The 144,179-nt window shown below is 40.3% G+C and overlaps 1 protein-coding gene and 1 pseudogene across 2 annotated transcripts; both read right to left on the bottom strand.

The window, feature by feature from the left end:
* Positions 1-52,008: 52,008 nt before the first annotated feature.
* On the bottom strand, positions 52,009-80,519 carry LOC307095336 (protein S100-A10-like; annotated as a pseudogene). The gene is made up of 3 exons: positions 80,446-80,519; positions 78,876-78,959; positions 52,009-52,402 (listed from the first exon to the last, which is right to left on the bottom strand). The product of its transcript is annotated as a protein S100-A10-like (transcript).
* An 8,540-nt stretch (positions 80,520-89,059) lies between these two features.
* Positions 89,060-140,757, bottom strand: FAM199X (family with sequence similarity 199, X-linked). Its single transcript, XM_079765087.1, has 6 exons — positions 140,294-140,757; positions 128,986-129,205; positions 98,866-99,015; positions 98,456-98,617; positions 96,524-96,784; positions 89,060-95,112 (listed from the first exon to the last, which is right to left on the bottom strand). The coding sequence occupies exons 1-6, from the start codon at positions 140,488-140,490 to the stop codon at positions 94,942-94,944; spliced, it is 1,161 nt and encodes a 386-aa protein (XP_079621213.1). The 5' UTR covers positions 140,491-140,757; the 3' UTR covers positions 89,060-94,941.
* Between the last annotated feature and the right edge of the window lie 3,422 nt (positions 140,758-144,179).

The following is a 144,179-nucleotide window of genomic DNA, read 5'->3' as shown; positions in this document are numbered from 1 at the left end:
ATATTGCATGCCTCCATTTCACTTAGCTGCTTTTCTGGGGACAGGGGGGCCAGCCCACAGTCTCCACAGCTGAGTGCAGGCTGGGAGAAGAGAGGGAGAGCCCACCCACAGCCTCCATGGCTGATTGCAGGCCCTGAGAGGAGAGGGTTGGCCCACCTGTCCCCAGAAAAGCAGCTAAGTGAAATTGGGGCATTAGAGGCCCACAGGATGATCATTTCCTTTTCAATGAAACACATAACTCTGACACACTATTTACAATTAAATAAGTTCCATACATTTTGACATTTTACAGCCATGGAAAGTTACATATAATTATCAGCAAAGTGAGAAGATGAAAAGAATTTTTAGGCTTTTAAAGACGTAATTTCTGTCTTAAAGACAAACCAATACAAAAACTGATGGTTTTATTGTCCTATAAGACATTAGACAGATTGTATCTAATATAACAGTTTAACTTCAGGCTTTCATCTTTGGAAATCTCCTTTGAACAGCATTGTCATCCTGCTAGTCCCTTCATTGAGTTAAAGAGAATTTTGCATCTTCTATTATGTATTTGAGTAAGAATTATGTATTTAACATGTGCAAATTTTTTTGACACAATGAAACAAAAGATAATTTTATTCTTCCCTGGAACACAGAAAATCATAAACTTGAATCAATGGTGTGGCTTAGGCTAATTTTCCAAATATTGTTAATAAAATTCATGAGGGATCTTCACAGAGCCAAGAATTCTCTCTTTCAGGCCTACATATTCAGCATCTCCAAGGAGGAGGTCTGTTATTCTGTATTTTGCTTTGTTTTTTAATACTCACCAGAGGATTTTTTCACTGCTTTTTAGAGAGAGTGGACCAGAAGGAGAGGGAGAGGGAGAGGAGAGGGAGAGGGCCTGCTCCCAGACGAGGGCAGGCCCTCGCCAGCAGTCCCGCCTCTGAATGTGAGCTGCAGAGGAATCACCATTTCTTACAGCTCATTGGCTAAGCTTCCCGTACGCTACTTGCAGTGTTCTTGATAATTTGCCTAATAAGAATCCAAGAAGGTGGCATGGAAGATGGCTGCCAATGGGACTGCAGGCTTCTAGATAGTGTGAGAGTGAGAGAATGAAAGGAGAGTGCATGGACGTGTGGGGAGTATCAGTATTACTTTTTTTATTTCTTTATTGATTAAGGTATCACATATTTGTCCTCATCCCCCCATTCCCATCCTAAACCCCTCCCCATGCATGCTGCCACCCCCCTGTTGTCTGTGACCACTGGTTAGGCTCATATGCATGCACACAAGTCCTTTGGTTGATCTCTCCCCCTTATCCCCACTCTCTCCTACCTTCCCTCTGAGGTCTGACAGTCTGATCTATGCTTCCTTGACTCTGGGTCTGTTCTTGTTCATCAGTCTATGTTGTTCATCATTTCCCCTAGATGAGTGAGCTCATGTGCTACTAGAAATACACTTATAAAAACTGAAAATGAGACAAGCAATAATGGTTATGCTGAGAGGCAAATGAATCAGTCTGTAGTGAGTTTCTTTCTGGGCCAACAGTTCTTTTGAGTCCCAATTTCAATGTCAAACAGTTCCTTATGTGTACATGTCAGCAATGATATTTCAGTTCTGGATGGTGGTATTGCAGGTCCGACCTTCTCTGGTTTGGTCCTGGGCAACCTGCAGTGATGCACAGCTGCTGACTGCTAGTATCGCAAGGCATTGTCAGCGTCTTCCATCTAAGTGAGGGACAGCTATACTCCAAGGGACTGTTGCGGACTGGCGGACAAACCCCCTGTGATTGGGCAGCCTCTATTGCAGGTGAAATCTCCCCTGGAGTGGCCGACTCTGCCGCAGAGGCCACACCATCTTGAAGGGGAGACGACTGTGAATGAAGACTGACTGTGATCAGAACCCCAGCCTTATCTGCAACCGGGGAGATCTCAGCTGCCTCCTAGGACATTACAACCACAACACCCAATTACCTCCACTGTGAATCCACCAACACCGGAACTCCAATCTCCCTGACCACAGGTGCCTGGGAGGTCTTCTCAGGGGGAGACAAACACACGAATTCGCAGACGGGCCCTGCGCCTTCTCACAGAGAAGAAGGAACAGCTGATTCAAAGAGCACCAATGCAGAACTGGAGAATTAAACACAGCTGGCATTGCCTAAAGAAAGTCAAGGCAGGGGAGAGAGAGCTACATAACCAGAAATTCTCAGAGGAGCGATCATGGGGAGACAAAGAAACAGCCCACATTCAAAAGAAAAGGAGGATTCACCAGAAAAGGAAGTAAAATATATGGAGGCAAGCAATATGACAGAGAAAGAATTCAGAGCAATGGTCATAAGGTCACTGAAAAGGATGGAAGACAAATTCAACAATATGTGTAAGAACTAAGAGGAAATGAAGAACCAAGAAGATATGAAAAATGACATCACTGCAATAAAGAACTCAATAAAAAGCATCAAGAGTAGACTAGAAGAAGCAGAGGTCCGCATCAGTGAGCTAGAAGACAAGGTAGGAAAAAATACCCAAGCAGAGCAGCATTTAGGAAAAATAAATAAAAAACAGGAGGAGAGCCTAAGGGAACTTTGGGACAACACGAAATGAAAAAACATCCGCATAATAGGGATACCAGAAGGAGAGGAAACTGAGCAAGGAATAGAAAACCTGTTTGAAGAAATAATGACAGAAAACTTCCCTAATATTAGGAAGAAAAAACTCACACAAGTCCAAGAAGCTCACAGAGTCCTAAACAAAATGAACCCCGAAATATCGACACCAAGACACATTATAATTAAATTGGCAAACATCAATGACAAAGTAAGAATCTTAAAGGCTGCCAGAGAGAGACAAAAAGTTACCTACAAAGGATCTCCCATCAGACAGTCGACTGATTGCTCAACAGAAACACATCAGGCCAGAAGGGAATGGAATGAAATATACAAAGTCATGCAAAGCAAGCAACTGAATCCAAGAATACTGTACCCAGAAAGGCTATCAATCAAAGTTGAGGGTGAAATCAGGAGCTTCACAGACAAAAAAGGACTAAGGGAGTTTATTACTACCAAACCAGCAATGCAAGAAATGCTAAAAGGTCTGCTATAAAAATAGGAAATAGGAAGGGAAAAAGGAACACAGGCATAAAGAATAAAAATGGTGACACACAAGTACCTATGAATAATAACTTTAAATGTAAATGGATTAATCAAAAGACATAGGGTAGCTGAGTGCATAAGAAAACATGACCCATATATCTGCTGTCTACAGGAAACCCACCTTAGAACAAAGGACTCACACAAACTGATGGTGAAGGGATGAAAAAAAAGCTGGGGTAGCAATACTTATATCCGACAAATTAGACCTCAAAGTGAAGGCCATAACAAGAGATAAGGAAGGCCACTTCAAAATACTAAAGGGAGCAATTCAACAAGAAGATATAACTCCACCCAACACAGGAGCACCCAAATACATTAAAAAAAAAAACTTCTGGAGTATATCAAGGGATAGATTGACAACAATATAGTCATAGTAGGGGACTTTAATACCACACTAACACCACTGGACAAATCCTCTAAACAAAAAATCAACAAAGAAACAGCAATCCTAACCATTTTCGAGTGATGCCTGAGCCCATCAATCTAGCGGGAGAGATGGGATAACCTGTCCAACAGTATATCGCCGATAGGACTCCCACCGGAAAAAAAATCACTAAAAAAACTGCCAAAAATTACTTCAAGCCAAGGGCAGTTCGCGGAGCTTGGCCAGGGTTATCGCAGTCGATCTTCAACAATAAGATGTACAGATCCAGAGGAGGACCAAGATGGTAGCATAGGGCGGACGCCTGATTGTTGCCTACCACAACAATTTTGAAACTATAACTGGAAAACAGAGCAGACACCATCCAGAACCACCAGAGGGCTGGCTGAGCGGATGCTCTACAACTAGAATAAAAGAGATGGGGACGCGGGATGATGCTGATGCCGGTGAGCCAAAGATCACACTTTAAGAACTACGGCTCTGGCGACACAATGGCGGCCTGGAACATGCTCGGTGCAGTTCCCCCAGCGGTCTCCGGCTGAGGGGATGGCTCTGCTCGCTGCCGAGCACGGACAGACGAGCCCCTGGGGGACATGGGGTGGGAGACTCCGCACTTGCTGACCTCTGAGTCCTTTGAGAATCTCTGCGCTCTGGAAGCGGCCAGGTGCACACACCCAGTGACCGTCCACCGCTGCAGACCCGAGCGCTGTCGCAGCCACCTCGGACCAGCCTGCCGTCGTGCACCGGGCGCACCGGAGCCTTGCCGAGCCCGCTGCCCAGCGAGTTCCGTGGTAGCTGCCCCGGAGCTTTGAGAAAATGGCCGAAGGAATTGCTGAGAGGGAATTGACCAACAGGAATTGGGATCAAGAAGACGAAGCCCCACTGGGTCCCAGGTCCGGGCAAGGCTGGGACCCGAGTCAGGGTGAGGCTGAGTCCCGGGTCTGGGTGAGGCCGGGCGCCCCTGGGTCCGGGCGAGGCCACGCGCCCCTGGATCCAGGTGAGGCTGCACGCCCCTGGGTCTGGGTGAGGCTGGGTCCTGGGTCCGGGCGAGGCCGTGCGCCCCTGGGTCCGAGTGAGGCCACATGCCCCTGGGTCTGGGTGAGGCTGGGTCCCGGGTCCGGGTGAGGCCGCACACCCCTGAGTCCGGGTGAGGCCGCATTCCTGGGTCCAGGCGAGACCAAACCAGAGGGAGTCGGACCTGCATTACCACCATTTGTCCACCATCCAGAACTGACAAGTCAGTGCTGACATGTACACATAAGGAAATAGTGGACATTGAAATTGGGTCTCAAAAGAACTGTTGGCCCAGAAAGAAACTCACTACAGACTGATTCATTTGCATGTCAGCATAACTATTATCGCTTGTCTCACATTCGGTTCTTATAAATATATTTCTAGTAACACATGATCTCACTCATATAGGGGAAATGATGAACAACATAGACTGATGAACAAGAACAGACCCAGAAACAAGGAGGCATCGATTGGACTGTCGGGCCTCAGAGGGAGGGTAGGCGAGGGTCTGGGTAGGGGGGAGAGATCAACCAAAGGACTTGTGTGCATGCATACGAGCCTAACCAATGGTTAAGGACAACAGGGGTTTGGGGGCATCCGTGGGGAGGGGTGTGGGATGGGAATGCGGGTATGAGGACAAATATGTGACAACTTAATCAATAAAGAAATTTAAAAAAAAAAAACAATAAAAAAAAGAAAAGAAATAGCAATCCTAAATGACTCACTAGATCAGATGGAATTAATTGACATTTTCAGAACATTCCACCCCAAAGCCAAGGAATATACATTCTTCTCAAGTGCACATGGGTCATATTCAAAGATATACCACATGTTGGGGCACAGGCAAAGTCTCTTCCAATTCAAGAAGATAGAAATCAAATCAAGAATCTTCTCAGATCACAGTGGCACAAAACTAGAAATCAACTACAATAAAAAAAAGTCAAACACCTGGAGGCAAAATAGCATGCTTTTAAACAATGTTTGGATTACCAAAGAGATCAAAGAAGAAATAAAAACCATGATGGCAACAAATGACAATGAAAACGCAACAATCCAAAATCTATGGGACATAGAGAAAGCAGTCCTGAGAGGGAAGTTCAGATCTCTGCAGGCCTATCTCAAAAAAAGGAAAAAGAAAATATGGTAATGATTTATCTAACCCTACAACTCAAAAAATAGAAAGAGAGCAACAAGAAAAGCCTAGCGTAAACAGAAGGAAGGAAATAATAAAGATCAGAGTGGAGATAAATGAAATAGAGACAAAAAAAAATACAAAAGATCAACAAAACCAAGGGCTGGTTCTTTGAAAGGATAAACAAGATTGATGAAACTCTAGCCAGACTCATCAAAAAGCAAAGAGGGAGGACCCAAATAAACAAAATCAGAAATGAAAAAGGTAAAGTAATAACCTATCCCACAGAAATACAAACGAATATGAAAAAATACTATGAACAACTCTATTCCAACAAAATGGACAACCTAGATGAAATGGTTATATTCTTAGAAAAATACAAGCTTCCAAAACTCAATCAAGAATAATCAAAAAACCTGAATGGGCCAATAACTACCAAAGAAATTTAAGCAATGATCAAATATCTTCCAGCAAACAAAAGCCCTGGTAAGGATGGCTTTAAAGAGGAGTTCTACCAAGCATTCAAAGAATAACTAAACCCTATTCTCCTCAGACTATTCCAAAAATTTCAAGAGGAAGGCACACTTCCAAGCTCTTTCTATGAAGCCAGCATCACCTTAATTCCAAAACCGAGTAAGGACAAACAAAAAAAGAGAACTACAGGTCAATATTCCTGATGAACATAGATGCTAAAATCTTCAACAAAATTCTAGCAAATCAAATTCATCATTACATTAGAAAGATCATGCACTATGACCAAGTGGGATTTATTCTGGGGATGCAAGGATGGTACAATATCAGCAAATCAATAAATGTGATACATCACATAAACAAACTGAAAGACAAAAATCACATGATCATATCAATTGATGCAGAAAAAGCATTTGACAAAAATCCAACACCCTTTCTTGATAAAAACACTCAGCAAAGTGGGAATCAACGGGTCATACCTGAACATAATAAAAGCCATATATGACAAATCCACAAGCCAACATCACACACAATGGGCAAAAACTAAAACCATTTCCCCTAAAAACGGGAACAAGGCAGGGATTCCCACTCTCTTCACTCCTGTTCGACATAGTACTGGAAGTACAAGCGATAGTGATCAAACAAGAAGAAGAAATAAAAGGCATCCAATTTGGTAAAGAATAAGGAAAACTGTCCTTATTCACAGATGACATGATACTATACATAGAAAATCCCAAAGACTCCATCAAAAAAACACTGGACCTAATAAGTGAATTTGGCAATGTAGCAGGATACAAAATTAACACCCAGAAATCTATGGCCATTTTGTACACTAATAATGAACTCACAGAAAGAGAAATGAAAAAAAAAAATCCCATTTACCATTGCACCAAAAAAATTCAGATATCTAGGAATAAATTTAACTAAGGACATAAAAGACCTGTACTCAGAAAAATACAGGACATTGAAAAAAAAGATAGAGGAAAGCATGAACAAGTGTAAGAATATACCATGTTCATGGATTGGTAGAATCAACATCATTAAAATGTCCATACTACCCAAAGAAATCTATAAATTCAACACAATCCCTATTAAAATACCAACAGCATACTTCAAAGACCTAGAAAAAACTCCAAAAATTCACCTGGAATAAAAAAAAGACCCCGAATAGCTGCAGCAATCTTGAGAAAGAAGAACAATATAGAAAGGATCACAATACCAGATATGAAGTTGTACTACAAAGCCACTGTACTCAAAACTGCCTGGTACTGGCACAACAATAAACATACAGACCAGTGGAACAGAACAGAGAACCCAGAAATTGACACAAGCCAGTATGCTCAATTAATATTTAACAAAGGAGGCAAGAGCATACAATGGAGACAAGACAGTCTCTTCAATAAATGGTGTTGGGAAAACTGGACAGATACTTGCAAAAAAATGAAACTAGACCACCAACTTACACCATACACAAAAATAAACTCAAAATGGATAAAGGACTTAAATGTAAGATGGGTAACCATAAAAATCTTAGAAGAAACCATAGGCAGCAAAATAGCAGACATTTGTCATAGCAATATCTTTACCGACACAGCTCCTAGGGCAATGGAAACTAAAGAGAAAATAAACAAATGGGACTACATCAAAATAAAAAGCTTCTGCACAGCAAAAGAAACCATCAACAAAACAACAAGAAAGCCCACTGCATGAGAGAACATATCTGCCAATGTTATCTCTGATAAGGGTTTAATCTCCAACATTTACAGGGAACTCATACAATTTAACAAAAGGAAGATAAACATCCAATAAAAAAAATGAGCAGAGAACCTACATAGACACTTTTCAAAAGAGGACATTCAGAAATCCAATAGATATATGAAAACATGCTCAAAGTCACTAATGATCTGAGAGATGCAAATTAAAACAACAATGAGGTACCATCTCACACCTGTCAGAATGGCTATCATCAACAAATCAATAAATGACAAGTACTGGCAATGATGTGGAGAAAAAGGAATCCTCGTGCACTGCTGGTTGGAATGCAGGCTGGTACAGCCACTGTGGAAGACAGTATGGAATTTCCTCAAAAAGTTAAAAATGTAACTCCCATTTGACCCAGTAATCTCACTTCTAGGACTATATCCCAAGAAACCAGAAACACCAATCAGAAAGGATATATGGCACAGAGGCTGGGTCCCTTCCTGGAGCTGTGGGGTCAGAGGGGGAAACCTCGCCATCTTGCAAGGGACGGAGAATTTTATTGGAGGCCTGATTTTCCACAACGGTGTACACTGAACAGCTGTGAGCACCAGAACACTGGTCCCCAATTGGCGCAAACACGCGGATTCAAAGGAACTCTTCACTGCACCAAGGAAAGGAGAGAGAGAACTACATAACCAGACATCTGGAGAAGAGAGACCATGGGGAGACAAAGAAGCAGCCGCCATAGGAAAGAAAAGCAGGCATCACCAGAAAAGGAAGGAAATGAATTAGAAGCAAGCAACCTATCAGAGAAAGAATTCAGAGAAATGGATATAAGGTGGCTGAAAAGAATGGAAGACAAATTCGACAATATAAGTAAGAACCAAGAGGAAATGAAGAAGAACTAAGAAGAAATGAAAAATGACATAGCTGCTGTAAAGAACTCAATAGAAAGCATGAAGAGTAGACTAGAAGAAGCAGAGGACCGCATAAGTGAGCTAGAAGACAAGATGGAAAAAAATACCCAAGTAGAGCAGCTTCTAGAAAAAAAAATTAGAAAGCAGGAGGAGAGCCTAAGGGAACTTTGGGACAACACAAAACAAAACAACATCCGAATAACAGGGGCTCCAGAAAGGAAGGAAACTGAGCAAGGAATAGAAAACCTGTTTGAAGAAATAATGACAGAAAACTTCCCCGATATAGGGAAGAAAAAACCCACACAAATCCAAGAAGCTCACAGAGTCCCAAGCAAAATGAACCCCAAAAGACCGACGCCAAGGCACATTATAATTAAATTGGCAAACACCAACGACAAAGTAAGAATCTTAAAAGCAGCCAGAGAGAGACAGAAAGTTACATACAAAGGAACATCCATCAGACTAACAACTGATTTCTAAACAGAAACTCATCAGGCCAGAAGGGAATGGAATGAAATATACAAAGTCATGCAAAGGAAGGGTATGAATCCAAGAATACTGTACCCAGCAAGGATATCAATCAAAATTGAAGGTGAAATCAGGAGCTTCACAGACAAAAAAGGACTTAGGGAATTTATCACCACCAAACCAGCAATGCAAAAAATGCTAAAGGGTCTGCTGTAAAAAAAAAAAAAAAAAAAAGAAAAAAGAAATAGGAAGCAAAGAAGGAACACAGGGGTATAAAATAAAAATGGCGACAAATAAGTACCTATCAATAATAACTTTAAATGTAAATGGATTGAATGCCCGAATCAAAAGACATAGGGTAACGGATTGGATAAGAAAACAAAACCCATATATCTGCTGTCTACAGGAAACCCACCTGAGAAAAAAAGACGCATATAGACTGAGAGTGAAGGGATGGAAAAAGGTTTTCCAGGCCAATGGAAATGAAAAAAAAGCTGGGGTAGCAATACTTATACCTGACAAATTAGATCTCAAAGTTAAGGACATAACAATACATAACGAAGGCCACTTCATAATACTAAAGAGAGCAATCCAACAAGAAGAAATAACTCTGGTAAAGATATACACACCCAATACAGGAGCACCCAAATACATAAAAACAACTCCTGGAATATATCAAAGGAGAGATGCACAGCAATACAATCATAGTAGGAGACTTTAATACCCCACTATCACCATTGGACAAATCCTCTAAACAAAAAGTCAGCAAAGAAACATCAATCCTAAATGACTCACTAGACCAGATGGAATTAATCAACATCTTCAGAACATTTCATCCCAAACCACAGAATATACATTCTTCTCAAGTGCACATGGGTCATTTTCAAAGACAGACCATATGTTAGGACATAGGTAAAGTCTCTCCACATTCAAGAAGATAGAAATCATATCAAGCATCTTCTCAGATCACAGTGGCATAAAACTGGAAATCATCTACAATAAAAACAATCCAAAGAAATCAAACACATGGACACTAAACAGCATGCTATTAAATAATGACAGGGTTACAAGAGACATCAAGGAAGAAATAAAAAACAGCATGGCAACAAATGACAATGAAAACACAACAATCCAAAATCTATGGGACACAGCGAAAGCAGTCCTGAGAGGGAATTACATAGCTCTACAAAAAAAAAAAAAAAAAAAAAAAAAAAAAAAAAAACAAGAAACTACTGCAAAAAACAACAAACAATGGTAATAAATTACCTAACCCCACAACTCAAAGAGTTAGAAAGAGTGCAACAAGAAAAGCCCAGTGTAAGCAGAAGGAAGGAAATAATAAAGATCAGAGCAGACATAAATGACATAGAAACCAAAGAAACAATACAAAAGATCAACAAAACCAAGAGCTGGTTCTTTGAAAGGATAAACAAGATTGATGAAACTCTAGCCAGGCTCACCAAGAAGCAAAGAGAGAGGACCCAAATAAACAAAATCAGAAATGAAAGAGGTGAAATAACAACAGACCCCACAGAAATACAAAGGATTGTTACAAAATATTACGAACAACTCTATTCCAACAAACTGGAAAACCTGGAGGAAATGGACATATTCCTAGAAAAATACAACCTTCCAAAACTCAATCAGGAAGAATCTAAACAGCTCAGCAGGCCAGTAACTATGGAAGAAATTGAAGCAGTCATCAAAAAGATTCCGGCAAACAAAAGCCTGGGTCCAGACGGCTTAACAGGAGAGTTTTACCAAACTTTCAAGGAAGAACTAAAACCTATCCTCCTCAGACTGTTCCAAAAAATTAAAGAGGAAGGAACACTTCCAGCCTCCTTCTATTAAGCCAGCATCACCCTAATACCAAAACCAGATAAAGACAACACAATGAAAGAGAATTACAGGCCAATATCCCACATGAACATAGATGCCAAAATCCTCAACAAAATTCTAGCAAATAGGATCCAGCACTACATCAGAAAGATCATACACCATGACCAAGTAGGATTTATCACAGGGATGCAAGGATGGTACAATATCCGCAAATAAATAAACGTGATTCATCACATAAACAAATTGAGAGATAAAAATCATATCAATTGATGCAGAAAAAGCATTTGACAAAATCCAGCACCCTTTCTTGATAAAAACTCTCAACAAGGTGGGAATAGAAGGATCATACCTCAACATAATAAAAGCTATATATGATAAAACCCCAGCAAACATCATACTCAATGGGCAAAAACTAAAACCATTTCCCCTAAGAACAGGAACAAGATAGGGATTCCCACTCTCACCACTCCTGTTTGACATAGTACTGGAAGTATTAGCCATTGCAATTAGACAAGAAGAAGAAATAAGAGGCATCCAAATTGGAAAAGAAGAAGTGAAGCTGTCCTTATTTGCAGATGACATGATATTGTACATAAAAAAAAACGAAAGACTCCATCAAAAGACTAATAGACTTAATAAATGAATTAGGCAATGTAGCAGGATACAAAATTAACGCCAAGAAATCTATGGCATTTCTACACACCAATAGTGAACTTACAGAAAGAGAGACTAAAAAAGCAATCCCATTTACCATCACACTAAAAAAATTAAGATACCTAGGAATAAACTTAACTAAGGAGGTAAAAGACCTATACACAGAAAACTACAGGACACTGAAAAAAGAGATAGAGGAAGATGTAGACAGATGGAAGAACATACCATGTTCATGGACTGGTAGAATCAACATCATTAAAATGTCCATACTACCCAAAGCAACCTACAGATTCAATGCACTCCCCATTAAAAAACAGCATATTTCACAGACCTAGAAAGAACTCTCCAAAAATTCATCTGGAATTAAAAAAGACCCCAAATAGCCACAGCAATCCTGAAAAAGAAGAATAAAGTAGGAGGGATCTCAATACCAGACTTCAAGCTGTATTACAAAGCCACTGTTCTCAAAACAGCATGGTACTGGCACAAGAACAGACATATAGATCAATGGAACAGAATAGAGAATCCAGATATCGACCCAAACTACTATGCTCAATTAATATTTGACAAAAGAGGCATGAACATACAATGGAGTCAAGACAGTCTCGTCAATAAATGGTGTTGGGAAAATTGGACAGATACATGCAAAAAAATGAAACTAGATCACCAACTTACACCATACACAAAAAATATACTCCAAATGGACACAGGACTTAAACATAAAACTGGAAACTATAAAAATACTAGAGAAATCCACAGGCAACAATATCTCAGACATATGCCAAAAGAACTTCTTCACTGACACTGCCCCTAGGCCAATGGAAGCTAAAGAGAAAATTAACAAATGGGACTACATCAAAATAAAAAGCTTTTTTACAGCAAAAGAAACCATCAACAAAACAACAAGAAAGCCCACTGCATGGGAGAACATATTTGCAAATGCTATCACTGATAACGGTTTAATCTCCAACATCTACAGGCAGCTTATGCAACTTAATAAAAGGAAGATAAATGATCCAATAAAAAAATGGGCAACTGACCTAAATAGAATCTTTTCTAAAGAAGACAGAAGGAAGGCCAAGAGACATATGAAAACATGCTCAAAGTCACTAATTATCTGAGAGTTGCAAATCAAAACGACAATCAATGCGGTACCATCTCACACCTGTCAGAATGGCTATCATCAACAAATCAACAAACGACAAGTGTTGGCGAGGATGCAGAGAAAAAGGAACCCTCGTGCACTGCTGGTGGGAATGCAGACTGGTGCAGCCACTCTGGAGAACATTATGGAGTTTCCTCAAAAAACTGAAAATGGAACTCCCATTTGACCCAGTAATCCCACTTCTGGAAATATATCCGAAGAAACTAGAAACACCAATCAGAAAGAATATATGCACTCCTATGTTCATAGCAGCACAATTTACAATAGCTAAGATTTGGAAACAGCCTAGGTGCCCATCAGCAGATGACTGGATCAGAAAACTGTGGCACATCTACACAATGGAATACTATGCTGTCATAAAAAAGAAGGAATTCTCATCATTTTCAGCAACCTGGATGGAATTGGATAACATTATGCTAAGTGAAATAAGCCAGTCAATGTAAGAAAAATACCACATGATCTCACTCATTTATGGATAATAAAGAACATTATAAACTGATGAACAAAAAGATAGATACAGAGACAGTAAAGCATCAAACAGACTGTCAAATTACAGGGGGAAGGTTAGGGAGAGGTGGGGGAGATAAGAGATCAACCGAAGGACTTGTATGCATGCATATAAGCATAACCAATGGACACAAAACTCTGGGGGGTGAGGGCCAGTATGGGAGTGGGGTGTGGGGGACAATGGTAAGATATGTACACATATAATACCTTAATAAAAAAATTAAAAAAAAACAGAAAGGATATATGCACCCCTATGTTCATAGCAGCACAATTTATCATAGCTAAGATTTGGCAACAGCCTAAATGCCCATCAGCAGATGAATGGTTTAGAAGACAGTGATACACCTACACAATGGAATACTTGCTGCTGTAAAAAAAGAAGGAATTCTTACCATTTTCAACAGCATGGATGAAACTGGAGAGTATTATGCTAAGTGAAATAAGCCAGTCAGTGAAAAAACACATGATCTCACTCATTTATGGATAATAAAGAACATTATAAACTGATGAACAAAAATAGAAACAGAGGCAGAGCAGCATCGAACAGACTGTGAAAATACAGCAGGAAGGCTGGGGAGGGTTCGGGGGGAGGTAAGAGATCAACCAAAGGACTTGTATGCATGCATATAAGCGTAACCAATGGATACAAGATACTGGTGGGTAGAGGAGACCAGGGGAAGGTCAATGGGGAAAAAAATGAGACATATGTACTACTCTTTGTAATACTTTAAGCAATAAAAAAAAAGAATCCAAGAAGGTGATCTAGGGTTTTTCCACCTCACTCCTGGAGGAAAAAATGAAGGTCCGCTGCTGGAGAGGCTAAGAAATGTCATATCCTGCCCTAGCTGTTTTGGCTCAGTGGATAGAGCCTCAGTCTGCCAACCACAGGGTCTGGGTTCTATTCTGATCAAGGGCATGTACCTAGGTTGCAGGCTCCTCCCTTGCCAGGGCCCAGGTCAGGGCTCATGCAGGAGGCAACCAATCGCAGTGTCCCTCTCACAATGATGTTTCTCTCTGTCTTTCCCTCTCTCTTCCATGCTCTCTAAAAATCAATGGAAAAATATCTTCAGGTGATGAATAAAAAAAAGAAAGAAAGAAATATCGAGGGGAGGAACCAAGATGGCAGCATAGGTAAACAACTGAACTTGCTGCCTCGCACAGCCACATCAAAACTACAACTAAAAGACAAAACAGATATCATCCAGAACCACGGGAAGGCTGGCTGAGTGGAAATTATACAACTAGAAAGAAAGAGAAAAGCGCACTGAGACTTGAAGGAGGTATGGAGGTGTGGAAGTGAAGTGTGGAAGTACGGAGGCGCACGCGGAAATGTGCTGGCAACTGGGTACATTGTTGTCTTTTTCGATCGAGAGGGAGATACAAGCTCCTGACTGCTCTGAACTCCAGTTCCGGGCAAGACTCTGGGGACCCAGACTCATACAGGGAGAAACTGGTCTGTCTGGCATCGGGCAAGAACATGAGGGTGGCTTCCTCTCAGAGGTGCTTGCACCGATCATTGTTCCTGCATGGTGCCGTGGGACACAGAGACACAGGGACCTCTTTGGGTCAGCCATTGCTGTTTGCTCCACCCTGGTGATTCCCTGAGACCCCACCCCACCCAATTTACAACCCCACTCAAGCTGTGTGCGGAGGCTTATTCATATGAATGGCCAGGCCTTTTGCAATCTAAAACCTAACTGCAGCTGGGTCAGAGTGCCCCAGAGCCTCCAAAAGAAGGCCCAAGGCTGGACATCAGCTTGCATTGCTTCACAGCTGGGCCTCATCTGGGCACCTCCAAACCCTAAACAAAGAGCAGGAATCTGCAGATCTCTCTGTAGCTCCTGCTGGGTGGCCTCAGACAGTGGCTGACTTTGCACCTCCTTGGATATCCAAGAGCCAGTGTACCCAGGGGTCAGAGTGAGACCATCCAGATTACAACTCTTCACATCCATAAGAGACACACTCAGGGGGCAGACTCAGTGAGCGCCAAAGCCCCACTGAAGCAAGTCTTGCTCCATAAGGGTGTTTCCAGCACAGAAGTTCTCCCATTGTAGACACAACTGATCCTCACAGCCAATTGACCTGGAGATCAATTCCTCCCAGTGATACCAACAGCAATCAAGGCTTAACTACAACAAGACTGTACACACAACCCACAAAGGGGTGCACCAAGAGTGTCCACCTCAGGTAATTAGGGAGGCTGAGCCACTGGGCCCTATAGGACACCTAGCACACAAAGCCACTCTATCAACACATGGGAGCAGCCAAAATGCTGAGACAAAGAAACAGGTCACAAATGACAGAAATGGAGAAAGCAAACTACTGGATATAGAGTTCAAAACCACGGTTATAAGCTTACTCAAGAATCTTCTAGAAACCTCCGAGAAATTTAGTGAGACCCTCGAGGATATAAAAAGGACCAACTAGAAATTAAGCATACACTAATGGAAATAAAGAATAATATACTGAGATCCAACAGCAGACCAGAGGATCTCAAGAATCAAGTCAAAAATTTGAAATACGCCAAAACCAGTTTGGCTCAGTGGATAGAGCATCAGCCTGTGGACTGAATGGTCCCAGGTTCAATTCTAGTCAAGGGCACGTACCTCGGTTGCGGGCACATTCCCAGTGAGGGGTGTGCAGGAGGCAGCTGATCGATGTTTCTCTCTCATCAATGTTTCTAGCTCTCTATCCCTCTCCCTTCCTCTCTGTAAAAAAAATCAATAAAATATATTTTTTTAAAAAATTGAAATACGAAGAAGCAAAAAACACCCAACTGGAAAAGCAAAAAGAAAAAAGAATCCAAAAATATGAGGATAGTGTAAGGAGCCTCTGGGACAACTTCAAGCATACCAACAACCAAATTATGGGGGTGCCAGAAGAAGAGAGAGAGCTTAGGGGCGTGGCTACAGTGTTTTGGACAGGTTCAAGCCTCGGATTAATGAGAGGGTACAGTCATCTCGTGGCCAAGTGCAGATCCCAGCTTGGAGGGCAGGGCCCTCCCAGCAAAATTATAGCCAACAGCTGTAGTTGTAAGCTTGAACCTATGGTCCGAACACATGGCCCCATGTGCCTGAGTGATGTGGGCTTGATAGAGTCAGGTGCATGTAGTTGAGTAGGATTGAAACCCTTTGAGAATGTTGTAAACATCTTGATCACGCCCTTACTTTGCCTCGTGGCATATGCTATAAAATAAAGACATGGCTTTTGGGGTGCAGTGCTGTCTCTCAGGAAGCAGCATCCTACCAAGACCCAGCTTTCACTCTCTTGTCTGTCTTTTCTAAGCCTTTCAGCCACCCCCACTCAGGTTCACCCTTGGCCGTGCCGGTGTGGCACAGAGAGCAAGATATTGAAAACCTATTTGAAGAAATAATGACAGAAAACTTCCTCTACCTGGTGAAAGAAATAGACTTACAAGTCCAGGAAGTGCAGAGAACCCCCAAACAAAAGGAATCCAAAGAGGATCACACCAAGACACATCATAATTAAAATGCCAAAGGCAAAAGACAAAGAGAGAATATTAAAAGCAGCAAGAGAAAAACAGTTAGTTACCTACAAGGGAGTACCCATACGACTGTCAGCTGATTTCTCAACAGAAACTATGCAAGCCAGAAAGGAGTGGCAAGAAATATTCAAAGTGATGAATAGCAAGAACCTACAACCAAGATTACTCTATCCAGCAAAGCTATCATTTAGAATTGAAGGTCAGATAAAGATCTTCACAGATAAGAAAAAGCTAAAGGACTTCATCACTGCCAAACCAGTATTATATGAAATGCTTAATGGTATTCTTGAAGAAGAGAAAGAAGAAGAAAAAGGTAAAGATAAAAATTATGAACAACAAAGTGACAACATACGTATCTATCAACAAGTGAATCTAAAAATCAAGTGAATAAAAAATCTGACAAACAGAATAAACTGGTGAATATAATAGAATCAGGGGCATAGAAAGGGAGTGGACTGACAATTCTCGGGGGAAAGGGGTGTGGGGGGTGCAGGAAGAGACTGCACAAAAATCGTACACCTATGGATGAGGACGGGGGGCGGTAAGGGCAGAGGGTGGGGTGGGAACCGGGTGGAGGGTAGCTATGGGGGTAAAAAGGAGGAACAATTGTAATATCTGAACAATAAAGATTTATTTTAAAAAAGGAAAGAAAGAAATGGCGTATCCTATGAAAGAGACATCTTGAAAATGCCTAAAGAAAGTTGCCATTTTTTTTTTTTTTGTGTGTGGTGAAGGGACTGTAGTCCGTGTTGATGAAAACACCTTGGCGGCTGCGGTGGGGAGCAATGGGGGATAACCACACATTTGTAATACCTTAATCAATAAAATAAATGAATAAATTAAATAAATACCAGACAAATTCAAATTCAGGGACATTCTATAAAATAATTGGACTATATGCTTTGAAATGTCAAGACCATGAAAGGCAAACAAAGACTGAATAACTATTTCAGATTAAAGAAGACTAATGAGACACAATAACTAAATGCAGTGCAATGAGTGATACTGGATTGGACCCCGCATTTATGTTTTCTATAAAAGACGTTAGTGGGACAATTAGCAATTTGAATCAAGTCTGAATGTCAGAGAATAGTATTGTTTTGATAATTGTGTTGTGGTTATGTAAGGGAATGTTCTTGTTTTTAGAAAATACACACTGAAGTATTTAAGGATAAAGGAGCATCACGTGTGTAACTTATTCTCAAACAGTTTAGAAAAATATATTCATATTTATAATGAGAGAGAGAAAATAATAAAGTATAATGAGATAACATGCTAAGTTTGGCAGAATCTGGATGATGAGTATATGAAAATTGTAATATCTTTGCAATTTTTCTGTAAACCTGAAATTATTCCAAAATAAAAAGTTTAAAATATCTGTAGTTATCCATCTTTGTTGCTCTAGTCTGTTTTAGATGGAAAATCCACACACAAATCATCTTCTTTTCCTGGCAGAGGTATCTTCAATTAATTCATGGAGCATATTTAAATCTAAGAAATAATTTAAATCCACTTTAATTTCAAAAGTAGACCTGTGATGACTAGGTGATGCAGAGACTCCAAAATAAATCTGACAAGATTATTCCAGGAATACTACACCATTCAACTTGAGAATTGGTACCCTAAAGGGAAGGTTGCCATCTCTGCCGGGTGCCTACCAACTTGCCAAGCACCAGTGCCTATTCAGAGATGTTTGTCCACAGAGTCAACTTCCATTAAAAGCCATTGCCGCAGTATTCCGTTTGACCACCTGAGGGCGTGCTAAAATTACTTTTGCTAACTCGGGAATTTCCAGGCACTGGGAAGGGAAGTGTGTGGGAGGTGTGAGTCCCAGATGTCTTCAGGTGCCTGTGCAGACTCCTGGTGAGCGGAAAAGGGAGGGAGTTGTAATTTCAACTTAGGAAAACTGTGTTATCTTCAGAGTTCGACTTCATTGTCTTCTGCCTGCATTCCTGTTTCTCTTCTCTAGATATCCAGAGCCCTCTTGGTCTCTTTAATCCTCCAACAGTTTTGCCCCAAACTCATCTACACTCAGGTGTAAGACTAATAATGACAATCATCATAGCAGAGGTCTCAACTGATAATGATAATCATGTTAGCAGAATGTGGCCCTTCTCGAGAGAGATTTAGAAGTTGACAAGAATCCATGCGTTAAACTATAGGATTAGGCTCAGATTGGAAATTCACACCTCAAAGCTAGTGAAGGAGAATGTGGGAGCCCATAGGAGCCTTTATTACTCTCCTAAAATCATACTTTGATGCTTAAAGGGAACCTGGTTGTGATCCAGCTAGGCAAGGAAACAGGATGTTTAGGATTTGTGAGGGGTTGGAGGGGGACGTTTGCTTTTCATGGCTGAAAACTGGACTGTAGAGGGGTGCTGACTGGAAGGAAGAAAGGTAGATAAAGTGAAGAACTGTCACCACTAGGGAACCTGGCAAATGCCCAATTGTCACAACCTTTTTTAAAAAACGTTGAGTAATACAACTGTAAAGCAAAGATTGCAGATCCTTTTGTAGTTGCCCCTTTTCTACCCCCAAAAAGCAGAACTCTCCTTTATTTTGAAGCAGAGAAGAAAGTTGGGTGTGATACAGCAATGTACATGGTTAAGGCTTCTGGGGGAATTGATGGTGTCATGAGACTAAATCTATTAAAGGGACCATTTCCTAGAACAATGTTGCCCACCATATATCTTAAGAGAAATTTATCAATACAAATCTGTAATCACCAATTAAAAACTTATAAACATTCATTTATTCATTCAGTAATTATAGACCTGGATTTTAGATGCCTTTTAAGAAGTTTGATTTTAATCCAGTCTGTTTTACTCCAATTGTCTCTCAATAAACTTCTGGAAATATCCATCAAATTTTGAACCCCAGGCTGATCTGCCTCTGCCCCAACTTCCCTGCCCAGACTGAGTTGCCACCCTACCTCAATCTGTTAAGACTGGCCTCCAGTAAAGCAAACAAATGTCTATGTTCACCCAAAATTGTGAACCTATATGGTGAGATGTTCTGGACCACCAATTCCTGAAAAACAGTAGGTGTGCCTCTTTCATTAAAGAGCCTGTACCTTGTTATCATTGGTCTCCCTGTGCTCCACATGTCTGACACTGTGTATTTTGAATAAGTAAATATTTAATACATTTTTGTGAGTTTGTGGTATTTTTAAAGGATTTATGAAGTAACACACCACCCAAAGCTGGCAAATGTCTATCAGATACTCAACTCTGTAATTTCAAATTATTCTTTAAGTTCCAGTTAAAATCACTTTCCAAAAATACAGGGAGGCAAATAGCTAAAATACTGCCAAAGTCAACCTTTGGGAATGTACTTGCTTCTGTACTACAATTTTCTGTATTATATAACTGACACCTTCAAATCTATATATCTAAAAGGCTAATGTGCAAAGTGTCCACTCAGGAGTTTGACCCAGAGACCGGGAGTTCGATCGCTTGCTATGACGTGCGCTGACCAGAGGCCAGTGCATAATGAAGAAAGGCCCCAGCTGGCAGCTGGCAGCCGGGGAAAGAAGGCCCTGGTCAGCAGCCAGAAGGCCCTGATCAGCCGTGATTGCTGGCCAGGCCTAGGAACCCTACCCATGCACAAATTTCATGCACTGGGCCACTAGTTAATTTATAATTAATAACATCAAGTATGCCCTTAAAGTATATAGTATGAATATTCTTTTATGTCTAAAAGCAGCGTGATGTTAAAAAGGAAAACACAACTTGCCTCAGGAGACCTGGATGTAAATTATCACAGTGTTTATGGTGATGCCAAGTGATGAGATCCCTGTGCTTTTTCTCGCCCTCTCTCTCCAATCTGCCAGGAGGACACCGCTTACTTTGTAAAGCTTTTCCTTTTTACAGACCTTTCCCTGACACTAATATGTTTTTCCAGTACTTTCCTATGCCCTTCTCCATGCTGTACCACTACAGACTTCAGACAAGACCTTAGGACATCACCTTCCCCCCCCCCACCCCCACCCCCAACACACATACCCATCACATTTGTCTGTTCACACATGTCTCCTCTGCCAAAGATCAGACAGTACTGGGTTTTGTAGCTGCTCTTCCTAGCTCAGCACCTGGTACCCCATAAGCCTTTGGTATAGGTCCATATATTTGTATGTCTTCATAATTGTGCATTTTATTCTGCCACTTGTCTGCTCCTTTCATTCCAGCCTTGTGATTGATTGATTCGGCAGTTGTAGCTAAAGCAGGCCAATTTTAGGACAGAAGCTGGATTGTCCAGCAGAGGGAGCCCTAAAGCCCTGGTCTGTGCTTGGGTGGCATGGAATTCAACTCTCAAACTGCAGCCTGGGCCTCACCTTTCCCAATGCCAGCTTCCCTCTACTCAGGAAAACACATCTACTGTCAAGCACTGCACAACTCAATGTCTAGACATAAATGGACAAGGGCAAGCCACAGGGGTCCTTCCAGAAAGAGATATGTTCTGTTTGTAATATGAGATAACTGAAACAGCAAGTGGGTAGCAGCACCAGAAATGAGCACTAAACAAAGCACCAAAACCCTAAGAAGAATAAAAGTTCTTGTTTTTGTTGTTGTTCTAGATAACATGATATGAGCACTGACTAGGTGCCAGGCTCTATGCTAAATGCTTGACCTATGATTTAATCATCAAAACAACTCTCTGAAGTAGAGGCCATTATTATCCCCATTTTGCTAATAAGAAACCGGAAGCTCTAAGAGTTTAATGGAACTTGCATGTTCATTTCGATATTAAGTAATGAAGCAAGGATTCAAAATCTGTTTTGTATAATGTGAGCCCCAACATGTATATAATGTGTCATAATTCAAGGAAGAAATTGAGATGAGGAAATGTGGTTAAATGGGAAACAAGAACATGAGTTGGTAACTGGACAGTTGATTTTTAGAAAGTTATACAATAAACCTCTCAAAATCATCTCTCATACCACTCTTTGGGAAACACTGGGTTTAAAAAAAAAAGGCATTGTCTCCAGAAGGCCACTGGTTCAACTGAAAATATATAAACTTAACATCCTTCACAATGTAGTGCTGTATGTTTACTGTACTAATGGGTTTTCATGAATAGAGTTTTGAGAGGACAGTAGACAGGACAGGTATCAAAGACCAAGGGGAGCCTTTAATATGCCATAGGGGGAAAGTGCCTTGAGTGAAATGGAAGGATTTGTAACAAAATCATTGCTCAGTGGCTAAATCCAGGCTCCTATCTCCTGATACCTGATTCTGTTCACAGGTCCCAAGCTCAGCTGGTCCACAGGGAAAGGTGTCACTCTTGGGTGTAACTCTTAGGACACGAATGCTGGTATTTCACTATTGCTTTATGATACTGTTTCATCTTTAAGGGTAGCCATATTGCTGTATGTCTCACTCTGAGAAGGTCTGATTCCCATTCACAATCAACTTCTTGTAGAGGAAAAAGCAAACAAGGAGGACCCCATATGTGCCCAAGAATAGTTCTCATGGAGAGGATGTGCAAGACTTGCACACCCACTCCTGAAGACATGGCAACCAAGCAAAGTGGAAACTTGCCAGTCAAAACCTTTGCCAGCCCAACTGAAGTCACAAATGTTTATGCGGATGGTATAACTTTCTGTCTCAAAGTGACTTTGATATGTGTCATAGGGGCATAAATTTCTCCCAAATGTAGTCTTCCTGAGAGAACCTGAAAAAAAAGCTTCACAGCAAACTGTGCCTAGGAATGCATATTATTGGGGGCCCTGTGCCTGTCATAGGGAAAAAGAAGGTAACTTCACCCTTAGACTCTCAGGCCAACCTCACTGCTGCTGCTTGGAAAGCCAGCCTTGGTGTAAGTATAATTAGTACATCAAACTCATGATCACATGGATATTGGTGAGTACACAGCTACATTTAAAAGGTGATACCGCCGAAACCGGTTTGGCTCAGTGGATAGAGCATCGGCCTGCGGACTCAAGGGTCCCAGGTTCGATTCCAGTCAAGGGCATGTACCTTGGTTGCGAGCACATCCCCAGTAGGGGGTGTGCAAGAGGCAGCTGATCGATCTTTCTCTCTCATGGATGTTTCTAACTCTCTATCCCTCTCTCTTCCTCTCTGTAAAAAATCAATAAAATATATATATATAAAAGGTGATACCATTTGTATGCACCAATAATGAACTCTCAGAAAGAGAAATTAAGAAAACAATCCCATTTACAATTGCATCAAAAAAATAAAATACCTATGAATAAATTTAACCGAGGAGTTAAAAGATCCCAACTCAGAAAATTATAAGATATTGAATAAAAAAATTGAAGAAGATACAAATGTTTTAAAAAGCATATTCCATACAACCTTCCAAAGCTCAACCAGGAGGAATCAAAATATCTGAATAGGCCGATAACTATGGAGGAAATTGAAGCAGTAATCAAAAAACTTCCAACAAACAAAAGCTCTGGACCAGATGGCTTCACAAGGGAGTTTTATCAAACATTCAAAGAAGAAATAAAACCTATCTTCCTCTGACTATTCCAAAAAATTCAAGTGGAAGGAACACTTCCAGGCTCTTTCTACAAAGCCAGCATTAACCTAATCCCAAAACCAGATAAAGACAATACAAAGAAAGAGAATTACAGGCCAATATCCCTCATGAACATAGACACCAAAATCCTCAACAAAATTCTAGCAAATCAAATCCAGCATTACATTAGAAAGATCATACACCATGACCAAGTAGGATTTATTCTGAGGATGCAAGGATGGTACAATATCCGCAAATCAATAAAAGTGATACACCACATAAACAAACTGAGAGATAAAAACCATATAATCATATCCATTGATGCAGAAACAACATTTGACAAAATTCAACACCCTTTCTTGATAGAAACTCTAAGCAAAGTGGGAATAGAAGGATCATACCTCAACATAATAAAAGCCATATATGACAAATCCATAAGCAACATCACATTCAATGGTCAAAAACTAAAATCATTTCCCCTAAGAACAGGAACAAGACAGGGATGCCTACTCTCACCACTCCTCTTCGACATAGTACTGGAAGTGCTAGCCATTGCGATAAGACAAGAAGAAATAAAAGGCATTCAAATTGGAAAAGAAGAAGTAAAACTGTCCTTATTTGCAGATGACATTATACTGTACATAGAAAACCCCTAAGACTCCATAAAAAAAAAAAAACTACTAGACCTAATAAATGAATTAGGCAATGTAGCAGGATACAAAATTAACACCCAGTAGTATATGGATTTTCTATACATCAATAATGAACTCACAGAAAGAGAAATTAAAAAACCAATCCCATTTACCATTGCAACAACAACAAAAATAAGATACCTAGGAATAAACTTAACCAAGGAGACAAAGGACCTGTACTCAAAAAATTTCAGGACACTAAAAAAAGAGAGAGAGATAGAGGAAGATATGAACAAATGGAAGAATATATCATGTTCATGGATTGGTAGAATAAACATCATTAAAATGTCCATACTACCCAAATAAATCTATAAATTCAATGCAATCCCCATTAAAATACCAACTGCATACTTCAAAGACCTAGAACAAATTATCCAAAAATTCATCTGGAATAAAAAAAAGACCCCAAATAGCTGCAGCAATCTTGAGAAAGAAGAACAATGTTGGAGGGATCACAATACTAGATAGCAAGCTATACTACAAAGCCACTGTTCTCAAAACTGCCTGGTACTAGCACAAGAATAGACATACAGACCAGTGGAACAGAACAGAGAACCCAGAAATCGACACAAGCCAGTATGCTCAATTAATATTTAACAAAGGAGGCAAGAGCATACAATGGAGACAAGACAGTCTCTTCAATAAATGGTGTTGGGAAAACTGGACAGATACTTACAAAAAAATGAAACTAGACCAACAACTTACACCATACACAAAAATAAACTCAAAATGGATAAAGGACTTAAATGTAAGACCAGAAACCATAAGAATACTAGAGGAATCCACAGACAACAAAATCTCAGACATATGCCAAAGCAATATCTTCACCGACACAGCTCCTAGGGCAATGGAAACTAAAGAGAAAATAAACAAATGGGACTACATCAAAATAAAAAGCTTCTGCACAGCAAAAGAAACCATCAACAAAACAACAAGAAAGCCCACTGCATGAGAGAACATATTTGCCAATGTTATCTCTGATAAGGGTTTAATCTCCAACATTTACAGGGAATTCATACAATTTAACAAAAGGAAGATAAACAATCCAATTTAAAAAAATGGGCAGAGGACCTAAATAGACACTTTTCTAAAGAGGACATTCAGAAAGCCAAGAGACATATGAAAACATGCTCAAAGTCACTAATCATCCAAAAGATGCAAATCAAAACGCCAATAAGGTACCATCTCACACCTGTCAGAATGGCTATCATCAATAAATCAACAAATCAACAAATGACAAGTGCTGGAGAGGATGCCGGAAAAAAAATAACTCTCCTTCACTGCTGGTGGGAATGCAGACTGGTGGGAATGCATACTGAGAAAACAGTATGGCGTTTCCTCAAAAAATTAAAAATGCAACTGTCATTTGACTCAGTAATACCACTTCTAGGAATATTTCCCAAGAAAACAGCAACACCAATCAGAAAGGATATATGCACCCTTATGTTCATAGCAGCACAATTTACTATAGATAAGATTTGGAAACAGCCTAAGTGCCCATCAGCAGATGAGTGGATTAGAAAATTGTGGTACATCTACACAATGGAATACTATGCTGCTGTAAAAAGGAAGGAACTCCTACCATTTGCAACAGCATGGATGGAGCTGGAGAGCATTATGCTATGCGAAATAAGCCAGTCAGAGAAAGATAAATATCACATATCTCACTCATTTGTGGATTATAATGAACAACATAAACTGATGAACAAAAACAGATCCAGAGACAGAGAAGCATCAATCAGATGCTCAAACCTCAGAGGGAAGGTAGGGGACAGTGGGGGTAAGGGGGAGAGATCAACCAAAAGACTTGTATGCATGCATATAAGCATAACCAATGGACAGAGAAACCAGGGGGGTGAGGGTATGTACGGGAGTGGGGTGGGGGGCAAGGGGGGGATAAGGACGCATATGTAATACCTTAATAAATAAAAAAAGAAAGAAAAAGAAAGAAGGAATTCTTATCATTTGCAACATCATGGATGGAACTGGAGAGAATTATGCTAAGTGAAATAAACCAGTCAGTGAATGATAAATACCACATGATCTCACTCATTTGTGGAATATAAAGAACATTATAAACTGTTGAACAAAAATAGATAGAGGCAAAGAAGCATCGAACAGACTGTCAAAGTACAGCGGGAAGGCAGGGGAGGGCTGTGGGGCATAAGAGATCGACCAAAGGACTTGTATGCATGTATATAAGCACAACCAATAGACACAAGACACTGGGGGGGAGTGGGGGGAGGGTAATGGCGAGGGGTAGGGGAGGCCGGGAGGAGGTCAATTGGGGGGGGGAAGGAGACATATGTACTACTATTTGTAATACCTTAAACAATAAAATAAATTTTTAAAAAAGCATATTCCATGTTCATGAATAGGAAGAAGTAGCATCATTAAAATGTTCATACTATCCAAATCAATCTATAAAGTCAATGCAATCCCTATCAAATTACCAATAGTGTTTTTCACAGAACTAGAACAAATAATCCAAAAATATTTAAGGAACCACAAAGGCCCCAAATAGGCACAACAATCTTGAGATAAAGGAACAAAGTTGGATGTATCATGCCACCTGATATCAAATTATACTATAAGGCTATAGTAACCAAATCAGCATAGTACTGGCACAAAACCAGACACATAGATCAATGCAAAAGAATAGAGAGCCCAGAAATAAACCTACACCTGTATGATCAGTCAATCTACAACAAACAAGGTAAGAACATATAATGGGGTAACGACAGTCTATTCAATAAATGGTGTTTGAAAAATTGGACAGATACAGGCAAAAATGAAATTAGACTACATTCTTATTCCATATATAAGAATAAACTCAAAATGGATTAAAGACTTAAGAGTAAGACTCAAGAACATAAAACTCAAAGAGGAAAACATAGGCAGTAACATTTCTGACGCTTCTCTTAGCAATATTTTTTCTTATTTTTATCCTGGTGCAGAAAACAAAAGAAAAAATAAACAAATGGGACTACAACAAACTAAAAAAGTTTTCGCACAGCAAAAAAAAAAAAAAAAAACATCAGCAAAATGAAAAGACAACCTACCGAATGGAAGAAGATGTTCACCAATAAGGAGTTAATATCCAAAATTTATAAAGAACTCATACAACACAACACACACAAAAAAAATTCAATTTAAAAATGGGCAGAGGACCTAAATAGACACTTCTCCAAAGAGGACATACAGATGGTCAATAGATATATGAAAAGATGCTCAGCCTCACTAAACATCAGAGAAATGCAAATTAAAACCACAAATGAGATATCATCTCATACCTGTTAGAATGGCTGTCATCAATAAATTAACAAGCATTAAGTGTTGGTGAGGATATGGAGAAAAGGGAACCCTTGTGCAATGTTGGTGGGAATGCAAATTTGTACAGCCACTATAGAAAACAATATGGAGGTTCCTCAAAAAATTAAAAATGGAACTACCTTATGACCCAGCAATTCCACTCCTGGGTAGAAATCCAAAGAAATCCAAAACACTAATTCAAAAGAATATATGTATCTGTATGTTCATTGCAACCTTATTTATAACTAGAGGCCCGTTGCATGAATTCGTGCACTGGTGGGATCCCTCGGCCTGGCCTGCTCCCTCTTGCAATCTGGGACCCCTTGGGGGATGTCAGAGGCCTGGTGTACGGATACGGCCTGATTCCCGCAAGCCAGGCCGAGGGACCCCACTGGTGCATGAATCCAACACTGGTATGCATATAAGATATTTGGTTAGTATGCATATAAGATATTTGGTTAATCTCTCCCCGCCCTGCCCCCTCCCTCCTTCATCAGTCTGTTCCACGTTCCCATGCCTGTGCATTGAGTGTCTGCCCCCTGGTGGTCAGTGTGCATCATAGCTACTGGTCAAAGGGTCTAATGGTCGCTTAGGCTTTTACATATATAGATAGCCAAGATATGTAAGCAGCCCAAGTGTCCATTAGTAGATGAGTGAATGAAAAAGCAGTGGTACATAGTGTATACAATGGAGCATTACTCAGCCATAAAAAGTAATGAAATCTTATCATTTGTGACAGCATTCATGGACCTAGAGGCTATTATGGTCAGTGAAATAAGTCAGACAAAGACAAATACTATGTGATTTCATTTATATGTGGAATCTAAAGAACAAAATAAACAAACAAACAAAATAGAAACAGACTCATAGATATAGAGCACAAACTAAGGATTGCCAGATGAGAGGGGGTTGAGGACTGGGGGAAAATGGTGAAGGGATTAAGATTTATAAGTTGAGAGTTACAAAACAAACATGTAGATGTAAAGTATAGCATAGGGAATATACTTAATAATACTGTAAGCTATGCACTGTGCTAGATGGGTACTAGGATTACTGGGGGATCACTTCATAAATTATATAATTGTCTAACCACTATGTTGTACACCTGAAACTAACATAATATTGAATACCAACTGTAATTGAAAAATAATAAAAAGATGTCCAGCTGGTGTGGCTAAGTGGTTGAGCGTCAACCTATGAACCAGGTCACAGTTCAATTCCAGGTCAAGGCACATGCCCGGATTGTGGGCTTAATCCTCAGTAGGGGTGTGCTGGAGGCAGCCTATCAATAATTCTCGCTCATCATTGATGTTTCTATCTCTCCCCCTCCTTTCCTCTCTGAAATCAATAAAAATATATTTTAAAAAATAAACAAATAAAGCAGAAATAAAAGCAACAATAACAAAAAATCAATAAAATAAAATAATCCCACCTCAGTAATCCAAAATAAAAAGATATGCAGAAACATTTTTAAAAGATTATTCAATTTGAAATCAGTTTAAAGGAAAACATTTAGTAAGTGATGGTATTGATGTTATTTAAAATGGCAAAAAACTGGCCCTCATGTGACCAATATTTGAGGACCCCACACTTCCAGAGGAGTACCACAACACTGGAAATCCCAGTCACCATGGCAGGCCTACTGGGGAGGGGGGAGTCTCTGGAGCAGACCATTGTTCCCTCACCCTTGACTTCCTAGGAGTTGGTCTAGCCTGCCTGTAATGAACAAAGGTGCACACACATTCTGAAGCAAGGAAGAGGGAAAGGTGGCTCACGCTTATTTGGGGACTAGTCCACATTCTCCCTGCTCTGTAGAAACCTGAGCAGGGCTTCGGGGTTGAGTCTCCCATCAGCCCAGAGATAGAGTGATGGGCTTCAATAAAGCATTGAAGCAAGCCTTAATCTTTTTTTTTCTTTTCCACTTTCCCCTTTTTTACCCATCCAGTAAAAACCCCCAACCTTGTTAAGAGAACCAGATAATTTATTTGAATTAGCACTAGGGGATTCCTGGTTCGCAGAGCACAAATACTTAAAATGAATGAATTGCCTAGTTAGCTTAGGAAACATTTTCTGTAATGGAATGGGTAAAACTGATGAATGTGAAGAACAGATGCTTCTTTCTAACTGCCCAATAAGACAGACTCAGCGTGGTAATAAGTAGGCAGTGGTGATAAGAGGAATTACAGCACGGAGATGGAGGCTGACCCTGCCCATTGGTGTCAACAGGTATAATGAACGTGTTCCAAGGAACACTGCCAGAACACATGAAGCTTTCGTCTTATCATAGTATGCCTGAAAGGTCCCCTCCCACCACTAGAGAAGTCCTCTAGAGTTGGAAGCATTCTAAAATAGTGCCAGCTGAACAAATGTACACTCAAAATATACCAGAAAACATATTTTAAAAGTCCCAACCCTGTAATTCACTGTGCCTGCGACAAATCATCCATAGACTTCAGCTCCTGGCTCTGGCTCCTCTTTAGCAGAACCCTGTACCCAACTCATTGAAATCGAAGTATAATTCCCAAATCTTTCCCTTTGGGGTGAAAAAGAGCACTACTAAAATAATTTACAGTTCCCATTTCCACCCTCCTTCCCCCAAAATGCCACCGTGGCCAAAAGTATAAATGGAACTCTGGTTCAGGCATTTCTAATTCTTCTCCCAAGAATTAAAGCACATAAAAAGTAAATTCTTGCCCTAGCCGGTTTTGCTCAGTGGATAGAGTGTTAGCCTGCAGACTGAAGGGTCCCAGGTTCAATTCTGGCCAAGGGCACATGCCTGGGTTGCGGGCTCGATCCCCAGTAGGGGGCGTGTAGGAGGTAGCCAATCAATGATTCTCTCTCATCATTGTTTCTATCTCTCTCTCCCTCTCCCTTCTTCCTCTCTGAAATCAATAAAGAAATATATATATATTAAAAAGTAAATACTTCAACACTAGATTTTAAAAGGGGTCCACATACATTTTGAGTTCATTATCTATACACCTTCTTCATTTGTATCAGCAATCATATAATTACTGCCCAACTCTCAAGAAACCAGGTTGCATATCCCTTGTCCTTTACACCTCCACCTATGAGCTAAGCGATGGGGCCAGTGACCCTTTGCAAATTATTGGAGCCCTGAAAGTTGTTCCCACCCTTGAGTGCCAAGGTTATCCAGTTTTCATTTACATGATAAAAATGGTAAGTCTGAGTACAGATAATAATATCCAGAGCACTAATTTTACCCTTAGCTTTTGACTCTATATTCAACATCTGGAAGGCCCACCAGCACCCAAATTCACAACATCCACAAATGAATTCATTCTTTTTCCCCAGAACTCAGTCCTTCCATATTTTATTTCTCTTTGTAAGTGGTGTCATCTTCTGGCTCAAGTCGGAAACTCAGAAATTATTCTTGACACTTCCTTCCTCCCTAATCTCTACATTCACTCCATCAGTAAATTCAATTACTTCTACCTAAAAGATAGACCTCAAAATGAGTTTTTTCTCTCCACCTCCATTATCATCATTAGGAGGCAGTAGCCTCCTAACTTATCTCCCTGCCTCTACAGGTTCCACCTTCAAGAATTCTTTCTTCATACATTAACCAGTAGAATTTTCATATAACATGCATCAAATCATGTTACTATCCTACTTCAAACCCTCCAATGAGAGACATAGTGTTGATGAATTCGAAGATTCAATATGGTAAAGATGTCGATTTTCCCCAAATTGATATAGAGCTTTAATGCAATCCTTATCAAAATCTCTGGAAATGTTTTTTGTAAATATAGACAAGATTATTCTAAAATGTACATGGAAATGCAAAGGAGCTAGACTAGGACAAACAATTTTGCGTAATAAAATAGGAACAATCATTCCACATGATTTCAAGACATAACTACAGCAATCAAGACCATGTGGTTTTAGCAGAGGGACAAACACATAGATAAGAGAAACAGAACAGAGAATCTAGATATAGACCCACACAAATATGCTCAACAGAGTTTTGAAAAAGGCACAAAAATTCAAATGGTGCTGCAGCAATTGGACATTCGCAGGCAAAAGGATGAACTTCAACTCAAAACTCACAGCTTATATAAAAATCAACTCAAAATAATCACAGTCTTAAATGTATGTCAAAAAACTATAAAGATTTTAGAAAAAACTAAGAGAAAGTATTCAGGATCTGGGACTAAGCAGAGTTCTTAAATGTAAGATGACCCATAGGGGAAAAATTGATGAATTGGGCCTCATCAAAATTAAAAACTTTTCATTGGTTAAGAGTATAAAACTTACAAAGTTCCGATTATAAAGGTACAAACTACCAATTATAAGATAAACTAGAGGCCTGGCACACGAAATTCGTGCACGGGTACGGTCCCTAGGCCTGGCCTGTCATCAGGGCCACCTTCCCCAGCTGCCCGCAGCCAGCCCCACCTCTCGCCACCACCCACCCCCAGGTCCCCGTTCACCAGTTCACCATCAGGTGATTGGTGCCTGACAGCTGGAGAAAGGGACCAAGAGGTTGAGAGGTCAGCTGCTCCCACCTGCTAGCCAGCCCCGCCCCAGCTGCAGCTGGCCATCAGGCGATTGGAGCCTGCTGGCTGGGGAAAGGGACCAAAAGGTGGTGAGTGCACCTCATAGTGACTGGTCCAGCAGTTGTTCGGGTCATTCTGCCATTATGGTCAATTTGCCTATTACCCTTTTATTATATAGGATAAGTATTGATATGCATTGTACAACATAATGACTACAGTTAACACTGCTGTATAGTATGTTTGAAAATTGCTAAGAAAATATATCATAAAATTTCTCATCACAAAGGAAAAATTTTTGTAATTATATAAGGAGATGGATGTTAAACATTTTGTGATCATTTCACAATATATGTAGGTAATTATGCTGTACACCTTAAACTTATACAGGACTGTATATAAATTATATCTTAATAAAACTATAAAAAATAAACAATTGTTTAAACTTCTGCTCTTTCAAACACTTTATTAAGAGGAAGAAAAGATAAGCTACAGACAAGAAACAAGAAGAAAATATTTACAAACCACATAACTGACAAAGAATCTAGAATATATTTTTTAATTCCACATATAATAAAAAACATAAAGTATTTGTCCTACTCTATATGACTTATTTCACTTAGCATAATGCCCTCTAGGTCAATCCATGTTGTCACAAATGGCAAGATTTCATTTTTTATTGCTGAATAATATTCCACTGTATACTTAATTTTTTTAAAAAAGGAATCTATAAAATATAAAGAACTATCAAAAAAACTCAACAGGAAAAACAAAAACTCCATTTAGAATATGGACAAAAAGCATTCACAGACATGCATCAAAGATGATACATATACAAAAAATGTATATACACTTTACAGCTGATAGCTCAAGTGATGTTTCTTTCTTTTCAGATTTAACCCGTTGGAATTAATAATTATTCAAACTGTGTATACATTTTTGAGACACCCTGTAGATAGCAAATAAACACATGAAAAGATGTTCAACATCATCATCCAATGCAAATTTTCTTAATGAGATATCACTGTATACCTATCAGAAAAAAAAGTGACGACATCAAATGTTGGTGCAGATGCAAAGAAACTCTAATAATGCTATTGGTAAGAAAGTAAAATTGTACAGCCACCCCAAAAAATTGTTTGGCAGTTTATTTTAAAACTAAACATAGCCTTGGTCAGGTGGCTCAGTTGGTTGGAGTATCCTCTTGTAGACCAAAAGGAGGTTGCAGGTTCAATTCTCATACCTAGGTTGCGGGTTTGATCCCCAGACAGGGCATGTGCAGGAGGCAACTGATTGATGTCTCTCTCTCTCTCTCTCTCTCTCTCTCTCTCTCTCTCTCTCTCAATCTCAAATCAATAAAAGCATATCCTCTGGCAAAGATTAAAAAAACAAAAACACTAAACACACAACAACATAAGATCCAGAAATCACATACTTGGTTTATAGCAAAGAAATAAAACTAATGTTCACACAAAAACCTGTACATGAGTGTTCACAGCAGCTTTTTATTCATAATAATAAAAAACTAGAAGCAACCCAAAAATCTGTAACAGGTGAGTGGTTAGCAACACTACTAAGGAATAAAAAGGAATAAACTATTGATATACACAACAACCTGAAACAGATCTCAAGGGAATTATATTGAATGAAGAAAAGATGCCTGTGCCAAATGTTATATATGTATGATTCCATTCACATAACTTTCTTAAGTGACAAAATTATAGTGAGAGAAACATGGATGTGAGAGAGAAACAACTATCTGCTGCTTCCCACATGCACCCTGAGCCCACAACCTGGACAGTGAACACAGACAATGGAGTGGTGAGGGCGGGGCGGGGGGGAGGTGGAGAAAGGCTGGAAGAGGTTAATGAGAGAAAAAGGAGGACCTATGTAATACTTCTAACAATAAAGATTAAAAAAACAAAACAAACGAAAGCATCACATTTAAAAATACTAAATAAATAAGAATGAAACTTCCATAATATTACAGCTCTCTTGACTCCAAAGATCCTTAAAAACCATCTGAAGATTGCCTCAGTTTATAAATTATTAGCTCCTTCACAAAAGGATCATTGCCTTGCAGGACTCCTCAGGTCTAAGCCTACATCAGCCAGTTGGCCTTCAGCAAGGAGAAGAAACGTAAGTGTGCCATCTTGGTGCGGCAGTGCCAAAGCCACAACTAGGGTACTCTGAGCTTCTGTGTGAAACATCAGCTCCAGATTATCCTGGCACTTAGCTCCTGGAGGCTGGTACCTAATGCCTCCAAGTAAGTGGAATTAAGTACTGATTTATGCCACAACGTGGATGAACTTATACAACATTATGCAAAGTGAAAGAAGCCAGACACACACAAAAAAACACATATTGTATAATTCCATTTATATGACATGTCCAGAATAGACAAATCTATAGAGAGAAAAAGTAGATTTAATGAGAAGTGAGTACTTAATGGGTAAAAGTTACCTTTTGAAATTATGAAAATGTTCTGGAACTAGATAGTGGTGATGATTGCATAGCTTTGTACTAAATGCCACTGAATTATACACATTAAATGGTTATTATGGTAAATTTTACATTATGTGTATTTTGCCACAATAAAAAAGAAAAAAATGCATTAATCCTTTAGTTCCATTTCTAGAAAGCCTTTGTTTCTTATTGATATTTAGTTATCTATCCCTTGTGTTTTGTATATCCTCTTATTTATTTAAACATGTTAAACACGTTTTTAAATAGTTTGCATCTGATAATAAGTCTGTAGAGATATACAGATTTATTTTTTGTTTGTGCTAATGTGGCTTTTAAATTGATAGGACTTTAACTGTGAGACCCCTCCAGAAAGGAAAGGATGAGATTTGCTTTTGCCGCAAGTCTGAGTTTGCTACCAGGACTGAATTGGACTATGCTGATAGTGTTAATTTGAACTCCAAAGCCACATGAGGGCAGGCTTGTGATTGTAAACAAGGGACACTATTAAGAAAGTGAAAAGAGGGGAGGCAGGGAAGGGTGGGTGGGAAGAGATCAACCAATGAACTTGTATGCATTTATGCATAACCCCTGGACACAGACAATGGGGTGGTGAGGACCTGTGGTGGGTTGGGGGGAATGGGAGCGGGCTGGAAGAGATTAATGGGGGGGAAAGGAGGACCTATGTAACACTTTCAATAATAAAGATTAAAAGAAAAAAAGTGAAAAGAAAACTTACAGAATGGAAGGGACTATTTGTAAATCATAAAGAGCCTAGTATCCAGAATATAAAAAGAACTCTTACAACTTTATAACAAAAAAGCAAACACCCAATTAATAACTGGGCAAAATATTTGAACAGACATTTCTCAAAAAAATATATACAAATGGTCAACAAACAAATCAAAAGATATTCAATATCAATGGTCATTAGAAAAATGCAAATCAATACCACAATGATACCACTTGACACATACCAAGATGGCTATAATTTTTTAAAAATATAGAAAATAAGTGTTGGCAAGAATGTAGATAAATTGGAATCCTCATACATTGCTGGTAGGAATGTAAAATGGTATATATATCTGCTGTGGAAAACAGTTTGGCGGTTCCACAAAAAGTTAAACATAGAATTAGCAAATGATCTAGTAACTCCATTCCTAATATATACTCAAAAGAATTAAAAACATATTCAAACAAAATTTTTGAATGTTCATAGCAATCAAAACAGGACTATACACCATCACCAAACAGTGTAAATGACTAAAATGTCCATCAGCTGATGAATGGATAAACAAAAACATGGTATACCTGTACAATGGAATATTATTCAACCATAAAAAGGAATGAGATACTGGTAGAACATGGATGAACCTCAAAACCACAATGCTAAGTGAAAGAAATCAGACACAAGTGGCCACATGTTGCATGATCCCATTTGTATGAAATATCCAGAATATGTAATTCCACAGAGATAGACAGTACTTTAGTGTTTACCAGGGGCTGCAAGGAGTGAGGGGGACTAGGAAAGGACTGCTAATGGGTACAGACATTCTATATAGGATGATGAAAATGTCCTGGAATTACATAACAGCGATGGCTGCACAACATTGTGAATATACTAGAACTGACAGGATAGTATATTTAATTTTTAAAAATCATAATAGCTACCATTATTGAGCACGTTCTCTCAACAAAGCATCATTCTAGAAAGATTCAAATCCTAGGCCCAACACTTACTAGCTGGGTACCTTTAGTCAAGTTACTTAACCTCTCTGTGACTCAATAAGATCATCCATAAAATGAGGATAATAGCAGTATCTACCTCCATAGGGCTGTTATCAGAATTAAATGTGTCAATATATAGAAAGTACTATGAACAATATTTGACACATAGTAAGAATTAGCTAAGTGCTAGCTATAGTAATAATTGCAATTAATCCTCACAACAACCCCATGAAGTAGTTAGTAATAGTTATTCCCATTTTACAGATGAGAAAACTAAGGCTCGGGGAAAATAAACAACTCACCAGATTAGCCAGCTAGCAAGAATTCAGCCACCGGCAGCATGGCTTCAGAGTCCCTGCTCTCAACTATTGCCATGCTCGACCTCACATAAATCTGGTATATCATTTATCAAACCCTTGGATTCATAGCTATTTTTGTCTAGGATGAGGTTCAGTTAGGTATTTAAGGTTTTCAAAAAGTGAATCAATTCAAGTAAATATGTTAAGTAAACACTACCATGGCTGGTACCCAGGTTTGGCAAACCTTGCGAAGGAGACAGGACTGACTGAGGCTTACAAAACAGTACAGTAAATAAACCATGGAAATGTAAGATGTGACAGAACACACCTGAGCTGTTACCAACGTACTAGCTGGCCACTGCACACCATGCTTAAAACCTGTATGATTCTCTTATGTAATATCTCAGCCCAGGCCAAAATTGTTCACCAGGTATCTAGCCAAAAAGAGAGGGAAGCCTGTAGAACTCAGCAAGAGCCATCCTGCCGAAATATCTTGATTAAAATCAGAGGGGTGCTGTGGGGTTGACATCTTTTTGAAAGTGAATTGGTTGCAATGGTAAATGGGATTGTTTTTTTTCTTTCTGAGAGTTCATTATTGGTGTATAAACATGCCACGGGCCTGGGGGTAGGGGTGGGGGGTGGAGGGGGTCAATATGGGAGAAAGGGGGAACATCTGTAATATTTTCAACAATAAAGATAAATTTAAAATAAAGTGATTTGGCCATCCAACCATCTATTAGCTAGTTTCCTACCCACCGCCCTCTGGGCTTCTCCATTAGGCACAGTAATCACAGTAACTTCGACTTTTAGGAACCCATGACAATTTGTTAATTTCTTTTGAAATCAAAATAAAAAGTTAATATAATGAAGCCCAGATTATATTTATCTTTATACCAACACAGTTGTAAAATATAATTTTAAAAAATTATGACCATGGGCAAGTTGCCAGACTTTCCTAGGGCTCAGGTTTTTTGTTTTTTGTGTTTTTGTTTTTGTTTTTTTGTTGTTGTTTTTTGTGTGTGTGTGTGTGTGTGTGTAAAAGGGGGGGGCGAGAATGAGAATAATGGTGGTTTAATAGACAAAGATAAGAGAAATTATTTACAGTGCCAAGCAGAGGGCCCATTATTAGAAGTTATTCTTATAATATGAAGGGCATTAACACGTCCTGGGGCACCGCTAAACATTTCTTTGAGGAAGAACCTTAGGAACTTTCAGTGGTAGCCTGGCTCTTATTTTATTTGATGCATTAGTGGGGGAAAACAGCTCAGGAAAACAATTCTACAAAAAGGGAGGGGGAGGGGAGGGGAAGAGGTGGTAGTGGGGAAGGCGAAAACTCTTCTCAGGTCTACTTTACTGGCTCCGGAATAAGGCTACCTTTAGGTGCCTGCAGAGCACCATTGCAGTAAGGAGCGCAGCAATCTAGCTCAGCAAATGTTACATGCGCCAGGGTAAAAGAAGGGGCCCCGTGCAGCATGCATTCTTGGATGCACTAAGCATTTGGCAGGTTTCTACACTTGCATTCTGTCATGGGTTCATTACTAAAAACCTGAAGTCCTTGGAGCTCCCTCGGGAGGGAGGCACGTGGGGTTTCCTGCTGCATGCATCTGCTCCTCCAAACCCACCCCCAAACTCTGGTTCCCAAAATGCACGGGAACTGATTTTAAAAACCCTGTGCCATCAGCCTCCAAGCTAATCATTTCGTCTTAACCACTAGCTCAATATGCGGGTTGGGCGCGGTTTTCCAGCCGAGACAGTCCTATGCATTGCTCACCAGCTTCTAGGAGGGGAGAGTCGCGCTTAGAGCCCAGTGCAAAATTCACTAATAACTTCGCTTCAGCGTACTTGGCTGAGGGCTCCATGCTTTCTCAATCTTACCTCTCTTTTCCTCTAGGAAAGCGAGGGAGTACTGCGCCGTTCGCAGGCTGCACCACTTGGAGGGCTGGGCGGAGGAATATTCACTAAACACTTCTCCAAGAGCTCCAAAAACTAATGCGAATTCTTGCCCTCCTGCCGCCCCACAACACGGCTTTCACAGTCCAGCAAGCCCATTCCTCCGATCAAACACTTGGTCTGAGTTGGGAGTAGTCAGTTAAGCTGCAAATTGGAGTCACCATTCCTCACTCAAGTCCACCAGCACCACTCTTGTACACTCTCGCCGCCCTATTTTACTTAAACACCCTGTCTGCGAGGGCTACCCTCTCTGTTTCCACAATCACCGAGAGAGGTAGGGCGCACTCTAATAGAGGGTGTCTAGACGGCGAGAGCGCGTAAACTTTGAACTTTCGGAAGGCAACAACGTACCCTTTTAAAAGGCGCGCCAGCTCTCGACTAGACGCTAGCTTTATTCTGGACCCGGGATCACCAGGAGCACCAACGCAGACTCTGCAGAAGCTCAAGATTTCATCGACAGCACTCTAGACATGAAATCTTATTTAGGGAGCAGCTACTATGACACCGGCTACCGCAACCTAGGAGCTGACGAGGAACTGCGTGGTGAGTGCCTAGACGGAAAAACCGTTCTATAAACTCGAGGAGACGGATTTCCCTGGGCGGGACGTGGGCAGGGTGCTGCGAGGTAGTCGCCACTACGCCTCCACAGCGGCCCCTTGCCGCCTCTAGCCCACCACCGTGGGTGCCAACACCCTGGTCACTCCCTTTTGCTTACACCCTTCCTCAGATGCGCCGCCTCCCGTAACAGGGGGAGACCAGGAGGGTGCACGGTCCGAACCTGAGCTTGGAGCCGCAGCACAGAACTACCTTGGCGGGGGAGAGGCTGGGTTCTTGAACGACGAAGTCCGTCGGGGCAGCGGTGAGGGCGTCGGCGGCGGAGGCAGGGGCGTCGCCGTCGGCGGCCAGGAATTCCAGCAGCAGCAGCAAATGGAGCCTGCCCCCCGGGTGGAGGCTGGTCCACAAGTCGCGGGGAGGAATCCGCGCCGCTACCGAACCGTGTTCACCGCGTTGCAGCTGCGGGAGCTGGAGAACTTATTCCGTCACTGTCAGTACCCGGACAAGTTCGCACGGTAAGTGGCTTGTGCGGGAGGCACTGTTCTCCAAAGGGGAGCTTGGGCTCAAACTGGGGCGCCTTAGGCTCTTCCTCGGGACCCTCTTCCACCTCTTCTGAACCAAAAGCCACTTAAGGGGCTCACGGGAACGGGGGTCTGCCCTTGCTTTCTGGAGCTGGTGCATTGTCTACAGCGCTTTCGGGGTTGTGGAAACCGGAGCAGTACTTGAGCGAAAGGAGTAAAGCAGAATCTAATTAATCCTGCTTTTATTTAAAATTTTGGTATTTTGCTTATCATTGTTTTTTGCATAATTTTTATAATTTGAATATTGCATGAAAGTATTTATCGTGATAACTTTTGTTTTTTGCATCCTTAAATTTTGTTACGTGAGAGCGCGCCACTGCCTCACCCCAGCCAGTAATGGCCCCGCCACGTGGAGCGCTGTTTCCAGGTGGCAGAGTTTTAAGGGAAAAAAGATGATAGATGATAGATAGATAGATAGATAGATAGATAGATAGATAGATAGATAATAGATGAATGAAAAGTTAAAAATAAAATAAAAAGCTAACGACTCCTTCGCTCCGCTTCGCCTTCCTTTGAGCCCTTGTGGTCCAGACCAGGTAGTGTACGAAGGGGCAGTCCTGTTCCAGCCCTGCAGGAATGTGGGACCTGGACTAGATGGTGTGAAGTTTAGGGACGCCCTTTCTGGTTCTGCTGTATTCAGCCTTCGCCCGCCAAAGAGCAAAATAGAATTTCTCTTGATGCTCCCAGGAAGTGGTTTGGCGTTTCTCCTTGAGAGTTTAGGCTCCCTTTTACAATAAACAAATAATCTGGTTAAAAACGCCACTTTGAAGGTGTTTTGGCATTTTTATTTTTACCGAGGGACCTCCCAAGAGAAGATGTCCAGGGTTGTTTTCTGCTGTTCCACAAACAGAAAAATTGATTGAGTCATATTTAACTAACAAACATACTATTATATTCCCTTTTCCTATCTTATTTAACAGACAAATTGTCCATGGGAAAATTCTCCTTAAAACAAGCCTCAAGCTGCGTTAGAGACAACTGCACTGGGTGGTGGGGATAGAAATAATATACATGATATATTTTATTTTATCCACAACTCCAAATACTGAACATTTGCAATTTTTCCCCCTCAGACAGCAGATTGCGGGACGCCTGAATTTGACTGCAACCAGAGTGCAGGTCAGTCAATCTTAAAAAAACAGTTGGCAGGGCTGCCATTCTAAAACATGCTAGAAGTTGGTGTGTTTTGTTGTCTTTTCTATTTTAGCAAATAAGTTCTGAACATTGGGCGCTTTGAGGACTAAAAATGTAATAAGTAAGCTCGAACTTATGAAAATTGCTCATTACCAGAAAAAATAATTTCCTAAAGGAGGGGAAATGACACACTTTCTCTCTCTCTCTCTCTCTCTCTCTCTCTCTCTCTCTCTCTACACACACACACACACACACACACACACACACACACACACACACACACTTTTCTCCCCAATAAATAAAGTTCACCTTCTAACACTGGAATCCTTTAGGAATGATGTTAGCCCTCCCTAAAGAAATATTTCTGTGTAGAATCATATTGGGCTTAGTCCCACCTGGGAAATATTCAAATTAATGCGTTGAAGAGCTAGGTTATAAGAAGTTTCAACTGTAATAAATTATTTAAAATATTTAAAACCAGCCATAGCCGGTTTAACTCAGTGGATAGAGCATTGGCCTTCCTGGTCCCGACTCCTGTAGGAGGCAACCAATCAATGTGTTTCTCTCACATTGACGTTTCTCTCTGTTTTTCCCTCTCTCTTCCACTCTCGCTAAAAACCAATGGAAAAATATCCTTGGGTGAGGAATAACAAAAAACAAAAAAATATATTTAAAACCAGGCTAAATGAGTGGATTTATAAACACTTAGACATTAGCATGAGGGAGTAATTCACACACAGAACATAGTACATGAGTAACTAATGTATATTTAAACTGAGATTGGGGGGAGGGTGTGTAGCATAAAAGTACAAGTGCCTAGTCCTCCTGCCATTGTTTTTAAGTGTTTTTGCCAAACAGTGTAAAAGAGTCAGCCTTAAATTTTAATTTTTTGGAAGACTTTAATGTTAGCCTGAAAACATTGCCAAAATATAGTAATTATGTTGGTAATGGGAAAAGGTTTGCAAGCTTTAGAAAATTATCTTTAAAAATAAAACAAAAACAAAATAATTTTTAATTTTTATGTATACATGTACATATTTTATTATGTATTATATTGTGTATATGTATACAGTTAGAGGATAGCTATAAATATTTTGTAAAAGTGAGAAGCTCTTTATATTAAAAAGTATTCAATTTAATAATTTACTGTTATTTAATTCCAAACAAGAAAAATTATTGTGAAATGGAAAGAATTGTTGAATTTTAAATAAATGTGTCTTTACCACAAGACATATAACAAAATATTCCTTTAAGAACAGAGAAAAGAAAGGGGAGGGAGGGTAGGAGGGAGGAAGGGAAAGAGAGAGAATGAGAATTAAGTGGTTGGAGATTTTTAAAAGCTACATGTTATAGTTTTCAGCTAGTGGAATTAATTCTTGCTAAGAAAGATGAGAGTATTAACATTTATGCATTTTCTCCTATCACTTCTTTTGTTTCCTGATTTTTAAAAGTTACACTATGATTATTTTTAATTTTCCAGGTTTATAACATTCACGTTTAGTAATAGAAATACGTTTCTCATAAATTTTTTTGTTCTTGTAATTTTTTCTTTCAATTTTATCTTGTACTAGTTTCAGGTGTACAGCTTAGTGGTTAGACAATTATATACTTTACAAAGTGTTCCCCCCTGACATTTCCAGTACCCCAACTGGCACCATACATAATTATCACAATATTATTGACTATATTTTCTATGCTTTACTTACATCTCCATAACTACTTTGTGAATATCAATTTCTTGTTCTTAGTCCCTTTTCCTTTTTCACCCACTCCCCCAAGCCTCCTCCCCTCTGGCAACCCCGGGTTTGCTCTCAGTGTCTATGAGTCTGTTTCAGTTTTGTTTGTTCATCTATTTTGTTGAGAAAGAACAATTTTGAATAAAGTTCCAGTGGCCTAAGAAGGAGTGAAAAGGTAGAGAAGAATTGTATACATTCAAATACTATGCATTGCAGATGCTACACAAATTCAAGTTTATGAAACTACCAAATGCAGAAGTAAGAAAGTTTTAACACATAAGATTTTTTTTTCCTTTTTGGTGATATTATTTTGAAAAGGTAAAGGTGGGTTTTCTGGAATTTTATTGGTTGTAGAGTGCTCTCACTTCAGTCCAGATTCTTACCTGTATTAATTTAAAATATTTTTCCATTTATTCAGGCAGTGATTACTAATGTGTAGGTCATGGGATCAAAAAAAGCGACTATTTGAGGTCAGAGAAAACCATGGTTACATCAAAAATTTTTTTGTCATATATATATACAAAAAATGTATACACTCTAACAGCTGATAACTCAATTTTGAAAATGAAACATTTTAATAAACACTGCCTTTATAGTTATTCAGTGTGTGTATACATTTTTTGGGACACTATACATACATATATATATATATATATATATATATATATATATATATATATATTTAGATGGCTTAGTAGCTTGTGCATGCATGAGTGCAGTGATGGAAACATGCTGCACATCTGTCAGTGATGTACAGAAAAGCAGCCCAGCAAATCAGGCCCCACTGAGTGCTGGCATCCTAGTACCACAGGCTGGACTATCACTCAAGCTCTCAGGTATGAAGGATGGATCCTCCACTTCCTCAGGCAAAGTGAACTCAGAGGAAAAGAAAAACAAGGTTCGCTTTTGTCCCTCCCTGTGTTCACATAGTCCTCTCAATGGATTTCCGAAGAGAAAATGATCCAGGAAACACAAATAAGTGGGGGGGGAGCTATTTTCTCATAGAATTCCAAACTCTGTGACATGAATTTTCTTCAAGAAACTTAATAGACACTGTCCTGCCCCCTTTTATTCAAATATAGTAGACCTGTTTTATGAAACCAATATTGGGCAATATTGGGAATTTGGACCTAATAACAGCCCATACCAGAATTTGCCAGATGTGGGCTTTGGTTATGTTTACAAAGGTTTGACAGCAGGTACTTTTGAATCATTTCAAAGTGAACCCTATCACACTGGCCTTCTTCAGACTATACATTAATGCAACAAAGGGACTCCAAACCCTAAGGTGGGAGATAGAAAAGGTGGCATTAGGTGGAGAGAAGAAGCCTTTTGTCTCACTTAAATTTTGCAGCTTGGGATCTTCCAAAATAATTAAATGCACTGGAAACCCCATCAACTAGTATGCTAAAAGAACAGTAAAGTCAAGTGTCAGCTTTTGGTCTGTTTATTTATTAATAGTTGGCTAGCACTTAGGGAGGAGCTTCTTGTGACCTCTAACCCCACATTGTTGATGAATATCTTCCTAAAATGCATAATTGGACCTTTCATTTGCATTTGGAAGGAGTGATGGGAATCGGGATGCCCTGATTAAGAAATGGAACTGGCAGAGTCTAAGGCACCCCACCAGTCTGGGTAACAGCAGCCCCTGCCCATCTAGGATCCTGAAACTATACCTAGAGCTGAATGAGCTGACCTTGGCATGAGCCTAGGAGTGATTGGAGGGTACGGCAGATTGTAGTATACAAAATTGGCAGTGGTGACAATGGGATGCCCAATTTCTTATCTGGGGAAAGGGATTTTGAGTTTAGTGAATTTGGATTCAGTTAAGCTAAACTTTTCCTTAACACTAATGGCTAAAATATCAAGGCAGTGTTCAGAAACTCTCAAGTCCCAACAAGACAAGCCACAAAGTCCCTAGGACCCCATGATCAAGCCTCCCTTACATACTATTTAATTCTTAAGAGGTGTCAGAAAGAATGATCCCTTAAACATCATTGAAGGAAGACTTCTGTCTAAAAGGGCAATGTGTGCAAAAAAAATAAATAAATAAAATAAAAAAATAAAAGGGCAATGTGCTACTAGGGATTAGTTACTTCAGACTGAAGATGGACCTTTTGAATAGGGAGTGGTTCCCCTCAGTATGACTTTAATCAGCATGACACCTTTATGTCATACTGAGCTTCACCCTCCTCTACTTCAACCAGGGTGACACTATCCCTGGTGAGTAGAGGGTGGAGGCAGCTGGACAGCTGATGGTCCAATGTTTCTTTACCCTGTTACCAAACAGCATTAACAGCAGAACCCTGGTGCAATTCAACAGTTAGCTCTGTATCAAAGACCTAGGAAAAACCCCACTAAGGAATACTAAAAAGAAGAGAGACAGATACTAAAGAGAAGAGAGACAAAGCAATGTGCCAAGCTTTGGACCAGGCAAGGCTCATTAAGAGTTAGCTGAAGCAGAAGGTGTGTTCTTTCCATCCCTGAGCTATTTTAGCAATAAAGAAATCGCTTCTCCTGATGCAAAATCTCAATGGCAGAGTTGCATGTTGTGTGTTTTCTATTATGATATTAACTGTTCAATATACTAAATCAATCCCTTTTTCCCCTCTGACTCAAGGTTTGGTTTCAGAATCGAAGGACCAAGTGGAGAAGAGAACACAGGGAAATGATGTACAGAAATATGGTCCCCGTCGCCATGGGCCCCCCTGGGGGTGCAATCTATGATGGGCCCTATGCGGCCATCCCTGTTTTGGAACCTGCATTGAGATGTGTTCCTCTGGTGCAGTGTCCAATTATGCAACCTGGGCCACCCCTGCCACCTGGGCCACCCCTTCCACATGGGCCACCCCTGCCACGTGGGCCACCCCTGCCACATGGGCCACCCCTGCCTCGTGGGCCACCCCTGATACCTGGGCCACTCCTGATACCTGGGCCACCCATGGTACCTGGGCCACCCCTGCCACGTGGGCCACCCATGATGCCTGTGCTACCCCCACAACCTGTGCCTCCCATTGCTCTTGCTCCAGTAGGTGTGGCATGGGCCCCTGTTGTTGGTGGTAATTTCCCAGGTCCCGTTCACTGAAGTATGACCTTTAAGACAGTTTTCCAAAGTATTTTTCTGCCCGTATTAAACTGTATAGCACATCAAAAGTAATTTGTTAAATGAACTTAGTAAATGAAAGTTTCAGTGCCTATTGTTATTGTAAGGTACATTGCATTTTCAATAAAAACACAAGTTAAAAATATATTGGTTGTGAGTGACAAGTTGGATAAGTATAGTATGCATGGAAATAGCTAAGGGAATGCCACTCAAGCAGAAGGAGGCCTCCTTTCCTGTCATACATAGCCTTGAGTCACCATCAGTAGGCCATGCACATTACAAAGTTTTCCAAGTAACCATAGCGGGTTTACACTGACCACAGATTTCACTTCCACATCTCCTCCTCCCAACATCTTCATTCCCACCCTGCCCCATTGGGAGCACATACATGTGCAAGATGAGGAAGGGTGAGTCTCCAGTGAGAAAACTATTTCCAGGCAAGGCCATGTTCCTTTCATGCCAGGGATTCAACAGCCATGGACTCTAAGGGAAACTTCCTAAGAGTCTACTCACGAGACTTTTAAGGGAAAGTGGTGATCAAACACACATCCATACTCTCAAAATTCTGTTCACTGCACTCCATGTTGTAGAGGTGATAGAATAGGAACCATTTTGGTTCAGAGACTACATTAAGATGATAAAAAGGCTCTTTGTTTTCATACCCCAGGCCAACCAAACCTATTATTATAGCATCCCCAGCACAGAGGTGAACAGTCACACCATCAAGTGTATTTGGCACCTTCAACATCCAAGAGATAGCCCCCTGAACTGTTCCAGAATAAGCAGTTATTGAACAGAAGCAGACCTTTGTTTTCATGCTGTCTTCATGTAAAACTGCTAGGAGAGAAAGAAAAACAAACCAGCAGGTGGGAAAAGGAGTCCAGGCCTACTATTTTTAAAACATTATTTTCAGTAGAACTTTGGCTTTTGCTCAATCTCTAGCAATATACAGTAATTTTATGAACATAGTCACGCTAGGAAATGACTGCAATGTCTTCAGATAAGGGTGTCCCAGTAACACTGGAATTTCGTCTCCCAGGAGGTGGGCTGGGGAGAGGGGAGGTAGCAAAGAAGTTTCACAGCAGTTATATGTTCCTAGCTTGAAGGGAGGCTCAATTTTCTTGTAAAAGCATGTTTTTTGCAGTGTTGTCCGATAATTTTTCATTCCTTTTTGCACTTCATACATATAGGTGCAAACATCAGCCAAGCAGTTGTATCTAATGTGTAATTTATGCAGCAGGAGGTCATTGCTATCCCAGAGGCCCCAGCCCCTATCAGGAGTGAAGAACATCCAGGAAGGCACCTGTGAATGCCAATGCCATCCTCACCGGGTGATTTTAAAACCCAGCCATTCTTGCCCAGCCAGTGTGGTTTGGTTGGTTGAGCATCAATGCGCCAAAAGGTTGCTGGTTTGATTCCAGGTCAGGGAGGGCAAATACCTGGGTTGCAGGTTTGATCCCCAGTAGGGGCACATACAGATGGCAACAGGTTCTCAGGTTCTCTCTCTCTCTCTCTCTCTCTCTCTCTCTCTCTCTCTCTCTCTCTCCTTTCAATATGTCCTCAGGTGAGGATTAGAAAAAAAAATCTAACCATTCTTATGTCCCAATGTTGACCCCTTTCCTTCTCCTTTCCTTTTTGTTAAATACCAGGTTTCTCAATGCTTGAAGTCCTCTTAGAACTACAGAGTCCTCTTAGAACTACAGAGTATATACAAATAAAAGCTCCAGTGCCCCATCCAGCCTTGCCATCCTGAGACTCAAAATCAAACACTACCTAGCGCACAAATCCTGCAATGAATTCTCATAACCAGTTTGACACATATAAACAGAACATTTGTTTTTTCATCTCTGGCTACCTGGAAGAAGCAAAGAAGTAAATATTTCCCATAAGTGGATGGGTTCTTCATGAGACATACATACTATTTTAAAAATAATACCTACTTTTCCAGATACCAGATGATTTAAGGAAAGGTGATAGAATGGGACAGAGGAAAATATGCAAAACATTTTTGCATAAAGGTTCCCCTCAGACTAGGTTTTAAAAAGGAGAGGTGTTCTAAAATAATCCCACAAATAATATCCCTCTTAAAGTGCATTTCAAATATTCCTACCTCATGGATCAGAAATTAATTATTGTAATTTAAGGATATCATTTTGATCTATTAAAGTTTGTTAGAAACTGGCTATCAGCAAAAACACAATCTCAGGAGTAGTACAGGAGCTTCGGCATTTCACAGTAATCATTCTGGATATGCTCTTTCTAAAGTTGTTTCACATTGAAGAACACATGACAGGGAGCTTTCACAATAGTAACTTTGATGGTCAAATTAAGCAGAGAAGCTATGAAGTCTTTGGGGGAAAATAAAGCTTTTTTGATTAAAACTAGATTGTGTAAACTGGATCTTGTTTTAAAGAAATCTAATCAGCACTCTGGTGATCTAACCTAGAAGTGCCTGAGAATAAATTTGCAGCTGTTATTTGGGCTACAAATATTTAGAGGGGAAAGAGCAAGGAAAAAAGGAACTAGAAATGATTCTTTAACTGAGAATAAAAGTGTCTCCCTTGAAATAGGTGTGAAAATTGACTTTTTAAACAGTTACTGTAAATGTATAAAAAAGAGGGGAATGGAGTTCAATCTGATTTGTTTTCAAAAGGACAATCAAACATTTGCCTGAATTCTGATCATAGAGTGTTATACCTAAAACTGGGCATGATCTGAGCATGGACATACTGTTTTCCCACCCAATTATTTGGTGCTGGTGTGACTCTAGGAAATGCTAAAAACCTGAAAATAAAATAAGGGTGTAAAATAATAGAGTGCTTCCCTGAATTTCTTGCTTGGTAAATCCAACTTTGTCTAACTTGAATCCCACAGGCCAGGGCCTCCTGCTGATGAAGGTGGGAGGCGTTTAGCATAAAGTGGTACCTGCCTGGGGTTCTCACATCTTGAATGGACACTCTCTAGAGGCAAATGATATGATAACATAACCCTCATCACGTACCCTTCTTCCGAAAAATGCTGCTTGAATTTATTTTTATTTGAGGTCTTTCTAATCCTCCCTTCCAATTAGTCAAGGAAATAGGATGTCCCAAAGAGAATAAACCCTGTCTCAGCTCCTTTTCCTAGCATACACTTTCTCATTTTCCTTTGAGGAACTTTCATACAAGACCACCTTAATTTGACAAAATGAGACAAACATATATGAGTCCTGCAGTAAAAGAATAGTGATGACAGAAAACCAGTCCCATCCTTTCATGCCACTCTTCCAAGCAAAGTGCCATTCTTCTGGGGACACTCAGCTCAGAGGAAGAGACCCTGGTATTCTTTCTGAACTGGAGGAGGTTTTCATGGTCATCCAGCCCACTCCCTTCATTTTACACAGGCTGAGTCGGGAGTGGCCTGCTGGAGGTAGCATACAAATTTTATCCTGGAGAAGGCCAGCCTCTGTGTTGCCATGCCTTCCATTGGCCCAGGATTTCCTAGCTAGGGGTAGCACACACCAGCCAAGGCTCAGCTCTTCAATGATTATCACCTCTATATACCCAGAATACTTTCCTTCAAGGAGTTACAATCCCACGGCTCCTCCCCAAGCCTCGGCACTGGGCCATTTTACCTCTAGGAAAAGTAAGCGATTTCCCCTGAAGGCATGCAGTGTCCACACTTTTTAAAAAATATATATGTTTTATTGATTTCAGAGAGGAAGGGAGAGGGAGAGAGAGATAGAAACATCAATGATGAGAGAGAATCATTGATCAGCTGCCTTCTGCATGCCTCCTACTGGGTATCGAGCCTGCAACCTGGGCATGTGCCCTTGACCAGAATCAAACCCAGGACCCTTCAGTCCGCAGGCCGACGCTCTATCCACTAAGCAAAAATGGCTAGGGCCTGGTGTCCACTCTTGAATGCTGAACAGCAGGGGCTTGAGAGAGTGATCAAGTGATCAAGGCTAAGTGTGCTTCCACTACCATAACCTTCATCTCTCCTAATACCCTTGCAAAGCTGTGCTTGCCAACTGGCAGCACAACACATAAGCAACAGCCAACTCTGGGCTTGTGTTGAATTAACTTTTTTGGTAAATTAGGCTAATAGTTTGGAAACTGTCATTATGCAATTAGTATTCATTTTGAAATGTGTTTGTTTATGCTTTGGTTTGATCAATGTCACTCCCTCTCCTCATATGTCACTGCAACACTATGGGACAGGGACTCATGGTGCAACAGTTTAAATTTAATTTTCAATTGCACCCCAATGGTCTGTATGCCTCCCCATGCAAAGTGTAGATTTTAAGGGGACTGTATGGATTCCCAACATTTACATGCAAATATTTTTAGACTCTAGGAATACGAATGCCTCCTTCTGAAAGCACACTCTGCTGTTCTTCACAAACAAGGGGACACAAGTGATTGAAGAGGCAGCACACAGGCATGGGCAGCATAATTGATACACCTGGAGCCTTCTGACCCACAGCCCCCCAGACAAAACTAGGGTCTCTCTGAGAACTACAAAGTTGGAACACGATTTTCTATTCTTGGTCCAAGAATCTTGGTTTAGGAAAAAAAACAAAAGTCAGGATAGAACCGAAGGAATAATCTCTAACTTGTTCCCCTTTGAACAAGGGAGACAAAGAGATGAACCAAAAGATGTTTGGAAATGAAGAGTGGGAAAGGAGGCCATAGCAACATAGGGGAAGAAAGACATCTATGTCCATGGTAGGTCCCGAGATATTGCTGTGTGTGTGTGTTGGGGGTGGTGCAGGTATCAAGCTGGGTAGTGAGTGGGTGCTGGCAATTAGATAGTGTCCCTGGGAGATAGCCATTGGGGCACAAGGAGGTGGCCCTGGCCAGCTGAGCTTTACAAAAAAAAAGAAAGGAAAAACAAAAGTCAGGTTAATATGCCAATCAGTCCTTAAGGTCTCTATTAAAAAATATTTTTGTTAATTTCAGAGAGGAAAGGAGAGGGAAGGAGAGATAGAAACATCAATGATGAGAGAAAATCATTGATCAACTTCCTCCTGCATGTCCCCCACTGGAGATCGAGCCACAACCCAGGCATGTGCCCTGACCCAGAATTGAACTGTGACCTCCTGGTTCATAGGTCAATGCTCAGCCACTGAGTCACGCCAGCCGGGCCCTAACGTCTTCTTTTATAGTCCCCATCACAAGGTAAAGTAATGAGTCTGCTGTTTCTTTTCTTCTCATATCTACTTTAACTCAACTGGTCACCTTATGGAGTCTCACCAGGATTGAAATATTCATGAGGAATGAGGGAAAGTCAAGACAGAGAGGAGGTCCTACCATGTGATTGTCCCTGGCAGGGGTCTCCAGCCCAAGTACCTCAAAATCCACCCAAGGTGCCCCGGACAATGTGGCTCAGTTGGTTGGAACATCATCCCATACACCAAAAGGTGGAGGATTTGATTCTTAGTCAGGTTTCAGGTTCGATCCAGGCGCATGCAGGAGGCAACAGGTCAATTTTTCTCTGTCTTCTTCCCTCCTCTCTATTTTATATAAGAAAATAAAGTGAATCTATTTCTTCATTTTAACCAGAAGGAATTTCTAAGAATGTCCAATGAATTCCGTGGCCCACCCACCATTTCAAAACTTCAACTCCAACAGGGAATCAGACAGAAATATTGCAGGGTGCTAAATTGGTTCTTCTGCTCTTTATTTAACACAGAGGCTTAAACTTCAGGCATCCCCATGGCCAAATCTGTTTTGCCATCAGTTGAACATTTTCTATAGCCTCTTAACTCTTCTTATCACTTTGTTTAAGAGAGTATTCAATCCATTAATTTCAAATAGAAAGTAAGGAGACTGGTTACCAGCTGTGATCCTAGTAAACGTGTGGAACATGAATAGATGAGTAATTCATCACAAGTCATGAGGCTGCTATCCAAGTGTAACAAGCAAAGCCAAGGCCAGAAATCAAGGTCCATTCACCTCACCCTATCATTTCCTCCTCTGGGAACCCTGAGAAAGCTTCAATCCACAGGCAAAATTCAAATGGAATATTTTTAACAGAATTTGTTTATAGAGGGCAAGAGGATGCAAGCAATATCAAAAGCAAAAGCTTATCTAGCTTTAATTGGCTTTTTACTTGGGATGGGATTTTATTTGTACACTAGAGGCCCAGTGCACAAAAAGTGTGCACTGCGGGGTGGGGGGAGGTCCCTCAGCCTGGCCTGCACCCTCTGCCAGTCTGGACCCCTCGCTCCTTACTGCCCACCTGCTCGCTGCTCCTTACCACTCGGCTTCCTACTCCTTAGCACTGCTGCTGCTGTGGAGGCGGGAGAGGCTCCCACCACCACCTCTGCACTCACCGGCCATGAGCCCAGCTTCTGGCTGAGCAGCACTCCCCCTGTGGGAGCACACTGACCACCAGGGGGCAGCTCCTGTGTTGAGCGTCTGCCCCCTGGTGGTCAGTGCGCATCATAGTGACTGGTTGTTCTGCCGGTCAGTCAATTTGCATATTAGGCTTTTATTGTATAGGATTTTCTAAGGGTCTCAATCTGCTTATGAAATTTTTATATGGATAAAAAGCTGTGGGGCAGAGATTTCTTAATCACCCATTGGGAGAACTCTTATCAGGGCAGGAGTAACTGCTCAGTGCTGCCCACTTCTCTCCCTTCTGCTCTATATGTACTACAAAATAGATATTGCATGTGATTGTGAGACCAGTAATTAGCAAAAATAAGCTCTGGAAGCCCATTCTGCCCTCTAGTCAATGGCCCAGGTCCTTCATTATTTTGTTTACAGCCAGAGAGTCTTTTTGATTTTCTGAAAATCCAGGAACCTCCTTTTCCATGAGTACTCTCAGGTTCTCCTTTGTTAAGTAGCCTTTAGCCCTGGCAAACTTGTGAAACATGAACATTGAGGTTTCCATGGTGTGTTCCATTTGAGATGGCAGGCATTGTGGTGAGGTCTTAGCTAGAGGTATGGCAGGATCACTGGCCTGGCTGGGATACGTGGCCAGTGAGGAGAGTGCCCTCCAGTGAATGCCTTAGTAGAGGGGTAGGGAGGAGTCAAATGGTATTTTTAATAACTCTATTAATAGCCCCCGACAACATTTCAAGGGCCTCTGCATAAGTTAGCTTGTTCTCCCATATAACTGATAAGCCTAATAATATTATACACCAATATCTCAAAGTCACATTTGCAGGAAAAAAGCAAATTGCCAGGAAAGCCTTTTTTCCTGTCTCCTTTTTTAAAGTTCTTTTTATTTTAATTTGTTTCTGTTATTTTTATTGTGTTGGGCTTTGTATAATCATTTAGAGAAAGTCCTATGGGTCAGCACAAATTCAGTTTAATTGCCTACATCTTTTCTAGCTACTGTCCTAGCAATAATTTGATCTCCAGAATGATGACTCTGAGATACCACAGCCTCACAGTGGGTCCCCAGAACATGTAAATGCTCATTCCTGACCCTACAACTTTTCATATGCTGTTCCTGTGCCCCTTTTTCATTTAGCTGAATCATTCAGGGCTTGCCTACATCTATTTTGCCCCTTCTTCCTCCTTCCACCACTTGTCCCTTTCTCAATCCTGCCTACCCAGTTGTTGCATCCCCTCCCTGAATCCCTGTAGGTCTGAGGTATGGACGACTCATTTGACAAAAACCTCCATAACTTATGGCATCCCATGGAAACTTAACTCTTTCATAGATGCAATTTTTGTATTTCTTAACTGCACAGAAAGCACATGAAATTCCCAATTGTCTCCTATTTCCTTGTTCCCCTGTTGCACCAAAAATGATGTTATACATTGAACAATCTATACTAATAAAAGGGTAATATGCTAATTAGACCAGGAGACCTTCTGGGAGACCTTCTGGACGTCCTTTTGGACAAAGCCATGGTGGCAGGATGGAGGCAGAGGCAGTTAGGGGTGATCAGGCCAGAGGGGAGGGCAGTTGGGGGCATTCAGGCTGGCAGGGGGGGCAGTTGGGGGTGAGCAGGATGGCAGGGAGGGCAGTTGGGGGTGAGCAGGCCGGCAGGGGGGGCAGTTGGGGGCATGCAGGCCGGCACGGGGGGGCAGTTGGGGGTGATCAGGCCAGCAGGCAGAGTGGTTAGGGGCAATCAGGCAGGCAGCCAGGTGAGCGGTTAGGAGCCAGTGGTCCTAGATTGCGAGAGGGATGTCCGACTGCCGGTTTAAGCCCGATGGGATCAGGCCTAAACCGGCAGTTGGACATCCCCCGAGGAGTTCCATGTTGGAGAGGGTGCAGGCCAGGCTGAGGGACACCCCCATGTACAAGAATTTCATGCACCAGGCCCCTAGTAAATAATAAACAGTGATAGTGGAAACAGGTAAGATTTTTTGAGGGCTTACGATGTACCAAATACTGTGCTGAGCAATATGCATGAACTACAATTATCAATATTTTGCAGATGAGGAAACTATAATAGAATTCAAACAAAAGTCTTTGTCACTTTGGTATATACATAATCATTGCATCAAACATTGAATTCAGTTTGTGGGACTCTAAATTGGAGAGCACAATGGAATGATGAATGCTTTCACAATGTTTTCAACAGAAAAGATGGAAATGCACAAAAACATGAGTTTCTTGTTAAATTTCAATTTATCAGAAAGTTCCATTACAAAGAATAACCATATTTGTAAGGAATATAAAATATAGCATGGAGAATCCTATCTAATAAAAGAGTGATATGCAAATTAACCATCACTCCGCTACACCCACCAGCCAATCAGGAGCGAGGATGGAAATTAACCCAACCAAGATGGCTGTGGCCACAGAGAGAGCAGGAGGGAAGCTTGGGTTTCCCCAGCAATGGAGGAAGCTAAGCTTTCCGCACACCCTGGCTGGCCCAGGCCTCCGCTTAAGGCTACAAAGTTTCAATTATAGAAGATAAATAAATCCCAACAGAAATGGCTGCCACCACGGAGTGAGCGAAAGGCTTGGCTCCGCTCCAGTCTACAAAGTTTCAATTGTAGAAGATAAATAAATCCCAGATACCAGGGCCTCCGTTTGGGTCACTGGGGGGCATGGCAGGCCTGCAAACCACCACAGGCCCCTCGCCCAGGCTGCCCCATACCCCAAGGGAACCCCCACCCTGATCCAGGACACCCTTCAGGGCAAACTAGCTGCCCCCCACCCATGCACCAGGCCTCTATCCTATCTAATAAAAGAGTAATATGCAGACTGACTATTGCTCCAACACACAAGATGGCTGCCCCCATGTGGTCAAAGATCCTGCCCCCATGTGAACACAAGATGGCTACCACAATATGGCCTGCAAGGGAGAGCAGTTGTGGACGATCAGGCCAGCAAGGGAGGGCAGTTGGGAGGGACTAGGCCTGCAAGGGAGGGCAGTTGGGGGCGATCAAGCCTGCAGGGGAGGGCAGTTAGAGGTGACCAGGTCGGCAGAGGAGGGAAGTTGGGGACAAACAGGCTGGCAGGGGAGCAGTTAGATATCAATCAGGCTGGCAAGGGAGTGGTTAGGGGGTGACCAGGCTGGCAGGCAGAAGCTGTTAGGGGCAATCAGGAAGGCAGGCAGGCGAGCAGTTGGGAGCCAACAGTCCTGGATTGTGAGAGGGATGTCCAACTGCCTGTTTAGCCCGATCCCACCGGGCAGTCAGACATCCCTCGAGGTGTCCCAGATTGGAGAGGGTGCAGGCTGGGCTGAGGGACACCCCCACCCGTGCACGAATTTTGTGCACCGGGCCTCTAGTCTAGTCAATAAATGTCATAGTGCCTGTGTATGGAGCCAGGTGGGTGCTTGAGGTATCAGGAAACACTCTGTGAGGTGCCTGATTGGCCACTATGCTGTGCATCTGAGACTGATATAGAATGGTGTTGAATGTAAACTGTAATTGAAAAATAATTTTACAAATCAAAATAATTCCAAATAAAATAAGAAAAAAATTACCTCAAGTGGTTCAAAACCTAAATAGCCTCTCCCCCTAGGAGCCTGGTATGGAGCAGAGGACTCAAATGCTCTCTCCAACTCATTCACTGTCCTCTGCATTATTGGCACTCTCTATAGGTAGATAGATAGACAAATGATAGATGATAGATGATAGATAGATAGATAGATAGATAGATAGATAGATAGATAGATAGATAGATAGATATAAGAGAGATAAATAGATTTATTGCACACACACAAGATCTTTAGCTTGAAAATATTATCCTGGAATGCTCACATCAGCCCATATCATTCTGTGCTTCTTTTGCACATTAAAAGGTCCCTGCCACCTGTGAATTTGCTCCCAGTGAGGTCAAATGAGAAAAAATTGTCCATTTATAACAGAGGTTTTCCAGTGCAAAATTCCAATTGGCTAACCCATACGTTTGGGAAATATTTTGTAAATCTAGTGGTCTAATATTATCAAATTCCTTCCTATAAAAAGCAAGAACAATTCATCTTCAGAGAAGAAAGCCTGGTCAGCCAGGTGTTAGAGAGACCAACAAAGCCAGCACCCAAGTAGGGTGTCAGGGCTCACAAGTATGTATTAACTAAGAAGTATTCAAGAAGAAAATCAAATTTTAAAAACACAATACAATACACAGAATTGTACAGCAGAAACCTATATAATTTTATTAACCAACTAGAGGCCCGGTGCACAAAATTTGTGCATGGGGGGGGGGTTGGTCCTCAGCCCAGCCTGCACCCTCTCCAATCTGGGACCCCTCTAGGGATGTCTGACTGCCCGTTTACTGGTAGGATCAGGCCTAAACAGGCAGTCGGACATCCCTCTCACAATCCAGGACTGCTGGCTCCCAACTGCTCGCCTGCCTGCCTTCCTGATTGCCCCTAACTGCTTCTGCCTGACAGCTTGATCACCCCCTAACCACTACCCTGACAGCCTGATTGATGCCTAACTGCTCCCCTGCCAGCCTGTTTGCCCCTAACTGCCTTCCCCTGCAGGCCTGGTCCCACCCAACTGCTCTCCCCTGCAGGCCTGGTCCCCCCCAACTGCCCTTCCCTGCAGGCTTGGTCACCCCCAACTTCCCTCCTCTGCCAGCCTGTTCCCCCCCAACTGCCCTCCCCTGTAGGCTTTATCGCCCACAACTGCCCTCCCTTGCGGGCCTGGTCCCTCCCAACTGCTCTCCCCTGCTGGCCATCTTGTGGCGGTCATCTTGTGTCCACATGGGGGCAGCCATCTTGTGTGTTGGGGTGATGGTCAATTTGCATATTACTCTTTTATTAGATAGGATAGAGGCCTGGTGCACGGGTGGGGTTGGGGGCCAGCTGGTTTGCCCTGAAGGGTGTCCTGGATCAAGGTGGGGGTTCCCTTGCGGCATGGGGCATCCTGGGCAAGGCACCTGTGGTGGTCTGCAGGCTGGCCACACCCCCTGGTGACCCAAACGGAGGCCCTGGTATCTGGGATTTATTTATCTTCTATAATTGAAACTTTATAGCATTGAGCAGAGCCAAGCCTCCTGCTTGCTCCATGGCCGCAGCCATTTTTGTTGGGATTTATTTATCTTCTATAATTGAAGCTTTGTAGTGGAGGCCAAGGCAGGCCAGGGCTGCAGGAGCTTGGCTTCCTCCATCACCAGGAACAACCCAAGTCTCCTACTCTCTCCAGCTCTGTGGCTGCTGCCATTTTTGTTGGGATTTATTTATCTTCTCTAATTGAAACTTTGTAGCCTTGAGTGGAGGCCTGGGCCCACCAGGGTGTGCAGAAAGCTTAGCTTCCTCCATTGCCGGGGAAACCCTAGCCTCCTGCTCGCTCCATGCCTGCAGCCATCTTGGTTGGGTTAATTTGCATACTCACCTGATTGGCTGGTGGGCGTGGCTTGTGGGTGTAGCGGAGTGATGGTTAATTTGCATGTTACTCTTTTATTAGATAGGATGTCACACCCAATAAATTCAATAAAACTTTTTAAAAGAAACAATCCTTTCAAAAACAGGCTAAAAACTTTAGTGGAGTAATTGGAAAAGGGCGTGCATATTTAAATGTACATGGACTATACAAAAGTTCCCACCCAATACTCCTCCCCCAGACCCACCCCCAAAACTCTGCCTCCCTGTACTCGGTGCCAGTCAAGTCCTCCCATAGAAGGTCTTAGCTTTTAAGGACGGGTGGTGAATGGAAACTAGTGCCCCTGTATCACCAGACACACAGTGATTTAATTCCAGTGAAAAGGGATCAGTGTAACCACTGAGCAAGTGAAAATTATTTCTTCCTCTTGGCTGAGCTGAGTGTGCAAAACAGCCATCCCTCTGGGGTTGCCCAAGCCAGCCTACCTTCTGCGCACTGTCCTTCACCCACTTTTCTTTTAAGAAGTGCCAGCACTCCCAGGAATCCATATTAAGAGGAGTAACAGACCACAAGGAGTTGGGGGGAAGGAGTCCATGATGGGTTGGGGGTTGCTCTCTCTGGGACTGAAGTGCTCACCCACCAACCTTGGGGTGCATACATGAAACACTTTTGCAAAGTTGGCTTTTATGGGTAATCAATATGAAAATGGACAGCCTGGTTTCACGAAAGTAAGCGGTAAGCTTCCCCACTGAAAACGTTCTTACATTCTAATTGGAAATTTCCCCCAACTACCATCCCAAGTCATAAAACCTCTCTGACTATATTTAGCTCTTGAATTTCACCCTATTACCAATTGTCTCTGCACAGATAATATCCAGTAGTGTGGCCAGTTTATTTCATTTAACATTATTTCTTCAATATTTTTTCACATTTGCTCATATTCTTCATATTGTTCATTTTAATGTTTGTGTTCACATACTGTAATTTGCTTAGTTTTTTCCTGGTAGATAATGAGCAATCAACAGCTATTTGTTAAACACCTTTGTGTGCATTGATGGAGCTAGATAGATGAGATAGAGATGATAGAGATAGAGATAGAGAGATAGAGAGAGAGGTATAGATAGATATACTAGTAGATATAGATATAGATATAGATAGAGATAGAGATAGAGATAGAGATAGAGATAGAGATAGAGATAGAGATAGAGATAGATACAGATATAGATATCATTTTCTTTGAAATTATTTTCTCAGACTAAATTTCTGGGCCTGGAATATATTACTCATAGGGTAAGAATTTTTTCATTGCTCTAAATTACATATTACTGGGGAAGGCAGTGTAGAATTTTGGTAAAGAACACAGGGATTAAACTTCAACAAGTTACAATAGGCTGGTCTTACAAGGGTGGACTAGTTAAGCCAAATCTGAGTCACCTTTGCCTCAGTTATGAAATGGGGGAAAAATAATCCTCCTGCACAGAAATGTTATAAGGTTGCCTCAGTTATGAAATGGGGAAAATAGTCCTCCTGCACAGTAACTGTTGGCTATTGTTGTTATTATGATCACCACTTTCAACATATATAATTCTCCACAGCCTCATGAATATTGGGTGTTATCTTATTTTTGGTTGACTAAATAGGTATAAAATGATACTTTTTTGTATTTGTACTTCCTTGTCTCATAATGAGGTTTATATATTTTTCAAGTATTTGTTTATTCTATGTATTTCATGTTCTGCAAATTGTCAGTCCTCTTCTCCACAATTGGTATTATATTTTATCAAATAATTGTGCTTATTAGCAGTTGTCTATTCCATTCTTTAGATTTGATTTTACCTAATTTTAACTCAGTTAAAACCCCAGCTGAAATCAATTGTGTCCTATAGTAGGAGATGGATAGTTCTTTCTTTATATTTAAAAAAATTTTTTTCAATTGCAGTTAACATTCAATTTGTATTTGTTTCAGGAATACACCATAGTAGTTTGACAATCATATACTTTGCAAAGTGCTTCCCTCAATATTTCCAGTACCCACCTGGCACCATATGTAGTTATTAAAATACTAGAGGCCTGGTGCATGACATTCATACACTGGGGGGAGGGGTGTCCCCTAGGCCCAGACTGTGCCCTCTCGCTGTCTGAGACCCCTTGAGGGATGTCCATCCCCCAAGGAGTCCTTAGCGCTGCTGGTGGGAGAGGCTCCCGCCACCGCCGCTGTGCTGGCCAGCTGTGCACACTGACCACCAGGGGCAGCTCCTGCTTTGAGCGTCTGCCCCCTGGTGGTCAGTGCACATCATAGTGACCAGCCATTCCGCTGTTCGGTCAATTTGCATATTAGCCTTTTATTATATAGTATTATGAACTGTATTTCCTATGCTATATTTTACATCGTGTGACTATTCTTTTTTTTTTAATTTTTTAGTTTCAGATAGGAAGAGGGGGAGAGAGAGAGATAGGATCATTGATCAACTGCCTTCTGCATGCCCCCACAACAGGGGCATGTGCCCTGACCTGGAATCAACTGTGACCTCCTGGTTCATAGATCAACACTCAACCACTGAGCCACTTTGGCCAGGCCCTCACTATTCTGTAACTACCAATCTGGACCTCTCAATCCCTTCACCTTTTTCACCCAGTCCCCCAAACCTCCTCACCTCTGGCAATCATGAGTCTGTTATCTAAATCTATGAGTCCGTTTCTGTTGTTTGTGTGTGTGTTTTTAATCTTTATTGTTGAAAGTATTACAGATGTCCCCTTTTTTCCCCCATTGACCCTTTCTAGCCCACACTGCTACCCACCCATCCCCGCCCCTCTCCCTGACACAGGCCTTTGCCAAATTATTGTCTGTGTCCATGAGTTATGCATATATGCATACAAGTTCTTTGGTTAATCTTGTCCCACCCACCCCCGCCTTCCCTCTGAGATTCTACAGTCTGTTTCATGCTTCTATGTCTCTGGTTCCATTTGTTTTGTTTGTTCGTTTATAACATTCTTTAGATTCCACATATAAGTGAAATCATATGGTATTTGTCTTTCCCTGACTGACTTATTTCACTTAGCATAATAGTCTCTAGGTATATCCATGCTGCTGCAAATGGTAAGATTTAGTTCTTTTTTATAGGATGGGTAAAAGAGGAGGAAATGGAAAAGAAAGAATTAAAGACTTGCTTCAATGCTTTATTAAAACCCATCACCCTATCTATGGGCTGATGGGAGACTCAGCCCTGAAGCCCTGCTCAGGTTTCTACAGAGCAGGGAGAATGTGGACCTAGTCCCCAAATAAGCGTGAGCCACCTTTCCCTCTTCCTTGCTTCAGAATGTGTGTGCACCTTTGTTCATTACAGGCAGGCTAGACCAACTCCTAGGAAATCAAAGGTGAGGGAACAATGGTCTGCTCCAGAGACTCCCCCCTCCCCAGTAGGCCTGCCATGGTGACTGGGATTTCCAGTGTTGTGGTACTCCTCTGGAAGTGTGGGGTCCTCAAATATTGGTCACATGAGGGCCAGTTTTTTGCCATTTTAAATAACATCAATACCATCACTTACTAAATGTTTTCCTTTAAATTGATTTCAAATAGAATCACCTTTAAAAAATGTTTCTGCATATCTTTTTATTTTGGATTACTGAGGTGGGATTATTTTATTGATTTTTGTTATCATTGCTTTTATTTATTTTTTATTTTTTACCTTTTTTAATTTTTAAATTTTAAATTGCACTTGATATTCAATATTATTTTATATTAGTTTCAGTTGTACAGCATAGTGCTTATATAATTTACAAAGTGATACCCTGATAAAACTAGCACCCACTTGGCACCTTACTTAGTTATTATGATATTATCAACTACATTTCCCATGGTGTACTTTACACCCCATGACTATTCTGTAACTATCAATCTGTATTGCTCAATCTCTTCACCTTTTTCACCCAGCCCCTTAACCCCCTCCTATCTGGCAATCCTCAGTTTGTTTTCTGTATCTGTGAGTCTATTTCTGTTTTGTGTGTTCATTTATTTTGTTCATTAGATTCTACATAAGTGAAATGATACAGTATTTGTCTTTCTCTGACTGACTTATTTCAATGAGCATAATACTCTCCAGGTCCACCCATGCTGTCACAAAGGGTTTTACTCTTTTTTATGGCCAAACAATATTCCATTATATATATACCACATCTTGTTTATTCACTCATGTACTCATGGGAACTTGGGTTGCTTCCAAATCTTGGCTACTGTAAATAATGCTGCAATGAACATAGGGGTGTATATGTTCTTTCAAATTAGTGTGTTGGATATATTCCCAGAGGTGGATCGCTGGGTCATAAGGCAGTTTCATTTTTAATTTTTGGAAGACCCTTCATATTGTTTTGCATAGTGGCTGCACCAATCTTCATTTCCACCAACAGTGCACCAGGGTTCCCCTTTATCCACATCCTCACCAGCATTTACTTGTTGATTTATTGATAACTAGAGGCCTGGTGCAAGAAATTCATACGCGGGTACAGTCCCTAGGCCTGGCCTGTGATCAGGGCCATCTTCCCCAGCTTCCCACAGCCAGCCCTACACACACACACACACACACACACACACACACACACACCCGCCGACTTTTAGCATGTTTTCATATGTCTATTGGCCTTCTGTGTGTCCTCTTTCAAAAAATGTCTATTTAGGTCCTTTGCCTATTTTTTTATTGTATTATTTATCTTCCTTTTATTAAGTTGTATGACTTCCCTGCAAATTTTGGAGATTAAACCGTTATCAGAGATAACATTGGAAAATACTTTCTCCCATAGAGTGGGCTTTCTTGTTGTTTTGTTGATGATTTCTTTTGCTGTGCAGAAGCATTTATTTTTATGTAGTACCATTTGTTTATTTTCTCCTTAGTTTCTATTGCCCTAGGAGCTGTATCGCTAAAGATATTGCTACTACAGACATATGTCTGATATTTTGCTGCCTGCGGATTCCTCTAAGATTTTTATGGTTTCCCATATTATGTTTAAGTCCCTTATCCATTTTGAGATTATCTTTATATATGGTGTAAATTGGTGGTCTAGTTTCATTTTTTTCCATGTATCTGTCCTATTTTCCCAACACCATTTATTAAAGAGACTGACTTGACTCCATTGTATGCTCTTGTCTCCTTTGTCAAACATTAATTGAGCATAATGGCTTGGGTCGATTTCTGGATTCTCTGTTCTGTTCCATTGGTCTATATGTCTGTTCTTGTGCCAGTACCAGGCAGTTTTGAGGACAGTGGCTCTGTAATATAGCTTGATATCTGGTATTGAGATCCCTCCTACTTTGTTTTTCTTTCTCAGGATTGCTGTGGTTATTCGGGGTCTTTTTTTATTCCAGGTGAATTTTTGGAGAGTTTGTTATAGATCTTTGAAATATGCCAGTGATATTTTAATGGGGATTGCACTGAATCTATAGATTGCTTTGGGTAGTATGGACATTTTATTGGTGTTCATTCTACCAATCCATGAACATGGTATATTCTTCCATTTGTTTATGTCTTCGTCTATCTCTTTTTTCAATGTTCTGTAGTTTTCTGAGTACAGGTCTTTTACCCCCTTAGTTAAGTTTATTCCTAGGTATCTTAATTTTTTTTTTTTTGGTGCAATGGTAAATGGGATTTTTTTAAATTTTTCTTTCTGTAAGTTCACTGTTGGTGTATAAAAATGCCATAGATTTCTGGGTGTTAATTTTGCATCCTGCTACCTTACCAAATTCATTTATTAAGTCTAGTAGTTTTTTAATGGAGTCTTTAGGGTTTTCTATGTACAATATCATGCCATCTGTGAATAATGACAGTTTTACTTCTTCTTTTCCAATTTGGATGCCTTTGATTTCTTTTCCTTGTCTAATTGCTATGGCTAGAACTTCCAGTACTATGTCAAACAAGATTGGCAAGAGTGGACATCCCTGTCTTGTTCCTGTTCTTAGGGGAAATGTCTTTAGTTTTTTCCCATAAAGTATGATGTCGACTATAGGTTTATCATATAAGCTTTTATTATGTTGAGGTATGATCCCTCTATTCCCACTTTTCTGATGATTTTTTATCAAGAAATGGTGTTGGATTTTGTCAAATGCTTTTTCTGCATCAATTGATATGACTATGTGATTTTTATTTCTCAATTTGTTTATGTGAGGCACTAGTTTTTAAGTGTCTGATAAGTTACCTCATAGGATGAAAAACCAAGAGGCCATCCAGCTTTTGTGGCTGGCTGGATTTTTGAAATTCCACAGCAAGCCTATTGTGCATTTGACATTTAAAATCTTTAGAATGAGAGTTGGACTGTTCTTTTATTTCAAAGTATAAAAGATACTTTCATTTCATTTCATGCATAAAATATATAGAAATAGTGATCATGAACCACATATTGCTAGGATAACATGAAACGGAACTAGTCTAAGAGGCTGGTCAGAGAAGGAATAAAATTTACTTTTGCCAGGGTACATTGGTGGAGATAGTATTACTATAAACTGCCCCAATTTGGGTAGCTTTCATTTATTGAGTCTTTTTTTTAAATCATTTTTTAAATATATTTTATTGATTTTTTACAGAGAGGAAGGGAGAGGGATATAGAGTTAGAAACATAGATGAGAGAGAAACATCGATCAGCTGCCTCCTGCACACCCCCTACTGCGGATGTGCCCGCAACCAAGGTACATGCCCTTGACAGGAATCAAACTTGGGACCTTTCAGTCCACAGGCTGACGCTCTATCCACTGAGCTAAACTGGTTAGGGCTCATTTATTGAATCTTTATTCTGTGCCAAGTGATATTCTAAATAATTTAAATATATGACATTATTAAATTCTCACATTAACCCTAAGAGTTGGATGCAGTTATCCTCATTTAAAGAGGCAGAAGTTGTTGCCCATTGTCACAAAGTATATAAAAACTAAGATTGAAAGTCAAGTCTGTCTGCCTCCAAAGCCCTCGTTCTGTCAAGTTTAATACAGTGTTAAAGCAACGAGATATCAGTGTTAGAGTAATCTGGCTTTTAATCCTAGCTCTGCCATCTCTCAGCTATTTGTTCTGGCAAAGTTATATGACTTCTATGTTTTTAGCACCATTCTCTATAAGATTGGAATAGAGAACTGACTAGTAGAACAAATAATGTAACAATTTATGCATCAACCTTAACCTCTAGCCACAGAGTAAGCACTCAGGAAATGCTCACTATTACTCTATACTACCTACTATCATCCTACCTAATAAAAGAGAAACATGCAAATTGACCGTACCTTCGCTACACCCACAGCCAATCAGAGCGAACAAGATGGCGGTTAATTTGCATATGCGGGCGCTGAGTGGCCTGCGTCCTGGAAACATCCTCCAGACCCAGGCCTCTCCTAGCCTGTAGGCCCACACTTAGGTCCTGAGCAGCAGGGGTCCCAGAACACGCCCTGGCCACTCAAAGCCTATGGGTGCAGGCCCCAAGCCGCCTGGCAGCTTGCAAAGGCTCGCAAACGAAGCAGCGGTTTGGGGCCACACCCCCGGCCTGGCGCCCAGGACCAGGGGCTGGCTGCTGGCCTCTGGGTTGTGCAGAGACCCCGGCAGCCACCACCGGGTGGCAGGGACACGCCCCTAGCCCAGTGGTCACAACCCAGGGGCTGCATGAGCTGCAGAGGATACACCTTTTTAAAAAAATATTTTATTGATTTTTTTTACAGAGAAGAGGGGAGAGGGATAGACAGTTGGAAATATCAATGAGAGAGAAACATCGATCAGCTGCCTCCTGCACACTCCCCACTGGGGATGTGCCTCCAACCAAGGTACATGCCCTTAACAGGAATCAAACCTGGGACCCTTCAGTCTGCAGGCCCATGGTCTATCCACTGAGCCAAACCAGTTTGAGAGTAAATAACTTTTCTGACAACTCATTGGCTAAGCTCCCTGTAGGCCGCCACTTGCAGTGTTCTTGGTAATTTGGATTATAAGAATCCAAGAAGGTGATCTAAGGTTTTTCCACCACACTCCTGGAGGAAAAAAATGAAGGTCCCTTGAGGGGTCCCAGATTGGAGAGACTGTAGGCTGGGCTGAGGGACAACCCCCCCCCCATCTGCCACCACCCTCCACCCCCCCCCATGCACGAATTTTGTGCACCGGGCCTCTAGTCCTATATAATAAAAGGGCAATATGCAAATCAACTGAACTGTGGATTGACTGGTGGCTATGATGCACACTGACCACCAGGGGCCAGACGCTCAATGCAGGAGCTGCCCCCAGCCCCCAGGCCTCAATCACCTGATTGGGGCCTGCCCACCAACCTCTCAGTCCTGTCCCCTGGTGGGCAGGCTCCAATCACCCATGGGGAACAGGAAACCAGGGGTGGGTGGTGGCAGACACGGGCAGCACCAGGCCAAGGCCCCCACCCCGCCAGTTGCCCCACACGCAGAGAGCGACCAGTAGCAGGGGGTGGGGTGGGGCCAGTGAGCTGGTGGGAACTGCCAACCACTCAGTCCCTCCCCCCTGGACTGCAGGCTCCAATAGCCCAATAGCAAACAGGGAACCATGGTGGGTGGCGGCGGGGTGGGGGACAGGGCCAGCTGTCGGCAGCCTGGGAATATGGCCCTGATCGCAGGACAGGCCTAGGGACTGTACCCATGCATGAATTTCGTGCACTGGACCTCTAGTCACATTATAACTTGTCATGCTACCCTTCACATGTGGCACAATGGAAAGAGACCTGATTAAGACTCAGGCATTCTGGGTTCTTGTTTTAATCTCTATTTACTATCTCTACAATTTGAACAAGCCACTTAACCTGCTGTATCTATGTTGTTTCATATAAAATCATAAGATCAAAATCCTCCCCCATGTATACAAAGTTTTTCTAGGGACCAAAACAAATAATACATTTTTAAAAAATCAGAATAGTATAAAGGTGTTATACAAACACTAGAGGCCTGGTGCACGAAATTCATGCATGGGGGGGTGTCCCCCAGCTCATCCTGCACCCTCTCCAATCTGGGACCCCTCGAAGGATGTCCGACTGCCCGTTTAGGCCCAATCCCTCTCACAATCCAGGAATGCTGGCTCCCAACTGCTCGCCTGCCTGCCTTCCTGATTGCCCCTGACCACTTCTGCCTGACAGCTTGATCACCCCCTAACCACTCCCCTGACAGCCTGATTGATGACTAACTGCTCCCCTGCCAGCCTGTTTGCCCCTAACTGCCCTCCCCTGCAGGCCTGGTCACCCCTAACTGCCCTCCCCTGCAAGCCTGGTCCCCCCCAACTGCCCTTCCCTGCAGGCCTGGTCTCCCCCAACTTCCCTCCTCTGCTGGCCTGGTCACCCCTAACTGCCCTCCCCTGCAGGCTTGATCGCGCCCAACTGCCCTCCTTTGCAGGCCTAGTCCCTCCCATCTGCCCTCCCCTGCTGGCCTGATCGCCCACAACTGCCCTCCCTTACAGGCCTGGTCCCTACCAACTGCCCCCCCTGCAGGCCATCTTTTGGTGGCCATCTTGTGTCCACATGGGGGCAGCCATCTTTGACCACATGGGGGCAGCCATCTTTGACCACATGGCGGAAGCCATCTTGTGTGTTGGGGTGACAGTCAATTTGCATATTATTCTTTTATTAGATAGAATTAGATAGGATAGAGGCCTGGTGCACAGGTGCGGGCCAGCTGGTTTGCCCTGAAAGGTGTCCCAGATCAGGGTGGGGGTTCCCTTGGGGCATGGGGTAGCCTGGGTGAGGGGCCTGTGGTGGTTTGCAGTCCAGCCATGCCCCCCAGGCGACCCAAGCGGAGGCCCTGGTATCTGGGATTTATTTATCTTCTGTAATTGAAACTTTGTAGCCTTGAGTGGAGGCCTAGGCCAGCCAGGGTGTGTGGAAAGCTTGGCTTCCTCCATCGCCGGGGGCAACTCAAGCCTCCTGCTCTCTCCAGCTCTGTGGCTGCCACCATTTTTGTTGGGATGTATTTATCTTCTATAATTGAAACTTTGTAGCCTTAAGTGGAGGCCTAGGCTGGCCAGGGTGTGAGGAAAGATTGGCTTCCTCCATTACTGGGGAAACCCAAGCCTCCTGCTCGCTTCGTGGCTGCAGCCATCTTGATTGGGTTAATTTGCATACTTGCTCCTGATTGGCTGTTGGGTGTGGCTTGTGGGTGTAGTGGAGTGGTGGTTAATTTGCATATTACTCTTTTATTAGATCGGATGAGGAATTGTTCCCTCTGTTACGTGGTAGAGATCAGAATATCTTGTTTATATTTCTACTCATATTTCTCTTTCTAAGACTAACCCTTCCCATTTCTTATTTCTCCCAAGTGAAAGAGAAAGGAAATTAGATAAGGTGAATTACATGGAGAAGATTTGATGACAATAAAGAATTGGTTGTAATGTTTTGGTTGTAAAATGATACTGTGGTCCTATTTATTAAAAAAGATCTATCTTTTAGAGATACATACTGAAATATGGATACACTGGCATGATGTCTGGATTTTCTTTAAAATAATCCATGGGTTGGGGAGTGGCGTGTTGGAGAATTGGGGAGGGCATCGATTTAACAAGATTGGCTAAGAATGACAATTATTGAAACTGAGTGATGCATGCATGGAGTTTATCTTATGATTCTCTCCACTTTTGTATATGTTTGATATTTCCCATAATAAAACTTAAAAAAGTCAAGCGTTGCAAACTCAAATGCCAACAGAACCAGCAGGTAACATAACTGAAGGAAACAAACTGGATGGGGACTATGGAGAACCTGGAAAGACTACAGTAGTCTCCCTTTATCCTCTGTTTTTTCCCAATGATTTCAGTTACAGTAAACTGCAGTCTGAAAATATTAAGTGGAAAATTCCAAAAATAAGCAATGCATAATTTTTAAATTGTGTGCCATTCTGAGTAGTGTGATTAAATCTAGTTATTTTTTGTTGTGGATGTGATTCATTCTTTTGTCCAGCTTGTCCATGTTGTATACACTACCTGCCCATTAGTCATTTAGTAGCCCTTTCTTTTATCAGATCAACTGTTGTGGTATCACAGTGCTTGTGTTCAAGTAACCCTTATTTTACTTAATAATTGCCCAAAGTGCAGGAGTAATGATGCTAGCAATTCAGATATGCCAAAGAGAAGTCATAAAGTGCTTCCTTTCAGTGAAAAGATGCATATGTACAGGAAAAAACATAGTATATATAGGGTTCAGTACTATCCACAATTTCAGGCATCCACTGGTGTTCTTGGAACATATCCCCTGAGGATAAGGAGAGAGAATTACTATATGTCTCATCCAAAGGGTACTCAGCTCCACCTGATTTGCTGGATGGGAATGTGGGGCTGGGCTGTCAAATTTTCCAGTTTTTCAAGCGAATCCAGAAATTTCAAAAAATTGTAAATGAAATCGTACAATCCTTAAATGTTGGCAATTAATTCAAATATGTTTTACTGACACTGTAAACACTGAAACAAGTCTGAGAACCAGGTTCGGCCTGCAGCTGCCAATTTGTAACCTCTGCCTGAAAGGCTAATTTGAGGCAATTTTCACAACTTGGAAGCAGTAGAAAGTAATGGAAAGTCCTTCCAAAATCAACAAAATTAGAATGCCATGATCTTCCTCATTATAAGTCCTGCTCCCATGTATGATTTGTTGTCCACCCCCATCCCTATTTGCATTTCTCTACCTTTATTCTTTACTCTTATTACTTAGTTATTATCTCAAATCCCTGACCACTGAGGACCAAGACTTCAAGAGATTCCCAGACAAGAGGCCTCACAATAACAAATCAAACTGACCTGACCTTTCTTTCTGGCACATTTTGCTGCTCTTCTTAATGATAAGAAGCTATCTTGGGAAAGTCTTAAGAACCATTACACCTCAAGGAGTAAGGGCAATAGACTAGGAAGGGCAGGGCATCCTAAGGAAGAAGCAGGTATTGTGTTATCCTTGAAACCCAAAGTAGTCACTTTTCACTGACAGTTCACAGAGCGGGCAATTAGTGTGTGTTTCCTAATCATAATGGTAGAGGGAGCTGATGGGTCTGTTTTGACTTGCTATGTCTAAGGAACCGCTGAGCTAAAGCCAGCCCATGATGGGTCTGTTTTGAGACCGCCCCACTCTCCCTCATTCATTCCTTCTTCCATGATTACAAGCTTATGAGATGTCTGGTGGGGGTATAATGTTTTTCTCTGAGAGGCTTCCTATAGATGTGATGTTTTAAGTTGAGATGAGAAGTTTGAGCAGGGTTTAACCATTTGAGAATAGACGGAAAAGCATTTCAAGCAGAGAGGACAGTGTGGGCAAAATTCCCAATGTAGGAAAACACTTGTCACTTTTGAAAAATTTACAGAAATTCAGTGTAGCTGTAGAAAGTAGAATAATGGGTAACGATATGGCTAAGGTAGCAGGCAAGAGCCTTGTCAATTAAAGTTCCAAGTGGAACTCATATAGTGAAAAATACTAGGGTCAACCAAGTTGTCTTAAATATTGTATAGCAGGTAACTCCCACCTGATTTCATTTCTTAAAAGCTGGTGTTGTACTACAGGATGTGTCTTGAGAACATTATCCTTTTTAAAAATGAAAATTCTAACCCATTTTAACCAGATGTTGCAGAGAAAACCCAAGTATAGGAAAATACCATTCAAATAAAAAAATTTAAAGAGCATAGATCTTTATGTAATCTTTAAAAGGGAGGAAAAAGATGTAAAGTTAGATCTAAGTGTTGTTTTCAGGTATCTGTGTTACCACAATACAGTAACAGTAATGGCCAGTTGTTCTAAAGTCTTTGAATTAGCCCTAGAATATAAATAAATATAAATAAGAAGGAATAAAAGTTAGGGAGGGGCAGTAGATTAAATTATTGACACAGATCCTTTATTCCACCTTGTATCCATATCCTTTGCAATGTGATTTTGCAGTTCCTCCTAGTAAAAGCCAAGTGTCCATCGCCACTCCTTGACTTTGGGCCTAGCCATGTGACTTGCTTTGACGAAGTGACAAAGAGCCTAGACTTTAAAAGACAGTGCATTTCTCTCTCTCTCTCTCTCTCTCTCTCTCTCTCTCTCTCTCTCTCTGCCCCTCCCTCCCTCTCTCTCCACCTGTCCCTTTTTATTTACACACTAAAGGCTCAGTGCAGGAAATTCATGCACTGGGGGAGGAGGGGGTGGGCCTCAGCCCGGCCTGTGCCCTCTCACATTCCGGGACCCCTCGGGGGATGTCCGCCTGCTGGAATCGGGCCTAAGCCAGCAGTCAGACATCTCTCTTGCAGTCCAGGTTTCTCGCAGTCCAGGACCCCTCTCTCCTTACCACCTACCTTCAGCGGAGGTGGCAGAGGCTCCCGCCACCACCACTGTGCTCACCATCCGTGAGTCCAGCTTCTGGCTGAGTGGCGTTCCCCCTGTGGGAGAGCACTGACCATCAGGGGACAGCTCCTGCATTGAGTGACTGCCCCCTGGTGGTCAGTGCACGTCATAGCAACTGGTCATTCCACCATTTGGTCGATTTGCATATTATGCTTCTATTATATAGGATAATTCATGTAATATACAATTCACCAATATAATGTATACAGTTTAATTAATTTTATGGTGCTTAGTAAAACACATTTGTGCAATGATCACCATAATCAATTTTAGAATATTTTCAACATCCCAAACAGAAGTCCCATATCCATCAACAGTCATTCCTCATTCTCCCCATCCTCCTTTTGCAGACCCTGACCACCATTAGTCTGCTTTCTGTCTATATGGATTTGCTTATTCTGGACATTTCATATAAATGGAATCATACAATATGTGGTCCTTTTGACAAGCTTCTTACACTTAGCACAGGTTCATCCATGTTGTAATTTGAATTAATACTTCATTTCTTTTTATGACTAAATAATATTCCATTATGTGATATACTACATTTTATTTGTCCATTCATCAATTGATAGACATTTGGGTTTCCATAGTTATACTATCTAATAAAGAGGGAATATGTTAATTGACCATCACTCCATCAAAAAGATGGCTGTACCCACAGCTGAGGCCAAGTTCCCATAAGGAGCCTTAACGAGCAATCAGCAGGGACTTGAGGCTACGCCCTCCCCTGCCCCCGTGGGGCTTGACAGGGGACCTCAGGCTGCATCCCACACCCAGCAGGGCTTGACAGGGGACCTCAGGCCGCGCCCCCCCCCCACCCTGGCATCAGGCTGGGGGACCTCAGGCTGCAACCCCCACCCCAGTGCCAGGCCAGGGGACCTGAGGCCATGCCCCCCGCCTGGCAGGGCTTGACGGGGGACCTCAAGGTGCACTTCCTGTTCTGGTGCTAGGCTGGGGACCTCAGGCTGCTCCCCCTGCCCCAGCGCAAGGCTGGGGTACCTCAGGCTGTGCCCCCCACCAGGTGGGCCTTGAAAGGGGACCTCAGGCCACACCCCCAAACAGGTGGGGCTTGACAGGGGACTTCAGGCCACGCCCCCACCCTGGCACCAGGCCGGAGAACTTCAGACTGCACCCCCTGCCCGGCAGGGCTTGACAGGGGACCTTAGGCCATGCCCCCCACCCAGAGGGGCTTGACGGGGGACCTCAAGGTGCACCCCCAGTGCTGGGTCGGGAGAACTCAAGCCGCGCCCCTGCCCAGCAGTGCCTGACAGGGGACCTGAGGCTGCGCCCCCCCTGCCAGTGGGGCTTGACGGGGCACCTGAGGCTGTGCCTCCCTTTTGGTGCTGGGCCAAGGGACCTGAGGCTACATCCCCTGCCTGGTGGGGCTTGACAAGGGTGGGACTGGCCGGGTCTGGATCTAGCCTAATGGGGGGGGGAGTGGCCAGGTCTGGGTCTCACGCGATTTTGAGGCACATGTGGGTGGGTGGGGACTTGACTCTGGGTCCCATGATGCGCCCCAGACTCTGACAGGAGGAAGGTTTTCATATACGTTTTACTAATTTTCTTTCATCTCTGACACTTCTATTATAGAGAAAGGGCAAGTAGCAATATTAAATTATTTCCTCTAATTAATCCCCTTTTAATGTGCACAAATTTCGTGCACCGGGCCACTAGTCTATACTAATAAAAGGGTAATATGCTAATTAGGGCGGACGTCTTCTGGATATCCTTCTGGACAAAGCCGCAGCAGTGAGGGCTGAAGCAAGCCACCAAGGCTGGAGGGCCCATCGCAGAGCCCTGCCAGGTGGGCAGGACCTCCTTCTGCGCAGCATTGATCACAGCACTCTGACAGGGTGGGCAGGGCCATCAGGGCCTCCCTGTGGGCAGCGATGAATGGCAGAGCCCAGGTCTGGTGGGTAGGGCCTCCCTGTGGGTGGGGATGAATGGCAGAGCCCAGGCCGGGTGGGAAGGGCCTCCCTCTGCTCTGGGATTGATCCCAGAACCCCAGCAGGGTGGGAAGGGCCTCTCTGTGGGCAGGTATTAATGGCAGAGCCCAGGCCAGGTGGGAAGGGCCTCCCTCTGCTCTGGGATTGATCCCAGAACCCCAGCAGGGTGGGAAGGGCCTCTCTGTGGGCAGGTATTAATGGCAGAGCCCAGGCCAGGTGGGAAGGGCCTCCCTCTGCTCTGCAATTGATCCCAGAGCCCCAGCAGGGTGGGCAGGACCTCCCGCTGCAGGGCATCGATCTGGGGGCCCCATGATCCATCGCCCCACAGAGGAAGGCCCAGGCCACTGGTCAGCAACACTGAGGCAGGTGGGCAAGGCCTGCCAGCTATCTCCTCACAGAGGGAGGCCCAGGCCAGCCAAGTAATGGCACCCTACACCTTTTGCCCACAGAGGGAGGTGACTATTGGTGGAGTGGGGGTGGCGCTGCACAGATGGCAAGGAGTGGCAGCCTCAGGGGCAGGGCCAGCTGCCAGAAGCCAAGGGAAGGAAAGCCCTGAGAGGCCCCTTCCCCCGCCAGCTCTGTCCCCAATCTACCCCCACACTCCTGACCCTGGCAGGAGGGAGGAGGGAGCCTGATTCCAACCATCCCTCCCCCGTCCTGCATTGAGGACAGAATATGTCTGAAGATCAACTATTGTCAAATGTACCTCTGAAGCTGAAAGAAGACGGCTATAAATATTTCTCTCTTTTCCATGACCAGCATGGCTAGAGAGCAGACAGGAGTCCTGAGTAGGGGTAACGGGGGTTGAGAAAATGAAAGAGACAGACACAAATACAGTAGGGAAAGCTGGGACCAGGTGGTACAGCTGTCCTCTGATGGAAAGACAGGGACCCAGAGCTGATACAGCATGTTTATTTTATACATTAAGATACCAGGAAGTTTCACTAAAGTTTAAGATAAAGAAAATATGTGCATTCTTGTGGCTTCTTTGTAATTGTCACTTCTAGGTGGGCCCGGATAATTGTGTTTGTTCCTGGTGCCTGGCTGGATTTAGATAATGAAATCCACCCCCTGGCACCTGAGCTAAAGGTCAGACTGACAACACACCTGCCTCTGGCAAGGTATGTTTCCAGGACATGGCTCTGCCAGGCGCCACTGGATTCAGACGATAATCAGCTCAGGGGCATTTCCTAGGCGCTCTCTACAGCCAGCGATGTCGACACAACATATCTGAAGACCAACTAGTGGCACGACATACCTCTGCAGCTGAAAGAAAGCAACATAGTCAACAGAAAATGTCTGAAGACCAACTATTGGCACAACGTACCTCCAAAGCCGAACAAAGGTAGTGGCATCAACAAGTACTACCAATACTGGTAGGAACTGCCTTCACAGTGAAAGTGAAGTAAATGAGGATGCAATTATTGAACATAGTTGTGATGGAATGACTGTTACATGTCAATTTTGCCTATCACTAAATTTCTCTGATGAAAAACCATCTGATGGAAAATTTACTTGATGTTGTAGCAAAGGTAAAGTTTGTCCAAATGATATACATTTTCCAGAATACCCGGCATATTTTTAAAAATTAATGATAAATGAAGATTCTGACAGTAAAAATGTCATGGAAAATATTCATTCGATAAATAGTTCTTTTGCTTTTGCTTCAATGGGTGAAAATATTGCATCACCATCAGGATATGGGCCATACTGTTTTAGAATACATGGACAAGTTTAACACCATACTGGAACTTTACATCCTTCGGATGGTGTTTCTTGGAAGTTTGCTCAACTCTATATTTTAGATACGGCCGAAGCAACAAGTAAAAGATTAGCAATGCCAGAAAACCAAGGTTGCTCAGACTCATGATCAACATCAACAACCTCATGCATGAAATAAATGAATTAACAAAATCATACAAGATGCCACATGAGGTAGAAAAGGAAGCCCAATCTGAAGCAGCAGCAAAATGTATTGCTCCCACAGAAGTAACAATGGTGATTAAATATGATCTTAACAGTGATCCGGGTAGATATAACTCTCCCCATGTAACCGAGGTAGCCGTCATATTCAGAAACAAAGATGGAGGACCTCCTTTTGAAAGGGACTTGCTCATTCATTGTAAACCACATCCCAATAATCTGAATGCCACTAAAATGAAACAAAACAGTATTCTGTTTCCTACATTAGATGCAATGACATATCCTATTCTTTTTCCACATGGTGAAAAAGTCTGGGGAACGGATAGTGCATTAAGACTCAGAGACGACAGTGTAATTGACAATGATACTAGACAAAATGTAAGGACATGAATCACACAAATGCAGTATTATGGATTTCATCTCTCCATCCAGGTCACATTCAACCCTATTTTAAATGCAAAAAAATTAACTCAACAATATATTGTCGACTCATATTCAAAAATGGAAGCCAATTGGATAAATTTCATTAAAGCAAACCAATCTAAGTTGAGAGTTGAAAAATATAGTGGTTTGATGGATTATATCACATCTAAATTTGAAAATGACAATGTGCCAATTGGTAAAATGATAATACTTCCATCATCTTTTGAGGGTAGTCCCAGAAATATGCAGCAGCAATATCAGGATGCTATGGCAATTGTAACAAAGTATGGTAAACCAGATTTATTCATAACCATGACATGCAACCCCAAATGGGTAGATATTACAAACAATTTATAATGCTGGAAAAAAGTTGAAAACAGACCTGACTTGGTAGCCAGAGTTTTTAATATTAAGCTGAATGCTCTTTTAAATGATATATGTAAATTACATTTATTTGGCAAAGTAATAGCTAAAATTCATGTCATTGAATTTCAGAAACACAGACTGCCTCACGCTCACATATTATTGATATTAGATAGTGAGTCCAAATTATGAACAGAAGATGACATTGATCATATAGTTAAGGCAGAAATTCCAGATGAAGACCAGTATCCTCGACTTTTTCAAATTGTAAAATCAAATATGGTACATGGACCATGTGGAATACAAAATCCAAATAGTCCATGTATGGAAAATGGGAAATGTTCAAAGGGATATCCAAAAGCATTTCAAAATGCGACCATTGGAAATATTGATGGATATCCCAAATACAAATGAAGATCTGGTAGCACCATGTCTATTGGAAATAAAATTGTCGATAACACTTGGATTGTCCCTTATAACCCATATTTGTGCCTTAAATATAACTGTCATATAAACGTTGAAGTCTGTAAATCGATTAAAAATGTCAAATATTTATTTAAATACATCTATAAAGGGCACGATTGTGCAAATATTCGAATTTCTGAAAAAAATATTATCAATCATGACAAAGTACAGGACTTGATTGACTCGAGATATGTGAGCGCTACTGAGGCTGTTTGGAGATGTTTTGCAATGTGAATGCATGACCAATCTCATGCAATCACAACATTAGCTATTCATTTGCCAAATGATCAAAATTTGTATTTTCATACTGATGATTTTACTGAAGTTATAGATAGGGCTAAAAGGCATAACTCAACTTTGATGGCTTGGTTCTTATTGAATAGAGAAGATTCTGATGTGCATAATTATTATTATTGGGAGATTCCACAGCATTATGTGTTTAGTAATTCTTTGTGGACAAAACGCCAAAAGAGTGGGAATAAAGTATTAGGTAGACTGTTCACTGTGAGCTTTAGAGAACCAAAATGATATTACCTTAGGGACTTTTGCTTCTGCATGTAAAAGGTGAGATAAGTTTTGATGATCTGTGAACTGTAGGAGATGTAATTTATGATACATTTCATGAAGCTGCTAAACATCGAGGATTATTAATAAAAAACACTATCTGGAAAGATATGATTGACGATGCAATCATCCTTAATATGCCCAAACAACTATGGCAACTTTTTGCATATATGTCTGTGTTTGGATGTCCTTCTGATGCAGACAAATTATGGGATGAGAATAAATCTCATTTTATTGAAGATTTTTGTTGGAAATTACACCAAAAAGAAGGTGCCTGTGCATACTGTGAAATACATGCCCTTAATGAAATTCAAGAGGTATTCATATTGCATGGAATGAAATGTTCACATTTCAAAATTATGGACTATCCTTTATTAACAAATACAAATACATGTGATGAATCATACGAGCAACAACAGGGAGAAGTTTTGATAAATTGTCTAAATCAGGCGTCCTCAAACTACGGCCTGCAGGCCACATGCGGGTGTTTTTGCCATTTTGTTTTTTTACTTCAAAATAAGATATGTGCAGTGTGCATAGGAATTTGTTCATAGTTTTTTTTTTAAACTATAGTCTGGCCCTCCAACGGTCTGAGGGACAGTGAACTGGCCCCCTGTTTAAAAAGTTTGAGGACCACTGCTCTCAATGATGAACAGTTGGCAGCATTTTAGACTATAACTTCAGCCATCAAAGATCAAACTGTACACCCCAAATGCTTTTTCTTGGATGGTCCAGGTGGTAGTGGAAAAATATATCTGTATAAATGTTTAATACATTATATTAGAGGTAGTGGTGGTACTGTTTTACCCACAGCATCTACAGGAATTGCTGCAAATTTACTTCTGGGGGAAGAACCTTTCATTCCCAATATAAATTACCAATTCCATTAAATTAAACTTCAATTTTTAGAATCGATATAAAGAGTGAAGTTGCTAAAACCATTAAAAGGGCCAAACTTCTCATTGATGAATGCACCATGGCATCCAGTCATGCTATAAATGCCATAGAGAGATTACTAAGAGAAATTATGAATTTGAATGTCGCATTTGGTGGGAAAGTTCTCCTTCTCGGAGGGGATTTTCAACAATGTCTCAATATTGTGCCGCATGCTATGCGATCAGCCATAGTACAAACGAGTTTAAAGTACTGTAATGTTTGGGGATGTTTCAGAAAGTTGTCTCTTAAAACAAACATGAGATCAAAGAATTCTGCTTATAGTGAATGGTTAGTAAAACTTGGAGATGGCAAAGTTGATAGCAGTTTTCATTTAGGAATGGATATTATTGAAATCCCCTGTGAAATTATTTGTAATGGATCTATTATTGAAGCTACCTTTGGAAATACTATATCTATAGATAATGTTAAAATATATCTAAACATGCAATTCTTTGTCCAAAAAATGAGCATGTTCAAAAATTAAATTAAGAAATTTTGGATATACTTGATAGAGATTTTCACACATACTGTATTTGAGTGATGATTCCATTGATTCAACAGATGATGCTGAAAAGGAAAATTTTCCCATCAAATTTCTTAATAGTATTACTCCTTCAGAAATGCCGTGTCATAAATTAAAATTGAAAGTGGGTGCAATCATCATGCTACTGAGAAATCTTAATAATAAATGGGGTTTTTGTAATGGTACTAGATTTATTATCAAAAGATTGCGACCTAACATTATCGAAGCTGAAGTATTAACAGGATCTGCAGAAGGAGAGGTTGTTCTGATTCCAAGAATTGATTTGTCCCCATCTGACACTGGCCTTCCATTTACATTAATTCGAAGACAGTTTCCCGTGATGCCAGCATTTGCAATGACTATTAATAAATCACAAGGACAAACTATAGACAGAGTAGGAATATTCCTACCTGAACCTGTTTTCGCACATGGTCAGTTATATATTGCTTTCTCTCGAGTTCAAAGAGCATGTGATGTTAAAGTTAAAGTTGTAAATACTTCATCACAAGGGAAATTAGTCAAGCACTCTGAAAGTGTTTTCACTCTTAATGTGGTATACAGGGAGATATTAGAATAAGTTTAATCAATATATTAGTCACTGTTTTTTATCAATGTTGTTTTTATATCATGTTTTTGTTGTTTTCATATCATGTTTTTGTTGTTTTTATATCATGTCTTTGTTGTTATATCATGTTGTTATTGTTTATTTATTAATAAATTTATATATTATTTTCATATACATTTTACTAATTTTCTTTCATCTCTGACACTTCTATTCTAGAGAAAGGGCAAATAGCAATATTAAAATATTTCCTCTAATTAATTCCCTTTCAATGTGCACAAATTTTGTGCACCAGGCCATTAGTAATGAATAATACTACTATGAACATCTATGTAAAAGATTTTGTATGGACATATGTTTAAGTCTCTTGGGTATACATCTTGAGTGAAATTGCTGGGTCATATGGTAACTCCCCATTTAACCATTTGAGGAACTGTAAAGCTATTTTCTAAAGTGGATATATCATTTTACATTCCCACTAGCAGTGCACCATTTTTCACATCTTCACCAACACTTTTTTATTATAACAATCCTAGTGTGTGTGAGCTAGTATCTCATTGTGGATTTGATTTGCATTTCCCTAATGAATAATATTGTTGATTAACTTTTTATGTCCTTATTGAGGATTTATAGGTCATCTTTGTAGAAATGTTTATACAGATCCTTTGTCCACTTACCTCTTGTGCCTATACCATGGCCAGGAGAACAGCCTACCCTGGGTAGCCAGTGCATCTTCATCCTGAGCCCCAGAATGAACATACCTGGAGCAGATCAGAACCAATCATCAGCGATAAGCCAACCCCCATCAGACTCATAGCTTGAAGCATAGCTTCCCAATCCACCTTTCTAGATCAGACAACCCCTAATCTTTTTATATAAAAGTCAAGCCACCAGAATGACCAGAATGACTGGAACAACTGGAATGACTGGTTGCTATGACATGCACTGCGGCCGGCCAAATGGCCTGATCAGGGGCAGGGCCAGCCGGCCAACCTCCTGCGGCCCCTCCCATGGCTAGGCCGGCCCCCGATTGGCTCCCCCACCCCCATCAGGGGCAGGGCCATTCAACCTCCTGTGCGCCCCCCCCTGCTGGCCTGGCTCCGATCAGATAACCAAACCCCACCAATGCATGAATTAGTGCACTGGGCTACTAGTTGACATATAAAAATAAATACTTATTATTGTGTCCCAATGAGATTTTGTGCTTGGTTGTTATTTATTAATACTTGACTGATACTGGAGGGAAGGAAAACAGGTGACATTCTTAATTGCAAATGGCAACATCTATATAGAACTGGTGATAGCAATTTTTGCCTCCTACCTCTCCTCTGCCTCTTAAAATAAAACAAGAATATACTCTCTACCCCTAGAGACACCTCTAACAGATACCTAGGTACCTTTTGAATGATCTCATCTTAAACTTATTATTACACTGCTATTATGTCCTTTTAAGAAGTACCTGAAAATTAAAAGTAATTCTATTATAGATATTTTAAGCCATCTGAATATATAATAGTAATTTACTTACTTTTTATAATCCTATCACTACTAGTACTTAATTATGTTTTCCTTCTGTCCATCCACCCTATGACTTACCACTCCCACCCTACCAAAAAAAAAAAAAAGAATACTATAGTACATTTTCCTCCTTTGCTCTTACCACGAAGAGCTCTGGGACATTTCTACCAATCAAGAAAAATACAAAACTATTAAAGAATTTTAAAGTTTTATTATTATTATTATTATTAGACTAGAGGCACAGTGCATGAAATTCATGCATGGGTGCAGTCCCTAGGCCTGGCCAGCGATTGAAGTGAGAGCTTCTGATGTGGACGGGCAGCACCTGGGCCCCTGGACTCCTGTGTGCCCCCCTCCACCTGAGTCACAGTGCCCAAGTCCCCATGCGGAGATGCGGTGAGCGTGGCTGGATGCCGTGGGCCAGGGTGCAGCGTGGGCCTCTGGGCTGCCCAGTGGTGCCACACATAAGCTGGGCGGCAGTGTGCTCTCTCCCAGCTGGCCTCACAGACCAGCTCCTGCGTGAACAGAACTCAGGAGCCCGACTGGCCCCTGTGGTCCCGGCAGCTGTGGCCAGGCTCACCAGGAAGAGGCTGCATGGGTGTGGGGCAGGCTCTTTGCAGGCTCCTGGCACCTGAGTGTGGGGGCTTCCCCATCATGCAAGCCCTGGCATCCCAGGGGAGGGTAGCAGGGGGAGTGAGACTGAGCTCAGCGGACACCCCACATTCTCACTGCACCTCTGTCCCTATCACCCCCATCCCCAGGTAGTCGGCGAGAGGTCGCAGCATGTCACCAATGCCCGCCATGTTCTGCGCTGCCCCCTGGTGGTCAGCACACATCATAGTGAGTGGTCAAACTCTCGGTAGAACGACCGCCCAAGGGGACAATTTGCATATTAGGCTTTTATTATATAGGATAATACTGGGTATTTACAGCAACACATTGCCAAATATCCTCCCCTTGCCAATGCATTAAATACATGGGAAACCTTAGGAGAGGAATGGAAAATAGTAAGACAAGCAAGCCTGGTAATTTAAAAAAATAAGTTCACCAATGGAGTCTTTTTCAGTGGGAGGAGCTACTCTAAAACTCTCCTCACTGGTAGCTTTACTCATTAGTCTAAAATTAAAGTCTAATCAACCATGGAAAAGAAGAGCCATTTAACAGAGCGAGCAAACTGACATTGGTTACTGTATAGCAGGACACATACTACATAATTAAGTACACTTTCCATGAGCAGCTGATCTGGTATGTCTAACACCTTATCACTTGGCTAAGAGCTGGATGTCACCTACAAGCAAAGGATAAATGAAATAAATTGTGATATTATCTCCCTAAATACTTAGATGGTAAATGGCCATGGTACCTAGAATTCAGTAACAGTTAGGAGGAATTTACTGAGATAATTTATTTTGGTCTGAAGATCATCTGTCTCCTGTAGCACAGACAAATAAAGCTGAGTCTAACAGAAAATAGGCATGATAATCTCACTCTTTACATAGAGTTAACAAAATGGAAATACAATAAACACATATTATAAGACTTATAGCAAACAGTTCCCGAAACACTTGTTTTTATACTGTCCCAAATCAGTTTAGTTTTCCAGTTTCTATTAGTACCAAAAAATAGTTTTTAAAAATAAAAAACAATAAAACAAATATTAAAATATTTAACTTTTGAGATAATCTCAACAAATAAATGAGGACCAAAGTTAGGCCATTATCTCTGGTTGAGTTAAAACTTTTGGGTTCCTCCATGAGTTGCTGAAACACAAAGTTTAAGCATTCAAAAATCAGTGTAATCACCATATTAACATCTAAATAAGAAAAACCATTTCATCATTTCAATCAATGCAGGAAAGGTATTTGACAAAATCCAACCTCCATTTCTAACTTAAAAAAAACTCTCTTAGCAATAGACATAAATTTACTTAATCTGTTAAAGAAAACTATGAAAAATATACAGGTAATATTGTAATGGTAATACAGTGAATGTCTTCCACTTTAGAATGAGAACAAGGCAAGGAGGAAGTTGAGAGACTTGAAACTACATCTCAATTTTCTCTGTGAAGGAGGTAATAGTCTCCACCTATGTATGCCCAGTTTTCTCAGTCTATCACTCTCATATTATTCATAGATTTTGCAATAATCCACTAAGCATCACTGTGCCAAGCACTGTAAGGATTTCTGCTCTGGTGAGGCAATAGTTTTCAAACTTTTGTATGCATCCAAATTACCTGGGAGCCTGTTGAAATGCATATTCCTAGGCCCTACCTCCAAAAAAATTCTAATTCAGTAGGTCTGCAGTGAGGCCTGGGAGTTGGGGAATCCATTTAAAAAATACACTTTCCCTTAGTCCGTGATACTGATGCAGGTGGTTTATGGACTCCATTGGATAAATACTGTAGAAAGGGTTATAAGAAATTGTGAATATGGCAGCCTAATTTTGTTCTAAGGTCATTAAATAATAACCCTGTTTCCTAGTGCTCCAGCTACAGGGTCATCTGTTTATAGCATCCTAGGCCACAAAGACACATTCTTCTCCAAACTTTCTCTGCACCTGCCTCCCATGACACCATTCTATTCTAGGCTTCCTCCCTTTTCTCAGGCTGCCCACTTGACAGTTTGGATAAGGACTGGCTCTGTATTGAGACATGTGGAATTCTCAAATGAAGAGGTATTTTGTGGGCCACTCCCTGATGAAATCATATTTGCTTGTGCTTCTCCACCTTCCTGGCCTGTACCTTCTCTGAAGGAGCCAGATAGAGCAGTGCCTGCTATTGGGATCATCTTTCTTTTTTAGCAGGGCTATCTATGTAGAAAACCATGGATTGCATGGTTTTCTGTATATGTTATATGTAATGAAGACCATTGAAGTCAAAGACAATTGTATGCAGTGAAAAGATACACTAGTAAACTGGACTAAATTATAACTGTTTTCTATCCACATTGATTTGCTTTGTACATACCAAGTGCAGTTGAAAGAGCAGCATGGTGTCTGATAGGTCCTGAAAAGTAGCACTTGCTGTAATTAAAATTGAGCACTATCATCATTTACAGATTTATTCTGTTGAGAATCAATAAGACGAAAAAGGCTAAAAGCTTTAAGCTGATACTAATCACTTTTGGTTCAATAATTCCATGTAGTCAAGTTATATTTTTCCCTTTGTATCTTACTCATTGCATCTTCTTGGGCAGCAAAATACAGGGTGAGGAAAAAGTAGGTTTACAGTTGTGAGTACATGAAACAGTTTATTCTTGTATTAATCATTCTGGAAACCAAGTCATTTCATGACACCTCTGCTTGAAACCTGTCAATGGATCCTTATAATAGACAACCAAGAGTCCCAACTTCCTGGCCTGTTATTCAAGGCCTGCTAGGAATTTGTTCTCACTTATTTATTCAGCCTTATCTTCTATTCTCCTTGCGTATCATATGTCCCAAATTAGACCACTGGCCTTTTTCCAAATGAATTCACATTTTTACTTATCCTCACCTTCACTATTAATATTTCTCAGGACCAGTTTAAAAGTTCCCCTGCCACATAACACACTAGAAAGTCTTCTCCTTTCTCTTTCATAGCACTTAATTATAATACAATTTTAGAAAGAAATGTTTTATTTGTATATCCTTTCTACTCAAATTTTAAGCTTCTTTATAGTGTGAACTATCTGCTTAATCTGTGATTTAAGCAAAAGTTGAGATTTAGCATGCAGCCACTGGAATAGATCTGTGCAGTGAAAATACAATGTGATCCACATATGTGATTTTAAATTCTCTGGTAGTCATATTAAAAAGTAAAAAGACACAGATAAAATAAATTGTAATCATATATTTTAACTCATATCAAAACATTAACATTTCTACATGAATAATATAAAAATACTAGTGGCCTGGTGCATGAAATTCGTGCACGGGGGGGGGGGGTGGTCCCTCAGCCCAGCCTGCACCCTCTCCAATCTCAGACCCCTTGGGGGATGTCCAACTGCCGGTTTAGGCTGCAGGGATCAGGCCTAAACCGGCAGTCGGACATCCCTCTTACAATCCGGGACTGCTGGCTCCTAACCGTTCACCTGCCTACCTGCCTGCCTGATCGCCCCTAACCGCTTCTGCCTGCCAGCCTGATCACCCCCTAACTGCTCCACTGCCAGCCTGATCATGCCCAAGGCTTTTATTAGTATAGATATGACCCTTCACAGAAAATTTTACTAACCCTGCTTTATAATAAGGGTTTGACAATTGAATCATGGGGCCAGACACCAAGATTTCCTTTCTTTAAATAGTGGAGGGAATAATTATCTTGTCTTTAAGTTTCCCTGAACATCAAATGAGATAATGACTTAGAAAAGTATAAAAGCACCATATAAAGACAATAAAGTGGTACAATGAAAAACACTATTTTTATTCTCCCCCTTCCTTCCTTTACAGTTTTTATTTAAACTTTGAAATTTATAAAAATTTCACTCCAATTTTCATTTCTTTATATTCAATATTATTTTGTATTGGTTTCAGGTTTTATATAAGTTACAGAATAGTGGTTAGACAATCATATACTTTACAAAGTGTTCCCCGATATTTCCAGTACCCACCTGGCATCATACCATCATTACAACACTATTGCCTATATTCCCTTATTTAAGTGACAATAGGTTTACAGGTCCCTTCCAATCTTTCTTTTGTGTTGCTTGCCCTTCCTTTTCTTTCTCACTTCTTCCCTCATTTTCTTTATATAGTATTTCAATCGGCCCTCAAAGCTCAGCGAAGGCACTGGGACACAATCCATTTTACAGACCAGGACACTGAGGCCAATTCCAGTTGGCTGTGGAACTTGACTCAGCACACAGGGAGCCCTCAGAGCCATGCTCTTTGCACTTCCTAAGGGGCAGCCCCCTGGGGCAAACAGAACAAACCTCCCCATCAGGCTTCCGAGCCTCATTCTCAAGCACTTCTTCATCGTGGACACTCTATATTATTTCCTCTTCCCTGCCCTCCCCGCCCCCATTCTTTACTGACCCCCCTTCTGGGGAGCAGGTGGTAGGCTTTGCAGTCACCGTGCAGGCAGTGGGCATGGCCAGGTGGGAACTGGGGGCGGGGCAGGCGCAGGCTTGCTTTTGGGCCACAGCAGAAGCAAGAGTCATTGCCTCTCAAGTGTGCATGCCGCGGGGGCCAGTTAGAGCTGGGAGCTTCGCAGAACGGCCTCAGTGGGGTACCTGGCAGTGTGGCGCCCCTCCACTGAGGTGGTGCCACCCCTCAACCCCCGCCTCAGGGCTGCAGGTCCACGCCCCTCTGCCCAGGTATCCTTCCATGCCGGCAGTCATCACCTCATTTCCCACTAGGCTGACCTGCATCTTGGGGCCACTGCAGAACCTTGCTCTCCGCAGGTGAGGCAGGCCCTGCCTGCCGGCTCCCTGCCCCGGCCCGAGCCCCCTCCAGTGCACCCCACCTCAGCACCACTCTGAACCTCTTGGGCCACCTGCCTCCTGGCCAGCCGCTTTGCTGAAGCTGTGGCGCTCGCCTGGGAGCCGCCCCTCAGGCAGGCCAAGAAGGACAAAGCCCAAAGGGAGTGAGTCTTGAACCCCCACATCCCATTCTCTGGATTTCCTCCCACACCTCCTGTTTCACGTCTTGAACGAGCACCGGGTTCGGGCACCCTGCAGCCCAGCCACATGGCCTCCGGGCGGTCTGGTAGAGTCGGTCTTCGAGAACCTGTGGATCTGTGGCCAGAGGCCTGGCCTGGGTCTCAGCAACCCCATGCCTGCTGGAGAGGGCTGTTGGAGGACCAGAGCCCATCCGTCATTAGCTCCCCAATGCCAGAGGAGGCACCAAAGGCTCATGTCCCCCGGCTGCCACAGCCTGCCCACCCAAGCCTGCTGCACATGCAGCCTGCTAAACTGGTTGTTACGTTATGGAGTAACAGATAATTAGCATATTCCTCTATTATTATATTACTAGAGGCCCAGTGCATGAATGAATCATGCACGTGTAGGGTCCCCTACACACTTTCGCTTTCGATCGCGGTGGAGCTGGGTGCCTGTCCGCTGGTGCACCAGGCCTTTCAGAAGCCTCAGGCGCGGTGGAGGCTTCCGAAAGGCCTGATGCCGGAGCGGACAGGCACCCAGCTCCCACGCTTCCGCTTTCGATCACGGGTGAGCTGGGTGCCTGTCTGCTGGTGCCGGAGCAGACAGGCACCCAGCTCCCCCGTTTTTGATGGTCCGCAGTGGGATGTGAGCTCACTGCCCCAGAGGCCCCTTCTGTTCCGCAGCACAGCCATGGTGCAGACGCTGAGCTTGCGCTGCCACTGGCGACACGAGCTCAGCGTCTTGCCGGCCCAATCGGTTACCCCGGCCACCCCGAGTCCCACCCCCTGTGCCTCCCTCTGGCCCAATCGTGGGCGTAGTGGAGTGATGGTAATTTACATATTACCATTTTATTAGGTAGGATTATATAGGATTATTGAGATGTTTTTATTCTTTCATGCTGTTTTTGAAACCAGGTGTTTTTAAATTTACAGAACATCTCACTTTGGACTAATTACATTTCAAGTGCTCAATAGGCCCACGTGGCTAGTGGCTACCACATTGTACATGGAAGTTCAAGAATCTTACTCCAGGGCCTCAAATCCCCATTCTGTGGCAGTTAGCTATGTGTTCTGAACTAATTGCTTAACCTCTCTATGCAAGCATCTGTAAAATGGGAACAATATAGTACTTACCTCATAGGGTTGCAGTGAAAATAGATGAGAAAATATGAGTAATGAGCTTTACATGCAGCTTAGCACACAAGAAACAGTGCCATTACTAGTGGCATCTTTGTAGTTACTGCAGGGTCCAGAGAGCATCCAGGGTTGCCAAGTAATGCATGTTTATTGAATTGATCTAAATTCTGCTCAGAATTCCTCAAATAGTGGAAGAATTCAAAGGTATTGCTTAAGAAAAATTAACATGCAAGTATAAAGTGTATTAAAGTGAAAAATCACAATGAAATATATTTGTATTTTTAATGTATTTAGTTTTCAGCCTCTCAGATTCTCGCCACTTCTCCCTGGCCCCAGGAAAAGGACTTCCTGTTATTCAGATAACTGGCTCTCAACCCTGGCTGCATATTGGAATAATATGGGGAGTTTTAAACTCTGCTTCCTGGGTTTACTCCCCAACAATTCTGATTTTTTTGGTCCTGGGTGGGGCTTGTCCATTGTTAGTTTTAGAAGTGTCTAGATGACATGTAGCCAAGGTGATCCAGACCATCTTACTTTGAGCCATATTTCTGAGTGCTCCATAGACCACCTACATCAGAAATATTTGAGGCACTTGTTTAAAGGGCAGATTCCTAGACTCCACTGCAAGTGTCAGTCAACAATATCTGGGACTGTGAACCACCAGCTTACCTTTGTAACACGTTTCTCAGATGACTTTGCCTTTCTGGCATTCTTGCCACTTTCCCTCTACACACTGCTCCCCAGCCATTGTGTCATGGAACACTTCCAACTGCACATGCTCAGTTGGAGGGTGGCCTATTGTCTTTAGTTTTTGGATAGAAAAGACCCTTTTCCTATTCAGTGAGGTGTCCCCATGTCCACCCAACCCCCTTCCTCCCAAATGTGGTTTCTATGTGTTTAAAATTTGAATTCACTGCTCTGACCCCTCAGAGGCCTGGTTCTTCCTTATCTCCAATCTCATAGCAACAGGAGGGCTGACATCTGTTAGACATGGAGAGCATGAAATCAGGGAAGGCGTCACAAAGGAGGCTGCATTTGAAATGGGCTTCGAGAGATAGGACAGGATTTCCTCAGGCAGAGATGCCATAAAAAGGCAACAGTATGAGCAAAAATGTAACTTACTATGAGAGGTTCAAAGTGTGGGCTTTGGAATGAGAGGAACATAGGTAGGTTTACTCTCCAGTCCTGCCCCTTTTTAGCTCCATCCATGACTCCACTCCTCTCGCCCAGCACCCCTCTAGTCTTTTCTGCTGTATAATATTACTGTACTCTAACAGTTATACCTGCTCAGGTAGGTGGAAAGGCTTTTCATATATTACTTTGTTACTTTTTTCTTACTTTCTTGGCATTAAAAATAGCTCTCCTTTAATGAAACACATCTTGGTTCTCTCTTTTGTGAAACGCTGAAAACCAATGCCAAAGAATGTAAGCTGTGTGATGGCAAAGACTGTGCCTGTTTATTTACTGTGTATCCCCTCGCACTTAACAGTGTGCCTCGCATAAAGTAGGCATCCAGCAAATAATGTTGAATGAAGAAGCAGCATCTCAGTTTTCTTTTGCTTGATGAGAATGATATAACAGGAAGTCATTTCATGGTATATTTTGTAAATAATGTATTACTTATCTATTGTTGCATGACAATTTAAGCCAAACTTTAGCAGCTTAAAACAATACACATTGATTATCTCAGTTTCTGTGGTTCAGGAATCTGTACATGACTTAGATGGGTGCTTGAGCTCAAGATCTCTCACCAGGCTCCACTGGGAAGGATGCTTGAGCTCAAGATCTCATCTACAGGCTCCACTGGGAAGGATCCACTTTCTGGCTCACTTAGAATTAAAGGCAGGATTCAATTCCTCATGGGCTGTCATGCCATGTCAGTTCCTTGCCAAGTGGGCCTCCACAGAGAATGTCACAGAATGGCAGCTTATTTTGTCAGAGTAACCGAGAAGATGAGAGTACAAGCAAGACAGCTGTCACAGTTTTTTGTAATTTAATGAGAGAAGTGACATCCCATCACGTTTGCTATATTCTAACAGAAGTAAATCACTAGGTCCAGCCTACGCCCAAAGGAAGAGGACTAAACAAAGGCTTGAATCACCACAATCCTTGAGGGTCACATGAGAAGGTAAGTACTATAAATATAGTATTGAGTTGGTTTGAGTGTGGGGTAAAAAAAGAAATTCATAGAAGATGAAAGTAGGAAGTAGATTGGGGCCCATCACAGAGCATTGAGGCTCTTGTGTTATAGATTGTCTGGACTTTGTTCTGGCCCTCACTACTCAAAATGTCGTTCATGGATTAGCAGCATTCATAACACTTGAATAGCTGCTAAAACTACAGAATATTTTACTGTGACCCCTGACCTACTGAATAAAAATCTGCATTATAACAAGGTCACTATATAAACCATCTTTGATGATGGCGGTATGATGATGTGTCTCTATAGTAGTAGCCTCTTGCTGTATGTGGCTATTTGGTACTTGAAGTGCTGTTAACGGGACCAAAAAACTAAATTTTAAATTTTAATTTATTTAAATAGCCACATGTAGCTAGTAATTACCATAACGGACAACAGAGCTTTAAAATACCTTAAAAAAAAAAAACAAAAAACAAAAAACCCCACACACGTTTCAAGTAATATCTAACATTTATTAAACACTGAAGATTATGGAAAAGCATGAAAGCATGAATAAGACTGGCTTTATTACACAAGCTTAATTAACTCACCTTGGACTAATAAGTGAAAGAATTTAATATCACAAAAGGAGTTTTGAGACTAAGGTTGATTTCAACCTCTAAAATTAAAAACAAAAGAAAAGCAGCTAAGACATTTTCTGAAGGAGCGAGCAACCAGACCTCCCTCTAGTGGCAAGAGAGAAAGTTGCTGCTGAAAAGCGGAATTGCTTGTGTATCTATAAATAAAACTGCTCACAGCCATTTCTTTTATATAATTATAACTTTAAAAGATTCTAGATCAATATATAAGTAAAATAGACCTGATTTTTTGTAAATAAAAGTTAGACCTAATTTTCACTTACTATGAATGCTAATCTCTATAGAAATCTGATCTCTCCAGAAGAAAATAATTTGCCAATGAAATTTGAGAAATTGAGGCTTTTACAAAACAAAAGTTTATGAAGCCTTAACCAAACTGTGAGCAAAAAAAATTGAGAGCAATTCTCTCTTGATAAGTGTTCTGGGATGGAATATGACAAGGAGTGGATTCAGCAGCACTGGGATTTGTAAAAACTCATGGTACATTAAAAATTAACATATTACAAGAGTTCTTAATAACCAAAACAACTCTTTTCATTCTGATATTGTTTCAAAAGACAATTCTGTCACATTGCCAGTTTTAATTACAACCATACATACTCATTTAGATTTAAATACTGAACTACTACTTTCAAGTACAAGAAGGAACTCAAAATTGAAATGACTTGTGTTACACCTATTGTTTTTCCCTCACAGCTTCAGGGAAAAAATTATGTCCACTGTAATAAGTACAGAATGTACAGAAGACAGTTATATACAAAAGTGCATGAATATAATAATAAATTTAGCAGAAACACAGGAAAAAATCCTGGTTAACAATCTGATATATTACAGCATTTAGGACTACTTGAAGAGTCTCCAAACGAGTCAACTTCCTACTTGCTTTGGTTATGATATTGATGCTTTAGAACTAACCTTTGAAACCAAAAAAGGGAAAATTTTAACTATCTGTGAAATGCTTTACATATACTTGTGTTTATCCTTAATAGCTTTTGACAACAGTCTTATTAAACTCCCAACACAAAGATTCAGAATGCATAATACCTATATCTAAATTAGAGTACTTAAAAAGGAAATTAAATTGATCCACTACAGGAACAGACCTGGTCTGCTCTATTCCCTAAAGCCTGAGCTAGATAATGTACCCCCAAAGTTTCAACTTAAATCCAACTGGTCAACTACCATTAAAGAGAAGCAGCTCCACAAAACAAGCCATGGTTTCAGGCCACTGTTCCTTAGAACAATTCAGAATATGTAAATATTAACTTGTCATTTATACAGATTAAGTCTACAACTACCTTTATATAGTCAAAATGCCTATGTATAATTAAAGCAATTCTCCTCTTTTCCACTCGCATCCCTTACCACAAAAAAAGAACACATATTTCCATAGATTCCATTGACGAAAGATGCAACATCGAAACTTGACAATAAAGAAAAAGTACTAAAATCTGAGAAGACCAAACCAGTTTTTCTGAGTTCAATATGAATGTTAATTAAAAATTAATTTACCATAATGTGAACTAGGTTAAAACAATAATAACCTTAATTTAAAATATAATTGTGAGGGGGGCTGAAAATAATTTTAATATTAGAAAAAATAAGAAAATGTTAGTGAATCAATTCAGATCTTCAGCTATACCATGCAACTTCCTTACTCTTAATACCCAGCTAATTAGAGGAATTTGAGTTCCTTCTATGCCTTTTGGAATAAGTAAATTATGCTCCAGATACTATGCTGACAGAGATGCCTATGTCTAAATACCTCTCAGATGCTTCTTACCCATTTAACATAATTTCATTATAAAGACAAAATTTATCTTACTTTGTCAGACTTAAATCCAAAATTACCAAAGTCCATGTATATACAAATACTTATTTTCTAACTAATAGTCCTTTTAAGGATTATTACCTCTAAGTTTAGATATGTTGAATGTCAGTGTGCTTACCATTGATACTATTATTTGAATGCAACTTAGAATTTTCCTAATAACCCTCTAAAACTATAAACTAACTTTAAATAACTCCCAATTCCAAACAAATATTTTTCTTAGAGACAGGAGTGCTAAAAGGTGATTTGTTAAAGGGGAGAGGAGTGTTCCAGCTATTACACAAATAAATGCAAAGAATCCCTAAAGTTAACAAAAGAATAAACTTGCTATATAATCTCAGTTCTAGAAGTACTTTTGCATTAAAATTTATCTTTCCAGATACTAAAGAATTATCTGGTTTTAAAAAGTATTCTGGCTTATGACATTCTTCAGGGGGTGGGGTGGGGGTGAATAAAAGAATATATTAAGCTATGCTTTAGATAACTTTCAATGTTCTTCAATGACCTAGATGGGCCAAAACAAAGTTAGGCAAATTAAATTTAAAATCTGAAGTTTTTTATACACTTTATTACCAATTGATTGGTTCAATTTAATGGCTTTGCTTGCTGATATCCAACAGCATGGGCATTTTATAAAATTAATTACAACATTTAGATTATTTCTTAGTTTGGAAAAGCTTGATATTGACAAAAAAGTAGAGTTCACCTTTAAGGCACATGAGGCTATATAGAGTGAGCCATGAACAAAAATCTCTGCTAGAGAATCTGGAAACAAGACTTCCATATTTGTTAGTTACTAATAACTAACACTTTTAGCCTAAATATTAACACATTTGATAAATTTCACAATTTTTAAAGCTCATCAGAATCTGAATACCTTTATACTATAGGTTCTTTGAATTTTTCCTTTATGAGGGGATTTAGCACTTTTAAAAACTATAAAATGAGATGTCCACCAAATCCATAAATGTTGTCAGTTTCTGTGATTAATTCATCAGCAATATTAACTTAATTAATAATAAGGACTGAGGAAATGGACAAAACCACCACAGCTTAACAAAAAATGAGACAAGTCTTATGAAAGCAAAAAGGTATTATTTTAATCTAAGTTCTTGTTGGGACAGAATGAACTAGCCCTTTACGCTCTGCTATGTCTTAAACTACACCACCTTACTTTAATTCCGTTGAAAAACTGTAGAAAATGACATGACATTTAGTTTAACTCAAGATTCATACTTTAAAAAGCTGTGGTGGGAACTGACAGACTTCTATGATAACTCTTTTTTCCGTTTTATTGAGATATAATTGACATACATACAAGATCTCTAATAAAATGTTTCTGGGAAATCTGAGGGGACTTTATCATGTTCTCCGTTAACAAGGCTTAGTTAGGGCTTACAAGAAAAAAAAAAAGAGCTGCGTTTCTTTTGAGTTGAACTCAGAGATATACCAGATTGAATAAATTGTTATTTAGTCCAAGAAAGAAGTATTTCAAACTCATATTATCTACATAAGGCATTAAAACAGAACAAGAATATAGCATGTTAACAAATAACAAAGACTTTTTGTCTTATTCTCCTGGGTTTTTTTGAAGCGGGATGGAGAACACTGTAATCTCCCTCTTTAATCATAAGCAAACCCAAGTTGTACTTTTTTCCTTTATTCACAGGAAGTATTTCAATCTCCTCCAAACCAACTTTATGAGTTATCTTTAATTTATATTACCGCAAAGAGATTTCATCCAGATTTACACAAAATTTCATGGCACACTTTACCATAAACTCTCAAACCTTTATATACTTTTAAAATTGGCTTTGTGGTGCTTTGGTAAACTTATTTAATAGTGACCTACGTTAAATCTGAGGTAATAAGACTATGTGATTGTTGGGAGAGTAGAGGAATTGGTCTTATTACATCACAACCCTATTTAGGATTTTCTTTTACTGGTCACTGTCAAGTAAACTGTTTCGAAGTATTTAACAGATAAATTCTGCTCTGTGGTCTCCAAAAAGAGCCTGTTTTCCTTGAAGAGTAGATAAAGAGAACAATCATTCTCTGGAATTTGCTTTTGCTAAGAGCAAATGGAGAATTCAGCTGTATTTATTCTTCTTTCCTTACTCTCCCTATACTTGAAAAGGAAAACACAAGGAGGTTGACCCTTCCACCTTCCTCAGAGTATTGGGTCTATCCCCAAGCTCTCGTTGGGCCCTCTAAGCTGGTTAGGAGCACCAAAGAGGAGGTAAGAGGAAAGTCAGAAAGACTATTCCAACTGATAAAAATATATACATATACACTTTTTAAATTTTAGTAACATTTTAAAGTATGAATTTAATGGTCTTCAAAATATTACAGGCCTCAGCAAAGCTGCAATATATCAATTTTTACCCTCAGTTTCAATTCTTTAACCTTCAAGGAACCAAAATGAAATCAAATTTTCAAAATACATGACTGTAAGCAAAGGTTATGCCTTTATATTTAGATTAAAGAATTTTAAATTAAGAATTTAAGTCATTAATCTTTATCTTAACAAGTTACTTGGTATAATTAATAAGTTAAAAAAAGTAGAAATTCCCATCAACCTCTGACTCTAGTTTTACAGATATTGACTGCAACTCCTATAGTATCATGATTACCTTTCAAAAGTTATCTACAACAAAATAAAAATTATGAAGGTCAGAAAGCAGCTTGATTGTCAGTAGTATCAGTTTCCAACTTCTTTAATCCATATGAATGATTAAAGATGTGTGGTAGAAGAAAAGGAGTCACACTACTGCGAATGTTCATAACAAACTCTCCATAAAAGCATTAAAGAAACTCTATGATTTCATATTTAAAATTAGTTCTATTTTAACCGCCAACAAGCTAAGGTTGTTTTTTTTCTATTATCTCACTGCTCTATGCATTTTAAAGATTTATAGGGAAGGTTAGTAGAACTGTAAGGGTTTCCTTTAGTTAATTTTGAACATTAACCTGTTCACATGCCAGAAGCTGTTGTACAAAATATTTAAAAATTAGAGCTGTGCTGGAAAAAAAATGACCCACAAAAAGAACTTAAGAGATATTTTCTGCCTTTAAGACAGTTCCACAGCCTAAAACTTTAGAAAGCAGTAAAAGAGTAGAATGGGTTGTTTTGTTCAATTGCTTTCTCATTTGAATATTAATGAACACAGCATCAAGTCTAAAATTCAGATGTTAGTAACACTATTTCCTCAGTAGTCATCACTTACAAAAAGGATTCTAAATGTACATAAAGTGAAAAGAAAAAAACAAACCTAACAGGAAAGATAGTAGGGCCTGGTTTTACACTTCTGAGTCAACAATGAATGAAAACAGATAGAAGTAAACCTAATGAAGGCACTATTGTATATAACAATCCACACTCCATCCCCAAAATCTCAAAGAAAGACTTCCACAAGAAATTGAGAATTATGCTATGGCCCTTTAGGAAAAGTATAAGGAAACTGAATTATGATCTCTACAATATACATATACGGACATAATAAACTACTTGTCAGCAGTACCTTGAAATCTTCTACCCTTTAAAATTACTAATATTTGAACAAGCCTACTTAACCATCCTAAAGTTTAAATAGTCAAAACAACATTTACTAAATCAGTGGTTCTTAAAATTAGCATGCAGGATAGAATAACCTGGTGCCTGTTACAATACAATGCTGGGCCTCTCCCCCAGGGTTTCTGATTTGCTAGGTCTGGGGTGGGGTCCCATAGTATGCATTTCTAACAACTTCTCAAGTGATGCTGAAGACGATGATCCAGGGACCACCTGCTGAGAACCACTGGCCTAAATTATTAATGGTACATCAGCACAGCCCTAACCAAAAGCTTGGTCAAGATGCATGTAAACAAATATTGCTTAGAAAGAATGTTGATAACTTCACCCTTATTACATCAAAACATCTACATCTGCTTCGTGGTCTTCCTCAGTCACTTTCAAGGACAGCACTTCTTCATTAAGAAAGAGCCCACTGAGCCGCTCCTTCCGAGCCTGCCTCTGCTCTTTCAGCTGCCTCTTGCGTAAGGCCTTCTGCTGCAACTTCCGCTGCTTGGATCGCTTCTGTCAAAATAAAATTTTCTAAATCAGTAAAGTTTAGTTCTGGCATATCCACTTCAAAGTATTTTATGCATCAAATTCTTTATTCTCAGAATTTCTATAGATGTTCAAATTCCTCTGCAGTATGATCCTGGTTCCAGTAAGTGAGCCACTGGCTTAAACTTGAAAAATGCTTCTTCAAGAGTCTATTTTTATGTATTTGACCAGTGAACCTTCTGATAAGGAGGGGATGAAACTTGATCATTTTAACTAGTTATGGATAACCAATCATTTCAAAGATTTAGAAATCAAATTAAGGTACACTGGTTTCAGTGCAGAGTGAACACATAGTGAACAATACTGAACACATGTAGAGATGTAGAGAACATCTGTAATGCTTATGCTTTTAAGGTGTCTTTCATCCAAAAGCACTAGCAATTTTACTGTGACTGGAAAAGAATCATGTATTTTCCGTATTAGGCAAATGCCATCTTAAAAGTCCATTAGAAACCCATTGGATACTCTATTCCTTGTCACTGGAGAACTAATGCTAAAAAGGAATGACCACATATCCAGAGGAATCCCTTGGCAACCAACAAATCTGGCTGTTTCTGTTACTTTGGTAAAAGTCAGAGAAGGAATAACTATGTATCTTCTAGTCACCACTGGGTTCCCAAAGAGTTATAAAGATTCACTTATCATCCTTAAGGTGGCTCCAGACTGTCACCACTGTAAGAGCTGAACTCCCCTGCTAAGCATCACAGAACCACACATATATCTCCTATTTTGTATATGCCCAATAATATTACACAGATTTTTCAACTGTAAAAAACAGTAGAAAGAAATTAGAGAAAGCATTATTACATTTTTATAAAAGGGCTAAGATGAAACATTTAAGACTAAAACATTAAAAAAACATTTAACATACACAAAAGACAGAATATTCTTGGGAGCTAATAGACAGTAACATCAGTGATATAGGGAGACCCGCTCAGTAGTGAGTTATAGTCAATATTGCAATCCTGAGATTCACTCCTTGTTTCCATCAATTTATCTTACTTAAAAGAGACATAAAAATCAGATCTGAGTGTTATGGCTGCGCGTCACAACAGTATTTCAAAGGACTCAACCTAGAGGGCTTTGTTCAATTGAACCAGCTGTTTGCCAATCCCACCTCCTCATGCAATCACTGTAGATTTTGGGGAAACATACAAATAGAAAGCCTTGGTATGATTATTTGATAGAACCTAATATTGTACAAAAAATAGATCTGCATATGCATAATAAACAAAAGAATGTAAGACAAAAAGAAATTAAAACCACAACCCCCAGGCATCAAGATAGCAGGATACGTTTAACTCTTCAAGAAATTTATATGAGGGAGTACTAATGTTAATATTGAAAGATAAAGTTTTGTACTGATTAGATGTTTTACTTTTGAATCCCGAATCCGCTCTGCTGCACTTGCAGACAAGTTGCTGTCACTGTGTGCTCGACTCATGTTGGCACTGGAGTTTGAAGCAGAGTTTCCAACACTGGACCCGCTGCTGCTTGCAGAACTGACCATGCTGGCACTGCTGCTGCTGGCACTGGCACCGCTCACTCCACTGGTGCTTGCACAACTGAAGTTGCTTCTCTTCCAGGCCTCTCTTACAGGCCGTTGGCGAGGGCTATGTTCCTTGATATAGTTTCTGACCTTGGAACGCACAGATAAAAACTAGTTAGTGTAGTTAATTGATGTTCTACCCTCAAAACACTCGAGAAAAGAATGGTGTACTTAAGTTAAAAGACTGTCAAAAGTGTTATAGATATACATAGGTAGAATATAAGGACAAAAAGAAACCTCTTGACAATGTTCAAAATTCTAGAATACATATTATGGAGTTAGATTTTCAAAGCACATAAAATAAAGGGTGTCCCCAAAAAAATGTATACACACTTTGAATGATTATAAAGTCCATGTTTATTAACATACTTAATTTTCAAAATTTAAAAGAATCTACAGAAAAGTCTGTATACATTTTTGGGACACCCTATATACGTAATCAATAAATGGAAGGCTACTGGCATCCAGAATTTAGGATCATAACACTCAAGAGACAGAAACTAACAGTAAAATAAAATAGATGATATTTTTAAAATGTTATTATTAATTTTTTTTTTGAGAGAGGGAGGAAGGGATAGGGATGGAAAAATGGAAACATCGATGAGAGAGTAACATCATTGATAGGCTGCCTCCTGCATGCCCCCTACTGGGGATAGAGCCCATAACCGGGGCATGTGGTCTGACCTGGAATCTACCTGGTGACTTCGTGGTTCCTGGGTCAACGCTCAACCACTGAGCAACACCAGCAGGGCAGATGAGATTTTTAAAAAAGATTTCCACTAAAGATGATTTAAGTAAATTGCTAAGTATATATAATATTAGGGTGCTTCATAAATCTTAGCTAGGGGCACACAGTAGGTGCCTTCAAATGCAAGGCATCAATTTACCATACTAATGAAAAAGGGGATTGAATATAGAAAATTATGTTTGTTGAGAGAAATACTGAAATGAGAGAAATGTTTCATAAATAATGATAAATGTGAAAAAAGTAGAACGTAAGTATTCATTTAGCTATGTGCCAGCGAAAAAGAGCAGTAAAGACTGTACTTGGAGATATCAGAAATGTGTATTTCAAAATAGCATAAGGAAAAATTAATTATGTTTTACCCTAGCCAAGCTCAATCACTCCATAAGACTCCTCAAATCCTTCAGTTCAGATGTTCATTCATGTATATCTCTCAATAATCATTATTTTCATTCTATCAATCAGTCATTTGTAAGCTGAGTTAGAATAAATCTATACTTTAGTGTAATCACCCCTCATGTGGTGAAATTAAGTTTCAAAGCCTACACTATTAAAAAGCAGGTTCTAGATCCACACGATCCCAGAAAGGTCCTGCCAGGTGAGATGCACCTAAAACCTCTTAAAACCACCTGTTCTCACCCTGGCCAGTGTAGCTCAGTTGGTTGGGTGTTGTCCTATACACCAAAAGGTTGCTGGTTCGATTCCCAGTCAAGGTACATGCCTGAGTTGTGGGCTTGAACCCTAGTAGGGGCTATACAGGAGACAGCTGATCGATGTTTCACTTTCACATCAATATTTCTCTCCATCTCCCTTCCTCTCTCTCTGAAAACCAATAAAAAAAATCTTTAAAAAAAACACGTGTTCTCAAATATTACCATAATTTTTATAATATTACATTTCACAGCAGTGATTTTTTACCTTAATTATCTATGCATTTACATATGATTATTCAAGTATACATGTTACAAAACAATGGTATTTTCAATAGCTGAACAATCTTTATTTTCTTTACATACCTGCTTCAGTTTTTCATCTGTGAGACAGTTAAGTTCAATAATAAACTCACTGTCTGTAGGGGAGATTTGAGCAGAAGGATCAATTATTTTAATAATATCAAGTTGCTCCCGAAGACCCATCTCAGTACTGACTTTACGACTCAGATACTCAATATATTCCACCTATGTAATGAAAAATTATAATAAACAAGATCAATGTCAAAACCTGATTGCTAGTATGTCATTTATTATGTGTTTTAAATATCAAAGCACTTAATGTTATATTTGTTCCCTAGAAAACAATTAGTTATAGCTCAAATTCAGATTTACTATGCAATCCATATTTACCCTGTGACTTTAAACAGTCAATAAATTGATCTTCACATAGTCTCCACATACATGCTTTTAATTAAAAATGCCAAGATCTCTACCTGCTCATCATTTGTCATTGCACTCCAAGGAAGTTCATCTAAATTCCTGTGCTTGTTTTTCTTTTTAGGAAGCAGGCAAGGTGAACTTGGAATACTGGGTATGACATCAGAAAGTACATCACTCCCACTGGCAATGTCACTGCCCGGTAACTTTATAAAAATAAGAAGAAGGGGGTAGGGAAAGCAAAATATTTTAAAAATGCATTTTAAATACCACAACATATTTTATCTTTATTAAAAATTACTTTAATCAGAGAGTCATGACAAATACAGAATCAGAAGACATTAATTCTGATTCACTCCTATTTTAGACAGTGCAGCAACATCAATATACTCTTTGTATATACTAGTAGTCACTTACTCAATGAGAGATATTTTCCAAAAGTTTAAAATCATAATCAAGACCTGTTAAAGTGCTAACTTAAGAGTCAATCATCATTAAGGTTTTTAATTCAGAATGCGAATGTAGGCTAGGGTCCACACACCATAATGAAAAAGGAGCACTGGTCTCCATATCTCAGGAGACCTGAGTGATCTGCCATTAAATAGCTCTTTGCCAGACACTGTGCTAGACATAGTGCCTATATAAAGACAAATAAATCATGGTCCTTGTCCTCAAGTCTTGTATTAACAACCTCAAAACAATTAAAACGATTTAAAACATGCCCTTAATATAAAGCAAAACACTTTAAAAACCAGAAGTATTATAAAAGAAAAATTAGAGGGGGGAGGGAAAGGTCAGAGATAATGTGTAGGTAAAGGAGAAATGTGAGCAAGCCTAATACACAGAAAATCAAATCAATTTAAAGTGAGATGAACAGCAAAAATAAGTGCTATAATTTTGTATTGCCTATTAAAAGCCAGTTAAAATGACTTTTAAAAGGTTTATCCTATATAGTAAAGAGTTAATGTGCAAATTAACCCTCATGCTGTCACAAGATGGCTGCACCCACAGTGGAGGCGGGGTTCCTGTAACACAAGATGGCTGTATCCACAGCAGAGGCAGGGTTCCCATAATGAGCGATCAGCAGGGACCTGAGGCTGCATGGCGCCAGGGCAGGAGACCTGAGGCTGCGCCCCCCTGCCCAGTGGGGCTTGACTGGGGACCTCAGGCTGCACCCAGTGACACCGCGCCCCCAACCCGGTGGGGCTTGACGGGGGACCTCAGGCCACGCACCCCGCCCAATGGGGCTTGACGGGGGACCTCAAGTCATGCCCCCTGCCTTGGCGCCAGGCTGGGGGACATCTAGCAGCACCTCCCGCCCCGCCACCGGGCCAGGGAACGTGAGGCCATGTCCACCGCCCCAGCGCCGGGGGACCTGAGGCTGTGCTCCCCGCCCTGCGGGTCTTGACTCAGGTGGGGCCAGCCGGGTCTGGGTCTCACGCGATTTCGAGGCATGCGCGGTGGGTGGGGACTTGACTCTGAGTCCTGCGGCATGCCCCAGACTCTGACAGGAGGGAGATTTTCATATACATTTTACTAATTTTCTTTCATCTCTGACACTTCTATTATGGAGAAAGGGCAAATAGCAATATTAAAATATTTCCTCTAATTAATTCCCTTTTAATGTGCACAAATTTCATGCACCAGGCCACTAGTTGATTTATAACTAATATACAAAGAACTGTAATATATTTAATGTATACAATTTGATGAGTTTGGACATATGCATATACCCTGAAACCATCACACAATCAAGGTAATAAACATATATCCATTACCTCCAAAACTAAGCAAAGATTTAATTTTAAATAAATGTGTTTAAGTCATTCATCAAAAAGATAAAATATTTTTTTTCTACAAGGAGTACATAACTTTGGAAGATAATGCTCCTGTTTTTACAAGATACAAACAGAACCTTCTTGTTATTGTCTGGTTCTATAGACTTTGCAATTATATCTGAACTCTGGATGAATACCAACTAAGTTTTTGAAGTTACCAAAAGAAAAAAGCTATTCTTGACATGAAATTACTGTAATCGCATGCATTTGGTTTCCTATTGTACCCAAATCACTATAATAGGTACAGGGGATTCAAATGAATGTAAGCCATGATCCTCACACAAGAACCTTATGTTTGTGAACATAATGCAATAACATAAACACACAATTATACAACATAGCAAATTATGAATGTTAGGTTTGAGATGACATGTCACCAATGGAAAGATCTAGGAGTGAGTTGAAGTTGCAGGATTAAAGAGAGCTACAAGGGGGTTAAGCACTGGGGAATCAATCACATAGAAGAGGGGAATGAAGCCACAGAAATAGGGTTGATCACTAAGCACAGTGACCTCGATTTTTATAAGGAAACTGTGGCTACTACTCTTAAAAAAACCACATTTTCACTTTGACAGTCATTGATAATCCAAGTGCATAAGTAACTTCCAACAATTAGTATGATGTCCTTTAAAATCTCATTAACAACACTGCTTGAATTGCTCAGTCTTAGCCCTAATGATATCTATTCACTATCATACACACAAAGGCCATCACTTTTTCAGCCTTTAATGTAAAAACAATGTTTTACTATTATCCCTTTGAAAGACTTCATTAAAGATCTCCCCAGGGTTACTAAACAAAAATGAGAGACACTCAGCAGATGAAAGGCTTCCCTACTTCAAGCTCCTTGGAACTCTCAAACTTTAAGAAAAATGTCCATCTAAATCTTTAGCAAATACATGCTAGATGCCAGATTATGTTAAGCACTTAAATCTGTGTCATTAACTCTGTTTATGTGTGTGCTGGGGTTCTTTGGCCATTTTTAAAGGAGAAGTAAAAAGATCCCAAACAAAATTCAAATCCCAGTTCCACTGCTCACTAGTCTCAGAATTTTCCGTATAAGTTATGGTTAATGCCATCTATCTCAAGGACTGTTGAAAGTTTACACAAACCCTCAGAGAATACCATATACTACTGAAGTGGTCAAATTAAGTTTCACAAGCTAATCTCTCAGAATGGCAGAAGGGGTTAAAGGAAAAGGCATTAAGGTAAGGAGAGTAATTTAGTAAAAACAGATGGAAAAAACATAGGATGAGGTTAAGGACACCAATATGATTAAAACAGAAAATTGTGCTAGGGATTTGAAAGTTACTAAAAGAAACAGGAACTTGTATGATATGTAGAAGTAAGCAAACAACACTTTCTAAGTATAAGTAACTTGATGATGGAGGGGGTCAATGGGGGAAAAAGAGGGACATATGTAATACTTTCAACAATAAAGATTTATTTAAAAAAAGAAGTAACTTGATGAAACTGGTCTAGAGGGAAGATGAGTCATAAAGCAATATGGAGATAAAATAAAGTGAGGAAAGACTGGAAATAAGAAGCTCTTATTTGACCTAGGCCTGGACTAAGATTAGCAAAAATGGAAAGAAAAATGAGAAAAGAAAATTTCAAATAAAAAATGACTTACAAGACTGTTTACAACTAAATGGACAAGGGTAATAGTCAGATGACCAATGTGAGACCAGAAGAGAATTGGCGTATAACCCATACAGGGTGATGTACTTAAACACCTCAATTTTTGCAGCGATACACCTGAAGCAATGTTATAGATCTTCTAGTTTAACACCCTCATTTTACAAATAAGAAAAGGTGATGTTCAGAGTAGGACACAAGTCCATTGCTTTCAAATATGCAAGGATGTCTTGCCTTGCAGGTTTTTAGGATGAGAGAATGCAATTTGAGATATGAAGAGTGTGCAGTGATAATGAGAGAAGCAAGTACAAGTGTCCTTTGAAATGATAATAGTAATTTTCCACTACACTCTAAAACAGGTCACAAAGCAGTCTATTTTTCTCCACAGAAATGCTACAATTGAAAGTTTCATTACTGATCAAGGGCTCAGTATCAGGTAATAGGTTAGCATTAAATAATATCATCCAAGTGGAAATGTGAAGTAATCAATTAGAGATATGAAAGCAGCAGATGTACCTGACAATGAATTGTATGAGCTACTATATATTTATTAGATTAGAAATTTTCCATTTTATACCTGGTAGTACGTTTCAGAATAAAAATGCTTAGTAATTCTCATCCTATATTTTCCATGGACAACAATATCTGATATATTTATATTATAATCAGAAATTGTGACACATAAGAAATCAAACTTCTGCCATTATTTATTGCAGTATGCAGCAAATTTTTTTCAGTAAGCTCATTTCTGTAATAACTGATATGTAATTTCAAATTGCACCTCTAGGTTTCAAGTGTGACAGCTTAATCACTCACTCTTTAAATTTTCTATTTTATTGCTCAACAACAAAATATTTTCTCAAGCTCTAAGACTAATCACATATGTCCTTAATAATGAAAGGACTGCAAGCAAACAATCAGCAAAGCAGAATGCTTTGAGGTTATTTCAAATGCTAAGATGCTACTTCATTCTAAGGTTAAAATCATGCCTTATTAAGTAGTTAGCATCATCTTCCCAGAATCTATGAATCATTTATATTTACTTTAGTAGTAACTGAAATATCTGTTAAAAGAAAGAGTTAAAAAGAGGCAGTTTTTAATCACAACAGAGGTAACACGAATTTTTAAACTACAGTCAACAATTTTTAGTCTATATTAATCCTAACACATAATTTTTAATTATCTTACTGGATAATTTACTGCTCATAATTATGAAGTCCTACAAAAACAAGAGAACATTTTAAACCTTTCAGCATATTTAAATAGAAAAGATCCATGGCAACAGAGTACCCACACTCCAATTTTGTAAGTGGAAAACACATTACTAAGGCAGGCCTGATTTTTGTTCCAGCGTTCTAGTCAGTCATGTACATTAACAGTGAGTGATTGAGGACAGTTCTCCACTCTAACTAACAAATTGAATAAAGAAGTCAGCAATTTAAAAATGCTTACCACTGTGCAACAATATAAGAACTCCAAATAAAGTCACATGAAATAAACAGAAAAATGTTTTTCTGAATTATCAGGACTCTACCTGACTACATTTTATTTAGAATCCTTATAGTCTAATCTATACTAATAAAAGCCAAGGTGGCCCTCACACCCTCACATCATCACAAGATGGCCGCCCCCACGTTGTCACAAGATGGCCGGCAGGGGAGGGCAGTTGTGGGCGATCGGGCTGGCAGGGGAGGGAAGTTGGGGGAGACCTGGCCGGCAGGGGAGAACATCCCCCGAGGGGTCCCTGATTGGAGAGGGTGCAGGCTGGGCTGAGGGACATTCCCCGCCCCCCCAGTGCACGAATTTAATGCACCAGGCCTCTAGTTTTAAATATAAAGTGTGAGCTAAAAAAATGAAGACTAAAAAGTTACCCACACAAAGATGCTCATTTCTATGTTACCTTAAAAAAAAAAAATTAAACACATGCACACAGGGGAAGGGCACATGTAGTACCAGGAATATTATGTAGTCATTAAAAAAACTCATTATTAAGATCATGAGAAAGTTTATATGTTAAATGAGAAAATCTTATTACAATATTTTATGCAGAAGAAAAGAGAACACTTCCTAACTCATTTTACAAGGCCAACACCATCACAAGAAAACTACAGACCATTATCCCTTAAATACAGATGTAAAAATCCTCAACAAAATACTAGCAAATAACATCCAGCAGAATGTTAAAAGGTTTATAATACCATGACCAATTAGGATTAATTCCAGGAATACAAGTGTGAGTCAACATATAAAAATCACTCAATGTTGTATATCAGATTAATAGAATGAAGGAGAGAAACTGCAAGATCATTTCGATAGATGCAAAAAAAAAAGCATTTGACAAAAATCTAATACCCTTTCTGATAAAAACAGTGAACAGGAACAAAAGAGAAATCCCTCAATATGTTAAAGGATATTTACGAAAAATCTATAATTAACATTATACTCAATGGTGAAAAAATGACTAAAAGCTTTTCCTCTAGATTGGAAAAAAGAAAAGGATGCCAGCTTTTGCCACTTCTATTCAACACTATACTAGAGATCTAGCCAGGGCAATTAAGCGAGAAAAAAAAAAAGGCTATCCAGATTAGAAAGGAAGAAGAAAAACTACCTCTATTCAAAGATGACATGATCTAAAACAGGCGTCCTCAAACTACGGCCCGCGGGTGACATGCGGGTGTTTTTGCCATTTTGTTTTTTTACTTCAAAATAAGATATGTGCATAGGAATTTGTTCATAGTTTTTTTTTAAACTATAGTCCGTCCCTCCAACGGTCTGAGGGACAGTGAACTGGCCCCCTGTTTAAAAAGTTTGAGGACCTCTGATCTAAAATATAGAAAACCCTAAAGAATTCACAGAGAGAAAATAAACTATTAAAGCTAACAAATGAGTTCAGCAAAGTTGCAGGATATAAAATAAAAGTACAAAAATCAGTTGTATTTCTATACACTAAAAATGAACAATCTAAAAATTAAATAGAAAAAAATTCCATTTACAACTGCATCAAAAGAATGAAATATTTAGGAATAAACTGAATCAAAGAAGTACAAGTTTTGGACATGGAAAACTACAAAACAGCATTGTAACAAACTAACGAAGACATAAATAAGACATTCTATCCCATGTCCAGAGACAGGAATATTTAATACTATTAAAATGGCAATACTCCCCAAATTGATCTACAGATTCAATGCAATGCCTATTAAAATTCTAACTGCCCTTTTTGCAGAAATGGACAACATAACGCTAACATTGATGGGGAATTGCGAAAGGGACCTCCAATAGTCAAAACAATGTTGCTAAAAAAAAACAAAGTGGGAGAACTCACATTTCCTGATTTCAAACCTTATACAAAACCAGGGTGATTAAACACAGTGAGATCTTGAGAAAGAAGAAGACAGTTGGAGGTGTCACAATACGTAATATCAAACTATACTACAAGGCCTTGTAATCAAAACAGCCTGGTACTGGCATAAGAACAGGCATATACTAGTAGATCAATGGAACAGAACAGAGAGCCCAGAAATAAATCCACACCTTTATAATCAATTAACATTTGACAAAGGTGACAAGAGCATGCAATAGAGTAGACAGACTTTTCCATAAACGGTGTCGGGAAAATTAGACAGGTTACATGCAAAAAATGAAACTAGACCAACTTACACCATATATAATAATAAACTCAAAATGGATAACAGACTTCAATGTAAATCCAGAAACCATGAAAATCACAGGCAGCAAAATCTCAGACATCTCTTGTAGCAATATCTTTGCCAATACATCTCCAAGGGCAAGGGAACAAAGGAAAAAATAAACAAAAGGGACTACATCAAAATAAAAAGCTTCTGTAGAGCAAAAGAAACCATCAACAAAATAAAAAGGGAACTCACTGTATGGGAGGAACATAAAGTGTCCTGTGGGAAGCTACTGCATGCCAATACTGTCATGAGCATGCACCAAGGAATGCAGGAGGCTGATGGACCTTGAGCGTTAGCAGGGCTTACGCTAGGCACCAATTGTTCGTGTTGAGACTGTGGTGGCTCGAAGCAATTTCCTGACCTGATAGACTCCAAATAAATGTTTACTGGACCTTACTGATCTTTATTGACCTTTGAAACTGTGTGGCTGCTACGTGCCTGTCTGAGGGCAAGATGTGTATCTAAAACTGAATAAAAGTGGATTAGGCCAGGACTCAGTGAGTCTCTTCAAGAAAGAGGCTCCTTCTTGCCCCCACCCCTTAATAAATCATATTTTTTATTAGAATTTTCATTTGTGCATCGGCCCCTCCTTCAGATCCTGAACCTTAGCATGCAGGTCATGGCCATTGGCACCTGAACAGGGACTGAAGGAGAAGATTCACCTGAGCGAAAAACAAAGTGAAAAAGGAAAAGTGGAGGACAAATATGTGATACCTTAATCAATAAAGAAATTTAAAAAAAAAAAAAAAGGGAAAGTGGAAACTCACCAGCGCACAAAACCTATGCCAGCTTTGGAATCCCAGATGGTAAGTGGATGGGGATGTTTCTGGAATCAGCCAGGTTATAATGGGGAAGAATTCGAGTAAAGGGGAAAAACATTATTGTAGACTTTTAGCTTGCATGCTCAAAGATAAAGGAGTTAAAGTATCAGAAAGTATTCTCTTAACAGTTTTTGCATATTATCATAGAATATAATCCTTGGTTCCCTGATGCTAGAACATTAGACCTTGATCTCTGGAAACAAGTAGGTAGGAATTTAAGGAAAAATCAGGCTCAAGGGAAACTAGTGCCCTTGTCATCTTTAACTATGTGGGCTCTTGTTCAAGCTGTATATTGCCCACTTCATATTGAGGATCAAAAGCCTACAGAATGCCAGGAGGATTTGCCACCACCTCCCCTCCTCCTGAAGTAGAGCCTGTAAAGCCTGTAATACCTAAGGCCCCTGATCCTCCACCTCCGGTGTGGGAAGGCTCATCAACTAGAGAAAATAGTCCGTTTACAAAAGGACTCAATGTTTTGTCTGAAAATTACCATATGATGCCTTGGGACTGGCAGATTTTAACTAAAATGACTTTAGATGTCAGTCAATGCTATGGAGAGCAGAATATGATAAGACCTATAAACAACAGGCTGTGAAAAAAAAAAAAACAGGCTGTGGGTGTTCACTGGGACCCCACCTGGGAACGCTCTGAGCTGCATTCTGGCTGCAAGTCCCAGGCAATGTAAAACATCTGAAAGATTCACGAATAGAACTCTGATTTATTAAGTCTTGTCTATGTGTTATGTGCGCTTGTCTGTTGATTGTTGTTTTATCTGTCTTTGTTATTTGGTTTAATTTGTTTATTGTTAGTCTATTAAGCATGCCTCTGATTTATCTTCATAGAAAAGAAACAGTACTAGGTGTACCAGTTAATAATGCGGATTTTGTAATCAAAGAAAACACGATGATTTCTAGAGAAACATCAAAAGTGCTTTATTCAAAGTAATGTCCATCCCTAGCTACACATTTCCCCATCTTTCAGGTAATTTGTGGATACAGTCCCAATAGAACTTTTCTTGTTTTGAGGCAAACCAATCAGAGACCCAATTTTCCACTTCTTTGTACGTTTTGAAGTGCTGCTCAGAAAGTGCATGTGCAATCAATCGGAACAAGTGGTAATATGAAGGAGCAAGGTCTGGTGAATACGGTGGGTGGGTTAATACGTCCCAGGCAAGATCTTTTAACGTGTCTTTAACTGGTTTTGAAGCGTGTGATGGTGCGTTATCATGAAGCAAAATTACTTTGCCGTGTCTTTTGGCCCATTCTGGTCATTTTACAGTCAAAGCATAGTTCAGATTGATAATTTGTTGTCAGTAGCGATCAGTATTAACAGTTTCACTTGGTTTTAGAAACTCATAATACACCATACCTTCCTGATCCCACCAAACGCAGAGCATTGTCTTCTTTCTGAAGCGATTTGGCCTTGCAGTTGATGTTGATGGTTGACCTGGATCAACCCATAATTTTGTGCATTTGGGATTCTCAAAATAAATCCACTTTTCATCGGCAGTCACAATTCAATGCAAAAGAAGACTTTCATGCTGTTGAAGCAACATTTTACTGTTGACTTTTCGGTTTTCCATTTGTCTTTTGTTCAGTTGATGTGGCACCCCTTTTCTTTCCTTTAAAATCTTTCCCATTGCTTGTAAATGATCGGAAATTGTTTGCTGAGCAACGTTTAATCTTTCTGCAAGTTGTTTTTGAGTTTGATACGCATCTTCATCCACTAATGCTTGTAATTGTTGGCCTTTGAACTTTTTCGGTTGACCTGGACATTCTTTGTCTTTCACTTAGAAATCACCACTTTTAAAGTGTTTAAACCAACGTTCACAAGTATCTTGAGATGGAGCATGTTCACCATAAGCTTCCCGAAGTATACAATAACTTTCAGCGGCACTTTTCTTCAAAATAATGAATTAAAACTTCCTGCAAATGCTCTTTTTTGGCACAAAATTTGACATTTTTAAATGTAAAAATATCTATGATGTTAACACCTTCAGCAAATTTGACATATGAAGTTTTAAAGCTTGCTGTCAATACAACAAAATAGCATACATATCAAATCGCATATATATCAACATATATGTACCTCCATCTATTGAAAAATAATCCGCATTATTAACCAGTACACCTGGTAGGTGGCCAGACTATTACTGAATTTCCCCAGAGCAAACAGTATGTGGGAATGGGGAAAGAGAGAATATGAATGGTACAAGTGTCTGATAGAACAGGTCCTGGAAAGATTCCCCTAGACCAGTGATGGGCAACCTTTTGAGCTTGGTGTGTCAAACTTCACCAAAAAACCGAGCATAACTCGGGTAGTGTGTCACTTTGAGGAAAAAACTAACTCCAAGACTCTAGTTGCAAATGTTTCATCCTCATGAGCAGCAAATGTTTCATCCTTGGCATGCGGCCACGTGTCATCAGAAATGGCTACGCGTGTCAGTGCTGACACGCGTGTCATAGGTTCGCCATCACTGCCCTAGACAAAGGGAGGTAATTAAAAAAGGCACCAGCCCATTAATTACTAGGTCTCTTGCCCATGGCCTTTATTGTGATCCTATAAAATGGGCGCCCACTCTCGGGAGCATTCTTAAAAGTCTCATTTTTGACATGATTTTGTTTCCCAGTGTGTCATTTGAAATTTAAATAGATGAGCCATTTCTCACAATTTGGGGACATGTCCGGGACTTCTATACCCATGAAGAGAAAAAGGCTAGCTTAAGAGAAGGCATGCCCCACCCGATTTTGGGTGGCCTCTTGGCTTAAGCCCCATCTCATCACAAACGCTATAGAACAGGCCCCAGAAAGTTTTTCTCTGAAAAATGGTAAAAATGACACAAGGAAAATATACAGGGTGGATTTGGGAAACAAGTTTAATGTTTCCATGATAATGGGCAGTTCTTGAACAATAATGGACCACATTCCAAGGTTGACTCCCAGGTCCTAGGGCACATCTGTTTTTATAAAGAAAAATAAAATAAAATAGTACTTTAACATTAAAGCCAATGAAAGCCAGAGAGATATCTCTGTTACAGAATTTGCCAAGGAAAATGCCTTAGGTAATAATAATTGGCTTTAAAATCTCAAAGTTGTTAAAGCAAAATAAATATAACTAAAATGAAGGATATATGATAAAGCTTTTTCAGTTGTAATTATATATGCCCAAACAGTTTTCCAAAGTCTTTGATAACTTAAAACTTTGGAGTTTGCTAAATTAAATAAAAATTATTAAATATCTAGGTATTTTGAAATGACAGAATACTAAAACATTAATTAATCTGAGTTTGCCTTGTATGAAAAATCTAGAGGATAGATTTGAATCTATTAATTGAATATGTCTGGTATTTTATTTGAAATCTCTCTTAAAATATGAATATATCACTAATCTGAAAAATGCTAAGTATTTAACTTGCCACCTAAAATTTAAGGCTTCTAAAAGCTAAAAGTTCAAATTAAGTTGGGAGAAATATGGTTATAATAACAGAATGCATGAAGTATGAAAACTCATTTTTGAGGAAAATAATTCTTGCGTTTTCTCTGAAAAAATTAATAGTTCAAAGTATACTATAGTCTTTATGTGTATGTGTATCTCTGTACTACATGTGGTAAAATTTCAACCAAGGATATAATATTTTATTGGCCTGGTTTAAAAAGAGGTTTAATTCTATAGTCTAAACCAAATTTTTAATATTAAAACCTGTTTAAATTTAATTGATGCTTTTTAGAATAATTACAAAGAGTCTATAATATAATATTTGGGCTATGTATATTTGATAGTCTTTCCAAGTTAAATTTCAAGACTTAAACGAGAGATAGCTTTGGGACAATTCAAGGGTCCTGGAATGATTCAAGGTTTTATTCTCTTTTCTTAAAAAAAATATATTTTTGAACTAAATTAGGCCAATCTAATATACTTGAAATCATGTAGGAAACTTTGTCAAATAAAAATTAATAACTGTGTTCTATTTATATACATGTATTTTAAATGTTATAGAGGTTTCAGCCTCTAAGCTTAGCAGGACAAGGTTGCTGAATACTTCTTAAGCAAAACCAGAATATTCAGCAGCGGAATTTCAAGACAGGAGCATACATATTGCTTCAGACCCCCACCCAGCCTGCTCTTCAGATTAGCTGGGGGGTGGGGTAGCATCTATACTCCATGGGTCAAATGTATAAGTTTGCTTACTTTGCTTTTTCAATAAAGGTGCCTACTTTAATTACCTAATAAGTTAGTTTTTCACAATATAATCAACATCTCATATAAACTCATTTATATAAGAAGCCAATATTTTATGAGCAATTAGTTCTAGTAAAGTTCAAAATAAAATTTGCATATATATGCAAATGAGCACTAGCCAAAAGAATACTGTTTAAAATTAAATTTAAGCTTTTTAAAAAGGAGAAAAAAGTGGAAAAATATCATCCACTACTACTTACAAAATAAACTAAAAATTTAATTCAAGCATTAAATCTCACCATTAATGAGACACACTAAGTAAAAAGAAAGTTACTTTTACTTGAGATGTATGCATTGCAATGTTGGACAGCATGTTTTTCTCCTACCTGCTATTCTGGAAGGCAACCAAGTTAGTTGCTCTGTTTAAAAATAAAAGTCTTTAATGTAATGACTTATGGCAAGCCCACAGGAAAAGCAGACTTTAGCAATGTTTACCCAATTAGAAAAGAAAATCCCTAAATAGGGCTTAAAGATTGCTCTGGAAAAGGTACAGAAAGAAATGCCCTTCAAATATCTAGGAACCATAATTGAAAATCAATGTATTAGGCCTCAAAAAATAAAATACAAAAAAATTGCCTTAAGACCCTTAATGACTTTCAGAAATTATTAGGAGGCATTAATTGGTTAAAAGCTTATCTAAAAATCTCTAGGGGAGAAATAAAAAAATTATTCAATATACTTAGGGAATCCTGAGAAAAGCTTTTATTATGCAGGGACCTACAGAATCATTTTCTGATTTTGTGGCTTGCCTCACTTGAGCAGTGAGATGGCAAATACAGCATGAAACAGCAATTTTCAACCATCTAGAAAATATAAATGCCAAGTGGTTTGGAACCATCTAGTAAATCCTATCTTCCCTAAACCAAGAACACTTAATAGTAAATGATTTGCATTTTGCCTCCCTAAACAGAGGGTAAATAGCTTATGTCAATGTACTCAGGAAGACTGACAGCAGAAATCCAATTAGTGTCATTTGCGTCCACACCCAAGGAAAAATGAAGTTAGAAAATAAACCTTATTTCAAACTGATTTGAATTGGAAAATGGAAATAAATATTCAAGGAAACTTAGTTGTCACCTACTAAAACACAAATTACTACAGTTTTTATATTACACCCCTATTGTTATACAAAAAATACTAGACAGGAACCTATTCCTGGAGCATTAACTGTTTTTACTGATAGTTCATCTAATGGTAAAGCTGCTTATCATGCAATGGATTCAGACCGAGTCATCCAGACTAGTCACACTTCTGTTCAAATAATTGAATTAGAAGCCGTCAAGGCTGTACTGCAGGATTTCCAAAAGCCCCTTAATATTATTTCTGATTCTGCCTATGCTGCTGGCCTGGTAAACAGAATTGAAACTACTCAATTAAAATGGCTCAGTGACCAAAATCTATTTATACTATTTTAACAGGTGTAGCAAATTGTACAGCAAAGACAATATCCCTTTTATATTACTCACTAGAGGCCCGGTGTATGAAATTCACCTCAGCCCAGCCTGCCCCCTCTCACAGACTGGGAGCCCTCAGGGGATGTCCTACTGACGGCTTAAGCCCGCTCCCCGTGGGGAATGGGCCTAAGCCGCAGTCTGGCCTCCCTCTGCGGGAGGTGACCAGGCTGATCAGGGGAAGGCGCCAGCCCCATCACCCCACTCCTGCTGCCACTGCTGGCTGCCGCAGCCGCCAAGGTGTTTTCATCAACATGGACTCCAGTCCCTTCACCACTAAAAAATGACAACTTTCTTTAGGCATTTTCAAGATGTATCTTTCATAAGATATGACATTTCTTTCTTTTTTTTTTTTTTATCCTCAACTGAGGATATGTTTCCATTGATTTTTAGAGAGCTTGGAAGAGAGAGGGAAAGACAGAGAGAAACATCAATGTGAGAGGGACATTTCGAATGGTTGCCTCCTGCATGAGCCCTAAACTGGGCCCCAGCCAGGGAGGAGCCTGCAACCTAGGTACATGCCCTTGATCAGAATTGAACCTGGACCCTGCGGTCGGCAGGCCGAGGCTCTATCCACTGAGCCAAACTGGCTAGGGCAGGATATGACATTTCTTAGGCCTTCTAGCAACAGACCTTAGTTTTTTCCTCCAGGAGTATGGTGGAAAAACCCTAGATCACCTTCTTGGATTCTTATTAACCAAGTTACCAAGAACACTGCGAATGGCGGTGTACAGGGAGCTTAGCCAATGAGCAGTCAGAAAAGGTGTTTCCTCTGTATCTCACGCGCAGAGGCCCCCCTGAGTTGTGTCTGCTGGGGTGGGGGAGTGCTCCGAGACACATGGAGGCCACCAGGAGCACACCCCCAGCCCTGCATTGTGTCCACTGGGCTGGGGGTGTGCTGACTGCCCAGACGCCCTCGCCCCCTCCATGGCCGGGGCGCGGGACACTATGGGCCCCGCCATCTTTGTGATGGAGTGATGATTAATTTGCATATTACCCTTTTATTAGATTAGATATCAGGGCTCATACCACTCTGCCTGGTCCTTTAACAAAAGGAAATGCATATGCCAATCTGTTAGTTGCTTTATTACAACAGGTCACAAAATCTCACCAGCTTTTAGATCAGCCTGCCAAAATGTTGTCTAAACAATTCTCAGCAGGCAAAACAGATTATCAAGGAATGTCTCACTAGTATGTTACATCTGCTTCAAGGGCCTAATACAGGAATTAACCCTTGCGGATTGATAAGGGACCATATCTGGCAAATGGATGTAACACACTATACTCCTTTTGGACGCCTTGGGGCATTGCATGTCTCTGTAGATACCTTTTCAAAGGTCCTATGGGCCACTGCATCTACAGGAGAAATGGCAAAATAGGTCTTTAATCATTGCCTAGCTGTTTTTGCCATCATGAGAATTCCAAAAATTATTAAAAGTGATAATGGACCTGCATACACAAGTTGTCATTTCAAACAATTCTGTAAAATATGGAAAATTCAGCACATTACGGGAACACCATACAATTCCCAAGGATAGGCAATTATAGAATGCCAACATCAATGGCTAAAATCCCAACTTGAAAAACAAAAAGGGGGAATAGTGATGCTGGAGTAATCTCCTGTAGTAGACTACACCAATCCTTAATTACCTTAAATTTTTTCACTTGTAATGCTAATGGCAAGACACCAATGGAATTACACTGGTGTCATAATAAGCCAAAGGAAAAGGGTTTGATCAAATGGAAGGATCCTGAGTCTAGTTTATGGAAAGGTCCCAATCCTTTATTAACCTTTGGTCGAGAGTATGCTTGTCTATTTCCAGAAAACTCCTCCAGGACCATGTAGATTCCTGCAAGGAACATCGGGCTCCAACATGGAGCCGCAGAAAGAACTGACCAAACTAACAAGGACCTTGCACCTGGAGCCTCAACCTGTACCTGTGGCCCCAGACAGATGACTACTCCAGCCACAGACAGCAGTAGCCCCAAGCAACACACTGAAGATAAGGAATGGGAGGAGAACAAGACAGATGACAAATAGTCCAGAGATGACCTGGGGGATGTCTGCAGATGCGGAATGTAGAGTCTTGGAAGGACTCGAGCCCTACAGACAACATACACTGTGCAAGTTATTGAGAAAACAAAAAGGGGGAGATGTGGAAAGCCACCACATGCCAATACTGTCAAGATCCTGCACCAAGGAGCGCGGGAGGCCAATGGACCTGGAGCATTAGCAGGGCTTATGCTAGGCACCGATTGTTTGTGTTGAGACTGCGGTGGCTCAAAGTAATTTCCTGACCTGATAGCCTCCAAGTAAATGTTTCCTGGACCTTACTGATCTTTACTGAACTTTGAGACTGTGTGTGTGCTACATGCCTGTCTGAGGGCAAGATGTGTATCTAAAACTGAATAAAAGCGGATTAGGCCAGGTCTCAGTGTGTCTCTTCAAGAAAGAGGCTCCACCTGGCCCCCGCTTCTTAATAATTCATATTTTTCATTAGAATTTTCATTTGTGCATCGGCCTCTCCTTCAGATCCTGAACCTTGCCATGCAGGTTGCGGCAGTGACCCAAAAATCTGTATACACATTTTAACCTTTTGCACTCGGATGTCGAGTGTGACTTGACACAGTTAGCATTAGAATAAAGGAATCGAGAAAAAAGCAAGCGAGTGCAAAGGGTTAATAACTGGTAGCTCAATTGATGTTTCTTTCTTTTCAGCCAGAATAAGCTGTGAACAAAGGGAATACATCCTAAAATGTTACTGGAAGTTCTAAAACGCAGTTGAAGTACAAGCACTGCCTTTATATTTATTCAAAGAATGTATACATTTTAATAGCTGATAGGTCACTTAATTTTCACTCCTTTTTAGGTTTGACTCATTTGAAATAATAGGTGAAGCCATACTAAGATTTGAACAAAGAAAATGAAACCCCTAGACTTTTAAGGGGCAGAGGGATACATAAAAGATAAAGTTTATGGTACAAAAACATGTAACAGTGGAAGAATTGAGGATGCACAAACGAAATGCTTTGTGATGTTTGCTTCACATTATCAGCAGTGCCTGGACCAGAACAGTCATCAGTTTGAAAATAGGCATTGACAAAAAAATTATTCATTTCTGTAGATTCTTTTAAATTTTGAAAATCAACTGTATGTTAATAAACACTGACTTTGTAATCAAAATGTGTATACATTTTTTGGGGGACACCCTATATTTACCAATGATATATCTTATAAGGTGTTAATTTCCAAAATATATAAAGAACTTATTATACTACTCAACAAAAGGAAGACAAGCAATCCAATTAAAAAATGGGCAAAGGACCTAAATAGACACTTCTCCAAAGAGAACATACCAATGGCCAATAGACATATGAAAAAATGCTCAGCGTCAGTAATCATCAGAGAGATGTAAATTAAAACCACAATTAGATATCACCTCATGCCTGTCTGAATGGTTATCCCATATAATAAAAGCCTACTATGCTAAGTGTCCAGTCAGCCAGTTGGCCGTTCAACCAATCAAAGCATAATATGCTAATAGTATGCTAATGCTGCTCAATCGCTCGCTATGACGTGCACTGACTAACAGGGACAGACAGTCAACCAGTCGCTATGACGTGCACTGACCACCAACAATGAAATAGTAGCCTTAAATGACATCTTAAGATTTGATTGATATTTTCAGAGCATTTCACTGGAAAGCCACAGAATATGCATCCCTTTCAGGTGAACATGAAATATTTTTCAGGAAAGACCACATGTTAAGCAACAAAATAAGTTTCAATAAATTTAAGAAGGCTGAAATTATATCAAGCATCATGGTGTGAAACCAAAATTCAATTACAAGAAAAAAAATACAAAACTAAAAAACACAAACACAAAGAGGCTAAATAACATGTTACTAAACAATTAATGGGTTAGTAATGAGATCAAAGAAAAAATAAAAAGATACCTTGAGACAAATGAAAATGAAAACACAACCCAAAAGGTATGGGATAAGTGAAAACAGTCCTAAGAGGCAAATTCATAACATACAAGCCTACCTCAAGAAATAAGAATAATGTCAAATAAACAATTTAAATGTACACCTAAAGGAACTAGAGAAAGAACAAAAAGAGCCCAAAGTGAGTAGAAGGAAGGAAATAATAAAGGGCAAAGCAGAAATAAACAGAATAGAGTTAAAAAAAAATACAAAAGATCAACGAAAACAAGCGTTGGTTCTTTGAAAAGATAAACAGAAGTAATAAACTTTTAACCAGTAATAACCCTTCATCATGAAAAAGAGATGAGTACCAAAATAAATAAAATTAGAACTGAGAGAGAACAATTGACCTCTGCTCTTAATAATACGTGTTGTTGTTGTTTTCTGATATATCTCCTTGGGAAACAAAAGAAAAAATAAACAAATAGGACTATATCAAACTAAAAAAGTTTTTGCACAGGAAAGGGAACCATAAACAAAACAAAAAGACAACCTACTGAATGGAATAAGGTATTTGCCTATGATACATCCAATAAAAGGTTAATATCCAAAATTTATAAAGAACTCATACAACTCAACACCAAAAAAAACACAAATAATTCAATTAAAAAGTGGGCAGGGGACCTGAAAAGACATTTCTCTAAAGTGACAATACAGATGGCCAAAAGACATGAAAAGATGCTGAATGACACTAATCATTAAAAAAATACAAATTAAATATGTAATGAGCTATCATCTCATACCTGTCAGAAAGGCTATCATAATAAATCAACAAACAATAGTAGTTGTTAAGGATATGGAGAAAAGAGACATGTCCTATTAGGCCCATGGGACCCCTGGAGAATACCAATGTTGCAGCCTTTTGCAGGTTTTCTTATTCTCTGGCATCCATAGATCTTACTAAGGCATCTTGGGTAGTCGCTTTCCCTCCAGGGAGCACACTCACACCTTTCTTCTTAGGCATGCATCTCCTAAAGTGTCCCCAGGAGATTTGCAACCCAGAGAGCAATGGGCAGTGGCAAGTCATCCTGGGCTAACCTCAACCTGTCTCAAGGACCCCTTTTCTCTGACTTTCCAGTGAGCCAAAGCAGCAATAGTATATAGGCTCATTTCTTTCCTATAACATTTCCAGAGAGCCAAAGTAGCCCTGTTGCTTCTTCTATCCTATCCTTGTTTCAGTATCGCCAGCTTTAATAAACGTACTTTTTAAAAAAAATCATAGGTAACAAAAAAACCCCACAAAAGAACAAATGATGCTGGGACAACTAGATATCTACATGCAGAAGAATGAATTTGGACCCATATCTTACACTATATACAAAAAGTAACTCAAAATAGATCAAAGACCTAAATATAAGAACTAAAACTGAGAAGGAAATAAGTAGGTGAAAATCGATATAACCAATTTTTAAAAAATATGACATCATAAGAACAGTATTTTAAAAAAAAGGGAAATTGCACTTCATTAAAATTAAAAGTGGGTAGAGGTAAAATAGGGCAAAGGGGTATAAATGGTGGCAGAAAGAGACTTTACTTTGGTGAAGCACATAATGTAGCATGCAAATGATAAGTTATTGAGTTGTACACTTGAAACCTATATGGTTTTATTAGCCAATGTCAAAATTTAAAACTTTTGTGTATCAAAGGACACTTATAAAGTGAATAGACACTATCTAATGAAAAGACGCCACACAGAATGTGAAATATTTTTGCAAGTCATATACAGAATAAGGGTCTAGTAGCCATATCATATAAAGAACTCCCACAATTTATACTAATAAAAGCCTAGGTGGCGTCTCGTCCTCGCATCATCACAAGATGGCTGCCACAAGATGGCCGGCAGGGGAGGGCAGTTGTGGGCGATCAGGCCAGCAGAGGAGGGCAGTTTGGGGCGATCAGGCCGGCAGGGGAATGGTTAGGGGGCAATCAGGCTGGCAGGCAGAAGTCGTTAGGGGCAATCAGGGAGGCGAGTGGTTAGGAGCCAGCGCTCCCAGATTGTGAGAGGGATGTCCAGCAGTCAAATATCCCACGAGGGGTCCCAGATTGGAGAGGGTGCAGGGTGGGCAGAGGGACACCCCCCCACAGTGCACGAATTTCGTGCACCAGGCCTCTAATCCTATATAATAAAAGCCTAATATTCAAATTGTCCCCTCAACCAGGAGTTCGACCGGGAGTTTGACTGCTCGCTATGACATGCACTGACCACCAGAGGGAGGCGCGGAACATGGTGGGCGTCTGCGACACGGCGCTGACAGAGGGCAACAGTGGAGGTGCTGCCGGCCCCAATGGGCCCCAACGAGAGTGGGACCGCAGTGAGGTGGGGCAGGTGAGTGGGCAGTGCTAGGCCAAAGCTCTCTAGTTCACACTGAGAGCAGGGCCCCATCACCCTGTAAATGGTGACCAGCGGCAGCAGCAGGAGCCCAACCGCCCTCCTGATTGTCCTGCAGACAGTGACCTGCAGCAGTGGAGGGGGTTGGGGCCCGCCGCCCAGCTGCCAGGCACTAAGGGAGCAGGTCAGGGGCACGATGACTCAGGCGGAGGGGGCTGCGTGGGGGCCCAGGAGCCCAGGTGCTGCCCAGGTCCCAGAGGTCCACTGGGAACTGTCCTTCCATGCCAGATGCTCGTGCTTCAATTGCCAACAAGGCATAGGGACTGCACCCGTGCACAAATTTCATGCACCAGGCCTCTAATTCAACAACAGACGAATAATACAATTTATAAATGGAAAGGAGGATCCAAGATGGCGGCCGATGGGATGGCAGGCTGCAAGATAGTGTGTGAGTAAGACAGCTAAAGGAGAGTGCATGGACATGCAGTGAGTGTCTATATTTGTGAGAGAGGGACAGTTATATTCCACAGGACTGTTGGGGACTGGTGGACAGGCTCCCTGGCCGGGCAGCCTCTACTACTGCTGAAACCTCTCCCAGCGAGGCCAGCTCAGCCACAGAGACCTCGCCACCTAAAAGGGGAGAGCGTCTGTGATCGGAAGCCCAGCCTTAGGTTATACTGGGGAGACCTCAGATACCTCCTGGGACCCTACAACCACAATGCCCAGGGACCACCTGCCTCAACTGCAAACCCACAAACACTGAGACTCCAGCCTCCACGGCCACGGTTGCCAAAAAAGTTTGTCCAGTGGGAGACAAGGTGGCGGCCAAATATGCGGATGGATCCTGCGCCTTCTCACAGAGCCAATAGAAGGAACAGCTGAATTGAATAACATCCACCTGGAATTGGTGAAGTAAACACAGCTGGTGAGGCAATCCGTGGAAGGAAAGGTGAGAAATCGCCTACAGAGAGTCAGCACAGGAGACAGTGAGCAACATAACTAGACACCCCGAGAGGAGTGAACATGGGGAGACAAATAAACAGCCCCCATATGAAAGAAAAGGAGGAATCACTGGCAAAGAAAGTAAATGGAATGGAGGCAAGCAATATGACAGAGAAAGAATTCAGAGCAATGGTCATGAGGACACTGAAAAGGAGGAAGACAAATTCAACAATATGTGTAAGAACCAAGAGGAAATGAAGAATGACATCACTGGAATAAAGAACACAATAGCATCAACAGTAGACTAGAAGAAGGGGAGGTCTATATCAGTGAGCTAGAAGACAAGGTAGGAAAAAATACCCAAGCAGAGCAGCAACTGGAAAAAAAATAAAAAAACAGGAGGAGAGCCTAAGGGAAATTTGAGACAACATGAAAGGAAACAATATCCGCATAATAGGGGTGCCAGAAAGACAGGAAACTGAGCAAGGATTAGAAAACCTGTTTGAAGAAATAATGACAGAAAACTACCATAATATAAGGAAAAAAAAAATTCACACAAGTCCAAAAAGCCGACAGAGTCCTAAACAAGATGAATGCAAAAAAGCCAACAACAAAACACATCATAATTAAATTGGCAAACACCAACAACATACAAGAATCTTTACAGCTGCCAGAGAGAGACAGAAAGTTACTGCAAAGGGATCTCCCATCAAACTATCAACTGATTTCCAAACAGAAACACATCAGGCTAGAAGGGAATGGAATGAAATATACAAAGTCATGCAAAGCAAGGGTCTGAATCCAAGAATACTGTACCCAGCAAGGCTATCAATCAAAGTTGAGGGTGAAATCAGGAGCTTCAACAAAAAAGGACTAAGGGAGTTTAATACCACCAAGCCAGAAATGCAAGAAATGCTAAAGGGTATGCTGTAAAAATAAGATAAGGAAGGGAAGAAGGAAAACAGGCATAAAGAATAAAAATGGTGACAAACAAGTACCTATCAATAATAACTTTAAATGTAAATGGTTAAAATACCTCAATCAAAATACATAGGGTAGCTGAATGGATAAGAAAAATTGACCCATATATCTGCTGTCTACAGGAGACCCACCTTAGAACAAAGGACTCACACAGAATGATAGTGAAGGGATAAAAAAAGGTTTTTCAGGCAAATGGAAATGAAAAAAAAGCAGGGGTAGCAATATTTATGTCTGACAAATTAGACCTCAATGTAAAGGCCATAAGAAGAGATAAGGAAGGCCACTTCAAAATACTAAAGGGAGCAATTCAACAAGATATAACTCTGGTAAACATATAAGCACCCAATAAAGGAGCACCCAAATACAGAAAAAAATCTTCTAGAAGATATCAAGGAAGAGATTGACAACAACACAGTCATAGTAAGGGACTTTAATACCTCACTAACACCAATGGGCAAATCCTCTAAACAAAAAATCAGCAAAGAAACATCAGTCCTAAATGACTCACTAGATCAGATGGAATTAATTGACATCTTCAGAACATTTCACCCCAAAGCCACAGAATATATATTCTTCTCAAGTGCACATGGTTCATTTTCAAAGGTAGATCACATATTGGGAAACAAGCAAAGTCTTTTCCAATTCAAGAAGATAGAAATCATATCAAGTATCTTCTCAGATCACAATGGCATAAAGTTAGAAATCAACTACAATAAAAAGAATGAAAAAAATCAAACACCTGGAGGCTAAATAGCATGCCATTAAACAATGGGGTAAAAAAGAGATCAAAGAAGAAATAAAAAACATCCTGGAAACAAATGACAATGAAAACACAACAATCCAAAATCAGTGAAAGCAGTCTTGAGAGGGAAGTTCATAGCTCTACAGGGCTACCTCAAAAAACAAGGAAAAATGGTAATAAATTATCTAACCCTACAACTCAGAGTTGGAAAGATAGCAACAAGTAAATCCCAGCCTAAGCAGAAGTAAGGAAATAATAAAGATCAGAGCAGAAATAAATGACATAGAGACTAAAAAAAATACAAAAGATCAACAAAACCAAGAGCTGGTTCTTTCAAAGGATAAACAAGACTGATGAACCTCTAGCCAGGCTCACCAAGAAGCAAAGAGAGAGGACCGAAATAAACACAATCAGAAATGAAAGAGTTGAAGTAACAACTGATCCCACAGAAACACAAATGATTATGAAAAAATACCATGAACAACTCTATTCCAACAAACCGGACAACCTAGACAAAATGGACATATTCTTAGAAAAATACAAACTCCCAAAACTCAATCAGGGAGAATCAAAAAACCTGAATAGGCCGATAACAACCAAAGAAATTGAAGCAGTAATCAAAAATATTCCAGCAAACAAAGGCTCTGGTCCGGATGGCTTTACAGGGGAGTTCTACCAAGCATTCAAAGAAGAACTAAAACCTATCCTCCTCAGACTATTGCAAAAATTTCAAGAGGAAGGCACACTTCCAAGCTCTTTCTATGAGATTACCTTAATCCGAAAACCAGATAAAGACACCACAAAAAAGAGAACTACAGGCCAATATCCTTGATGAATATAGATGCTACAATCCTCAACAAAATTCTAGCAAATTGGATTCAGCATTACATTAGAAAGATCATACACCATGACCAAGTGGGATTTTATCCAGGAATGCAAGGATGGTACAATACCAAGAAACCAATAAATGTGATACATCAGATAAACAAATTGAGGGACAAAAATCACAGAATCATATAAATCGATGCAGAAAAAGCATTTGACAAAATCCAACATCCTTTCTTGATAAAAATTCTCAGCAAAATGGGAAAAGAAGGATCATATCTTAACATAATAAAAGCCTTATATTACAAACCTACAGCCAACATCATACTCAATGGGAAAAAACTAAACTCATTTCCCCTAAGAACGGGAACAACACAGGGATGCCCACTTTCACCACTCCTGTTCGATATAGTACTGGAAGTGCTAGCCAGAAAGATCAAACAAGAAGAAGAAATAAAAGGCATTCAAATTGGAAAAGAATGTCCAACAGTTCCTTATGTGTACATGTCAGCACTGACATTTCAGTTCTGGATGGTGGACCATAACCATTATTGCTTGTCTCGTTTTCGGTTCTTATAAGTGTATTTCTAATAGCACATGATTTCACTCATCTAGGGGAAATAATGAACAACATAGACTGATGAACAAGAATAGACCCAGAAACAAGGAGGCATGGATCAGACTGTCGGGCCTCAGAGGGAGGGTTTGGGAGGGTGGGGGTAAAGGGGAGAGATTAACCAAAGGATTTGTATGCAAGCATATGAGCCTAACCAGTGGTTAAGGACAACAGGGGGGTGGGAGAATGTGTGGGGAGGGGTGTGGGATGGGAATGGGGGGGATGAGGACAAATATGTGATACCTTAATCAATAAAGAAATTTTTTAAAAAAAGAAAAAAAAAACAAATTGGAATAGAAGAGGTATAACTGTCCTAATTCACAGATGACATGATACTATACATAGAAAACCCTAAAGACTCCATCAAAAAACTACTAGCCTGAATAAATTAATTTAAAAATGTAGCAGGGTACAAAATTAACACCCAGAAATCTATGGCTTTTTTATACATCAATAATGAACTTACCGAAAGAAAAATTTAAAAAACAATCCCATTTACCACTGCAACAAAATAAGTAAGATATTTAAGGAATAAACTTAACTAAGGAGGTAAAATACCTGTCCTCGGAAAACTTCAGGACATTGAAAAAAGAAATAGAGGTAGACATAAACAAATGGTAGAACATACCATGTTCATGGATTGGTACAATAAAGATCATTAAAATGTCCATATTACCCAAAGCAATCTATAGATTCAATGCAATCCCTATTAAAATATTTCAAAGATCTAGAAAAACTATCCAAAAATTCAAAGATCTAGAAAAACTATCCAAAAATTTATCTGGAATAAAAAAAGACCCCAAATAGCCACAGCAATCCTGAGAAAGAAGAACAAAGTTGGAGGGATCACAATACCAGATACCAAGCTATATTACAAAGCCACGGTTCTCAAAACTGCTTGGTACTAGCACAAGAACAGACATCTAGACCAATGGAACAGAACAGAGAACCCATAAATCGACCCAAGCCATTATGCTCAATTAATATTTCACAAAGGAGGCAAGAGTATACAATGGAGTCAAGACAGTCTCTTCAATAAATAGTGCTGGGAAATTTGGTCAGATACATGCAAGACAATGAAACTAGATCACCAACTTACACCATATACAAAAACAAACTCAAAATGGCTAAAGGACTTGAATGTAAGACGGAAAACCATAAAAACCCTACAAGACTCCACAGGCAGCAAAATTGCAGACATATGTTGTAGCAATATATTTACAGACACAGATCCTAGGGCAATGAAGACTAAGGAGAAAATAAACAAATGGGACTACATCAAAATAAAAAGCTTCTGCACAGCAAAAGAAACCATCAACAAAACAACAAGAAAGCCCACTCCATGGTAGAACATATTTGCCAATGCTATTTTAGATAAGGGTTTAATCTCCAAAATTTACAGAGAACTCATACAAGTTTACAAAAGGAAGATAAACAACCCAATAAAAAAATGGGCAAAGGACCTAAATAGACACTTTTCGAAAGAGGACATACAGAAGGCCGAGAGACATATGAAAGCATGTTCAACATCACTAATAATCTGAAAGATGCAAATCAAAACAACAATGAGATATCATCTTACACCTGTCAGAATGGCTATCATCAACAAATCAACAAAGGACAAGTGCTGGTGAGGATGTGGAGAAAAAGGAACCCTCGTGCACTGCTGGTGGGAATGCAGACTGGGGCAGCCACTGCAGAAGACAGTATGGAGTTTCCTCAAAAAGTTAAAAATGGAACTCCCATTTGACCCAGTATTCCCACTTCTAGGACTATATCCCAAGAAACCAGAAACACCAATCAGAAAGTATATATGTACCCCTATGTTCATAGCAGCATAATTTACAACCTAAGTGCCCATCAGCCGATGAATGGATTAAAAAACTGTGGTCATCTACACAATGGAATACTATGCCACCATAAAAAAGAAGGAACTTTTACCATTTTCAACAGCATGGATGGAATGGGAGAGCATTATGCTAAGTGAAATAAGCCAGTTAGAGAAAGATAAATATCACATGATCTCACTCATATGTGGCATATAATGAGCAACATAATTTGATGAACAAAAATAGATCCAGAGACAAATGGCAGGGGAGATGAGTGCGGTTAGAGAGCAACCAAAAGACTTGTATGCATGCATATTAGCATAACCAATGGAAACAGACACTGGGGCCGTGGAGGCTTGCCCAGGGTGGGAATGGCTGGCGGTTGAGGGGGTCCATTGGAAAAAAGGAGACATATGTAAAACATTAGACAATAAAAAATAAATTTTTTTAAAAAAGGACAACAGGTTTGAATAGACATTTTTCCAAAGAAGATATACAAATGGCCAATAAGCATATGAACAGATAGATGTTCAACATCATTAGTCATTAAGGAAATGCAAATCAAAACCACAATGAGATACCACTTTACAAATAGTAGTATGGCTATACCCAAAGACAAACAATACCAAGTGCTGTCTCCAAAGATGTGGAGAAATTGGAACTTATATACGGTCATGTCATGTGACACATTGTGTTTCAGTCATCAACAAACCACATATATGAGGGTGGTCCTATCCTATCTAATAAAAGGGTAACATGCAAATCAACTGAACAGATGAACGACTGGTTGCTATGACACTCACTGAGTATCCTTAGTGCTGCTGCAGAGGCAGGAGAGGCTCCTGCCACCACCACTGTGCTCGCCAGCCATGAGCTTGGCTTCTGGCTGAGCGGCGCTCCCCCTGTGGGAGCATACTGACCACCAGGGGGCAGCTTCTGCATTGAGCATCTTCCCCCTGGTAGTCAGTACGCATCATAGCGACCAGTTGTTCTGCTGTTTGGTTGATTTGCATATTAGCCTTTTATTATATAGAATTTTAGAGTACTTGCTACTTATTAAAAAAAGTTTGTTAAAAAAAAGTTTGCTGTCACAAAAAAAAGTTTGAGGCTCAGTGGTTGAGCATCAATCTATGAACCAGGAAGTCACGGTTCCATTCCCGGTCAGGGCACATGCCAGGGTCGTGGGCTTGATACCCACTGGGGGGCATGCAGGAGGTAGCCATTCGATGATTCTCTCTCATCATTGATATTTCTATCTCTCTCCCTCTCCCTTCATCTCTGAAATCAATAAAAATATATACACTGAGTGGCCAGATTATTATGATCTCTGAACTCATAATAATCTGGCCACTCAGTATATATATACACATATTAGAGGCCCGGTGCATGAATTCGTGCATGGGTGGGGTCTGGCCGGGGGAGGGGACATGGGCAGTTGGCTGGCCTGCCTGCTGTTCAAACTACTGGTCAAGGGGACAATTTGCATATTAGCCTTTTATTATATAAGATATACATTAAGTGGCCAGATTATAATGTGTTCAGAGATCATAATAATCTGGCCATTCAGTGTATTTTAAAAATAGGTTTGCTGTCAGTGTGTCATGTTACTCCGGCAGCAGCCTCATGCATCTTGTGTCTATCGTGCCTCTTGATTGCATTATTTTGTCTTTGCTGGATTCAATCTTGTGTTGTTTTATAAATTAACATGCTGTACAGCCTAGGAGGAATAGGCTGTCCCACATAGCCTAGTTGTGTAGTAGGCTATAAGATCTAGGTTTGTAAGTGCACTCTATGATGTCCACACAACAAAATCACCTAACAATGCATTTCTTAAAATGTATTCTTGTCAAGTGGGGCATAACTGTATTACTGGTGGAAATGTAAAATGGTACAGCCACTTTGGAAAACATTTTGGCAGTTCCTCAAAAAGTTAAACATAGTCATCACATGACTCAGCAATTGCACTCCTAAGTGTATATCCAAGAGAATTAAAAATATACAACCATATAAAAACGCATATCTGAATGTTCACAGCAGCCCAAATATAGAAACAACTCAAATGTCCATCAGCTGATGAATAAACAAAATGTGGTGTATCCATACAATTAATGTAATATTCAGCCATAGAAAGAAATTGCAATGGGTTAAATGTTTGTGTGCCTCCCCTCAAACTCTGTATCTTGAAGCCGTAATCACAAATGTGATGCTATTTGAAGGTGGGGCTTTAGGAGGTAACTAGGTTTATATAATTCATGAGGGTGGAGCGTCCATGATGGGAATGGTGACTTTATAAAGGGATAGAGAGATCACAGCTCACTTGTGCTCTCAAACTCTCTTTTCTCTCTCCCCTTACCACATGAAGATACAGAAAAAGGAAGCCATCTGCAAACCAGAAAGAGGGCTCTCACCAGAACCTGACTATGTTGGCACTCTGATCTCAATCTTCTAGCCTCCAGAACTGCAGAAACAAATATTTGTTTAAGCCACCCAGACTATGGTATTTGTTATAACAACTTGAGCTAAGACAGAAATGATGTACTGTTACATGCTATAATATGGACAAACCTTGAAAACACAGTAAAAGCATTCAGAGACAAAAGGCTACATATCTGAGTCCATTTATATGAAATATTCAGAAAGGCAAGTCCATAGAGAAAGTAGATTAGTGATTGCTAGGGGATGGGGCCTGGGGGATTTGGGACAATCTCCTAACAGGTATGGATTTCATTTTGGGGTGATGGAAATGTCCTAGAATTGGTGGTGATGGCTGCAAAACATTGTGAATATATTAAAAATTGCTGAATTACACATTGTAAAATTATTTAAATGGTGAGTTTTATCTCAAATTTTTAAGTTTAAAAAATTATATTTTTTATCCAAATCATACAACTATATATAAAATAGAAGCCTTTGAAATTATATAAAACATAAAAATACAGTTGTGGATTTTTTCCGTCCTCTTCAAAAACTCTTAAATTTCAATGTAGCATTTTTTATAATAAGAAAGAAACTGAGCCGAAACCGGTTTGGCTCAGTGGATAGAGCGTCGGCCTGCGGACTGAAGGGTCCCAGGTTTGATTCCGGTCAAGGGCATGTACATTGGTTGCGGGCATATCCCCGGTAGGGGGTGTGCAGGAGGCAGCTGGTCGATGTTTCTCTCTCATCGATGGTTTCTAGCTCTCTATCCCTCTCCCTTCCTCTCTGTAAACAATCAATAAAATATATTTTAAAAAAAAAGAAGAAAGAAACTGAAACCAATCTAAATATCCATTATTAGGAAATTTATTAAATTATTATGCAGCTACCAGGAAGATTGATATATGCTAGTTGAAAAAAGCACAGGGTCAAACAGTGGCTCAAGTACAATTTAATGCTATACAAATGTACTTGTATCTGCATAAGCTCTTAAAAGTGCTAACCACAGCAGAATTGAAATTGGAAACTCTTAAGTTTTAATTTTATGTCATCCTATATTATTTTAATAAAAATTTGAGAAAAAGTAATATTTCATTCCTTTTTGGAATAACAACTTCAAGTATTTAGATGGCTTTCAAACACATTAAGCATTCAAGTTATCTGTTGAATATAACATGTGCAGTATGTAAGGAAAGTTTCTTTAAATGTTATTGTCTTTTACAATCAGAAAATGGATGTTGCAATAACACAATCTACAATTTCTGATAGATTTTACTCATGATCATAGGCAGCATTTCCAAACAATTTGCCACAAAGCCATTTTACAAGGAGAAAAAAAAACACTATCAGGAAAAAAGCAACTCTACATACAAAGAGAATGCAAAATGAGAAATTATATTTCTGATAACATGACTCAAAATTATGTATTTATGATAATAGTGGTTTGTGATCTTAGATATATAACATGACCCTGATTTAAGGATACTATGCCTATAAGGACATGAAAGCTATTATAATGTAGGAAGAGTAAATTTGCTAGATTCATGCATAGAAAGGTACTGATGATACATAATAATGGGAACATCTTACAAGTATTAAATTACTTGAAAATCTACAAAAGGATATTAGCAGCATCAGAAGCCTAAAAGGTACATCAGCAAAAATAAAGGATACATATTTCATCTACTTCTTAATGTTGTCAGAGAATTTCTATGATTGGATAAACACTGGAGAAATTTGCTTTGAGGTAGAGATAAAAATATCACAACAGAAATTCATACTTCTACTTAGGAAGTAATGATGGCAATTTAAGGGGAAAAAAAACCTACCTGCCATTCAAACTCACTGTCTGACCAATCCCAGTATGTGCTAATAGAAGAAGAGACATCACTGCAGACACTCCCCTCAGGGAATAAGTCAAAAGAAGTGAAGTCTTGCTCATCTAACAGGGAATAGCAATCATCTTGATCTCCAACAGAAACTGATGAAAACAGCTCCTCACTGCATTCTGAGCTGGCAACACTTGTTCCACAAGAAGTTAAGTTCCACCTTAAAAAAAAGGAATAAAAGAAATCACAACAGGAATTACAGAATCTACCCAATTTAAAGATATTAATAATACATTTATGATATTCATGAGGAATGTGGGTATATTTTAGGTATGATAATGATACTGTGATTATTTTCGAAAGAGCCCTTATCTTTTAAGGCTACATCTATAATAATAAAAGCGTAATAAGCAAATGGACTGAACAACCGAACAGCAGAACAACCCTCCGGACAACCACACTATGACACCCACTGGCCCCAGGCCAGCCAAGGCAGGTGCAATGCGATTGGTCAGGAGCCCAGCCATCACCCCATGATTGATCACATGATCGCCCTGCAGAGGGAGGCCCAGGCCACTGACCAGCAGGCTGTGGCGGGTGTGCAGGGCCTCCCTCTGTGGGGTGAGATCGATCACCCCAAAGAGGGAGGCCCCAGCCAACCACTGTAGCACCGCTGCGGGGTAGCCTGGGCCTCCCTCTGTGGGGGCGATCCATCGCGGAGCCCCGGCTGGGTGGGCAGGGCCTCCCTCTTTGGGGCGATCCATCAAGGAGCCCCAGCCGAGTGGGCAGGGCCTACCTCTTTGGGGCGATTGATCACGGGGCTCCCGGACTGTGAGAGGGCACAGGCCGGGCTGAGGGACCCCCCGCCAAGTGCATGAATTTCATGCACTGGGCCTCTAGTATTAAAATATTTATGAATGAGATATGTCAGGGATTTGTCTCAACATAATAAGGGGTTGATAAATGAGTAGGGGTACTGATAAAGCGCACTGCCATATGTGAATAACTTACACTGGGTGATGGGTATATTGGGTACATTACATTAGTCTCTCTAACTGTGTATCTGTCTGAAAATTTTTATAATACAATATTTTAAAAGAAAAATGTATTTAAATTAGGGATAAAGTAAAACCTTCATCCATAAGCAAAACATACAACATACTGCTTATGCGTAAGCTCTGGAGTCAAACTGAATTCAAATTCTTGCTCTGTCACTTGCCTGCTGTTTGATCTTAAGCAAAAGACACCCTCTCAAAGCCTGTGTCCTTATTTTTTAAATGCAGCTATGGTGAAAAATGTATACAAAGCACTTAGCAGACATAAAAAGTGTTCAATACATGGCAGCTATTATTATCATTAAAGGAAGAGAGTAGCCATTGCAGGGCAGAGAAAAGCACCAATAAAGTATACAGGTAGAAGCTCAAAAGTGTTTCTTATATGCTCGGCCAGCATGGCTCAGTGGTTTAGCGTCAACCTAGGAACCAGGAGGTCACAGTTCAATTACTGGTCAGGGCACATGCCTGGGTTGCAGGCTCGATCCCCAGTGGGGTGGGCATGCAGGAGGCAGCCAATCCATGATTCTCTCTCATCATTGATGTTTCTATCTTTCTCCCTCTCCCTTCCTCTCTGAAATCAATAAAAATCTTTTTAAAAAGTATTTCTTATAACCAATAATACCCAGCAATAACTAATCTATATATATAAAAGCCTGAGTGACCACCCGACCACCCAACCAGTAGCTATGACACGCAATGACCACCAGGAGGCAGATGCTCAAAGCAGGAGCTGCCGAGCTGCGGTGACTTGGTAGCTGTGGTTCTCAGGTGATGCACGCAGAACCAGAGAGGAGGGAGCCCGATTCTGGGGTGCATCACCTGAGAACCACTCTCTCGCAATCTGGGACCCCTCAGGGGATGTCAGAGAGCTGGTTTCGCCCAATCCCCACAGGCCAGGCCAAGGGACCCCACCGATGCTCTAGTCCATAATATTTTGGTACTTTTTCTGCATGAATTTTTTTTTTCAGAGTCAGCATTCTGCATATATTTTAGTAACCAGCTTTCTTTCACTTAACATTATACAGTGAACATAGCCCCATGTATATTACCTGAAAACATTTTAAAGCCTATACAATATCCCATTGATTAAATGTATCATAGTTTATTTAATCTTATTCCTTCAATAATATCTACTTAAGTTGTTTCCAATTTTTTGGTATTACAAGTAATACTGAGATAAAACATTTTGTTTATAATTATTTATCCAAATATATAATCTCTCAGGATAGATTACTTGGAAGGAAAGTACTGAGTCACAGAATATAAACACTTTAAAGACCATAGCATACCTTTCTGAAAGGCTGCACTGATTTACACTCCCCAAAGCAGTATATAAAAGTGGTCATTTCACCACAACTTTAACAACACTGGAATTTTCATTTCTAAAATTTTTACCTGATGGGAGAAAAACATTTTTATATCAATTTTTAATTCTTTGATTACTGGAAAGATCAAAATTAAAAATATTTATTAGCTATTTTGCTACAGCGTTTTTCTCTGTGTTAATGTTTTCCTTATTGATTTTTTAAAGAGTTCTTTATGCATTAAGGATATTAACATTTCATTTGTAATATGTGTTGCAGGGTTATAATTTCTTTCTTTTTCATTTTGGTCTTGAAATCTACAAATCTGTTTTCTTTTGTAAATTTCCAGTAGCTGTATACTAGTAATGATATAATCTTCATTGCTTTGGCAGTACCCTAGGGAATTAATTCTTAAAATAATGATTTAGTATATCAGATACTAATAAGGTACTGAAATAATGACTTCTGAAGAAAAGTCTGTTATTTACCTATAATTAGGTTGTTTCTCATTCATCAAATCCAGTTTTTTTCTTGAATTGTATTTTTCATTTTTTAACTCCTCCCTCTTATTTTATACGACTAACCTTAATTCCAAAGTTATTAATTTACAAAATTCAGGCAATCCAGCAAATTCTATGGCACCTTTTCCATTGAGCTAAAGGTAAAGTATTTTATATCAGTGAAACAGACACAGAGATATATACACTCTAAACTATTATAGTTCAGTAAATATAAAAGCAGATGTCAACAAACTTTTATAAGTAGGCAAATTATAAAATTCATCTAAGAATCCATGGATATACCTTCTAACATTGCCTAGTTTCATCACATGCTTGCTAGGTAGGAAGTATCCTCATTTTTAAAAAATCAACAAACCTAGTAGAATTCACCAAATTGCCCAGGTCACACAATAAGACGATATAAAAGCTGTGAATAGCAATCATAAGTTTTGTCCTGTACAGTTAAACTATATCTAGATTTTGTCCTGGGCAAACTGTTTTTTTCTCTTGTGTCTTCAAATCGCATATTACTTTTTCTGAACATTTATTCACTCACCCACTCAACATTTAGTCAGTATCTTCTACTGTGCCAAGTACTGTGTTATGTGCTAGGAAAAGCTGTTAGATAATTGTTTTTAATGAGAATCCCTTTCATCATGAAAAACTTTGGTAAAAATGTATATTTTCCTCTATGAGCAAAAATAACTTTTAAATAAACCTATTTAATAATTTTATGGTTAGATCACTGACAAGGGAGTCAGGAATTTTACACTTTGTTTATTATTGGTTTTGTGTTCTTACTTTAGGATAAAATCAGTATGTTCCTCAGTTTTCCAGATCCATGACTTTATAACAGATATAAAAGGGTTCTGGGTATTCTTAGAAGCTTTTTCCTTTTCTTTTTTTTTAAATTAACAGTGGCATGAAACCTGGCTCATACTTCATGCAAATCATTTACAAAACAGAAAAATGGTATGTTTTCCTATTAGAGATATTTTAATTCTATTATCTTCTAACTTGAAAATATTATTTTTATTACTAAAGGCAATGTGGATAAAAACAAAGTAGGAAGTATTTTTATCCACTACTTGTAGTAGTGTTAAATTGGCATAATTTTTCTGAAAAGCATTTGGTAGTGTATATATATGTCAAAAGCTTTAAAAAATGTTCATTCCTTTGAGCATGTCTTCATGTGTCTCTTGGCCTTCTGTAGGTCCTCTTTCAAAAAGTGTCTATTTAGATCCTCTGCCCATTTTTTTATTGGATTGTTTATCTTCCTTTTGTTGAGTTGTATGAGTTCCCTGTAAATGTTGGAGATTAAACCCTTATTGGAGATAACATTGGCAAATATGTTCTCCCATGAAGTGGGCTTTCTTGTTGTTTTGTTTATGGTTTCTTTTGCTGTGCAGAATCCTTCTATTTTGATGTAGTGCCATTTGTTTATTTTCTCCTTAGTTTCCATTTCTCTAGTAGCTGTGTCGGTAAAGATATTGTTACGACAAATGTCTATTTTCCTGCCTATGGAGTCTTCTAAAATTTTTATGGTTTCCCATCTTACATTTAAGTCCTTTAGCCATTTTGAGTTTATTTTTGTGTATGGTGTAAGTGGGTGATCTAGTTTCATTTTTTTGCATGTATCTGACCAATTTTCCCAGTGCCATTTATTGAAGAGACTGTCTTGACTCCATTGTATGCTCTTGCCTCCTTTGTCAAATATTAATTGAGCATACTGGCTTGGGTAGATTTCTGGGTTCTCTGTTCAGTCCCATTGGTCTATATGTCTGTTCTTGTGCCAGTACCAGGCAGTTTTAAGTACTGTGGCTTTGTAATATAGCTTGATATCTGGTATTGTGATCCCTCCAACTTTGTTCTTTCTCAGAATTGCTGTGGCTATTCAGGGTCTTTTTTAATTCCAGATGAATTTTTGGAGAGTTTGTTCTAGGTCTGTGAAATATGCTATTGGTATTTTAATGAAGATTGCATTGAATCTATAAATTGCTTTGGGTAGTATGGACATTTTAATGATGTTTATTCTACCAATCCATGAACACGGTATATTCTTCCATTTGTTTATGTCTTCCTATATTTCTTTTTTCAATTCCTGTAGTTTTGCAAGTACAGGTCTTTTACCTCCTTAGTTAAGTTTATTCCCAGGTATCTTAATATTTTTGGTGTAATGGTAAAGTTTTTTTAGTTTCTCTTTCTGTGAGTTCATTATCCTATATAATAAAAGCGTAATACGCAAATTGGCCAAACGGCGGACGCGCACTGACTACCAGGGGAAAGACGCTCAATGCAGGAGCTGCCCTCCGGTGGTCAGTGTGCTCCCACAGGGGGAGCACCACTCAGCCAGAAACTGGGCTCACAGCTGGTGAGCACAGTGGCAGTGGCGGGAGCCTCTCCCACCTCCGCTGCAGGCCAGCAGTAAGGACCGAGGGGTTCCAGACTGCAAGAGAGCCCCGGACTGCAAGAGGGATGTCTAAGTCGGCAGGCGGACATCTCCTGAGGGGTCCCAGACTGCGAGAGGGCGCAGGCCGGGCTGAGGGACACCTCCCCCTCCCCAGTGCACGAATCTCGTGCACCGGGCCTCTAGTTGGTATATAAAAAAGCCATAGATTTCTGGGTGTTAATTTTGTATCCTATTACATTGCTGAATTCATTTACTAGTATTAAGTCTAGTAGTTATTTGATGTTAAAAGTCACTAATCATCCAAGAGATGCAAATCAAAACAACAATGAGGTACCATCTCACACCTGTCAGAATGACTATCATCAACAAATCAATAAAAAAGTGCTGGAGAGGATGTGGAGAAAAAGGAACCCTTCTTCACTGCTGGTGGGAATGCAGACTGGTGCAGCCACTGTGGAAAACAGTATGCAGTTTCCTCAAAAGTTAAAAATGGCACTCCCATTCGACCTAGTAATCCCACTTCTAGGAATATGTCCCAAGAAATCAGAAACACCAATCAGAAAGGATATATGCACCCCTATGTTCATAGCAACACAATTTACTATAGCTAAGATTTGGAAACAGCCTAAGTGCCCATCAGCAGATGAGTGGATTAAAAAACTGTGGTACATCTACACAATGGAATACTACGCTGCTATAAAAAAGCAACTTTTACCATTTGCAACAGCATGGATGGATCTGGAGAGCATTATGCTAAGTGAAATAAGCCAGTCAGAGAAAGATAAATATCACATGATCTCACTCATGTGTGGAATATGATGAATAATATAGACTGATGAACAAAAATGGATCCAGAGACAGAGAAGCACCGAAGGTACTATCCAACCTCAGAGGGAAGGCAGGGGGGTACGGGGGGGGGGGGGGGTGCTGGGGGGGGAGGGATGAGATCAACCAAAGGACTTGTATGCATGCATATTAGCATAACCAATGGACAAGGACACTGGGGCGGTGGGGACTTGTCCTGGGGGGTGGGAGTGGCCGGGGAGGGGTTGATGGGGGAAAAAGGAGACATATGTAATACTTTAAACAATAAGAAAAGAAATTAGTAAAAAAAAGAAAGAAAAACCTGTTCATTTCCTTTCACTCAGTAATCTAGGAATCTATCCCCTTCCCCAAATAGAAATTTGGAAACAAGATGTATGTGCAAACATGTCTAAACAGTATTATAATAGCCAAAAAAGAGAAAATAAATTACTCCAAGCATGGGGAACAATTAAATAAGTGTTTTTCTAACCATTAGAAATCTTATTTTCTGACTATTTAGTGAAAAGGAAAACACTCGCAGTATAAGTGCAAATAACCTGATCACAAATTATATATTTGGCCTAATCCTGATTTTTAAAATTATATGTGTACATAAAAGAACATTAAAAGTAACATCAAAATGTTAACAGTTATATTTAGTGAAAGGTATCACAAATGGTAGTTTTGTATATGCCCACAATTTTGTATCAGGAGCTTTCATAATAAACATATGTGTGATTCTTTTAGACTGTTCTGTCAGTTTCAAATGTGTAACCAATGATCACTGTATGCAGTGAACCATTCAAATTTATAAAGCCTTTACATCTTATTCCACCAAGAGAAAGCTTCTTAAAACTGAAAGCCTACCTATAACCATAAAATTATTCACAAAGGAGACTTTCTCCACGCTGTAATAGAAAAATGTGGAAAAGAATCCCAATAAAATGGGGTTTAACTCAACAACTAGGTTAGCTGCCCAAATTTTAATTTAAAAAACGATAACGCCAAGAAAATTTATCTGCAAGGTTTTTTCACTAAGAATGCACAACAGACTTTCAATGGCATTTTGGTAAAATTCAGAAAAGCAGGTGAACCATATACATATTCTTCTAAGCCCTTTCTCAGGTAGACCTAATCATTACCTCTCAGGATGAAAATCCAGCCAATGAGCACTGTGGAATAAGTCCTACTGTGAGACTGATGAAAGTCATTCCAAATCTATGCCATTAATAACCAGGGTACAATCCCATAATATAATGAGTATTCATCACTGACTCCATGCCAGAATCCCCATAGAGCAACCCTTACCTGGGCTACTCCTCTGGAGCCCCAAGTCACAAGTTAGAGAAGATGGTACAACCCCCCTAACTCTCCTCTAAGTGACCTCAATTGCCTTGGGATCATTACACACCCCTCCTACCCCCTCTACAGTCTTGAAAATAAAAACATTCCAGGTCATTTTTAGGGCTATGTCTTCCATTTTGGCTTCTGAATTCATCTCATCCGTCTTCTGCCATACCACCCTCTTTTTTCTTTTCAATTTCTCTTTCCTATGAGCTGCTCCTAATGAGCTAAAATCTCTACTCCTGGAAAAGAAAAACTAAACAAAGCCAAAAAAACTTCACTTTATTCTTTCAAATATTACCAAATCTCCTCTCCTTCCTTTCCCTACATTTATTGAAAAGTTTCATCTTCTGTCTCAACCTTTGTAACCCATAGTTCCACTCGTGTCACGCTACTGGAATTTCCATTCTGATTGCTCCCAAATCTACATTTCTGGCCTGGATAGTTCTCTAAAGCCTTAGCCCCATTTTTAACTTGTCCCAAGTCCCCAAACCAAATTCCTCTTGCCTCTCTCTGTTCATGGAATGTGGTTCTCCCACCTGCAACTCACAGCTCTTCTGCACCTCTATTTCTATATTGAGATAGGAAAACTATGGGTGATACAAAAAGTGCACAGTAGTGTTGGGGTTTTTCTGGTTACTGTGATTGAAAACAAGGCTCTAAAATCACATAAATGATAACTGCTTTATGCAATAGTTCATTTCCTATCCTGCCAATAACATGTGAAGCACTGTGCTCCCACACTCTTTTCACAAATTCTCAATGTCAAAGTGCTAATGTACTCCTGAAAGAGTAATAAAATAACACATCGAGTAGTTCATATTAAGCCCCTTTATCTCACAATTTAATTATAGGACCTACCAATAACATAATTTTTTTCAGTTTGCTAAATGACATCTTTTTTATGGTAGAGGTTGTGGTGGACAACTGCTAAGACAAAATCCACAACTATATTGAAAAATGCTGTCCCCAAAACCAAAAACATGTCTTTGACACTACATATATATTCCATATCGACATTTCAATTTAAAAATATTTGTTTATCGCCCTAACTGGTTTGGCTCAGTGGATAGAGTGTCAGCCTACGGACTGAAGGGTCCCAGGTTCCAAGGAAGGGCATGTACGTTGGTTGCGGGCACATCCCCAGTAGGGGGCGTGCAGGAGGCAGTTGATCAATGTTTCTCTCTCATCGATGTTTCTAACTCTCTATGCCTCTCCCTTCCTCTCTGTAAAAAATCAATAAAATATATTAAAAAATAAATAAATAAAAATATTTGTTTATTGAAATTTATTTTATACTCCCAAAATTCCAGACAAACCCTACTTAGTCATAAAATCCTAACATACTACTAGAAAAGTGAATTCTTAGGAAAATGGCTGTGTTCATGTATTACTTTCCACTAAACTTATACCAGTGACACACCAACCTAAATAACAGGTGACTCTAACCTGAACACTACGAACATTCAACCTTAGGGATCATAAGTAATGGTGTCCAGAATCCAATAAATGAACAGGTGTAGAAATGTCATCATCCTAAGGCCCTTATCAACAGCATTATTTAAACACTCTCCAGTTTTCTTATCAGGCAACAAGAAGCAAAATAAAGGTAAATCAATTGTCTACCCCCTGACATGCTTTCCACTTTCAATTAATTTTTTTTATAATGACTAAACTTAAAGCAGAATATCTGTACTCAACTATACAGAAATGTTTTTTTGATTGTTGCTCAAATTGGTGAATGATGTGATGTGAATTAAAAAAGTGACACATAAAACTTCAAAATAAAAGAACTCCCTAAACTTTACCCATATATATGATTTAGCTGTTTGCTTCTCCCTGAAAAGAAATGACTGGAAGCATATAGTCCTCTCAAACACCATCATGGGGAGGGGTAAGAAGGCAGAACATTCCAAAGGAGAAAAGATTTAAAAAGTAAGGTAGCCCAAGGAAGAAACAACATCTGCTGTAAGAATTGCTAATTCTGCTTTCCCTAATCTCTGCTGAAAAGAATACAGAGAAAGATACTTTAAATCTCCTACTGCCATTCCAAGCCTTGCAAAAAGTGGGGGAGGAGAGGGAGGTTTTTAAAAAGCAGGCAGAAACTAGGAAAAAAAATACTTGACTTGGAAAAAGTAGGGCTGAACAGGAACTTCCCCCTCCATCTTCACTGCCCCATTCTGCAAAACAACCTTGCTTTTTACCATGGTCTCTAAGAAAAGAGATAGAAAAACACAAGGAAAAAATGGGGAGGAGAAAGCTGTAGGGAATGTACTGTTCTCCTTGCTTCACTCCCCATCACCCCAGTCCATTTTGGCAGTGCTTGCCCTCAGCCTCTGTCCCTACACTCCCTTGTCCTCATTATCAGAGCAAGATAATTCTGAAATCATTTCACTTTTCCGTGTACTTAACTTGATCCAATGTTGCAAAATGCAAATATGTCCAAAAGTATTATTTCACACTATTTTCCAATGCCAAAAATCCTAAGCACACTAGATTTCATGAATATGTGACATTAATGTTAAAGTTACTTGTATGGGTTAATAGGCTTTAGTGAGTTAGTCTAAGAAAGTATAACAACCATTTATTACACTGGAGCCATTAACTCTGTTCCAAGTTTTAGCACTGGCTCCAAAAGAGTGTCCCTGGTTTTGCCTAACTCAGCTTTATGACCTTGAACTCAGTCTTTTCTCTCTGGGCCTCAGTTTACCAGCATTTCCTTTTCAAATATGCTGTACTGATGTTCTGGATGATTGCTTAACTATAGCACCTTGCTTCCAGATGATATAACTTCCTTTTAGGTAAGAGTCATGTTTTATACCAGTACATTCCTTGTACCTGGTAGAAGCTCAGTAAATCTCTAGACTTAATTTAAGAGATGGCCAGCAACATACAAAAGACATTAAAATGTGAAAGGATTTGTTCATGCTCATATTATAAACTGCATCAGAAATCAGAACTAGACTCCTTAATTCAACTCCAGTATTTTCTATAGCTGAACTCCTCTCCTTTTTCTCCACACACCCTCCCAGGCCTTTGTATATATATCTCAAACATCCACCTATATCAAAGGTTGGGGCTACGTGTAAAACATTTTCAAATCCCCCACATTCCGTATAACACTTAAATGCTTGCTTGAGAGAATTCTCCAAAGTACTCCTTTCTAATAAAATTAGTTAAAGGACGCACCCCCTGAATAAATTTGTATTAAGCAAGCCTATCCAAAGCCTCGTTCCATCCTTCCACAAGGGGAGCAAATCAAGGCGTGTGCTACATGAAGAAATCTTCCAGATTTAAGCTTATACATTTTGGAAGGCCCTAAAGCGCGAAGGCAACGAGTTCGTAAAGGAGAGAGAGAAAAAAACTGTCTGGTTTCCTGGAGCTTCACTAAAAAATGGGAGGGGAGGTGGAAATATAGTTGTGAGACAGGTTAAAAAATTGGGGAAAATAAGATAGCTTTAAAAGTGCCACCTTGCAAAAGATCCGGGGATTAATTTTGAGCCATCTGAAACCCTCTTGTCAGAAATGGAAGGGGTTAAACGTTTGCGGGTGAAAGAAAACAGGGGAGCAGCTAAAAATCAAAGGTGGGGGTCTGGGATTCGCAGGGGACAGATGGGGGAGGGAGAGAGGAGGAGGAGTAGCTACGATCAGAAGATGAATGGGGAACCAGAGTAAAATGCCGACCAAGGAAAATCAGGAGGGCAGGGGTGAAAAGAGGGAGGGGAAGCGAGAAGGGGCCCGGGAATGCACACTAATCGAAGAGAAAGATGGGGGAGGGGCGGCTGTAAGCGCAGACCCTGGGCGGAGCGCGAGGCTCGGGGGCGACCCAGAGGTCCCAGACTCGAGGCAGGGATGTGGGCCATCAACCCTGTCCCCAGCCGCGGTTCATACCTGTTAGTGTGGAAGCGGTGGAGCGGGTCGGTACGATGGCAAGAAGACAGCTGGCAGCCGAAGTCACTGATGTCCAGGCAGCCCGGCTCCTCGCTCGGGCAGGTGCCCACCCCGCGAGGGGGTCCCAGAAGCGGGAAGGGTTCCTCGGGGGTCAGAAACTTCTCGTACGAAGTGGTGGCGGACGTCTCGTCGGACATGGCTGGAGATGGCCGAGCTCGGGCTACCTCTCTGATCCCGGGCTGCTCCCAGGTCCGCCCCCGCCCCCACTCTAAACTGTCCGCCTTCGCCGCCGCGCCCGGGTGTGCCCGCCGCAGTTCACCTGCAGCCTGGAGGCCCGCCGCTGCCCCGGGAGTGCGGCGCTGCGCGAAAAGGCGGCTCCAGGCCACAACCCTCTGGCCCCCGAATCGGTCCCCTCGTGGCTTCCGCAGCCGACTCAGTCGCCGGCGATGCTGCGATCCAGCCCAGCCTCGTCAGCGCAGCGCCGCCGCCGCCAGGCCCGCCCACTGCGCTCGCCGCCCCAGTCCGCCCAGCGCCGGCCGGGACTGGAAGGGCAGCCGGAAGCCGCTCCCCGCGCCCCCTGCTGGAGCGGAGGAGGAACGGAACCTCCGCAAGCCGCACCGCAGCCGCAGTCGCAGCTGCACTGCCCACCCCGCCCTCCCTGTGGCCAATCAGGGATTCCGGGCGCTAAAAGGCCCAGCAGTTCAGGCTCACCCCCTCCTCCGCTTGGCACCCGCAGCCACAGGCCTTCGAAAAGGGACTTGGCCAAGGTAACACTGTGGTTGTGTGAGGAAGAATCCTGATGCCCTGGTTCCCAGCATACTCGATCACCCTGTCCCAATTCAACAGTATTTATTGAGCTCCTGCAGATGTGTGCCCAGCACTGTGCAATGTGCTTTAGGGAAAATGAGCTAAGCAGAGAAAAATCGTCCCTGCCTGTATTTTCACCAAACCCTGAGAATTACAGGCAATGGCCTCCAGGGTACTCAGAGCTGCTGAACACGTAGAGCTCTTTTGTGCTCTGTGCTGTGGCTTGCATTATGTATTCAGCTTGGAGTGCCCTGCCATTTCTTCCTTGTTAATCCTTAAAGCCCCAGCTAAATCGTTACCTCCTCTGTGAAGTCTTCCCTGACTCTCAAAGGAGACAGGTATGCCAATGCTCCCCTAGAAAGGGCGCTTAACTTGTTAAATTCAAATCAACTTACTAGGTGTCACATACTGTTCTTTCTAACTTTTATCTGTATTCTAGACAAGGGGTTCCAGATCTTAGGTAAATACATTTTTTAAAATACTCAGAGGAAAACACAAGATCGCTAATTTCTTATTTTGCCAACTGAACGCAATTTTCAAAATTATCTACTGCTTTGTAAAAAGAAGTGTGTTTCCATATAAAATTATGTGAACCCTGAAATCTAAGAATGGTTCCTGATGGTGAACTGGGCTAAGATTTTATTTTATTTTTTAAAGCAGAGCCTCGCAGCCATTTCTGCACAGGGGCCTCCCACTCAAATTGTACTTCACAGAGAAGCCTCTGTGCTATACCGCCTGGCTCAGCACCCCTAAACTGCCTGCCTGCACTTTGTTTCTGACAGCTGAACTAGTCCTTATAAAGGAGATCCTGGAATCCTATTTCAACCAATAGGACTGAGGCTTTCCCCATCCAATCGGAGCTTTGCAGCTTGACCAATCAGAGAAGCTCTATTCTGACCAATCAGGGACCAGAGGCGGGGACTTCTGTCTATATAAACCTGCGCCCCTGCCGATCATAGAGTGCTTTCCCCTGAAGACTAAAGATTGTGATTGAATGGCTGAAGCTGAAGCACTCCAGCCTTCTCCCCGGCTCACACCCACCTGCAGCAGATCTGTCTAGCTTTAGAGGCCGTGCTGTTTTCATAGCAGCCACAGTGTAACGTTATGGAGGTGTTCCACTTCAGTGCTGTTTCACAGGCATGCTATGTTACTGTCAAGCTGTTCACACTAAATCAAGTTTCCTTCCCCACCACACCCCAAATTGGGGATTCTTGTTGGCATTTGAAATGGCACCAGAGGCCATCCATTTACAGTAAGGGCACACCTACTCTCTCAATAAATCATCAGATATACTTAATCTCGGGAAGGCCGATCATTTCTTCTGATTGGACAGCTTCCCATGCAAATCATCAACCTAACAGAATAAACACAGTTTCTAATACCTCTCTCTCTTTTTAAATCTTTATTGTTGAAAGTATTACCTATGTCCTCTTTTTCCCCCATTGACCTCTTCCAGCTGGCCCCCTTCCCCAGGCCTTCACCATGGGTTATTCATATATGCAAACAAGTTCATTGGTTGATCTCTTCCCATACACCCACCCTCCCCTGCTTCCTGCTGATATTCCACAGTGTGTTTGATACTTCTATGTCTCTGGATCTATTTTTGTTCATCAGTTTGTGTTGTTCATTATATTCCACTTATAAATGAGATCATGTGATACTTATCTTTCTCTAACTGGCTTATTTCGCTTAGCATACTGCTCTCCAGGTCCATCCATGCTGTTGCAAATGGTAAGAGTTCTTTCTTTTTTACAGCTGCGAAGTATTCTGTGTGTAAATGTACAACAGCTTTTTTATCCACTCATCTGCTGATGGGCACTTAGGATGTTTCCAAATCATAGCTATTGTAAATTATGCTGCTATGAACATAGGGGTGCATATAAAATGTCTGGTTGGTGTTTCTGATTTCTTAGGATATGATATATTCAATTTTCCCAACCATTTATTGATATATTCCTAGAAGCGGGATCACTGGGTCAAATGGGAGTTCTACTTTTAATTTTTTGAGGAAACTCCATACTGTTTTCCGCAAAGGCTGCACCAGTCTGCATTCCCACCAGCAGTGTACTAGGGTTACCTCTTCTCCACTTGTCATTTGTTGATTTGTTGATGATAGCCATTCTGACAGGTGTGAGGTGGTATCTCATGGTTCTTTTTATTTGTATCTCCTGGATGATTAGTGACTTTGAGCATTTTTTAATATGCCTCTTGGCCTTCTGTATGTCCACTTTGGAGAAGTGTCTATTTAGGTCCTTTGTCCATTTTTAATTGAATTGTTTGTCTTATTTTTGAGTTGTACAAGTTCCCTATATATTCTGGAAAGTAACCCCTTATCAGATGTATTATTGGCAAATATGTTCTCCCATGCAGTGGGCTCTCATGTTATTTTGTTGATGATTTCTTTTGCTGTGCAGAAGGTTTTTATTTTCATGTAGTCCCATTTGTTTATTTCCTCTTTAGTTTCCATTGTCCTAGGAGATGTGTTGGTAAACATGTTGCTACAAGAGATGTCTGAGATTTTTCTGCCTATAGTTTCTTCTAAGATTTTTATGGTTTCCCGTCTTACGTTTAAGTCCTTTATCCATTTTGAGTTTATTTTTGTGTATGATGTTATTTGATGGTCTAGTTTCATTTTTTGCATGTATCTGTCCAATTTTCCCAACCATTTATTGAAGAGATTGTCTTTACTCCATTGTATGCTCTTGCTTCTTTTGTCAAATATTAATTGAACATAATGGTTTGAGTCAATTTCTGGGTACTCTGTTCTGTTTAGTACCTCTCTTTTTATAAGGTGAAAGGAAAAGGCTCTCCGGGCCCTCTGGAAAATCTCAAAAATAGCTTTAGGTGCCAAAGATATCCTGAACATCATTTCATTTTACATTTACGGTTCAATCTTAGGACGGAAAAAATAATTAAAAAATTGTCAGGATATGTGAACACTTAAAACAGGACAGTTGGTGATGAGAAACTCGCTATTTACAGAAAGAAACAACACATTTAAAAATAAAAAGGTAATGTGATGATCAAGAACCATTGCTCTTTGGTGAGTGAAGAAGTTTTGTGTTGTTGTTTTTTTAAA

The sequence above is a fragment of the Cnephaeus nilssonii genome, assembly GCF_951640355.1.
Source record: "Cnephaeus nilssonii genome assembly, chromosome: X".
Taxonomy (NCBI): domain Eukaryota; kingdom Metazoa; phylum Chordata; class Mammalia; order Chiroptera; family Vespertilionidae; genus Cnephaeus; species Cnephaeus nilssonii.
This window is presented reverse-complemented; position numbering and strand designations above follow the sequence as displayed.

Coding starts and splice junctions, on each gene's coding strand:
- FAM199X (XM_079765087.1), bottom strand. CDS start 140,490: ATGTCCGACGAGACGTCCGCCACCACTTCGTACGAGAAGTTTCTGACC. Junction 99,016..128,985: donor ACAGTGAGTTTGAATGGCAG/GTAGGTTTTTTT, acceptor ATTTTTATAAAG/TTACCGGGCAGTGACATTGC. Junction 95,113..96,523: donor AGCGGATTCGGGATTCAAAA/GTAAAACATCTA, acceptor TTATTTTGACAG/AAGCGATCCAAGCAGCGGAA.